The sequence below is a fragment of the Rhopalosiphum maidis genome, chromosome 1 (genome assembly GCF_003676215.2).
Source record: "Rhopalosiphum maidis isolate BTI-1 chromosome 1, ASM367621v3, whole genome shotgun sequence".
In the NCBI taxonomy this organism is placed as follows: Eukaryota; Metazoa; Arthropoda; class Insecta; order Hemiptera; family Aphididae; genus Rhopalosiphum; species Rhopalosiphum maidis.
The window spans coordinates 54,318,596-54,427,249 of record NC_040877.1 but is presented as its reverse complement, the minus strand read 5'-3'; the positions used below and the strand labels follow the sequence as shown (position 1 = coordinate 54,427,249).

At 28.5% G+C, this 108,654-nt stretch overlaps 6 protein-coding genes and 2 non-coding genes across 10 annotated transcripts; 6 read left to right on the top strand and 2 right to left on the bottom strand.

The window, feature by feature from the left end:
- Positions 1-11,295: 11,295 nt before the first annotated feature.
- On the top strand, positions 11,296-18,128 carry LOC113551688 (RAC serine/threonine-protein kinase). 3 transcript variants are annotated; one of them, XM_026954085.1, is made up of 9 exons: positions 11,296-11,543; positions 12,469-12,615; positions 12,723-12,957; positions 15,656-15,845; positions 15,907-16,104; positions 16,188-16,379; positions 16,451-16,717; positions 16,781-16,945; positions 17,074-18,128. In XM_026954085.1, exons 2-9 carry the CDS (start codon positions 12,525-12,527, stop codon positions 17,302-17,304), a joined length of 1,569 nt encoding a protein of 522 aa, XP_026809886.1. In that variant the 5' UTR covers positions 11,296-11,543; positions 12,469-12,524; the 3' UTR covers positions 17,305-18,128. The 3 variants fall into 3 exon arrangements, with proteins under 3 accessions (XP_026809886.1, XP_026809902.1, XP_026809894.1); XM_026954101.1 differs by having other exon boundaries at positions 11,296-11,565; XM_026954093.1 differs by lacking the exon at positions 11,296-11,543 and adding an exon at positions 11,690-12,216.
- A 4,638-nt stretch (positions 18,129-22,766) lies between these two features.
- On the bottom strand, positions 22,767-27,305 carry LOC113547850 (probable ATP-dependent RNA helicase DDX28). Its single transcript, XM_026948383.1, has 12 exons — positions 27,021-27,305; positions 26,631-26,768; positions 26,394-26,540; positions 26,225-26,338; positions 25,963-26,163; positions 25,724-25,874; positions 25,546-25,652; positions 25,334-25,432; positions 25,096-25,253; positions 24,177-24,360; positions 23,053-23,205; positions 22,767-22,962 (listed from the first exon to the last, which is right to left on the bottom strand). The coding sequence occupies exons 1-12, from the start codon at positions 27,168-27,170 to the stop codon at positions 22,849-22,851; spliced, it is 1,716 nt and encodes a 571-aa protein (XP_026804184.1). The 5' UTR covers positions 27,171-27,305; the 3' UTR covers positions 22,767-22,848.
- Positions 27,306-31,651: 4,346 nt separating this feature from the next.
- Positions 31,652-72,772, top strand: LOC113547831 (signal-induced proliferation-associated 1-like protein 1). Its single transcript, XM_026948357.1, has 22 exons — positions 31,652-32,253; positions 61,110-61,644; positions 63,192-63,705; positions 64,284-64,546; positions 65,301-65,452; positions 65,548-65,672; positions 65,746-65,984; positions 66,058-66,161; positions 66,225-66,382; positions 66,466-66,572; positions 66,648-66,782; positions 66,850-67,090; positions 67,181-67,445; positions 67,521-67,636; positions 67,698-67,856; positions 67,926-68,040; positions 69,656-69,985; positions 70,055-70,178; positions 70,249-70,496; positions 70,569-70,726; positions 71,096-71,302; positions 71,377-72,772. Exons 2-22 carry the CDS (start codon positions 61,119-61,121, stop codon positions 71,567-71,569), a joined length of 4,479 nt encoding a protein of 1,492 aa, XP_026804158.1. The 5' UTR covers positions 31,652-32,253; positions 61,110-61,118; the 3' UTR covers positions 71,570-72,772.
- Positions 72,773-82,025: 9,253 nt separating this feature from the next.
- On the top strand, positions 82,026-84,777 carry LOC113548493 (acylglycerol kinase, mitochondrial-like). The gene is made up of 7 exons (XM_026949396.1): positions 82,026-82,193; positions 82,548-82,667; positions 82,742-82,913; positions 83,531-83,746; positions 83,828-84,116; positions 84,200-84,453; positions 84,535-84,777. The coding sequence occupies exons 1-7, from the start codon at positions 82,084-82,086 to the stop codon at positions 84,724-84,726; spliced, it is 1,353 nt and encodes a 450-aa protein (XP_026805197.1). The 5' UTR covers positions 82,026-82,083; the 3' UTR covers positions 84,727-84,777.
- Positions 84,778-86,622: 1,845 nt separating this feature from the next.
- On the top strand, positions 86,623-86,694 carry Trnaq-cug. The gene has a single exon. It is a non-coding gene; the product is annotated as a tRNA-Gln (tRNA).
- Positions 86,695-88,538: 1,844 nt separating this feature from the next.
- Positions 88,539-88,610, top strand: Trnaq-cug. The gene has a single exon. It is a non-coding gene; the product is annotated as a tRNA-Gln (tRNA).
- A 4,299-nt stretch (positions 88,611-92,909) lies between these two features.
- On the top strand, positions 92,910-94,648 carry LOC113549221. Its single transcript, XM_026950417.2, has 2 exons — positions 92,910-93,127; positions 93,596-94,648. The coding sequence occupies exons 1-2, from the start codon at positions 93,071-93,073 to the stop codon at positions 94,001-94,003; spliced, it is 465 nt and encodes a 154-aa protein (XP_026806218.1). The 5' UTR covers positions 92,910-93,070; the 3' UTR covers positions 94,004-94,648.
- A 2,148-nt stretch (positions 94,649-96,796) lies between these two features.
- LOC113547900 (DNA-directed RNA polymerase II subunit RPB1-like) lies at positions 96,797-101,013 on the bottom strand. Its single transcript, XM_026948476.1, has 4 exons — positions 100,647-101,013; positions 99,184-99,723; positions 97,724-98,365; positions 96,797-97,124 (listed from the first exon to the last, which is right to left on the bottom strand). The coding sequence occupies exons 1-4, from the start codon at positions 100,704-100,706 to the stop codon at positions 96,864-96,866; spliced, it is 1,503 nt and encodes a 500-aa protein (XP_026804277.1). The 5' UTR covers positions 100,707-101,013; the 3' UTR covers positions 96,797-96,863.
- Between the last annotated feature and the right edge of the window lie 7,641 nt (positions 101,014-108,654).

The following is a 108,654-nucleotide window of genomic DNA, read 5'->3' as shown; positions in this document are numbered from 1 at the left end:
TAATATTTACACGCATTTGATTTCTTTAGGTTTGCAGTTTTACAAAATAATCACGTCATGAACATTTTGATACTATTAATTTATAATAAGAATAACACAAAAATATAATATAGATTTTATTATTACTGATTATATCTCGAAGTGTTTTTGTCCTTTTTGCTATCAATGACGCTAATATTCAATGTACAATATTTACCAATGAGTAATGTCTGTTAAATAATATAATATCATTGTATTAATCTATTAATATTTTATGTATTATATTGTTCTAGGTGTATTTAAAATAAAATATATTCGTATAGAGTATAGACTATAGATAGTGTTTATAATCAATGGTATTATCTTATTTTTGGATAAATCTTATTGTGACCCACATGATTTTATTCGACGGTCATACAAGGCACGGTATAGTTGTATTTATATTACATATATTATATTAAATTATTTAAATTACAATAATATACGTATAAAAAAATAATATATGAATTTTCAGAACACGTCATTACCGAAAAAAATGTTAGGAAATAAATTATAATTTTCTGTTATTTTATCATTAACATTTAATTTTTTTTTCTTTTTTTTTTTTTTTGAGAATCTATAAATAAAAATCGAATTTGAACAAAAAATGTAAATTTTGTAAAAGAATTTAAAATTTAGATGAGCGAGGTAAAGAAATAGTGGATCTACAATCTACACATTTTACGGAGTATCCTCATGATATTTCAGTATACTCAATTTAACGCCTTTTTAAAATAAATACTAATGAAGTTAAAAATTGATTAATTATGTGAAATTAATATCTTTTAAAATAGTTCAATACTTTTTTAAATAATGAGTATTTTTTGTTCAAATACCTATCTATATTTAGATTTTGTTTAACGTTTAAGGGGTGTTCTGTCATAATATAAACTTTTTTTTATGAAAATCACTTTAATTGCTGCATATTTTTAAGCAGATTATTTTTTTAATAATATGTGCATGTATCTATAAATCAAAATTTGAACATCCAATTTTTAAGCTATTAAAATGTATATATTAAAGAATAAAAATACGAATTGTTTATTTGTTTATATTAAATGTAATATTTAAAATTTAATCTATAGGTTTTATTATCTTAATAAATTTTCATAAATTGAAATCTACTCTAACGGACACCTCTAAGTAATAAGTATCGGGTGTATTTTTTTTAGAAACAAACTACAAATTTTCTACAAACTGATCTCTATGAATGGATGGCACAATTTTAGCGACCAAGAGTACCCACTGTTCACTATTTAGACATTTAATGATGTACATATTAATACTAATTACCTACTATGACAATTTAATTTCAAATTATTTAAGTCACTGTAATTATTAAACTTATTATTATGATATATTTCTATTAGATATGTCCATTAGATTAAACTTAAGTTGAACAATAAATTTAAAAAAAAATCATGATAATTTAAAAAAAAGTAATCTGCTTAAAATTTACAATTAAAAAATGTAGTTTTTATTTAAAACAAAGAAATTTATATTGCCATATAGAACCACTCATTAAAATGTTAATTATTTTGAATAAAATTAAAATTAAAAAATTCTAATAATCAAAATTTTAGAAAAATAGTAGTAAGCATATACTTGGTAATACCTAATCTAACCTAGTGTATAATATTTATGTACGTATACACCCAACTATGTTTTATTTTTTATTTTTATTCGATAACAAATTATATACATTTAAATATTCGAAAATAAGCCTTATATATGTTCTATTATGAATAGTCATAAAGAAAAATATTATATTTTACCATGATGTTGACTAACCCAACACCCAAACCCTCTTATTACTCAACTCTCATCCGCAATTATTCCAGGCAACTTTAAAAAATTACTAAAACGACAGTGGTGTCGTGACCTGCTAAGATAAATTGAAAAAAAAATGTAAAAATGTATAATTTAGTTTAACTACTATCTTGACGAAGTACCTCCATTAGGAGGTCTCTTCACACTGTTATTCCTGTTATTGTATTATTATATAAATTAAGCTTGTTGTTCAAATTTGTAACAGATTGCTAAATAAAGAATTAAGTTAAATTTTACCATGAAAATAAATATATTTCTTTGTATTTATACAAACGAATTATGTCCATCGATTTTATCGTTTTAAAAACAAATGAACTATGCTTAACTCTTCAATTATAACTTAATTTTATCGTCCAAATTGTCAATTACCACTTAAACATTAAACAGACTTATAGACTGTATTAGACTGCATGCAGTGTTGCAATCACTGGGTTAGAAGAGAAGGGGCGATTAACAGGGCGACGCCCTCTCAAAAGGGTGCTAATAAATTCGATTACAAAACAGCTCTATAGACATCCAAAACATGTATACATGAATACAACTATTATACGATTACTGATTATTTTGTTAAACTTTTGTTTGGCTAAACATAATTAGAGATAATTAGTCATAGTACAGATAATTGTACATTATACAATGTCTGTTTAATGTAATAGTGTTTACTGTAGACAATTTTTTCATACCCTGCTACTTCACCCAAGAATAACAAATGATAAAATATTAACTTGAACAATTATGTTGTCAGTTACATTATCGCGTATTTATAACATGTCACATGTGTTTTATGCAAATGACAATAACCAAAAATAGTTATAAATTATATGATACATGCAATACAATTCGCAATACAATTGAAATATTTTAGTAAATATTGTTGTTTATAATTTAAAGAGAAGGTAAATAATTGTGTATGTGTATTAGTTTCACTTTTACATTAATGTTTTTCTTACAATTATAAAATATTAAAATATAGGTTTATAAAAATGTTATCATCATTATCAACAAGTGAACAAACTTAAGATTCGAAGAGAATTAATAGACTGATGTCTAATATATAGCAGCTATAAGATTAACTTAAATTTAAAACAATTGTTAACTTTCCCAGCTTTGATTTGAAAACATAGTTTAAATAATTATTGATAAATTAATTAATTTTGGTGGGTATACATTAAGAAATTTTGTTTTTATAAATATAAATATATAATTGTTTACGTAACATTCTTAAAAAAATAATAAAGATAATAATGTGTTTATTATTTAAAAAAAAAATAGAAATGCAGGAATTCGTACTACACGTATCACCTTTTAATATTGTATTTATATTACGTAGCTGTGTACTATTATATTGTATAATACTTAATGTACATAGCATATCCGTCAATATTATTATTTTTAAATTTACGTATCACTATACTACATATTATAAATGACATTTTATGATCAGTAGATAAATTCCGTGAAATTAAACTAACTTATTTTCATTTTATACTATATAATTATTATGCAAAGTTTGTTTTTCCTAGAACAACATCACGCTTTGTTGCACATAAAGCTGCCAGATGGTAATAATATAATATAGCACGCCAACACAATATCATGTTATATATTTTTCTGAATCTGAACGTATATTTCGACTTTGAAATGAATTCACCACGTGCATGTTTTAATTAAATTGTAGTTCAAGGAATGAATTGTCAATTATTTACATAATAGGTTTGATTAATTACCCGTGTTCCACACTACTGTTACATAAACTATATTTTTGAAATGCCAAAATCTACTGAACTACTGAAGTTATAAAAGTTACATCTTTAATAGTTGTAACAATTGTAAACAAAAATATGTTTACCCATTGATGTATCCGAGATATTTCTATAATTTTTTAAGGCTGATAAAAATGATGACTATGGATTATACGAATAAAGAAGCTAAAAAAAATGATATTGGGGCTGTATAGATGTGTCGTCGATATATGCAGTTAACGGTACAGCATCACGGTACAGTCGGCGACAAAACGTCGTCAAAACACCCGTCACGCCCGATATATAATTTGGTTTTACGGATGATGTAAGTGAAAAGAGTCATAAAGTTAACCGAAAGGTGATATCATCATAACATAAATGTGTATAGTGCACACGGTAATGCGGTAGGTATATGTAATATATATATCTCACCGCACATTCTGTGATCCGAAAAGGGACCATTTGTATATTCCCATATTCCCTCAAGGCTCTATTTTCTTAAAAACTTAATATTTTTAAATTTTAAATTTTATTTTCAAAAATTTACCTCGGAAATAGATAAAAAATAACATAGGTATATTACTGAAAATGCATACGCATTATCCGAATAATGTTTTCATTAGCCAATAATGGATTTTAGCCACGAATAAAAATTATTGATAGAAGTGGTCAAATGGATATAATGTATACATTATCCGGATAAAGTAACTATTTAACTTCAAAGATTTTATGGCTAGTGTAAAATAATACCTCATATATTGTATATTATTGTATGTTTATTAAGTAATTTAAATTTCAAAACAATAATAATAAATATCATATAGTATTATTATACAAAGTAAATAAGTACTAAATAAGTTAAAAAATATTATATTTATTTTATTGTATTATGTACCTGTAATATATGGTTACCTATATAATAAATATATTAAATATATAATATACCTATATATTAAAATATTATTTATTTCAACAAGTAAATTAATAGATTATTGATTAAATAGTAAATATATAATTGAACAATACTATATTTATTTTTTATAAGATTTAAATAAAAATACTTGGAATATTTTTTTTGCAATTTATTTTTCGTAGTTAACACCAATAAGCCACTAAGCTTACATGTATTATTAAATAAACAAGAGAAATATCTGCAGTTATAAAACATATCATTGTATCGTATGAAATATTATATATTTATACCTATGGGCTATGGCAGTCAATTATAACTCCATAAAATATGTTTGTGTTATGGTATACCTATTATTAAGTTAATAAAGTACATGTTTTTATACCACTAAAATATAAAATAAAATGTAACTATAATAAATACACGATTTAATAATATGATAGCATTATTACACATCCGCGTGGCCGCATGAGCTTAATTTACTGAATTACTCCTACAGTAGAAATATATACGCAAATATTCTATCATTTTTACAATAGGTACTAATTTACTATAGAACAATCCTTTTTTAGTCGACTTACAAGTTACGACTAAATAATAAGATTATTTTTAATAGGCTTTCCTTAGGATTTGTGAGGCCTGGTGATGCAAAAATATTTGCGTAGCCTTACGAGTATTTATACTTAGATATAATAAGACGTATAGTGACATATAAAGAAGAGTTAACGGGTTGAAATTTCTCCCCCCCCCCCAGAAAATTGTTAAATAATTAAAAAATGTATAAATATTCAAGTAGGTACTCTTATTATTTATTAATACCAAATATTGTGTAAAATAGTCCATTAATCAAATGCCCAGCGATCACCTTTACACGTCAAAAATATAACTATTAGATTCCTGAGATATCATAATATAGTATATCAGTATACGCGCTATCGAAAAAAATTGTAAAAAAGTCATAAAATATATCATTATAAATTGTATAATTTACCTATGTTACACAAAATTCAAAATAATTTAATTTATTGTTACATTTTTTTAACTTCCTCCCCAAAAAAACGATTCTGGATACGCTACTGAAGACGTGTAACGTGTAAGTACAACATAATTACCTAATTTTTTACTATTCATGTTAACACAAAATTATTGAACTTCAGAAGAACTGTCCATTTTTCAGTAATAACGGAAGAAATGGTATATCTATACTTTTTGAATGTACCAACATAATTACAGCAAATAGTGTATAGTGTATAGACTGAACCACATTTCCAATAAAATTGTGGGTATAAGCAATGTATGCAGTAAAAAAAAAGTGGAAATAAAACTTAATTTTTAGGTATAAAATTAATAATTATACGTATACCTACAATTTGCACAATTTACAATAAAAGCAAAATTAAAAAAAAAAAACAATTAAATATTTAATACCACCAATAATACTTGCCAATAGTTATCTTTATTCACGATAAAGTTAAAATATTCTGGACATTAACACAATAATATCATTATTATCAAAGTTGTACCAAAAAATGTAATAATTAGTTTAGTAAAAATAAGTCACACGCATAAAAATTAAAGACAATAACGTTGATTCTGTTATGATATGGGCGTGCCGAAATAATTGCTTCCATCAACTATATACCAATGATACCCAATCAGACGGTTACAATCGACAAACAGACACGCTCCCACTATGTTTTTATATATTTTTATAGTTATAATGACAAATGACAACAGAAAACGTTTAGTCGTCTTGCTACAGTCACTGAGGTTGGATATTCAAATTTAATAACGGTTTCACTTGCCACGCGGATTTCCTGTATCAACTAGTGGTATAAAGTTTAAACTATAGGTAATATAATAATAACAATAATAATAATATAAGATTAATATCTATACTATGTTATTTATAATATTTTTTTATTTTCTTAGTAGATATATTTCTCATTGTTGGTTTTTCATTTTAATAATTATAATATTTTTTTAATGCTTCATCTTCATGCGTTAGACAAGATAAATTTAAAATTTTATTAATGTGCGTAAAACTCCATTTAAAGAACTTTTCAAGTATTTGTTATGAAAATACTCATAAAAAATTATAACATGAAGAAAACAACGAACATTATTAATTATGAGGTGGTGGATTACAGACTGTATAATTTACAATGATTGCCTGGCCAGTAAAAAATATTTTGCCCTTATATTCCTCAAATATCTTTTTAAAGATATTCGTAATATTACAATCTTATAGATTTTTCATTAATTGATAAATATAAATATAATCAAAAAAAATAAAATAACATAACATAAAATACTTTAAAATAGAATGTCATAATAAAACAAGGTTGTGTTACTTTGTTCAGGGTAATCTTTTGAAACTAACTACAGACTAGGTTTTGAAAAACTTAACATCAATGCTGCCGTTTGTAATACGTAAATACAACACATAACCGATAAGTGATATGTCAACTAAGAAGACGCTATTATATCCGCATCATATACGTTGTCTCAATCTTACAAATAGTTACAATCTTAGAATATATTAGCAAATTTGTGTTCAGTAGAATCAATTTTTTATTGTTAGCCTTAGTATTAGAGTGAATCGACCTATTATCAGAGTAAATAGTAACAAGACCATTATATTATATAAATACTTAGTGTTTTTTTCGATATTTTAATGTATAAGCAAGATATGAGAATTGTAAATATTACAAGAAAAATATGCTTATAGCTAGTTTCAAAATTAAAATATTGAAAAAAGACAACTTTAACACATAAAATGTTCTTATTTTAACTTTGATAATAGGTTAATTTACCCTAATATTAAAGCTAACGACACAGAATTGGTTTAAATTTGTTATTTTGTATGTTTGTAAGACGGAGATAACACATGCGGGTGTAGCGTTCTTAAAAGTATGATTTTGATAAATTCGGTTGATTTAAAAATACTAAATAATAGTAAATACGCACACATTTAGAGTTTATCTTTAGTACATTATAACTCATAATGGGTAATATAATATGTTTATACTACAAACACTGGCATATTATACATATATAGATATATCATATAGTTTATAAGGATAACGAATGTTTCAGTTGGTTTTATTTGATTGCCGGAAATGACTCAGCGTGAGTTCCGTGTTCCCTTTTCATAAGTCTATAATCTGCTTATATTCTCCTAAAATGAAAAAGGGATATGTGGCATATATGGCATCAAAAATAAAACTATAATAAAATATCAATACATATAACTATATAAATAATATGTTCAATGTATTTAGCGGTCTACAAACAAATATTTTCATTAGCTTTTAATTTTTAATACTATCTTGATTAACAAATAATCGTGATTTGTGAAACAGTATAATATTTAACATATTCATTTGTATTTTTGCCTGCTGGTAGTGATGAATTATAAAAATCCGTGTATGCTATAGTAAAAACTAGCTGAATATTTTTTTGTATTTTTTACTATAATACATGATAAAAAAATCGTTTATTTTATTATTTGACAATAATATTTTGATTATATGGTATTTTTAATTCCTGCAGTGATCATAAACATTGGAAACCAAATTATACGCTTCAAAAGTTAACTTTAATATAAGAATTAATTTAATTAATCATTTATTCATTATGAACAAAAATGTGTGATTAAAAAAATAAATGAAATAAAATTTATGTAAGTAAATGAATAAATTTATTATTTATTATAAGGAAATTATTATAGACTATAAAAATGTTCAAAATATACAATTTAAATAACCAAAAATACTCTAATATTATCTACTTTAGAAATATTTTAAGGAAGAAAATGGAACAAAACGACATGACCTCCTATTTCGTTGTCATAAATGGGTTGATTTTCGCAATGTTAATAAGGAATAAGAAATAACTCTAAAATTAAATGGTATTAATTATCATTTTAAAATATATATGTACTGTAGGTACGCTATCACAATGAAAATAATCGTGTTTATCTTGGATATGGGCGATAAGAGCAAAATTGAAGTTTGTGAGTAATTTTTTTACGTAAATATATTCAATATTTGCATATACTATAGCTATCGTTGTAATTTTTAATAAATAACTAGTGTATATTAACGTAATAACGTATAGGTATTTTAGTAAAATAGTAAGTAATTTTCGTTTGTATTGATAAGCGCGCGATAATTAATACATTTAAGTTGTGAGATTGGAGTTTATTGTCCCAAATTATGAGGAACCTATTTTAATATGTGTTTTAAAAGTTCAAACTAAATATTTTTTTTATTAAAATTCTTTTTTAGAATACTGGGCCTCGCTGAGATAACTCATGTGGAGACCAAGAGTTATCTATATCTTAAACATGTTTATATTTCATATATATTGTTTACAATTAAAAAATTGATATACCTACTGATACAAGATAAAAATAAATTAACATATAGGTATTAGATAGTTTATAAAAATTTAACAAAAATTTGATTAAAATAATAGTAGGTATATCAATTTAAGTAAGTTTATAAACTACACTTATTAGCATCGTCATAATCATATCAGTGTGAAACTTACTTTTTCAAAAGTGGTAGTTGCATATTTATTAAATAGCTAGGCATTACGTTGTAAATGCAAATTCCAATAAAATCGAAAATTTTTCGACAGGTTTGGGAGTATTTGGTATTTTGGTTAATACATATCTCGTTTTAACATTATGGTTCAAATGATCTAAGAGCATATGTTTTTTTATGTATATCGTGCTTGTTTTAAAATATAAGTTTTTAATGTTCAAAACATTAAACTTTTTAACTTTTTTTTCGGTTGGTTTTATAATCTTTTTTCAGTTTGATTTTTTTCATTCATGATGAATGTATTGATTTTACAATGATGTGTATAATGCTTTAATTTTTACTTCAGCCAGTCTTTGAAAAGGAAAATTCATCTAGTTGATACTTAACCCTAAAAAAGTGATGAAAAACAGAAATTTTTACGCATAATCAGTTTTCGATAAAATCGATTTATTTTTTATTTTCTTGTAACTCAAAAACGAATTATTGTAAATACTTGAAATTTTCACCAAATGTTAATATTGGCGTTATCTATTTACGATTAAATTTTTAAAATATTTTGATTTTTAAGCTATTTGCAGACGATTGAAATTATCAATTTTTCTAAGTTTTTTTGTTTGAAATGCCGATAAAAAAAATTTGACTTTCCAGACAATCTTTACAATTTAATGCAAGATTCATTATAACTTATAAGTTGCACTTATCGTAGTAACAAAAAATCAAAAATCGTTAGTCACAATTTTTGTTTATAAGCATTTAAAGTTCAAATGTTTACGAAGTATATCAAAATCGCGAAAATTTGTAATGAATTTTTAAGTTGAAAATTCTTAAAATTGTTGAGCTTTATACTTAAGATTAAAAAACACAATATAAGGTTATCCATAAGTTTTCCTTCAAGTAACTGTAAAAAAAAATTCTAGTGTAAATGTAGAAAAAAATGCATGAGCGTATGAAATTTAATCTTTTACAAAATCGCATAAAATAATGATATATTACACAACATATCCCATTAATTCTCCTTGACTAACAAATTAACTTCGTTCAAAATCGTTTTTTGTATACAATGCATTCAAATTTTACACATCCATTATAGTGACCTACTCCCCATATCTACTATACAGCAAAGCAATACCCACTTGCCCACAGCCCACCCCTTTTTTTAAATGTATAACAATCAAGAAAAAAAATTATTTATTAAGTTAGGTGTTTTATTTAAATTTCATACAGGGCTATGCGTAATAGTTGATCCACGGCTGAATTTGAGAGTTTTTAGGGCAATTTCTGAAACCACAATACTATGAACAAATTTAAAAGATTTTGACCTTCGGTTTAGGAAATTTATATAAAAATATATCATATTATTTATTTATGTAGATAAGATTTAGGTAACTACTTAATTTATATCTAGATATCACTCAACACTGATGATATAGCACAGAATTATTCTTGAAATAGTTCTTAATAACTTGTTCTTAAATTTGATTTAAAATTGGAAATAAAAGTAGTACACGCGTAAATAAAATCCTAAATACGCCTAAATAAATATGCATGTAGACAAAAAAGCTTGAGAAACAATATTTTTAAAGTGCATCTAATTTTTTTAAAATTTAAGTTTTAATAGTAAATAATATACTGGATAATGTAATTTAATTTTTCGGTTTTATTTTTGGGTTTTAACACATTCGAAACGAATCACGGGCGAGGTGCGTAATACAACTATGTCAACGAAGACTGAACTTTTTCACTTCATTTTTACCGCTATGACGAACAAATTTAATCATTTTTTGTATAATTATTATTATAATTAAAATTATTTTATAGAATATTGATTTTCTTTTATTTTTCCTTAACTGCTTAGATATTGGGTATTTTAAATTTTTTTACTGCTTTTATTGCTTTACCGCTTTTAAAGCGTAGGCTTTGGAGTGGTTTTTATTTTTGAAAAATGTCACAAGCAAATCTTCATAATTTTTGTTATTATTTATGGAGTTATGATTGTTTACGTCGATGAAAAAACATACAAATTTCGTATTTCGTTTATTCGCTCTCTTCGTTAAAAAGCATCAACTATCAATCGTATTAATCGTATTCAAACGATGGCGGTGCATGAGACAGCTGTTGCCGGCCAGTGCGTGCGTTCACCGTCGACGAGGGGGAAACAGCGCCCGGCGACACTGTAAAGTTCAATCCTCCCTCAGCTCGCGCGCGCGCGTGTGTGTGTGAGTGTGTAGATCGTTCGCCGCCGCCGCCCTAGTCTACGTCCGCTGCCGATACTGAATGGCGATAAAAAAACAACAACAAACCCAGTGCGTTAATAATAATAATAACAAAAATAAATAAATAATAAAACTTAACGTTATAAGAAAATAAAACGGATCGCTAACGTTATGGCAATGGTGTCGACGACGTGAGGCCAACGTCTAAGGAATTCCAGCATTAGCAGTCCCCGAGCGCGTGTCTCGAGTCAGTAACTATAGAAATAATATCATCAAAGTAAGACATTTAACAAGAACACGTATGTATTATATTATTAACGTAATTTGGTCTGGCGGGAGGCGGAATCTTCCTAGGCGCGCGCGCGCTCTCGAATCGTCAGCGGTTACATCAGCCGCCGCCGCATCACCGAGAAACTCGTACAATAATCATCGTTGCACGGCACGAACGTGGATTTTCGAATTTGATTCGGAAACGCGTATTATGTCGCTTGCCCCGTCACGCATACCGTCTGTCGCCGGTCGCCGCCGTTAGTAAAATTTCGCTGCCTGTCTCCACGCACGTTACTTAATACATATTCGATTTCCGTTTGATTCGCCGCTGTTGTGGTTCACCGTCCCCCGACAGTAAACGAACTGAATATCGATCCACGTCCCTGGCCCCTGCGATCGCGATCGCAAGTCGCTTTCCTCGAACGCCGCCGCCGTCGTCGAGCCTATCCCAATCGAACTCTCGTTGTACGAGCGCACACGCACACATACACGCGCGCACACAAACACACACATTGCACACGCGTGCGCGAATACGATACTACGACGATAATATTATAGTACACGACCGTGACTCTGGAACCCGAGACACGTTTCGATCATGCTTTCTGCGACGTATAATAGCACCCCGTCCATTCTGCTGAAATGCTGATCCTGTAGCACTACGACGACAATATCGTCAGGTATTTTTTTTCCTTACGGCTTTTTAAATGCCCAACAGACTCCTGTTACACTTCTTTCGTTCTCGTAGTTTCCTCTATCCCCCCCCCCCCTTGAACAGCAACTGTCGACGAATATTTTATCTCTCGCCATAAGTATTCTCTACACCCAAAAGTCTCTTGTCCATGTTCATTTTGTGATCTACTGTTGTTGATTGTTTGATTTTTGTGTGGCTCTCGTTTTCATTGGTGTGCATATCTTATTGTTGTTTTTAGATGATCTGACAAAACAGAATACACATCTGCCGCTGTTGACCTTTGATCGTTTAACCATGGCTGATGTACTGCAGTCCATTTGCAACCCGTTGCCACTGTCATCCAGCCAATCATCGATTGTTAAAGAGGGATGGCTGTTTAAACGAGGTTAGTGTTATTGTAATTATTATAGCTAACACTCTTCCCTATGTTGCTGTCGTTGCATATACTTCATTGCTGATTTAAAATTACTAAAAAACTTTATTGTATCTTAGGTGAACACATTAAAAACTGGAGGTCCCGGTATTTTATACTGTTTGCCGATGGTTCACTCATGGGCTACAGAAACAAACCTGAAGGTCCAATGACTGAACCTCTAAATAATTTCACTGTAAAGAGATGTCAAATAATGAGTGTTGATCGTCCTAAACCATACACATTCACAATTCGAGGATTACAATGGACCACTGTAATTGAACGAACGTTTCATGTGTCTTCTGATAAAGAGAGGTTAGTATTATTTTATAAACATCTGCTATTTTTAATTATTATCAAACATCCATCTTTACATTTATCAATAAAATTTCAATCTGTAATAATAATATTCCTTAGTTGGTATTCCTAACAAAATGAACTTGAGAATTTTGTTTTTATGAAGATAGATGCCTAAGTGTAAACATAACTAGTTTTAAGTAGATGTAAACATTATACTGACAATTCTAGCTTTCTTAACAAACAAGTACCATAATTACTATTGTTAATTTTATTAATTTTAAATAAAAAATCTAAAATGGGAATAAGCAATTTAATATTTAAAAACAAAAGTTATGCGTATTATATTAAATAGATTTTACCCCTTGAATTTCACTATTTGTGCTTTGAATTCATCTATTAAATACAAGTATAACATTTTTATTTTAAGTTGATACCTTCATTATAACATGATACTGGTATAGTATGATATTAATTATTTTATTACTTTACTGTTGTATGTAAATCCAAATTTACATAAAGAGTTAAAACCTTGCATAATTTGATATAAATTTAGTAGCTAATTATTAAAAACATTTTTTTATTATTTTATCTGTGGGAATTTTTTGTAAGAAACTGAAATAAGATTGAATAGAAAAATAAGATTGTAAATTACTTAAATTCTTCAACTCAAAAATAGTTATATATTTTTATACATGTTATACTAATATTCTATATAGTATGTCTAGACATACCGTTCTTATAAAGATAAAATATAAACCAATTACAATAAACACTAATTTATTAAATCAATTATAAAACTAATGAGGTATTTCAAATTTATATAAATTTGCATGTGTCTAAACTCATAATATAAACCAGCTTATTTACTTGTATACTTTTTTTAATAACTGCTAGAATTGTGCAGTTATTATAAGCTTGATTTAATATTTATATAAATTAAAAATTTGTTTTATTAGAACTTTCGTGTTACTATTTTATTAATTTCTAAATAGTAAACAATAATTGAAAAATGAATATTTTATAATTTTATGAAAGTAAATTAAAATTAAAAACTGCATTCAAATTCCAATTAAGACTTAAACCATATGTTTACTCATAAATAAATATATGATAAGCTAGAGGTTAAACATTAACCTATGACTATTAAAATAAAATTGTTATTTTGGCCCAAACATAATTGAGTATAAAATATGTTTTGAACTGACCATTTTTAAATACTAAAGCACTCGTCATTCACTCAATATTAATTAAGAATTAAGATTACAAAAATACAATTTTAAATTATGTTTTGTTCCATTATTTCCTAAAATTATAATGATATTGTTCATTGTTTAAATGTAATACTTCTATAAATAAAAGTATCTTACTGAAGAGATTATACTGTTATGCATATCTTGAAATTATATTTCCTAATTCCTTATTAAATATGATTTTTAAGTTATTAGGTATTAGGTTTATTAATTATATTTATTAATAATTAAGAATATGATTAGATGTTAAGGTGAACGGTAAATTTTTGTTATATTAAATTATATTTATTTTTTCTAATTTGCCAATTAAAATGTCATATATTGTACTTATAAATGTTAATTTTTGTGCGTTTATAAAATGTTCCAACTATCATCAACTTTCTGTAAAGATCAGGTGAAAATATTAGGTAATTTTTATCTTACAATGACCCTATTTGTCATATTATGAACCATATTAAATGCCTTATTTTTACTACCTACCTACAAATCTATTAAGTAGAAAATAGTTTCAAAGTACATAATTTGTTATCCAAAATAAGTACAACCAATTGTAGAGGTCATGCTGTTAACAAACACAGATTATAAGTAATTCAAGCTATTACAAATACATCCATAGAATATTGTTAATATTGTTTTTATTTTTATTTAGATTATTCTCATTTTTTTAAAACTAAATAAATTTTAATAATTTGTTGTATTCTTATTTTAAACTATTAAGAGTAGTGCACTCATATATGTATTGAAGGTAGATAATGTTTACACATTGACTTATTAATTAAATAAAAAAATAATGTGCTGATGTAGTATTCCATCCTTGTATATAAAAACTGAACAAATTTAAAAGTGAAATGTTCGTTTTATGAGTACCTAATTCTAAAATGCTATTAACTTGCACATTTTAATTGGAACAGGGTTTTCCGAAAACTGCTAAAGTATTTTTGTGTAGTTGATAGATACCATTCTATAATTGTAGCCCTTCATATTCATAAATTATATCATTTTGTGCCACTTAATATATTTATTTATTATGGGTACAAAAATTAGTAAGTATAAATAAATAACTTGAATCATTATTTGATATTTTAATATTTTTATTTATTTAATAAGCATCTGAGAAATCAACACGTAAACATAATAATAAAATTATATTGTGCTACAATTGACATAAAAATAAGTTGATCATATTGGATTTATTGTATTGTTATAAGTAGATTGTAAATTGAAGTTAATACATAGACTATAATATAAAATTAATCTATCTATTTTTATTTCAAATTTATTAAATAATAGATAATTAAAATTAAATAGAAAACTACTAAATTTTAGCTTTTTAAATAATATATTGTTTTGTTAACAATATTTATAAATGTATAATGACATTAAATTATATTGCAATTTTAAAAATTTTCACAATATGTTATGATTGTCAGTTGATATTAATAATTCATAATTCATATTTTTAGAGAAGAATGGATGACTGCCATTAAAGGTGTATCAGAACGTTTGTCTGATGTTGATGAAGTTGAAATGGAAGGCGTATCTCATTCGACTAGTATGTCAAGTACAATGTCAGGACCCAGTTCAGATGACTTCAGTGCCAAATTTTCCGTTCAAGGAACTTCTTCAAGTAAATCCACTGGAAAACGAAAAGTGGTATGTTATACAAGTGTTATAAATATGTATTTTGTATTTTCACCCATATTTTGTTTTTTAGACTCTTGAGAATTTTGAGTTTCTTAAAGTACTTGGAAAAGGTACATTTGGAAAAGTGATTTTATGCCGAGAAAAGGCTACGGGTCATTTATATGCTATCAAAATTCTTAAAAAAGAAGTCATCATCCAAAAAGATGAAGTTGCTCATACACTAACTGAAAACAGGGTTCTCCGCACTACTAGTCATCCTTTTCTAATTGTAATATATTATATACTGAGTTTTATTTCAAATTTATAATCAATTTTACTTATTTTTATTGTTAAATTCTGTTTATTTTATAGTCATTGAAGTACTCATTTCAAACTGCAGATAGATTATGTTTTGTCATGGAATATGTAAATGGTGGAGAACTATTCTTCCATTTATCCAGAGAACGTGTGTTCACAGAAGATAGAACTCGTTTTTATGGAGCTGAAATTATTTCTGCTTTGGGTTACTTACATTCCCAAGGAATTATTTATAGGGATTTAAAAGTAGTTATTTTTGTTTAACAATATAATTCTAATTTTTGATTTCTAAACTAAATATTTGTTAATTTTTTTAGCTTGAAAATTTACTATTAGATAAAGATGGTCACATTAAAATAGCTGATTTTGGATTGTGCAAAGAAGATATTACCTATGGATCAACAACCAAAACATTCTGTGGCACACCTGAATACTTAGCTCCAGAAGTGTTAGAAGATTTAGATTATGGACGGGCTGTTGATTGGTGGGGAATAGGAGTAGTCATGTATGAAATGATGTGTGGAAGATTACCATTTTATAACAAAGATCATGACAAATTGTTCACTCTCATTTTGATGGAATCTGTATGTTAAGCTTTATTTAAAGAATTGTTTTCATTAATTTTAATATATTTAACTAATTTTTAGGTAAGATTTCCTAGAGGTCTTTCTGCTGCTGCAAAAAGTTTGCTAACTGGTCTTTTAATCAAAGATCCCAAAAAGCGATTGGGTGGTGGTCCTGATGATGCCCAAGAAATCATGAGCCATGTTTTCTTTAGTAGTATTAATTGGCTGGATTTGGAACAAAAAAAGGTAATTTAAATAATAATTAGAATATAATTTAAATCTAATTGTTTGATTCTATTTTAATTGAATAAATGAAATATTACTTTATAATTTCCTATTTTAACTAAAAAAAAAAACAACAATATTTATTCTAGATTCCTCCTCCATTCCAACCTCAAGTATCATCAGACACAGACACACGATATTTTGACTCGGAATTTACTGGAGAATCTGTTGAACTTACTCCACCTGACCTATCATCGCATCACCTCAATAGCATTGCAGAAGAAATGGAACAATCACAACCATACTTCCCACAATTCAGCTACCAAGACTTAGCTGGATCAATATCAATAAGTGCCAGTTCGTGTTTCAGTCATACGTGAACAAAATAAAAATATGTAAGTGATTCTGTAAAATATTGCTTAACAATTAATTAATTTACTACAAATGATAAACTGACTTTACTCTTCATATTTTTTCTTTTTGACATTAGGCTATTTTCTGTATATAAATTATATTAATATTATACAATGTTTTGAACTAGTGAATTTTTTTTTTTTTTTTTTGAACGTTGGTCAAATACTTATTGAAACTTTTAACATACAAAAGTCACTCTTATAAGATCGTTCAGTATTTATAGAATTTTTCATCTAATTTTTTATTTTATTTTTTTTTTTGTATGTAGTTGTTTATTATAAATTATTGCTGTTTTTTTTTCAATTATTATTATTATTATTTTTTCTGTCTTGTTGAAAGTATTTGTTTTGTGTACATATTGTTGAAAATTTATTCTAAAAACATTTTGCCGGCCTCCCTTGTATGCAGGATACATTTTTATCCTTACAAATTGTAAAGCATTTTTTTTTTTTTTTTTTTTTTATGTTTTCGATAAGGTATTTACTGTTTGTCTTAATCTTATATCATAGAGAGCTCTAGAAATAGTGTATTGGGTTATAAGGGAGTGTGATTGGGAAAAATTGTAGGTAGAAAATGTATACAAGCGGGATTTGTACTCTAGAAATTATTTAAAAGGCTTGCAATCAAGTTTTTATATAATTATACATTATGAATTATATTTTGTAATATAGCCTTTACACTTTATGTGAACTTATTGTCAAATAATCATTTTAAACCAAGTACCATTCAAATTCCATATATCATAAATTAAATCTTTATTTTTAATACTGTTAATGAATGTATGCATAATATTAAGTAATCAATTTTAAAAGAAACTTAATTGATTTTACTTACTTTTTAAAAAAAATGTTGGTTTTTTCTCTAGAAATAAATAGTTTGTTTAGAAAGAAAAAATAAAAATTACCTATGTTTACCAAAAAATGTAATCAAATTTATTTGAAATTATAAAAGTTTTTTTTATTATTATTATTATTATAGTAATATTTTTCTTGTAGAACAGATAACTAATTGGATATTTATTCTTTTAATTAAGTTCATTATTATTGCATTTTATAGTAATTTAAAAAACAATTTATACTGAATCAGTATTTAGTTATTTAATGTTCTAATAATATTAATTTATATCATTTTTAAATATGAAATCATTCTTTGGATAGATACTCTGTTTCCTTATACATTTTTGTATAACCTTTACCTATCAGTTTTCTTTTATATTCATTTTGTTTTGATATATTACTAAAAAATCAAAATAACATACTGTTACAATTTATTCTGATATACATATTCTTGTCTTAAAGTCTGCTTAAAATATTTAAGTATCTCTTATTGTAAACTTTCAAATTTAATAATTGTCAAACATTTATTAATCAAATTAATCATCATTATTATATTAAGTATTACGGAGTGAACACTAATTAAACTTAAATACCGTCTTACCTCTATGACAACAAATATAATTAAACATATATAACTGTTTACAGAATTAAAATCTCATAAATAAAAGCTGTTATTTGGTATTTATGTGATAATCTTCCTCATATTTTATCAATGATCAACACATTTTAAAAAACGTTTAATTGAGAATTTATTTTTATTATTGTATTACAAAATTAGACAAGTTTTAATAAAGTATTATTTACATTTATAATCAACATTTTTGGTTTATGTAGAAAAATTAAAATATTAATTTAATAGTTTCACAACTATTAAATACAATATTATCAATATACTCAATGTTGGTAAATGACTTATCTTCAATTTAATAATTTGATGCTAATAAGAATTCATAAATTGTTTATACGCTAGAATTGCTAACAATAAATTGATCTAACTTTAAATACATTAAAATAACTAACCGATTTAAAAATGCAAGGTATTAAGGCATTTCTAACGAGAATTACTATATGCCTACTGTCTAAAAATCATGTTTTTTGGATTGTAGTGCAAAGATGCTAATAATTACCTCGCTATACTATTAATACAAATTTTTTTTAAAAAATCCGAATTTCATTTGATACTTGTAACCAAAAAATTATTTTTACCATACATAGCATGAAAAAAAATTTTTTATTTTGTTAAAATACTGCTCAATGGTACACAATATGCAGCTGTTTCATCAATATTTATTGTGTGCAGGAGTACACAATATGTATTCCAAATTTCATTTATAACTGTTTATTATTACATTCAGATCTGAAACAGCTAAATTATCCGACTAATATTAAAATAACTTAAATTTATTGCGATTATTTTATGTTAATGTTATTTTAATATTTTGCACTGTCAACAATATTGTTTAAGTTCTTAACATTTTATTTTTATTTTCCTAAAAAGCATTTCCCTTAAGTATCATTAATTAATTTCTAAATCATATTTTGAAGAAAAAAAATGAAATATTTTTAATTTACACTACAAAAATGCCAAGGAAAAAAATTATTTCCTCAAAAAACAAATTACATTTATCAATGATTTCTATTTGTATAAAGTAGAAAACACTATTAATTATGTAAGTTTTATCTTTGTGAAATTTTTTCGCGTAACTACTATTATTTATTAGTTGTATATTCAATAATATTCATTGTTATAAATAGAATATTATGATTTTTTTTAAAGTTAACATACAGTGGGATATTTATATTTATTTTTTTTTTTAGTTTTCTTATCTAATAAAGGTATTTTAACCTACACAGGTTCTGGATAACAAAATTGGTACTATATTTATAAGACATCAATGAGAACTATAACTATTGTATTTTTTTTTCTTAAATATAAATTTTTGAATTTTTGATGTTTATAAAAACTTAAAAATGTAAGATATTTATGTAGACATATTATTATCATTAGATTAGTAAATGTTTTTTTTTTATACTTGTGTGTATAGATGATTTTAAAAAAAATCCACAAATATAATTCTAAACTCTAAATGTGCATTTTCCAAGTACTCTCCTTCTAATATAGTTTGCATGATGAACTTAACAACGCATAATATATATCATATTATGATGATCAATGCAAAATTATTAAATTAATGAATCCTGAAAAAAAACATAATATCAACTCTTGATGGTTATAAAAATATAATCATCAATGATTATTTTTGTTCCTGCTGAAATTATAACTATTTTCTCACAAAAAAAAAAAAAAATGATAACTATTCGACGAATCATTTGATTCGTAATTTGTCATATCAATATTCACTATTAAGTAAGTACGAATTGTCCAATCACTTGACACTTACTATATTATAATGATTTATATAAACGTTTAGAATTACTACGATCCCGTTCTGCTAGAGGCAATTATCTACTACAACCTATACTCAGCGCAGTACAGTATCAACTACATAAACACATCGTAAAATAATTGTTGTATACAATATAAGCTATAAGGTATGAATATGAAATTCATATTAATGAATGATATTACTATTATACAAAATAAATGACCCAGTGGCATAGCCAGGATTTTTTTTGGGGGAGGGCTGATCAATTTTTGTAAAGTACAATTTAAGATTATTTTAGCGATTTTCATAGATCATTAAAAATTAAAATAATTTTTAAATTTTCTTGATATTTCGGAGGAGCTGCAGCCCCCTCAGCCCTCCCTCTGACTACTCCACTGTAAGTACCTAGTCTTCAATATTCTATACAACGTCTACGTCATAAATAAAACTAATACTATAAATGGTAAACTACTAACATAGTAGTTTAGTATTTTCTATAACAATTAGCAATAGAAAATTGCAAACAAGGATTCTACATGAACGTCATGAACATGATTATTGATTATTGATTTTAGATTTCATTAATTCATTGATTTCTATCTTGTGATGTGATGATCTACAAATTGTACGTTAGTGTCGTTTGTAACAGGAATTTACAATAATTTGACATTATTCTGGTCGAAATAATATAATGCCGCCATGCCGGGTGCTGGCCATTTCAGTAGTTGAGACCACAATATTATTTTAAAATCTATTGTTTTTGAAAAAATAATTTACATAATTTCCAGTAAAATAAAAAATAAATTTTAGATTAAATTTTTTATATCGTTGAATATCCCGAGGTAGCACATTATTCTACTAAACAACCTAAACTAAATACTTATGAATTATAACTCATAAACCTCTTGTTCAAATTTTGATTTTTATGTATAAAAATAGGTATTCAAAAAAATATTCTGCTTGAGGATATAAATTTAAAAATATGTTATTATTCAAAAAAGTAAAAACTTAAAAAAAAATTATAACGATAAAAAAATGTTGTAAATTATGAGAGAAAAATAGTTTAAAAAATAATAATATATTTTGAAAATATATATGTGTGATCTAATGAATCATCTTGTTATATAATGTTACTGCAATATTTTTCCGCATTTATATTATATTATGAACAACTTTTATAATCTTTTTTTTTAAATGTTTCTTTGTAAAATAAGCCATGAGGTCAAAGCCCCCGCGCCCCCTCACTTATATCAATATATATTACCTCCAATACGCATTAACTAATAAATAACCAACTAAAAAGGAAAACTACTAAATACGCATTACTAACTACATATGTACTTTAAAAGCATTAATTTATAATACAATAAATATTTTATTATTTTAGTATAATAAATCTATTTTGATTATTAAATATATCGATAACGTTCTCAATACTGATATTGATATCTTTTTCAATGTATAATATTGAAGAATTATTAAATTTTTCAATCCGTCTCGGTGCGCGCCGATGACGAGTAAATGTATGTTGACATTTTGTAATAATTATTATATTGACAAAATTTCGGGAAAAAAAATATTTTGTAAAGTTCCAAGATTTTGGTAATTGTTGTAAAGTAAATCCGATGTCTGGTTGGCCACGAGACTGAAAAATGTTCAATAATTTGGGAGGGGGGCCTACCCCCTCAATTACCGCCTCTGAATGCGAAACTTATCAGTAAAGTTACAAAGTACAAACTAAATTTATTTACCACTTTACTCAATTCCAGTTTCTCAATCAAAATTTTAAGCGTAATTTAATTCACTATTCAATATTATCATTAAGATGAACTAAGTCAATTTTTTTTATAAATAATTAGTCAACATTGTAACTTATTACATTGATATAATAATATTTTTATTTAGGTAATTATTTTTACAAAATGATAATATTGTACCTTCGCAACAAAAAAAGGGGAGGGGGTATTCTTTTGCACAGCCGAGATTACACATATGAATCTATGTAAATACCAAAATATGTAGATAATACTATTTGTATTTTATTTGTATACATCGAAATGTGTTATTAATAATATTCAAGTTAAAATTCTTCCAGATCTATGAGAAAAATTCAAATTAGAATCCTCAGATATAACCATATACTATAGTTGGCAATCAAATATTAAACATTAAACTATGAAAAATGTATATGCAAGTATAGCAATATATTGTCATCAACAACATATTTAATTGAAATTTAATAAACATGCACAAATATAAAATGTAATAAAAATAATAATAATAAATATTAATCTAATTTTTTGGCTGCTTTATTTTCCAGTTCATTCAATATGTGAAATCTTCTTATTTTAGTTATATTCCCATTGACGTTTGGTAAAGATTTCATTGTTCGTGCAGCTAACTATTAATGAAATACAAGAAAAATTATTTGAAATATTTAATAAAAAATTATTTTTTGTTTTTCTATTTAATTAACAACTATAGTAATTACTTCAATTTTTTGAACTAATTCAGCATCGTTATTTGTACTGATATAATTTGTGACTTTGCCATCAGTACCAGCATTTAACCGTCCAGTGCGCCCACATCGATGAATATAATCAGCAATATAGGAAGGGAAGTCATAGTTTATTATATGCTTAGTCTGAAAACCACATTGTTATGATTATGTAAGTACAGTAAAACTTCAATTTGTATCAACCTCTGAATCTATGTAATGGTATTTTCATTTTATTTTTTTTTTTGGTTCTATCAAGTGTTATGAAAGAAATATTAATGTTTGTGTATAATTGGCACTTAAACTAACAATCAACATTTTTCAAAACACCCAAACAAAACATTCTATAGCTAAAAAATCAAATTGTTAGAGTTTTATGAAAAACAAAATGTTTTTACTATTCTAAAAGGTAATGTTAAGGATTTCAATTTGTTAAAAACTCCAGAAATTTATTTTGAATTAATTTGTTAAAATAATAAAATTAATTTAAAACAAACTAATAAATTTTATATTTTTGTTATGTAACAACTTTTTTAATTTTAATTTAAACATAAAAATAACTTTTCAGTGTTGCATATGCCGTAAAAACAGTTTTTAGTAAGTATGTATCTTATATATAGTATGTGCAGTCGTTGCCAAATAGATTGACACGGGGGAGGCACTTTTCAATAGGTGTACCTCAAACTAGTCACGGTGTGTACATAGATGTCATCATTAATGAATTATTATTATTAATTAATACCAGTACAATTTCTACTTTTTGTTTTAAAATGAAAAAATATTACCAAAATATTTGATTTTAAATAAATCAGTTTTAAAATATTTTGTGACAATTGTAAGTTTATTGATATATCTTTGGTAATAACATTCAAATACGTAGAAACCCGGGATTTTGTTATCACACTGCCACTACTGAGTCAATTTATTTGGCAATAACTGTAATTGATATATTATTTTAATTTTTATGTACTAAATAAAGCAGTCATTTGAAAGTATTACACTTCTGTTCATGAACACTTCTGAATAGCGGTCATTCCTGCTCCTTCAGTAACCATTATATGGAAATTTAACTGTAAACTAGTAAATAGTTATTTTCTATAAAATTATAATCAAATTACTCTAATTGTATTTAATCCTCTGGATCCCACGTCTGTGCTAACCATAATGTTTACTTTGCCATCTTGGTATTTTTTGAATTTACCAAGTCTAATTTCATATGGCATATCACCATGCAAATTTACTGCCTCGATGCCATTTTCATTTAAAAACATAGTAGCCCAATCACAGGTACTCGATTTATTACTATAACAATACAAATTTGATAAATATTAATATTAATAATTAATAGGTTAAATATAATTAATGTATAACAAAATAAATAAGTAAATGAATATTTGTGATATTTTCTGTCATAAGATACCAAAAAACACTTGCATTTTGTATTAACTTACATTTCCTAATAAGGTCTTATATTTATATTTCAATGCTAATCAGTCTCAAATAATATTTAAGAATATTTTAGTTTTAAATTTTAAGGTTTAAAAAAGATTTTGGTAAAATAAGTTACTAAATGATGAAATTGGAAATTGGAATACAATATGGTATGGTGTTCGACTGCAGTCAAGAACTATCCGGCATTGTTAGCTCTTGGATGGGTGACTACTCGAAATCTTAGCAACAAAGTCATACCCCACACATGAAAATAAGTGTTACAAAAAACCTAATGTACTATATCCTATAGTAATAAACATAAAATCGCAATACTAATGGTCTGAGTTTTCCAAGCTTAATTAAAAAATAAAATGATGAAAATAATTGTTATTTATTCTAATGTTGGATATTTTCTAACAATGAAAACGCTTAACCTTTGTAACTAATTGATCAAAAAAATAATATTATTACAATGATTGAATGATACGTAAAATGTTGGAAATAATTTTCTATTATAAGAATATTAAAAGAGAACTTTCTCTGGTTTATTCACACTCAAATTATTCTAACTAAAATAAATAATAAAATACTTTATAAATAAGATACCAAAATATTATTGTTGGAGTATTGCTTTTAGCAAGTTTTTTTGCGTGTAACAATAAATTTGATGGTTTTTCACCTAGATTGATTTTAATAAATTTTTGTTGAACATGAGGAAGAATTGCATGTAATTTATCTGTTTTGATCTTGTTCAAACAGTCCATCTAAAAATTATAGTTAAAAAAATTAAATACTCTTTTTTTTATAATCAATATAACATAATATCAAGTTATAATAATATTACATCAATTATATCACCCAATATATCGGATAGGCTTGTTGGCATTGTGGCACTAACCAATAACAATTGAGTCAAATTAGAATTTTCATTATGACCTTTAAACTGTTATAATAAACATAATAAATAATGTATGATAATAATTAAATAATCTTTAATATTAAAATCTATAATTATGCATATGATTTTAAATAGCTTAAAAAATTTATATACTTTACTTGGAATCTAGATAAGAAACGAGTCATTAATTCATTGAAACTATCATCCATTAGAGTGTCTGCTTCATCAAGTACAACATGGCGAACATAACGCATTGAGTATATGCCTAAAATAAGTAATAGATAAAATAAATGAAATTTGTCTGAGGATAAAAAAATAAGGCTCAAAAAATCATACCAGTGTTAGTTAATTTGCTTAGTGCTCCTAATGTAGCAATAACAATATCATTTTCCTCGAAAACTGGATTAACTATCAGCCTTTTTGTGTGCCCTCCAGTAATTACCTTTACATTCAATGGTAAATCTTCAGTAAACCAATTAGCAATCTCCTACAATTAATATTTAATTAAAATATACTTATCATCTAACAAAATCAATAATTTAATTAATTGAATATAATTTAGGGTCTGAACATACTCCGATTTGATCAGCTAATTCTCTGCCAGGTACAATAACTAAGGCTAAAGGGCTGTTGAACTGATTATTAAATTTTACTTTTTCTTTATAAGCTAATATTTGTTGAATTATTGGTGTCAAGTATGCCAATGTCTTACCACAACCTGTTTCAGCTGCAAGTAAGGTGTTTTTTCCTTTCAGTATTGATGGAATTCCAAGTGCCTGAAAAAATGAATATAAGTTGATATTTTATCAGTTTTAATGATAGGGTTTAAATGTTTACTTGAATTTGTGAAGGAATGGTGATTCCATGTTGTTTTAAAACACGAAGAATAGATTGTGATAGTCCAGTATTATTAAATTCATATAAATTCTTTCTACTTTGCGGTAAATAATCCTAGTTTTAAAATAAATTAAAATATATTATAAGAGTATTATAAAATATAACTTACATCATTATAAATATGAATAGTAAAATAATCATCTTTAGCCTTCTTGTTTCTCCATCCTTTTGATGCCAGAGGAATTTCTTTGAATTTATCATATTTTTGATTCCTCTCATGATTTAAATTTTTTCTTTTACATTTAATAACAATTTCCTAAAACAAATAATAACCTAAAATTGAAATTAATGTATTTTTTTTATTTATTTATTTTTTTAACTTTAATGCTAATTATGAAAAACCAACAGAATTAATTGAATGTTGATCTTCTTCATATAAATCTTGTTCATCAACTATTTCTTTTTTAACAGGTATATACACTGGATCAATGTCTGTGTAACTAAGATCGATAACTTTTTCATTTTTAGAGCTAAAGCATCGTATCTGTAAGAATAAAATAAATTTTTAATCTATTATTTTAATTTAAAAACTAAATGCTTATCATATGACCAGTATAAAAGACAAGAACTTAAAAGTTCAATGAAATATCAACATTAAAAGCAAATATTATGATCCATACAGAATATTTTTAAGTAATAGTTTTAATAAATTATCAGATTGCATTTTAACTTTTTAATCCGTATGAAATGTAGACAAATAAATACACGCTTCAATAAAATAATTTAATTAACTCACGTTTGAGATACATTTAGAGACATCGTTAGATTCTAACAAACCATATTTCAAATCCAAACGACATGTGGCGTGTGTGTTGAGTCGAAACGACACAGGTGCCAAGCAAATCCTCTGTAAACTGAATCTTACAGCACGAGCGTGAAATGCCATTTCAAACACCTATAAACCGTCGTGTATATTCTTTATATTATTGGATATTAACGCATTATTGTCGCTGGAAAACCAATTTGGGCAAAGTAAATTGTAAAATCAGGAAATTTCAATTCTTCTATAATATTCATAAACAAAAAATAGTGATACTGATGAGTGATAATGGAATACAATACAGCACGTGTTCATAGTGATAAGATAATATAATTGTTTTAAATGTTTACAAATAAATTTTTTTTTTTTAGTTTTTTTTCTGTATTAATATGTTATATTTGGCTACTTGGCACTTGCATTCCGAAATTAACCATTAGTTCTTAGCCACCTAGAGGAAAATAAATAAATAATACTTATTTACTTAAAAAATATACTTTTGTGGGTGATGGCTGACGGGTGTTTATAATCAATGGTATAATCATAAGCATAAATAGTATTTGAAATTTGGGGGGTTGTAGCTCAGTTCTATACTGGATTTCGAATGTATTATGTAGTTAAATCATAAGTTTTTGGGGAGGCTATAGCGATTTTAGAGGGGCTTAGCCCCCAACCTTATTTGCACCCATAGGCGGAAATCCATTGAAAAATTTGGGGGCTACGATTTTTCTCATAAACCAAAGCCGTTAGAAATTTATTAATTGTAGGCAATATGTATGTATAATGGATTTTAATTTAATTTTGATTTAGTGTGATAGATTTCTGAAACCGAAGAGCGGATTTTGTGGTTTGGGATCTTGTTAGATTCACATTGGCTAGGAAAAGTGGCAGTGAAGATTTTCAGAACTTTATATTTTATAATTAATTCACTACAGAGCTTCAAAAAAAAAAAAAATTAAAACACATTTTATTGGGAGTTTTCTTATGTTTTTCGACTTCATAACTTCGTAGTGAGTTAACGATTGAAGATAAAGTTCTTCACAGCGCTTCTCCTAGACTATGTGAATCTAACAAAACCTCAAATAAGAAAACCCGTTCTCCAGTTTCGGTAATCTACCACTCTAAATGAAAATCTAGCAAAAACTAACTATTTTTTTAATTGTGAAACATTATTATACATTGTATTTCCAAATTAATATAATTTTATACATTTTGTTTTATTCGACAGAAGATAAAACAAATCACTATAGGTAAGGGCGGTAATAGGGGGGGCGCTTAGAGGGTATTAGCACCCCCAATTGTAAAAGTAGCACCCTCAAATACTTTTTTTATAATATTACAATTAGTAATTATTCAACGTTATGCCTGAAAAGTGAAGAGCTTAAACACCCTCAGTTTTTTTATTGAAATTGCGCCTATGACTATAGGACAGTGTTCCAACTTATAATTTTAATTTTCGTATAAAATATTGTGTAAAATATTATACAAACAAATTTATAATATAAAAATTATTATGTGTTATATTTCTTGTTTTTTAAGAATATAATATTATATGAAAATGAAACTACAACATTTTTATGTTTGCAAGAATGTTTGAGGGAGCTTGGGGGGCTTTTAGGGGCTAAGCCCCCTCTATTTCCGCCTATGGGTATAATTATAGTGTAGTATTTTTTTCAATCGGTAAAAAGTTGTAGATAATAACAAATTATAAAGCAGTTGATACCTATGCAATGAAATATATAAAGGAATTTTAATACGGTGACTACTGGCTAGCAAATAATATTTAGTTAATTTTCTTTTTATAAGCTCATTAAGTATTGAATATATAATATTTTACCATAGTAAAACACAACCCATCGTCAAATTTGTTACTTTGTTACATTGCACATTTCCAGTAACGCGACTATTAGGGGGCGTAAATTGTAAAATTTTTTTAAAATTAGCTCTCACATTTTTAGAAACTATATTTAATATAGTTGAAAATACTATAATATCTGTAGAAATGAAAAATTATTAATTATTTATTACATCCTAGTGGCTAGCATTCTGATTATTCAATAAATAATTTACAGATTGCAGCATAAGTTTAGTTAATATCAATAGGCAAATTAATGTGATCAATGAAAATGTCCATTCTATTGTAAACACCTAGATTTTGCATTTACTTTACTTATAAACATATCATATATTACAATGTGCAGATCTGTGAAAGGTATTTTTCAGTAATGAAAATAATAATTAGTTCATGGCTAATACGTTTGAAAATGTCATAAAAAAGATTTCAAATTTATCAATAGCTGAAAGAAATATATTAAAATATATTATTAGTAAGGCTTGGATTTAAATGTATTAATGTATTAAAAAAACAAAATATGTAAATATATATGTAATACAACAAATCGCTTTATATGTGATAATAAATTAAAATATGGATTATAAAAAAATTACCATAAATCGTAAATGGACAAATTGTCAAAATATGTAGGAAAAAATGGAATTATTGAGAAATATGATGCAAAAATATGTAAAATAAAATATAGTTCATTTCATTGAATATTGCTTGAAACGAATTTATCACTTATCTACCTAAATTGGCTAAATAAATTTATCAAGTCACAGTAAAAATATGTACTTACATACATATAAATACGAGGCCTAATTACAACACGGTATAAGTAATAATTATAATTATTAATAAATATTAAAATGTGTGTGATTATAATGATATGTAGGTTATTTCATCGGGATGTATATTTAAAAAAGTGTCATTTACGTGATTTCTCTTATACGCTATATATAACTACGTCTCTGATGACTAGTACCTAATTATAATAATTAATATCAAAATAAAATAAAGATAGATAAAATATATACTCTGTTTTCAGGCAATAAATATATTATGTTATTTTTTTTTCTACATGATTATTGTATTGAAATTATACTTTACCTATATGGCTATATGCTTTGTAAAAATTTTGAACAATGATGAATATGATATAATTTGAATTTGTGTTTTAATAGGATTTTCATATTTAAATTATATTATATTAATATATTATTATTAGTATATTCACTTATTCACTATTATAGCACTATATATGTATAATAGGTATACCTATACTCATTATATACTCATTACTCAAAGCGTATATATTCATAAATTATAATACATGAAATGCCGCAGAAGGCAATAGTTTCCTATACCTTATTAGTTATTAGTTATTTTATATTTTTGTTTGATCGAAAAGTTAATATAGTTGAAAAAATATCAGTGGCAATGGTATATAGGTATACAAATACAATAATAGTTTATAAAAACGTCATTATGACATGATTATCAATGGTATTGGTATACATACACTTGCTAAAATAGCAGGTAACCGCATTATTTTTCATTGTTCTGTAAAAGAAAAATACAGTCGTCTACTCGCCTAGTTAGTCGTCTGTGCTGAGTAATAAAATCTATATAGAAGTAAATTTTATTTTAATTTATAATAACCTATAAATCATATAATATAAGCGAATAAATTCAATGGTTATGTATAATTAATAAATTAAAAACAAATAAATCTGTGACAAGAGAAGTGGATAGTTTAAGATAGTCTAATTCTTATGAGAAAACTTGAGGTTGTTAAAGCCCCCTATTTTTTCAGTTAGTCTTATTGATCATATTATTCATAATATTCATATTCATCAATTGTAATACGATTGATGACTTTTATACGATCGCCGCGGACCGAGAAAAGTACAGTCCTCGGTAACTGTGTAATCACAGCCAGGGGCGTCATTTGCGGTACGCAGGGAATACATTTGCGTACCTGAAATTTTAAATTGTAAATTTTGGCTTGCGCGGCCACATCACAATAATGTCAAATATGTCGAAAAAAAATAAATAGTGCCCTGCTCAATATTTATGCGTACCAAAAAAAAAAAAAATTGAAATGACGCCCCTGATCACAGCAATTTTTATAATTATTTTTTTTTATAATAGATTTAAATAATACTTTAATATTTTTAGGTACAACTCCAGGAAATTTCTATATACCTAAGGTCATAAGAATGTAAAATATGCAATACAGCAATACGACGAAAAAAAAATTTCGGTTTGCTCGATTGACCAAAGAACTTTTATTATTAAAATTTTATATTTTTATGATAATACATTAATAATACAAAATTCTTTAGTTTTTTTTTGCTTGTAAATTTAATGAAAACTATTTTGATTTATATTTTAGGTATTAACTTATACCTACTAAAAAGTCAAAATAATAAATAATAAATTAATAACATCACGTTATTTATAATATTATATATTTAAATATATAAATATTTGTTTACTTTAAGAACGAAAAATCATTAACCCACTGCAAAACGCATTTAATAATTTAAATCCCATTGTTTCTTCATGAAGAATACTAAAAAAAATATAATATTATATAAATATATATATTTATAACTTTTACGTCGTGGTGCGAACGATCGACTGATCGGATGTTAGTGACAAGCCAGAACGTACGTTGAAAACGCAGCTGGCGGGCGGACGATTACGCCTGGTCGATTGCGCGCGCACACATCAGTCCGTCCGTAGTTTGGTAATCCCTAATTATCGCACTCTCATACACCGGGCGTTGCGGCGGCAGCAGGATGCGAGAGCACCGGCCCCGCCGCCACCGGAGAGACATCGGTTGTCGCCGCCACTACCACCACCACCAGCACCACCGCTGCGCCTGTTCACCACGAATTCCGATTCGCGTCCCTCCAGCGCACCGAATCCGGTTGTGTCGTTGTTATTATTCTTCGTGTCGGTCGGCAGTCTGTCCGTCGGTGTCGAGTGCGTTGCTTGTACGTATTGTTCGTCGTTGACAGACGTTCGATATTCGAGTTGAGTTTTTTTTTTTTAATTTTTGTTTTTCTTCGTGCAATATTTTATATAATCATTTTTACGTACCAATCGATCAGTGTGCGCATCGTACTCATTGTGTCCCGTAGAATAGTAAATATTATAATAATAATATTGTACGGCGCACGTTGAAACGAGTCGAACGAGTGTCGTCACGATAGTGTAGTCGTACGAACGATAATAGTATTAGCGTTCGGCGGGTCGAACGCCGCTCTACCCCGTGCCTCGTCGACAAATGGACGTCAGCACGTTGTCGACCCATCGTTATTGCGACTACTACTACTATTACACTAAGACGGTGGTCGATTTGAAGTGAGTAGAACTGCGCTGAAACTAAAAATGCTTTTAAAATATTTTAAGATTATAATGTTATTGATGTTAGTTATTTAATCTATTCTGTGGTTATTACTTGTTGCACCGCACTAGTGCTTATCACACATACGGAATTGTCGTACACTCGATGATAACGCGATAATAACGGCTGCGATGGCTATGTCACCCTCCGAATATCGAGTACCTAATTTCGTCGTTGTAGTCTCCACTCGTTGACCGCTATTTACCTTCCGGTAATCCAATTATTATTCTTACCGCCGTCATCGTTTGTTATGACCTCTTCGTCTTCGAATTTGGTTTTCAAAGTGACAAAATAGTACATTTGCGATTGCATTTTTCGGACGATGTCGAGTTAGGTGTGTAGCTTAATTAATTGTAGGAGCAGGACGTCAAGTGTACACATTACACGTGTGTTTAGTTATACAATAATTATTATTAAATCACCGACTGCTAGGCGCCGGTCTGTATTCGGTGGGTGGGGGGGAGTAGTGTAAACGACGTGAGAATAACCCCATCGGATTATCATATAATATGACGCCGCACACATTGAGAAACCTTGACGGTAATATAGCTGTAGACTAATTTTAATAATAGTAGAAACTGTTACACCTAATATTTTCGTCGAAGATTTTTGACATTTTGTATATCTTTGCAACTGACTTGTCACACCAATAGTATTAGTATTGTGTACATAAGGGTCATGTCAAAATGTTTATATTTTATTTAATAATTTATTTACTTGCTTTCTTTTGCTTCTAGTAGTTTGTAAAATCGTATTATGACGGTTGCAACGCATTAAACCGCGAAAAGTAGTCCGTATTAATTGACCAAAATCTTATTCGGGATATTGTAAGCTATTTTAAGTAGAACTAGAACAATATTAGACATTAGTTATCTATATGATAATATGTAGAGTGCTTTATGCAACATTATAAATGATAACTGCGAATTTGCATTATCGGTATCGTAAATCGTTGTGTACTTGTACCAATATAAGCAATACTTCGCATTTATATAATTGCTCTGTATTTATTTCGATGTACGTCTTGTATTGTAGTATTATACTTACCATATAATATGATCTCGTTTGTCCTTTTATATAATTGTGTTTAAGTCGTTTTTTAACATAAACGAAACTACGCAATAAAATGATTAAAACAGTAAATTTACGATTTTAAATATCTGTGTGAAATAAATGTACTGAAATATAATTTGATTCTCATCGTTTGCGCATACTCGAAATATTTAAAAAATGATTGATGTATACGATTTATGTATACTGTTTGGTCGGTATACATTAGGTTTTTCACTTGGAAATTGTTAGACATTTTCTATACAACTATATATTAATTATTATTATTTTATTAATTAGTTGGTATATATTATATTTTGTACAATTTACGGTATTTACTAGTTACTAATTAAACGATGATTTGGTGTTTCAAGGATGAATCGATTATATAATAGGTAATAATAGTTACCTGTGTGTATTGTACAGTGAAATAACATAGGTGCTGCGTTAAAACATACAAACGTGTCGCATTTCTACAGGAATATCAAAAAATAATAAACATAAATACTATGGTTTTCAAATCGGCGTGCGGTCGAGCGGTCGTATACGATTACGTCGATAACCAACGTTTGATATATTGATCCCCGGGGAATAGTTTTCGATCGTTATAAATCTCTGAATGTCTTCTGGGGTTATACATCGTCATTATTTTTCTACGTAAACGAAGGTCTCCAGGATATCACGTCTATCTCGTATAATCCTGTATTTACGTGTGTCATCACGTTGTTGATCTGTCCTCCCTGCAGCTACTCAACCCTACTGTTGTTATTCTCTTGAGGTTTGTCAACTAAGGTCTTCGCGCTCCGATTCGGATCGTTCCATTTCAAAACGATTGAGCATCCCTTAAAATGGGTTATTGTACAATAAGTTATTTTACTATATACAATAGTATCGATACAGAATAGAAATGCTGGGGATTGAAGGGCGCAATCAAACGTGTTTAAGTGCATATTACCGTTTCCGTTTTGAAATTAGAAAAAAACGTTTTCATGACATATAATAATAATAATAATAATCGTTGTTTTTTGTCATTCCATACTGTCATTAAATACCTATTTAAATATTAGTTACAAACCGTGGACCGTATATAGAAGTTTTTTTGTTTTTGTGTTTTAAACAAAAACGAAGCGGACGCGCGCGCTGCAGAAATTAGCAGACTTTGGTTTTCTTTTCACAAATATCGCGCATTTCCATTGTTTTCCCCTGGTTCCTGTTGTACCGTGTACACAATTATTCGACGTGTAAAGTTTACGGAACAATGCACCGTATAATAATAGGAGAAAATAATTACATTTTTATGATTCGGTTTACTTTGTTTTCTTAACCATCCACCGGCCACCGCCGCATCCTTGGTCGTCGACAACAACGACGCATCGTACTTTATTGTAACGAGGCATGTTTTGTGTAAGAAAATTATATATATATATTTCTACGATGATAACATGTACATATTATATTACGAATTAATTAGACATTGCTATTTCATTACACTTTCTAAAGCTATAAATACTGACTTGATTTTTTCCACTGTTAAACGAGCGCGCGTGATGATAGTGGATACCGCAGATAATATTATTATTTTACAGTAAATGTGGTCTATCTGTACTTGTTTATTTATTTTTTCACGTGGTCGGCTTTCATTGCACTTGTTGGAAATTTATTTTTTTTAATTGTTATTATTATCAGATTAATATTGGATTGTAGAAAATTATATTAATTCGGTAACGGTTATTTAAGTTATTTTGAAGGAATCGAAAAACGTGCATTATTCCACTGTTCGTCCCAGGTATAAAATAATAATATAAGTATTAAGTTATAACAATATATAAATATACATTGTTCAATTTCAATTTTGTGTGTACTTAAGTGACACACACCAATTGTTCCCTACGAAAATTGATTGTATTAAATTTAATCTCGTAGCTGAAATTCTGAGTAAAACGTCCTAAATAGTTTATACGCGTAGTTATAGATAATATACGTCAATACGATTCAATGTTGATTTGCGTGTTATAACGTCAAGTTCAGTAATCGTTCGACATATTTTCTTGAAAGATAATCATTTGTTTTACGTTGAGATAGAACTGGGTCGGATTAAAAAAACTTTTAGATAAATATAAATGTCTTTTTATGGCTATGGTTAACCTATGTAAGTCTATACAATATTTGAGATTATAATGATCAGACCAATAATTTAAACTTGCACTCTTTTATTCCTTAATCATTGAACTTCGTGTTTTTGACATGAACAATTTTTTTTTAAAAGTTTTTCCTTTTGATATAAACCGCATATATATAAAATATATATATCTGTGATATAAACACGTTATTGGAATAATAATGAATATATGCTATACATTGTATATAATATATATATATTACATGCAATAATGGTTAGCCCATCCCATCATATTACAATTTACACGTCATCTTTAGTGTTGCAAAATCTTTCTTGTATTATATTTTCAATAATAGTAATAATATGTAGGAAAATATACATAATATTATGTAAACCACAGAAATATACGTAATCTGAGTCTTGCAGTTATTCCACGACGAATGTTGAAACAATCAACATAATATTATATTTATATAGAAATAAGTATTATTCAAGAATGAATATTTGTAGTAGTAGTTCCACCCTTAAATATTCGCGTATACACGTTAATAAAGTTATACAAATATACTTGAGTAATAACTAATAAGTAATAATTAATATAGGCTATAGGCTATAAGATATTATTAATATATATTTTAATTTATAATGTACAAAACACAAACAATGAAAGAAAAAATACCGCGTTTTGGATTATATAATATATATATGTCGGTTCGCTCAAGTCCTCTATGGAATAAATAGCGCGTTATTTCAAAAAAATTAATTTTATTATTGTGTCAATATATTTAAAATTATCACCAGTCTCAATATATTAGCATAGGTGGGACGGTTTGTACAAAAATATAAAAATAGCTCTGTACGATATATATTTATACATTATTTATATATTTATTTATTTATTCTTTTTTAATTTTTTCATATATTATAGAGTAATCACTGTTTGCCGCCCGAGGATTTCCGGTGTGTAAGGATTCTCGCACGGAAGGTATTAATAACGAGACTAGTTTTTCGGAACGATCGTTTTGTTAAAAAAACGCACTACAAACAAAAAGATTAAATTGAAAAAAAAAATAAACAAAACAACGACGGCAATAATAATAATAATAATAAAAAAAAAAAACGTAAAAAGCCCGTCATCCAAAACCGATTTGCAATTTCCTCTCTGAACACACGCTTTTGTGTTTCGATGCGCTTCTGTTCATCGTCGTAGTATTTCATTCGCACGGAAGGTGTTCGTCCTGTCCGTCGTAGGCACATAACTAGTAAGTAATAGTAGTAGTTGATGTAGAAGCCGGGTCGCCGACGACGACGACGACGACGATATAATTCTTGTTCGGGTTCAGTAAATATAATTTCCGGTTTGAGATTTTTTTAACACTACTACGGGCGTTTATGGCCACCGTATTCCGCTTCGTACCTTATACCTAGTTGTGTGTGTGTACAATTTATTTTTTCTCTCTTGTGCACACCATGAGAACCACTGCGACTCGACGGTGCCGGTCATTGTCATTGCCGCCACTACGCGCCGGACCAGCTACACTGCATACTACGAGAACGGAGCACCAAAGCAACGACAGCGAAGGCATCCAGCTAGCAGCTATTCGGCGGCAGCGGATGTGTCAACCGCGCGCGCGTCTTTTGGTTGCCGTCCGGGCGCACATTCCGACTGAAACGCAACAAAAATTCGTCTTGGCCCGTATTTTTATGCTATCGTTGCCGCCGGACGACAAGCGATTTCCGTTTCACCGATATTTTCGTGCATGTGAACGTTGCTGTACATTTCTATACGATAACCGAATCACGGTCTGTTCATGTTCGCGTGACGCGCCCCATCTTGTAATAGGTCGAAAAAGAATACCGAATGTGTGTGTGTGTGTGTGTTTATGCGTTTATGCGATTATGCGTGTGTGCATGTTATAATTTGTGTACTACACATTAAAAAAAGACCATCGTCATAGTTGGCGAGCGGGTGGTTTAGCAGCTGCCGAGGCGAATTTTTGGATTCAATACTGTTATATTAATATTATGGGTGCATGTGTTTGTGTATACATACATTTTTTTTAACCAACTGTGATCAATGGTCATTGTTTGTGTTATGTTATTTTACAGCCCGATCGGTTTTCGATAAACTGTCTTCGTGAGAATTGACTGTTTCGGTTAAACATTTAATTCAATTTTTTTCGTATTTCGTTTTGAAAATACACGCTGAATAGCGAGCGGTTTTTTCTCGTGCACGATCAGTTGACGAAAGACCACGTGGTGTAATTATATCGATATCGCAAACCTTGTATTCGTTAATCACCGGGCGAGAGAAAATTCTAAATACGTAATTGTATAAATGCATTTCGTGCGTTGTAGTCGTTGTTCTCATACAAATCATAATGACTAATTGAGAAAAAATGCGCCTTGGGGTTGCATTTTGCGTGCGTGAATGTTTGTATAGTTAAGAATCCAGATGTACATTACATATTTTGTTATAGAGGTGTATTCAACCTTGTCTTTCGCCGTGTGTATATTATAATATTCTATCGGTATTTACGTGTGTGCCGTTGAAGCCACCGCCCTAGCTTAATGTGTTTCGTCACGTTTACGGGGTGGGCTAATGATTTTTCCCGGTTTTAGACTGTACCGGTGAAATCATTGCTTATTAACCCAATCCTGTGTATTATAATATGCTTATATAAGTAGTAAGTGCATATAATGTGTTATTATTATTTTTCTTTTTTTTTATGTTCTAGTAGTAGCATAAATGTATTAATTAAACGAATTCAAAGTCCGTATCTCCTATATCAACCTCGAATATTGTGTAGCAAGCTGTGTGTTGTTAAGGGATCTATATACATCATAGAAACAAAGATGTAGGAACGAGTAGAATTTCGTTTGGCTGCTGTTGTTGCGGTTGTACTCCTTAATACAACTATTTAAGAGTATACTATATATAATACGTCTCTGGTGCCCATCTTGCTTGCACATATATGTGAGTGTATGGGTGCGCGCCGCTGGCATTTGCAGCTGTTCAGGGATGATGCGGCTAAAACGTTATTATTATATATTTTTCTTCTTTTCTTTAGGGGTACCACCTACATCTACAGACGGTTCTCGTCGTCGTGACGTGGCTTTGCTGGAATGCGCGATATAATATGCACTCCGATATGCACCGTGCGCTAGGCCTCTCAACCCGTTATCTGTGTATTTCTCTTCAACACAATCCCAAAAACCTACCAGCATAATAATTGTTATTATATCAGCACACGGTGTATGACCTCGTAAATCAAAGAACAAATAAAGTGAAATACGGCAATAATAAATATAATATTTTAAATAACAATATGTAAAGTGTATCGCTTAATATCTATATATTATCTATCGCTATATTATCTATATAGGTGTCCTTAAAAACTGAATTTTGCTGTTATGAAGTGTATGTTTTAGTACATGTTAATTTGACTTCAAAAACTAGATATCTAAATTTAGTTGTTGCGTGCTTGCGTATTGTGCAACTAAAACTTATTCATTTCTATAATGAGTGACTTAATACTGTAAATATTCTTGAGCTTTTTTCTGGTTGAAAATTTTGAGCGTATGTTAATATTTTAAGCGCTTATATATTTACATAATATGTATATGTACAAATAGTTATTTATAAACACCAGTTGAAAAAGAAAATTATTTATTAAATATTCTAATAGTTATACATATTATTATCTATACGGCTATACATAAACGAGTATATTTAGTTTATTTAATTAAAACATTTAACATTTAAATTAATATTTAAGTAGATAATTTAATTGTAGGTATATACATTATTCTTAATTATTACCGAAATTCGAATACTTTTACTGGTTATCTACACTAGATACTGTTATGGAACAGTAATTTATTAAATATACATTAAATTATATATTTTATGACTTCTGGTATTACTTTAGTGATTTGACGCCATTTCCGATTTATGTTGACAGCGTTCATATTAGATCTTGGTAGTTTTTATTTAGGTCATTTGTTAAAATGAATAAGTTATGTTGTTTTAAAGAACACTTTTAATTAATTAATTTCATTAATTATGAATATACAATTTTAAAATTTTATAAATTATTTTTAATTCTTAAACTGAAATTGATTTATTGACGATATGACGATAAATATTCATATTGTACGTCTGCATCTATTATATTGTGGCATCGTTGTAAATAAGTGTGTCAATTCATAAACGTATAATTAATAATTATCCATAATTATAAAAACATTTAAATATATATATACCTATTCAATATTATTATATAATAAAATTTTCCTGTCTTATAAATGATAATTAATAGTTAAACAAGATAAGTCATTTAATTTCAGATATACGTACATATTATTATTTGTTAATGTTTATAAATACTTCATCAAAAGCACATTATATGCGTTAGTATGTATAATATTAATAAGTTATCGGCATGTTTGATGGATGTTGACATACCTGTAGTAATATTCTGAATGAAAATATAGATAAAGCAATAATGGTTTCATTATTAAAAAGTATTTGCAAAGCTAAGGCACTTACTACTTGTAATCTACAATTTTGTTTGTTGATATAATATGTGTATGACACTGTGACGTGAATGTTAACGTTTCATATAGTTTTCATTCGTTAAATAGTAACCAAAAGTTTAGCAAATTTAAAAAAGCAATTAGATTCGTATGTTGTACAGACATAATATTATTATGATGTTCATAATATGTATAATATCTGATATTATTTTAAATTGTTATAAGTTATAAATAATTCCTGAATAATAATTTTTATGCATCCGCACTCGATGACTCATGTTTCATTCCGCTATTTCTTTGAGAGATCTTAATGACACATTTATGCTAGCGTTTAACGTCATTTTATTGTTTATAGATTTTTAATTTTCACAATGTTACACAGTTAATTTATGTATGTATAGAGTTAAAAACCAATATTTTGAGATAATATTATGTTTTATTTAAATTTTAGTTTCATCATTCAGTTTCCTATTAAGGTTGTATTTTACCTAAATTAATTATTATTGCTTTCTAAAGATAGATGAGTATTTATAATCAATTGAAATGATAATCTAATAGTATAATTGTACAATAATGACCAAAATTGTGGTCAGGTATTTTACAAAAAAAAAAAAAAGAATAGAGATTTCTATAAATAATTATGTTTTGTATCAGTAATATAATCAGTATAATAATATTATAACATGTAGTATTATACAGAATGTCTCAAAATGATCTAACATATTTAAATGTAATGCAAAATTGTAATATCTCCATGGTATACCGTGTATTTAAAGTACGTGTGTGTAACTACTTGTCTTAGTCATACTTCATCTATTTTTTATTTTTTAATGTAAAAACGAATATTTTATATTTTTTTAAATCTCTTTTATTAATCAATGTTATACTTTAAACTATAACTATAAAGTTTTATATATGTATTTAATTGGTTAAATTGTCAAAACTGTCTCGTGGGTTCTCTCATCTCTAAATATATCTATATTAATTACAAGAATTTAAACTAAGTATTAGGTATCTATACCAGTTATATTTCATGTAAATTGGTTGAATCAAGTTATAATCTTCTTTTTGGTATTTAATATCAATATTTAATGTGAAAAAAAGGAAAATACATTGATATATAATAATAATAGGTGCTAAACTTTTATTTTTCCAAGATTGTTATTACGTATAACTAAATTGATAGGTACTTATAAAAAAAATATTTAATCAATCAAGTAAAATATAAAACAATATTACAAAATAAATGCTGTTCACAAGCTAATATTTCATGGTTTGATAAAATTATTGTAGTATTTTGATAAGAAAACATATTAGTTCCGGTTACGCGTGTACTAAAATACTTCGATGTTTGAAATTAATGTTGTTTCTGTTTTTCGTTATATTCTGTTTACTATGCTCTAGGCGAGGTATCAGTGGAGAATATTGTAGTACTGACAATAAAAGAGCACGTGTCTGAATTTATCAAACGAAATGACCCACGCAGCCGGTTTAGTAATATTATTATTGGGCACAAAACACGGTGAGCCTGGCCTGGAGCAATAAACCAGTCTATCGTTGTAGTAACTGTATATTTTCTACTTCTTCTGCTGAATATACAATATTCTTACATACGTAGGTGGGTTTCTCGGCCAAAGCCCAATATTGCATGATCGGTGTCATACAGGGTTACACAAATATATTGACTCGGCCTTGACTTCTCGTGCGTTATACAGTTTGAAAATGAATGAGTACATGCACGCATGTTTTATTTAATTTTTTTTTTTAAATTACATATCGCGTCAAGGTAGGTCGCCAAATGTCTCTTGTATAGTCTTTTCCTTTGATACTATTTGTACGCCGCATATCCATCTATATACCCAAAATAAAATGACATAGTATCGTAATCGTATAAAATAATACAACCATTGAATATATTTCTTGAACATATATACACATCATAGACAGATTTCTTTAATCATTTTCTAGGTGACGCGTTTTTATGGCATATATTATAAGTGCATTTCAGTTTCAATATGTTTTCGTGACCTTCAAAAATCGTGGAAAAAACGTTCATACATAATTTTATTGAATTAAATGTATGTCTATGTAAAGTGGTCGCGTTTTGATTTGATCCACGAAACTTGTTTTAAACACTATTTGTGAAATTGATAATTATTTTATAGGACAAGATCTAGTTTGTAAACGCCCGGATTCGTAATTATAAAAAAATGTTGTGGGGACTCGACTGATAAACAATGATATCATGACTATATATCGTGCACTTCATAAAATTATATTTTATTTTTTTCTTAGTAAACTACATAAATATCCGTCAAACAATATAAATATCTCTCCTTAAATGTATATTGCTACGTGTATGTAATATTGTTGACGATATGACGCAAAAACTCGGCATTGGATAAGACGAGTAGGTATAGTTCTCCAGGGTGAATTAAATATTATAATAATCTATAATGACGCGCCTGTAGGTCATAGATCATGCATTATTCGTACGTACGTATATATTGTTACTAGGTAGGTGTTAAGGCGTAATATTGTTGAACAGTTGTCGTATGCGAACAATAGTGATACGTATAAAATGATGCGTGCGTGTGTATAGAAAGTGGTGGCAAGTGTGTTTGTGTATTACATGATTACACGTTTTTTTTAATACGTATATATACGGGGTAACACTCAGCATGTGGACACAGTAATTACTACCTTCGCCGACTGTACTCAGGCTGAGAAAATGTTTTATTTGTAACTCTTTTGTTTCGTTTTTCAAATACACCACTGGTTGTAGCAGTATGTGTATTTTTGATGTCCATGTGACCATGTCTATCCCTATCACACTATTATTAAACACACTAATAAATATCATCTTTACATGGGATTCATAGGGATTAAGGGAAATAAATTAAATCAACTAAAAAATATAAATAATATTGTACACCAGATCCGCTTTGAGTAACACGTTATATTTTACTGTGTACGTGAGTGCAAAGATGAAGATGCGTGTGGGATGATTGTCATGCGTATATGGGCCCGTGGAATGTCGCTAAATTTTGATCCCTATCGACTCTACACATCCGTGCACGTTGTACTATGTATATAAAAACAGTACGAGATATGCGCAAAAGTATAATAACTTTTAGCAGACCGAGTTAATGGGTATTTTTTTCCATAAATCCGCCCTCGCACAAATACATGAGTGGGAGACAACCTAGGGGTATTTGGCAATTTTATTTGCATTGTTCACATACAATTATTACTTAATTTTGTTTTATATGATGTTTCTTACATTAATTTTTGGAAAAGTTGCCTCCCTCTCTAATGGCTTGTATACATAATAATAGTCTTATGTTATTCTTGATCGTAAAAGAGTTGGTTTTTTTTTAAATGTATAAAATGTAAACAGTGTTTTGTGTTTATTCAATTATCCCGCTCGCCATCACGGCACCACATCATATGCTTTTATCGATTTTCCCATCAATACTAACGATACTTATTATAATACCGTAACACGCATTCTGGACGGTGAAAAAAAAATGCGTGCAGTAAAATTATATAGGATGAAATGTTGGGTGTTTTTTTTTTTTTAGTTCGATTTGGAGCGGTCATCGGTGTTGTCGACGACAAAAAAGCCGACTGCCGGTCCCTTGCGAGGCTTCCACAAATACGTGGTGGTGTTTTTTTCTTGTGACATGTCTCCCACACTCGTATAGAAAATTCAAATTGCTTTTATTATTATTATTATTATTATTATTATTATTGCTGCATTCGATTACCGCAACTTCCCTTCTCACCGAAGTCGCGTCGTGTAGGCTGCGGTGGCGACGGTGGTTTGCGGGTGCGTAAAACAAACGCGTCGTGTAATTCGAACAAATATTATTAGGATTTAGGTCTCAAAACAATGGGGGAAAACAGCCGTTCGTCGATGTCGTTGCTTGCCGTTCGTGTCGTGTAAACATTACACCGCAAAAACCCGGATAGTTGGGTATATGTGACTAGGAAAAAGGGAGACAGTGCTGGAATAGAAGACATTGTAAAATAGACAGAAGAAAAGAATACAAACAACGTAGATACTGTTCTATACATTTATAATATTATACCTATATTATTATATTGCTGACTAAAAAACGGGAAAAGATCCACCACCACCTTGAGAAAAGCGTTCTCTATATTTAGTGTAGACGAGCGCTCGTATTTTAACGGGTCTCTTTAGTGTATGCGCGTGTGCACGTGCACGCGTTGTATGCTCTTAGTGTCTTGCGGGTGTCCGAAAACCATCCGTAGTATCGTACCGGGTTCGATGACGACGAGTACAACAACACGTCGTTCTCCTCCTCTCACTCCTCTTCTTAATTCTCCTCTTACTCCTCCACCACCTATTCACGACTCGCGTACGCATTCCCCCGGCCCGCCATCGTCCTCAGACCACGGCTTCGCGTACGGGCGGCCGACGGCCTTGGAATATAAAATGTATAATAGTGATAATAATAATAATATTTAATAATATAAACGACGAACGTGATTTTGAACGACGCAATGCTGTCGGTCCGCCCGAAGGAGCGGCGCGGTGATAATATCGTATATTATTATATGTGCTCATGAATAAGTGTGCGTTTATAAACACTGCAGTACATACATATACACACTCAAATCGTCCGGTCAATAAAGAACCACGTTTCGGCAACGACAATTAAAACGCGTCGTGTGTTGTGCTGGTGACTGGTGGGGGAGGGGGGGTTGGCCTGCCAGTAGAAGTTTTTGTGACGTTCGTCTGACGGATGAGCAAACCAACTGTGCAAGTGGCGTAGGTGCTTAATACACGACGCACTTTTTGTCTTTTGACCAGAGGCGTAATATCAAAATTTGGTCCCGGCCTCCCAGGAGAGAAATTTTCAACAGCTCCCTCCTCTCAATCCAGCGCAAGTATTTAGGATATCTAACAAGATTATATCTATATTTGCTGAAATTATTTTATTTACATATTTTATTAGATATATAGAGAGACTATCTCCAAGACCATCGAGTATTATATTATGATATTATAGTAGTTTGAGTAAGAACATAAAATGTGCACGGATTTTTAGTGTGCCTATAACTTTTAATGCAATTTGTCAAATTGAAAATACGCATAAAGATATTTCTAGTTTTTAGTTGAATTTTTGAATTTTGAGTAATCATAAGTTATACCATTCCCCCACGCACAAATACTGTAACAGGTTAATAAAATAAAAAATTAATTTCATTGTGATTTAAATTTGAATTATTAAAAAAATAATGTCAATGATAACTTAATGTTAAAAGAAAAACATTGTGCATCCTGGTCTTAGCGTCCGGGTTAGTTGCTACTATACATTCTTCTGGCCCCTCTTGGTCACGTCACTGCTTTTGGCGTATCTTTTACTAGACTCAATGCATAAGCGTGCGTAGGTCTGTTTTTCAGAGTATGTAGAAGGCCACTGTCACCCCTATAATTATTTTTTTTGTGCAAAAAAGGTTTTTCAAGAGTCAATTTTCGCCCCTTAAAGTGCTTTAGGGTATGCAGCTGTATATCCTGCATACCCCCTGCGCATGCCTATGACTCAATGTATCTGCCGAGGAGATTTCTATCACACACGTTAACACGTCGGTCGATGCGTGATGGTTGACGAATATGCCAGATGTCAAAGACCAAAGTTACGCGCCGATAATAACTATGATATGATGGATATGATAACTTTGTGTCTATGTTGTTTCTCCGGAGCAGGCTTTTCTCTTACGGCCAAACTGAGTCGGTGGCGAGTGATGCTTTTATTATCTATATTAAATTTGATTAGTCTAGACTGCTGGTGACACACAAACACAGACGACGCAATGTTTTGACGGCACAATTTACATATAAAATATTATTGATTTTGAAATCCCATTTCTGGTGGTTAAATGCAAGACTGCGTCGTAAATAACCACTTAATGTATTATATTATATAGTTACAATAATTACGGCCAACAAGGTAACACGGTAACGTGTATGTGGTTTTTAAAATTTTACGACCCACATCGTTGGATTTTAGGAATAATCTCTTAAAAAATATGTATTTTCATACTGAAGCTGTTTTCTGCAAAAGATAATTTATTATTATTGCCGCTATATAATGGCTATAATTATATAAAACCTATACTGCGCCAGCGACTAAGATTTGTTGAACTAGATAGAGTTTTCATAACCATTAATATTATTAATAATACATTTTTTTTCTCGAAAAAAAATAATCGTATATTATATTATTTAATATACTCGAAGACAAACAGAAACGTCGTCAAGGCGGTCCGTCCGTACGTGCGTTGTTGCGTGTATTTATACTATAATATTATATTATTATGCGACGAGTCGGGTGTTTATCGCTACCAATCGAACCGTATATTGTTTGTATCGCCAAGTCGGTTTTACGATAAGTTTATAGTGTTAAGCGCTCTAAGTTGTATGTAGTATATTAAAATAGTAATAACGCGGTATTAAATGTGAGCGTATAATGGTCATGGTATTAATGTATGGTATATATATTATAGTAGTAGTAATAGTAGTATAGTAGTAGTTGTGTAGTGTGTACCACACATAGGTCGTTCACCTGCGCGTCGTCGTCTCGTACCTATATTATTATAATAGTGCCTGTTGTGGCTTAGTATTTTAGTATTATATATTTATTATTATATAAGATTATAATTGTTGTAGTCCGAATACTGCAGAACGGACACGGGGCAACGCGTTTAAACAGTGCTCACCGAAAACGAGGTCCTCCTCCCACGCGAATACGTTGTTACGGGTGGCGGAGATAATATATTTAATAATAATAATAATTGCGATTATCATTATTTACTGTTTCTGTCATCCCTCTCCTCTCGCCGGTTAGATGTTACGACTACGTCAGTCAAGTGTTGCTACATATACCTGTAAAAAAAAATAAAATAAAATAAAACAATGATTTAATTATTTATTATCAAATACGATCTAAAAAAAATCAAGCCAACGGTGTGCAGCACTGTGTGTCTATGCGTGCGCGTGCGCCCGACTTGACTAGACCGCGTAACGACCGCAACCATGGTTATCTATACCTACTTATTTGAGGAGATAACCGTGGTAACGGTGCGCGTTCGGGGTGTCGGGTACGTCGTTTACCGGCTTTTCCGTTCCACGAGAAACCGATGCCCATTGACATTTTTATATGTATATAATATATTTAATGTGTATCGTCAGCCTGGAAGGCGGCAGGTAAATAATAATAATATTACATGTATGTATTCACTATTCTAATATAATGGTATTTTCCCATAGGGGTACCCAACCCTCCGCCTTAAACGGATCGGTACTTAGGGGTGGAGGTAAGAGAATCTTTTGTTTTTACTTTATATATTTTTTTTGTAGTTTTCGTGTGACTCGATTCTCCTTCGGTTAAGGCTAATTCTCCTAATCGTAGTTACCTTACCCCCAGTATAACGTCACGGCATTGTCGTACCATAAGGTGCTGCTCTGCCTATGCGCGAGGACTCGTCACGCGGTCGTCGTACGAGTAAAAATATAATTTAGATGCCTACCTCTCCTTAAATGCAACGCGTTATCTACGTTATCGACATTTTATTTATGTGTTAGTGTTCTTTGTTGTGTTTCGGCGAAAATAATGCGTAAAAGAAATTTTTCGGAAAAGCAAAAGTAAAATTTTAATTTACATAATAATAATATACATGTTTTTTTATTCTTTTGTCAGTTTCAAACGTTGTAACGTAATATCACATGCATTGGCAACAACGATGTCTTAAATGTTCAACCTTTTTTAATGATAAATATTAGTAGAAATACTAAACACAAATAGTATTTGAAAATAATTTATAAAAATATATTAATTTATTATTAATTATATATTATTGATTTTATAAAATGTTGTTACAAATAAATAATAAGAATAATAAACTATACTCACAAAATGTTGCTTTAGTATAATTCAGAAAATCTTTAAATATTAAGTCATTTGATTTTGACGGATTCGTAGGTTGATATAAAATTATAAATATTTCACAATAAAATTTAACAGTGTTTATTTTTTGTTGTAAAAAATATTTTTTTTTGACAAAATTGTCAAAATGTGGATCTTTAATTTTTTTTATCCTTTTTCAAGTTTAAATTATATTTTATTACAATTATATTTAGCATGTCACGGCCTAGTTCTATTTTTCTCAGAATTATATGAGCATAAGGATTTGCCTAATTGCGTGATTTTCGTAGTTAGCGGATTATAGATAACCAAAAAATAGAAGTTGTTGATCACATTAATTATTATAGTAGATCGTTTGAAACATCAATATCAGTATTTTATTTTATTATTATGTATTATTTATATTTTCCCAGGCGACAGTTATTCAATTATTATTATTATGATAGTGCAACTATCATCATACTACTATATACGTAACAACGCACCGCGCACGTGTCCGATAACGAATCACACGACGTTCGGTTTTCCTGGTGCATAATATTATTATTATACCACAATGTTGTGTTCTTGCAGCCGGTGGTCCGTATTGTGCACACGCACGAATGCTGCAGCGTCGTCGTGTTTCGCACTTAACTATTACAGTCCGTTTAAGTAATAAAATATGGGCATTTTTCCGCGAAACTGTGTATAGCGTATGTAGTGTACGCAATTTCGATTTCATAATGTATTTTTATAAAAATATAACCCCGTCTTATCGATTTGTATCTATTAATTAATTTTTTAACCATCGTCTCCCAATGTGTTCTTCTGCTACGTGTAAAAAAATACCATTGATGCATCTATAATGTATATTATAATAACGAAACCTCACCCTGTATTGCTGTAGTCGTGTATATTGTATTGTGTGTTACAGTGTAATGGCTGCTTATTAATTTCTACTTTTCATTTAAAATACAATTTTCTCCTAGTTATACATTCATAATTAGTATTAATTATTTAAATCGAGGTACACGATAATGCTTTTTTATATTTTTAACAGTAATTTGTTTTATACAAATAATGTTTACCAATCATTACTACTTGTTGATTATACAATTAACAATAAACTACAAAAAAAAAAAATAATAATAATAATAATAAAATAAAATGCGTTTCATTATTATTTTTTCTTAGTACATAAAACTGCTGACGGGTGTTCTTAATAAACAATCACAGCCCACAGGTCTTATTTTAATTAAACGTTACGTTCACGGGTTAGTCATTTACATTTATTTGTATTTCCTTAGTATTACGTTCGTACTTCATATTATTTTTATTTCAAGTGAAAGAAACAACGAGTACGAAACGCGTTTATTTCATTCACAACTTATACTTTATATTATTTATTTAGCTGCAGTGTAACGGACTAAATAGTTATCACAAGGACGACATGTCTTTTAAGTTTTGCACTGTATAATTTGTCAAATTCAACTGCTGCACCTATTTTTGTCATATGATTATACCTGGTGTCGTTTTAAGATTACGTAGGCATATTCAATTTTTTCCATTTGCTGCTTTTACTATTTTAATATTATATTAACGATACTAAACAACTCAGTTCACAGGTTCAACATATTTTACTATTTTTGATGGGTTAACATATTATTTATTCTATTGAAAAGTTTTATTGATAGGAATATAAAAACAATTATTGAATATTTTACAAATACAATTCAAATGCTAGATTATATTTTATTAATGAATGACAAATGTTAAATATTTGTGTTTCACATACATTCCAGAATTATTTGTTTTAGGCATTTAGGTAGATATAACACTGTACAAAATACATTTTAAATTAAAATGAAATAGTATACAATAGGTGTCATTACTTATTAAGAAAGACATAATTAGGTTTAATTTGACCACTCATAAAGTCATAATGTATTCGTATTTTCGATAACGATCAACAAGCAAACACGGTCTCGGGTGGAATATGTTATTATAGTGCTGTCAAAATAGAAGAAACACTAGGCCCACCTCTATTTCGTTTTTCTAATTTTATTTCATAATTTAAATGTTGTATTTTGTATAATATTACGTAGAATTATCATAATAATATCGTTAGGACTACTTATGAATTCGTTTAATTTAAGATGCTTCACTAACATCATGCAGACTGTTAAGAGATGTGTGTTATTTTTTTTTATTAATTTTAATTATTAATGTGTTATTTTAATATTATTACATTCTTGTTCCAACGTCTTCAACTCTTTTGTTTTCGCAAATTGTTTTCTTTTGTTGTGAAGTTGCAAAGAGCTAATAAAACTAACGAGAGACCTAGCTTGAAAGAATCGTCGTTGTCGTTTGTTATTTGTACATAATATAAATGCGTGTCGTCTGTATCTACACGACGAAACGTCGTGCCCGCCAAGAGAAGTAGGTCAAAAATGTCCGGTCGATTGAGCTCTAGTGTTGCTGCTCTACTGCATTCAGTGCATCACGTAATCTGTATTTGATGGAAATTAATTTTCAGTTTCTATAATACTAATACGTGTATATAGTGCACGGAGGATACCTTTATATATATAATTTAGCCTATTGACCGAAAGCAGCCCGTGATTATTTCACTGTGGCAGCGGTTATGTGATGTATACCGTATATGTCGTCTATTCTCACAACTACAGTGGTGGCCGAATTTTCCCTAGTCATATTATTTGTTTCTTATCTTATGTCCATGAAAATCGACAATGATGTGAAAAAGTAAATGTCGACAACGAATATTGCATATAGCTTAATATATTATTATAATGCCGCATAGTGGTGTATAGTTATTTAAGTTGCATCGAAGGCTGAGATTTATGGGTTAGGCCGTCGCAGTTGAGGCCGGTGGGTGGGTTGTTGCAACCCGGAAAATCGTTGCCCGCATTTCTTGGCTCGAGTTCAGCCGCCGCCGTCGACGTACGCGTATTTTTTTTATATTTATTATGTTTTGTGTATACCTACTACTCGACTGAGGGTCGGCCAAAATTGGCAACACATAAACACTAAACTATCGGACAGGTGCACTCGTTTTGCAGCTAAAAAATCTCATCGTAATACCGTATAAAATATTATGCCCGCGAGAATATGCTTGCGCATTTAAACAATAATATTATTATATTCCGTAGGAGATTAAAAAATAAAAATAACGTAGGTATCTACTACAGTTTTTTTTCAATCCATTGGGCGTCGCGTTATAATAATACAGTGTCACAGTGGAAATTTAAAATGCAGTTATTTTAAAAGTTTCATATACGCTTTATCAAACCAAGAAATTATTGATTTTTTTTACTGATGTAATAATATTATTTAAACAATTATTATTATTATAATTTATCTGGACGTCAAACTATTGATTATATTATATGTAGTTACTAGTTATGTAGTTATATATTGTTAATCAATAATTAATATTATAATTTATAATGTTTATTTAAATTTAAATAATACACATATAGGTGTTTGATGGTTGTATAATAATATGTATGGTACATTGGTACCTAGGTGCTATTGTTACTATAATGCTAGTGATATTAATATTTTTTAATTAATTAATTTATATTTATTGTAAAAGTAGTGTTACAAATTATAAATAAATTAATAATTATAAATTTTAATGAGCGTAATGTTTTTTGTATATTAAATAAATAAAAGATTATAATATGTATGCGTAAGAAATTAAAAATTAAGAAATGTGAATACAACATTTTTTATATTATGATAAAATAAAACTCGATAGAAAATAATTTACAGGTTTTCAATACTCAATGTTTATTAATATAATTTATAATAATTATTTAGTAATTATCATTATATCATTATGTACTGTATTTAGTATTAACTGTCATTTAGTCGCATGCTACTGAATACCACCAATGCGAAAAAATAATAATATTCAATCATTGTTTTTTAAGACCTTCAAGCATTTCTCAAAATGTAATAGGATTATAGTATATTGTTTTTAAGTTTAAATAATGAATGGTGGGAATATTTGAGTTATAATAAAATTAATAAGTATGATACATTGTTTGAATTACTTTTAGGCTAGGTTAGCAATGGCTTAATAATAATGTGCTCTTTAGAATATTAAGAGAAAAAAAACATAATAATAATAATCATAATTTCTAATAAATGTAATTAGGTAATATAAACATGGTGTTTTACAACGGATTTATCTCTCGGTCTATGCAGTTAGTAGGTAATTTGTGTCTTTTCTTTTATTCGTTGATTTTATGCAATAGTTTGTATATGTTATGATTAAAAAAAAAAAACATTATACTTTAATCATGTTATACCATTATTAGTCATTATCATTATTCCATATTTATTAAGATGTTTGTACTATTTTTTTTTACATAGCTAATATAGCTAGGGGCTTCCGCATATTATGTGGTGAAAATCATTTAATTTAAATACCGCCAGAGGCTACGGTTATATTTACGGTAACCTTATCAATGTGTTGTTCTATATTGAGCGATTTTTTTTTTATCTAACAACACTCATTAATATAATAACTTTTTTAAAAATATTTTTTGATAAAATTTTTAAAAAAAATATTAAATTACTAGTTTAAATTTAGATTTTATACATAGAAATACTCCCAAAAATATTCTACTTCATAATATTAAATTAAAAATGTAGGTTATCATTCATAAACGTTAAAACTTATAAGAATTTAACTGGGTATTACATTATTTTGAGTTAATATTTGGACAAATCGATATGTCATAACCTCAACAAAGAAATATTCGCTGTAATTTTCTAATAAGTAATTTTAACTAAGATTACTCAAAAACATAAAAAAAATATTTGGCGTGAGTGCGTTTTGTCTATGTTGTATGAACTAGGTATAGAGAGAAAACAGTGTGCTGACATCCTTTTGATACGTTTTTTCGTAACATTGTATGTGGTGACTGGTGATGGTTAAAAATATGTAAGTAGTAAGTGTAACCTTCGGACTCTATGAACAATTGAAACTTGTATACGTATATTGTTTAGGAATTATGGTATATGATTCAGTTTATTTGTATATAATATATATAATATATACTATATTATGTACAAAAAATTAATGTTTTATATAGATTATTACAAAATTGTCCACAACCGCATTAGGTGGTGTGGTAGCGACGTTATAATAATATTATTACTCTACGGTCTATGGACCTATGTTAATGTTTAATAAACATACATATTATATATATATTATACTATATGGGTTAGATTACCTGTGCATTGCTAGTTGTTTTATTATTGTTATTAAAGTTTCCCAATATTTATATACGACCGCTTGGCGCGTGTATAATATATTATTTTTAATATAATTTATTATACATTACACAAACGTGTTGCGGTCAACAATGTCCACTATTATAGACAGTAGGGCGTAGCTATGACTATTGACTAGTTGTATAATAGACAGTATAGGCAGTATAGTCTTCTTGTCTTGAGCCAGCCGTGTACGAATCCACTGCACTATCCTGCATGATAATCCTTACAGTTACGCCTTATTGCTGTAGTAGCGCTTATTCAATATAATTTTTTCATAATGACAATTAAAAAGGCAGAGTTCATTTTCATCAAATATCACTGTACTATTTTTTTACCAAATAAAGATGAGTATGATTTTTTCTATAATCAATTGTCTAACAAAATCTGGTCGGCTGACTAAATGTATTGGTTGGAGGGGAGGGGGTCAATAAAAAAAAAAATAAAAAAAATATCGACCATGGCGTGATAACATAGACTGTAAACATATTATACCAGTCTATCGTAATACTTGATTTAACTTATTAAATATTTAATGAAATTGTTCGTAACTTCATAAGCTTAATTGTATATGGTGTTAATTATAACTTATAATTTGACTGACCAATAGTTGTAAACGTATAAATTATAACTTATGTGTGATAAATAAAAAAGTACTTGATACAATATAATGCTCAAATCTCAGGCTTGATTGATATTATTATTATACGTACTTGAAGGAAAATTGAATTTTTCTTTTATTTATTTTTTTAAGGAAAATGGAACAAATAATAATAACATTACGAGTATTGTAAATCGTTATGACTTAAGTCTTAATAGGCGAGTTAAGTAGCTAATACTGGTTCGATTCATTATAAATTTATTTCTATTAAGTCGGTGAATATAAATATTGCAGCACGTGACTACTATGCATATGTGTATGTGTTGTGTACGCGCAACTAGAAATAGAGAACAAAAAGGTACATAATATAATAATTATATTTATAGCCGGGCTATAATTAGCGGACTTGTATTGTCATATTTATTACCGCTACTTACTAGATACACGCACACATACGATAGTATACAGCGTGTCCTTGGCATCAACAACCACTTTCCGCAGTTAAAATTTTACACGCACAAGTATACTTCTATTGAAATAAATACATAGTGCATTATTTGTTAAGCCTGTTCAATACCTATATTTAAATTGTTTGGTCGTTTGTGTTTGTTTAATAATATTATAAACCGTTCGATTTTTTGTCCATTTTCAGCGAGCATTAAAATATGATTACAATAATATTGCTACGCAGTAAGTTGTACTATTTCTCTCGGTCACGATCTCGAAACACTAAACATCTAAATTGACTCGATGACGTTCAATAAAAGGTTTATATTTTTTATTCTTCTTTCAATGTATATCGTGCATTTTTTTAAATATTATAATTTTTAATATAAGTGTTATACAATATAAACACAAATCGTCATGATGTTCGTGACATTGTTGATTCCGCGCCCGTTTGCTTGAACTTTATTCATAACCTCTCGAAATCCATATTTGGATATCAAAGTATAATGTTATTATGTGGATCGTATACGATTACGATGATTCAAATTAAAATATTTTTTCCATACACTGTCGCATCAATGCATCATTACATACCTATACGTTATACAATGCTCTATATTAAAGAATAAAGATACACGCTTATACTTTTACAAACGAAATAATACAATATTTTATATCGATTAGTAGTTGAATACGAAACCGGGTTAACTCGTAAGATATACACTGCTGCTTGCACGTCATGTACTTGTACGATAAAATAGTTACGTAAGTCTGGAATGGATGATACATATTATGTATAATGTATATTCTATTCTATATTATTTCTATTCCGTACCGTTGTTGCTGTGTTGTGTGTGGATGTGTGTTATCGACGCGATGAGAATGGGACGAACGAACGCGCCTTGCTCGCATAATAATGTGCCACGGCTATAGATTGTTGATCGTCGTTGATCGTTATGAATGCGTACAGATACCGTTTTCGTTTCGCTGTCATTTTGTTTATTTAACATGTGAACGGAAAACTAGATTAAATTACGTGTTATGCACAGTTACATTCAAAAACGGAACCCTACGACAGTTAACCATATTATTATTCTTCGACGGTTTTCATTTGGCTCTTCTATATTAATTGTTCTTCAGTTCTTGTACACATTTTTAAACAATTTTTTCATAGACTACTTATAATTTACTCTTGTCGATGCGTATCATACTCGTTAATATTAATAAATTTTTCGTGACAATACTCTGGCCGTGTCAATGCCCGGCAGTCGTCTCGGTCCGCTCCAATTACAGAAGATCTCGTCATTCTCATTTTTTCGTATTCAATATTATATACGTATATACTGTATACATAATACATCATACATGTCGAATGCGACGTCTCTCAATTATGTCTCCGAGAAACCATGTTCCTAAACAAACGTAGTTGCAGATGTTGTTCAACAACACTTTAATTTATATAATGTATACATATATATATATTATAAGCGCTACGTTAAATTATTATTATCAAATTGTACAAAATATTATAATATAATATGCATTACAATTTAGTGATTGGACACTAAGAACTTAAGTAATGTCAGAAAATCAATATTTGTGTTCAGGTCATATCGTATTTTCTAATATGTTTGAAATACCACAGGCTCATAATTGTCGGCAATAGTAAATGGCCAAAACTTTTAATCTGCATCTCTGAAAATATTTTTTTAAAAAACCCTTGCAAACTATTCTAAACATAATATATTTATGTATACACTTATACACAGTGTGCGATTGCCTCAAGAAGAATCTCAGTGGAACCATATAGCACATTGGTGTTTTTGATAACAATTTATAACAATTTTAATGCACGCAAGTGCACGCAATACCCTCATATGTTGTGTCCTTCTTACAGACGTATAAAATACTAAATTTGAGTTATTTGTATGTTATTGGCTTTAATATTAGTGTGAATTAACCTATAATCAAAATTAAAGGTACGAACACTACAAACCTTATCAGAGTTTTATTGGTGGCTTTTTACGATATTTTATTAATTTTTTTTGTAGATAATTATTAAAATTCCTGTATTTATAAAATATTTATAATAGTGAAGGAGACAATTTGGATTTGATACTTTTGCGATGCATACTGTGTATCTGTGTATTCATTATAGTATTATAGAAGATATAATAAATGCCAGAGCTGTAGTCAGGCTCAAGCCCCCCTCCCCTCAAAATGTTAGACAATAATTTTATTAATTTAATTACAGTTTGTGGTGATTAAGCAACGCCGCTTTTATTACTTTATTACACTTACTTGATCTTGATTTGATAATATGTATAATTATATAAATTATATTGTGAAAAATACAGTGCAAACTTAATTTTTTGTCATAATTGGCCATCAAAAATCTCTCGAAAGAAAATTCCTGGCTACGGCATTCATAAATACAGGAGTAAATATGATATACCTATAAATATATGTTACAGATTTGTGATTTTCTTTACTCGAGCAAAAGTCTCGGAAAAGGACAGAATATTCCTCAGAATGTAGCTGTTGCAGGATATACCCTAAATTATAGGTATACGTATCACCGCCCGCATAGAATTTTAATTTTTAATCGGTTTAATAATATTATAATATTATTATACGTCTCGTTATGATCGAAAATTTCCCTTATCCTCCACACACCACCACAACCACGTCTCAATTGGTCGTAGACCAATGCCTGCTTCATCCCCTCGCGGCATTCCGGTCAATTAAATTGGTTTGCCATCCGACAATCATGCAGCCCGCAGGTCAAAATGCGCAGCCGCCCCTGCCGCAATGGTATTCGTCATATATATACTGTATAATATACCTAAATGTTAAGTATATAAATATAATGCTATTAAATAGAGGACTGCGCGACAGATGGTATATTGGTCCACAGGATACGCTGCAGCGATGCACACGAGGAGGAGACCTCTTCTTTCGTCGCCTCTTTCGATCGCTTGCACTGCTCTGCTACTGCCGGTCCTTTGTGTTATTTTATATGCCTACGTTGTATATTTGGTAGGTATTTTATAGTCTGTTGTACGCGTTTTTGTCTCGGAATTCCGAATTTTATTACCCCGCAGGATGTCTCGCCGTTCGACGGGTGTGCGTTTTGTATGTGCGCACAAAGTATTGTCGACCCTTGAAAATATCTCGACCGTAACGACGACGATGTGACATTCCATCGCGTGCACCTAAGTTAAGGGGAGGGGGGCGTTGTAATAATTGCATGTGAGTGATATCAGTAATTTTTGGCAATAATTATTTATTTAAATTAATTTAGTAATTTACCTACTTGATGTTTTTTACAATTTGACAAAGTTAGGTTGTGAATTTAATAGGTACATTAAAATACCTCATAAATGCATTACACTCAAAAATTAAGTTTATAATGCGTTATATAGGGTATGTATACTAAATAATCATAATTTAAAAAATATAAAAATTTATTAAGTGTAAAATATTTTTAATTGAAGATATTATTAATGAAATACACTGTGCACATAAAGAATATATAAAATATTTATGACGAAAATTAAAAAAAAAATTCATAAATTATGTAATAAGTTTTAATTGACAACAAATATAAATGAAAACAAAAATTGAAAAAAAAAACTTAAATAAGTTTCAAAATTGATTTTTTTAATACTAATTCAAACTTTGTAGTAATAAAGGAAGCTATATTTACAGTCTGATAAATTTTTTTATATTTCTTCAAATGTATAGCTCTATAATGGATAATAAAAAAAATGTACATTTGCTCATAAGATATATCTGGTTAGTCTCTTAAAATAGATTTCTTATGGTAGATGAAGTCTGAACGTTTAATTTGTTGATTTTGAAATAATGAAAAGATTCTTTAGTTTTATTATGATTATCTCTGTGGACAATTTTGAATTGATTTATTATTGATGTTGATAGTAATCTTGCTCGACATTATACGTAACATATAATATATAGAGAACATTTCATCTGCAGTATTATTTAATAAAGGATGTACAATTTTCATCCTTGTGCATCTTGGCCAAACATAAGCCAAAATTCGTCTCTAAAAATATTGTTGTGCGTAATAATGATATATTTATGTATTACATTATTATTTATTTTAGTATTCACCGAGCTTTATATAAATGTAATAATACGAGTATAATAAAATTTTACGAATTTGACTGCATGGAAAACTATTGTACAGTGTGCAGTGTGCACGCGATCTTACTACAGGAAATTTATTTTTTCACGCTGATAATATTTTAATATTATGTTGTTATTGTATCTATTTGACGAAATTTTTACACAATTTCAATTCGTAAAGTTACGATATCTATCCTACGCATTCGATTTTCTGTAATAATATACTGAAAAATTCGTATTTTGATATGGAAAAATGATATGATTGAATAAAACCCAGAGGGCAGCAACGACGTGCCAAAATGTGAAATGTGATCGGTGCATACTGCGTAAGAGGTTAATTAAAATTTTTTTTGTCGCTAACGTATTTATGTTTTTTGAGACGGACGTCTTCCGTTACGACCTACGCGGCGCCGACAACAGTCGAGCCGAATATTCTTATAGGCTATGTCGTGTCATATTATATTATTCAAATAGAACATGAGAATATGAGATGACCATTAGTAGGATAATAATAATCATAACAATGTATATTATTGTGTATATTAAACATGTAGTATTGGTACTATTTGTGTGACACCGTCTGACACCTTGACACTAACAGTATTCAATTGAAACAATGTATACATTCAATTACAACAGTATTAAAATGTAAAACCCATTAAATTTTTTTAAAATAATTGTTAGTACTCATTAGAGTACTAACTAAACTCTTAAAATTAAAATATTGCATTCGTAAATATCTACTATAGTCTCAACTTATTATAGGTACTTAACTATTGGTAATATAAGAAAATAAGAAAATAAATTAAATTAAGGTACAGTGTATACTGTATATACTATATTATAATATGACGTGCTAAGTACATTATATATCCAAATAGCATATAGTGCATATACTGTATATATTATACACTATAAGTAATAAGTCTATAAAATATACTTATGTATTGTATAGTACAAAGGATTTAAAATAGTTGATTATAATTTACCATATATTATGTCCACTAGTCCACTGTATTAACAAATTTCTATATAATATAATATAATGTAATATATATATATATATTATAAAATATAGTCTATTGTAAATTTATAACTAATTAACTATTACGCATTTGTTAAATTTCTGTATTATGGCCTTTCCTACTTACTGTTTGTATTTGAAACTATTAACCTATATTGACCCGATTTATAATGTACTTTTTCTGTAGTTTTTAAGTTATTGTTTGCATTACGCGCTTGTTGCTGTTTAATAATAATTGCAGATAAATATATAATATTCGTTCCAAAAATAAATAAACCATACCTATAGGTAATAATCGTTTCCGTTTTTATAAATATATATATATATGTAAGTACTAGGTGTACCACAAATGAATGAAATATTTAAATTTAATTTCTAAGTTATACGTTCAGATCTTACTGATACACCCTGTATGATAAACACATAACTAAACGCGTGTTTGTGTGTGACATTTTTGAGTTTTAAATATCACTACTAATTTCCATAAGCACGAGGTTTGTTTTCGTATAATTTTTTACTTTCGGTATCTAAATTTCAATATTATACACGATGATCTAATAAATACATATATAGGTGCTTGCAAATAGTTATTTAAATTGAGACCCAACGAGCAGATATCTCTCATGTTAATATATACACCTATAGAAGTTTTATAAAAACCTTAACATATTTTTACATATTTTATTTGTAATTTTGAAAAAATATATGCGATGGATTTCTCAACATATGTTTACGTAACAGGTTGTGTCAACGTCGTTCTACTCTATAACAGCCAAGCGACACGTTTTCCGGCTACCTTTTTTTTATTTAAGTTTTTTCTTATTATTCTCAAATTCAAACTTCCGTCGAATTTTCAAAATGTATTATTCATAAATTGGCGGTATTCCCGATAACGCCATTGAAGTTGAACCTAACGTGCGGGAGAGAATTTATGATGAATTATTCATAATATAATACGAGTATATACATACATTATGTACACATTTCAATCGGAGATTCGCGTGGTGTACAATAATTAGCAGTCATACACGGCACTGCACCAGTGGCGATTCGTCGTCGGCCGTCCTTCTTATCTGCAACGCTGACAAAAAAAACAACAAAAAACGTGCGATACATTTCTAACCGTCTGCATGTATGTATGTATGTGTGTGTGTGTGTGAACGCCGGCTTGCGAACGATCATAAACGCGCGCATACAAACTAATTCGCACTTGTCCGTGCCACAGTAAATCTTATACATTTTAGAAATTACATTTTTTTATTTTTTAATAATAATAGTAGGTAAACGTTAAATTTTTCCGGTATTCGTGAATGCATATTATTTATATATATATATATATCTGAATGGAGATACACTCTATAAATTTCGGGTACCGCATGGTATAAGTATATGTTGAGAGTTTTGTGAGCTACAGAACCAACAGAAATTTTAAACCATTTTATTGTATCGTACGTGTCATTTTTGTAAACGAAATTCCTAAAAAAAAAAGAATCATATTTCTTTGTTATTAAAATTTAGTATGTAATATCATATTTTTATATAATATTGCATAAATAATTACCTATTACGTGTATACATTTTTTTAACGTCATTCTTGACCATACTGTACTTACGATTTTTTTCTTTACGTTTCGCAGTGGACTGTGATGATAGGCCTAGAAGGAGGCGCGCGTAACGGCGGCACCACCTCCACTAGCACGGCGCGTCAACATGCGGCCCAAGCGATGGACTATTACAACAGCAACGTGTTGCGGGCCCGCACCAACGCAGGCCTGTCGTCGACCCGTGGACAACAGCAGAGGTCCATCCAGGATCCGTTGTACCGGAGTAACTCCAGTCTGGAGCTCACGCACCACTCGGACTACCACCACCACCACCACCACCATCACCATCAGCAGCAGCAGCAGCAGCAGCAGCAACAGCATCATCAACAACGCGGTGTCGGCGCCGGCCATCACTTTGGCGGCAGTACGGCATACGTCGACTCCCGGGCAGCGGCCACAGACCGGCCGATGGTCAGCCCGCTGTTGAAACGGGAATACGGTAGTCACGGTTCCATCGACGTCATATCTTCGGACAGGAATTCGGCTGGCAGGGCGTCAGCCGGCGAGAACTTCTTCGCTCTGCTCCAGGACTACCGGCCTACTGTGTTAGACATGATCGATGGAAACAGTGAGTTGTATATTACGCCGTCCTATTTTATCATTAACCGACGACTAAAAAAAAAACTACTTTTTTACATTAGTATAAAATAAATAATTGATAAGACTAGCTTATTACTAAAGTAATATCATAGAAATTATGTTTATAAATTATTAAACAAAGTTAAATTAATACTTTGTCGTAAAAGCAAATCACAATTATCGCTGTTGCAGTAACAATAGTTATACTTTAGTAAGTGTTACAATACTAGTATAATATACTGTTACCTACCGTGTCTTGATCAATAACATCCAATATCAATTAATAATTTAATATGTTAGTATACATAATTAAACAGTAATACCACGTACAAGGTGTATACTATATACGCATAGTCGAACTGCTGCATTGTTCACAAGTCACAACTCCCGTTTTCACTAATTTAGAAACCCAAAGACGCTACACTACCTGTAATTTAGCAATGAAAACGGTTTTGAGTGGTGCACACTTACAGAGATAGTATTCTCAGTGACCTTATCAAATTTTTATCATGCATGTAAAAGAAATTTATGTATGATGTAACGTTTTTATTTATTTTTTATAGCTTAAAAACTATCCAAATTGTTCATTCGTATAGATTCATTTTTTTTTATTTGTTTATTATAAATTATTGAGTAATTGTTGATATGAAAAAAAAATAAGAACGCTATGATACAGATAAAGTTCTTTGCTAAGTTATGTGAAAGCATGGTAAATCTATTGTAAATAATATAGGTACTCATAAGTTTGTCCCGTGCTAAACTGTTTTTCTATATAATCTGATTATTACGCAACGGGCATTTTAGGAACGATACGGAACTACTATAAAAATATTTTGTGAATTAATATTTAAATATATTCAAGTTAAAAATTTTTAATTTTTCTCAAATTTCATTAAAACTGCTTATATTAAACCCTTTATATAACGGGTGTTAAAAGGACATCATTGAAAGTGGACAGTGGTGCCAGTGATTTTATGTCAGTATAACAATTGATTATAAATAGTATTTAGAAAATCCTTGTACTATTCCATACAGCTTATTATTTTTTATTCCTTTAATTTATTTAATCATATAAATATTGCCATTAAATATCGTTTTATTATGATAATAATTTTTCTTGCGATGATTTGTGCATTTTTTTTTTGTATTTTTGAATTTTTTTTAACGCGGAATCGCGTGCTTCCTGGAATACTCAACTCCCAACCAAGCTTGCTCATATCACGTACAGTCGCAGCATTTGTAAAACCGAATCATATCATGTTAAATTTGAATTTGTTAAATCTTTATCATTAAGTTTTTACTGAGAACATAATATCATAAAAACCGCATATACCTATCTTAATTTATACCATTTATACAATATTTATACCATGATTATAAAATTTAACGTATACCTACTAATATTTTTCCGGAACTCCATTTACTTACTACTTTATTTTTCCTGGGACTCAACTTACCATTACCTATTACCTTTTTTTGCCAGGACCCAATTTACCAATCTCGTAGCTAATGCTGTTTTATCGTTTCCGAATACAGGTAATAACCGAGAATTTGGGTACCGAGAGATGCCGGTCGACACGCCGCCAGACGATAGGATTCCGTCAGCCGTGGCAATGAGCAATGGTGGCACCGGTGCATGTGCCGCTGACAAGACGACCACGTCACCTCAGGGTCCCAATTCCAGCAGCCCGAAGCTTAGGCTTAAGTTCCATAAGTTTTGGGGAGCTAACAATAAGTTCTCCAGGACCACGGACGATACGACCACCGGTGGTTTGCCGGGCGCTCCTATTTCCAGTGTACAAACGGCGGCTGTTGGATGTGCAGAATTTACTGGCGACGAGCGACAGAAACGACGTGGCTTCGCTCATTACGATGTCCAATCGCTGACGGCCACGGTGGGCCTGGCATCCAAGCTCCAGAACATGTTGTCCAGGCGGAGGAACACAGCAACGGGCGCTTCAGCCGCTTCCATGCTGGCCGCTAGGTCATCCACGCCGGACAGTGGCGATGAAGACCTCGGCGACGGGAAACACAACAATCTACTGGACAGGTATACAAAATAAATTGAAACGCGAGTTATTCAATGGCAAACATCGTTGTCATTGTTGTTAATATAATGATTAACAAGAAATGTTCTTGTATAGGTTTCACACAAAAAAGAACTGCTTTGGCTACAGTTAAAAAAACAAATTTATACAAAAGACAATATTTACGCAACGTTTTATCTTTTTGATATCATAATTTAAAACAAAATTATTCGAGTTTGAAAAACATAAAAATTACGGTTTTTATAACAATTATAAATTTTTTCTATGAAAAATAAAATAAACGTTACGTCACAGCAAATATTGTCTTCCTTGCGCTGTATAAATTTGATTTCTGTACTATAACTGTATGTAGATTAAGTGGCTCATTTTCATGTGAAACTATTTTTCTATGTATTATAATCTCGTTATTATTACGCAACAACTAACAACGTGGTATTGACATGCCACGTGTATTATAAATATATTTTTTATTAGTATTTAAACATAAGAATTAAAATTTTAATTTTTTTCAAATTGTTATTAAACAGCCTATATAATATCTTCTTTTCTCTAAATATTATGATTTTGTATTTGGCGATAGCTGTCCGTTCTTTCGAAACGAACTCGGCGGTGAAGTCGAACGGGAAGTAAGTTTGACGCAAAGAACCCAAGCTGGACAGATATCCACACTAAACAACGGCAAACTGTACCACAGGCCGCGTATGGCTTACGGTATATCCGTCCTCGAGTTTCAATCCGGAGAAACGCACTGGACCGACAGTATTTGCCCCGAAAACTATTCGAAATTGATCGAGACCACCGACGAGGGAGATTTGTACTATCGATCGTTTTTTTTCGGTCAAGGTAACATATAATATTATATTATTATATATTAAATTAAACTTAACGATAGGTACTCTTGTACTAATTTACTTGGCATTTAATCTAATAATAATTAATATCCAATTTTATATAACTATGATAGGTAGTATAGTATACGCTGTACAATACTTTTAGGTGCAGTAAGGATATTTGTTTGAGGAATGCATCTGCATAGTACAAGTATATACTCTGATTTTTAAATAATGGTTAAATACTTAAAAATATTTATTTAATGTTATTTTTATTAACATTTAATTACTATATTTATATGTTTATTGGATGAAAATTTATATTTTACATACTAAATTCAATTTTACTACTGAAACAATATTTATAGGTTTTCTGATAAAATTGAAAAAATTAGAAAAAATTTTTCCATATTATACTTATGTATATATTATATTTTAGATTATAACTTTTAAGTTATTATTTTTTAATACCTTGCAAAAACCGACAATGGTTATAATTTATTAATTTATTACAACATGAATATTTATGACAAAATCTGCAATGATTACTTACCTATAAAAAAAAAAATTCTAAATGGAATAGTTAAATGCTGCTAATTGGACAGAATAAATTAAATAATTATCTCTTGAATACATTAATGCATATTGTTCTAATTAGTTTTAAGCATTTTAAATCTTTGTTAATGTGCATTACTACTAAGTTATAAATTTATAACTTTTATACATCATAAACAAAAATATTAATTTTTTAAATATATGTTTTTTAGAACACCAGAACTGGTTTGGACTGGATGAGACATTGGGACCTGTTGCTATCAGTTTAAAAAGAGAAAGAGTTGAAACTGATTTAACATCTAATGGTTGTAGTTCAAATCCATTGATTATGTTTAGATATAGGATTATCATCCGAACAAGCGAAGTAAATATATTTTAATTATTCATATAAATAAATGTATTATATGTTTTTGTGTTAATTTTTTGTTTGTTCATTAATTACCTTTTTATTTTTCATAGTTGCAAACTCTTCGTGGTTCTATTCTCGAAGATGCTATTCCTAATATTAAACTATCCAGTAGTTCTAAACACATCAATACAAAAGATGTTTTAGAATATATTGTTCCAGAAATTCCTCTTCCATGGTAAAAATAATTTATCATTTAAATTATTGAAAATATTATGACCATAAACTAAATACCAAACATGCATTTGTAGTTTAAGGTTGGGTGTATCAAGTAATAGAGTCGAAGAACTATTGTTAGGTCTTGATGAACAAGGTATATCTCATACCTACAAAGTTGGAGTAATGTATTGTCGTGCTGGACAATTTACCGAAGAACATATGTACAATAATGAAGAAGCAGGTTTAGCATTTTATCAGTTCATGGACAGTATTGCTCAGAGAGTACGACTAAAGGGTTTTAACAAATACAGAGCAGGATTAGATAACAAGAGTAAGTGTGCATTATAAAATATTATTTATATTAATATCATTTGTTGACATCATAAATGTTTTATATCTTGTAGCTGATTCCACTGGACTTTATTCATTCTACAGTCAATTTCAAAACTGTGAAATCATGTTCCATGTATCTACCATGTTGCCATTTACTCCAAACAACAGGCAACAGGTATTTTAATTTATATTTTCTTATTAAAACAAATATTAAATTTTATTTTTGAACATTGTATAGCTTCTTCGAAAGAGACATATAGGAAATGATATTGTTACAATCGTATTTCAAGAACCTGGAGCTCAGCCATTTTCTCCAAAAAATATTCGTTCTCAATTTCAACATGTATTTATTGTGGTTAGAGTCATAAATCCATGTACAGAAAACACTCAATATAGGTAATAACTAATGGCTTCTAAATGAGCTTTAATATATAAGTAGGTTTTTTTATATTTTTAATATTTGTCAATCAAAATTTTAGTGTTGCCGTAACAAGATCTAAAGAGGTTGAAATGTTTGGTCCTCCAATTCCCAAAGAAGCTGTGTTCAAAAAATCCAAAGAATTTAGTGACTTCTTATTAGCTAAAAGTATGTGTACTATAGTTGAGTAATATTACAACCTAATTTTGTTTTAATATATTTGTATAACATTAATAAACTTAGTTATAAATGCTGAGAATGCTGCTCATCGATCCGAAAAATTTGCTACAATGGCGACTCGTACAAGGCAAGCATATTTAAAAGATTTAACATTAAATCATTCATCAAATACTACTATTGAACCAGTGCAAAAGTTTTGTAAGTTAATTTTTATCTTAAATAAGACAAAGAGCTTTAATTTAATCAATATTTTTTTTCTTTACAGCAATGTTGTCATTTAGCAGTAAGAAAAAAGAGAGGTGGCGACCAAGATTTCAGCCCGATGCTTCTCAAAGAGGTGCTATTTGTTGGCAAGTAGTGTTAGAAGAAGGCAATGGAGTTATTGGTGGACACTGTCTTCTAGCTATATCATCAGACTCCATGGTCCTCGTAGAAGAAAATAACCATGACATATTATTAGTTATACCTTGCAAGTCTATATTGGGCTGGACAACTCAAACTAATAGGTATGTGTTATGGTGTCAAATACTTTTTAAGTTAAAACTAAAATGGTTAATATTTTTAAAATATAACACAATATGTTTAACTGTTTATAGTTTAAGAATATATTACCATGAAGGAGAATGTGTTACCTTACATATGCATGAAGGTTGCAGTGACGGTGATAGAGATGAATTGATGGAAGTTGTAGTTAGATTACGAGCAGTAACTCAGGGTTCTGTTGCCCAAGAACTGTCATTACACCGTAATTCTTTAGGCCAATTAGGATTTCATGTTCAACCTGATGGCCTGGTCACACAAGTAGAAAAATCTGGCCTTGCTTGGGAAGCAGGTCTCAGGCAAAACTCCAGACTCATAGAGGTATGATGATGTGACCTATGTCATGAGTACAGTTTTTTAATTTATTTTAAATAAATTTTGATATTTCAATCATAGATATGTAAGATAGCTGTTGCCACACTCACACATGATCAAATGGTGGATTTATTGAAGACAAGTGTTCTTGTCACAGTCACTGTAATTCCACCTTTCCCGGATGGTTCACCCAGAAGGTATGTAATACAACATATTATTATGTAAGATTGTGAAACTATTCAGTTCATTATATTTCAGAGGTTGTCATATTCAAAATTGTTCCTATCGCACCGACAACAGTAGTTCTCCAAAAGGATATGAGAGTGAGTATGAAAATGTTGCAGGTATGTCAGCTGTAACTAGTCCTAGAAAACAAACAGCACTGCAACAACCAGTTTCTGGCAATCATAGAAAAATGTATGTAGTAACTGTTTTAAATACAATCTCTTGATTTGTATTAACTTAAAATTTTTAATATTGTGATAGGTATGAACGCAGTCTATCACCACCAAGATCTAGTAATAGTTCAGGTTATGGTACCATGGGCAGTAATAAATCCTACACAACACCTATGGATTCTCGTTTTCCTCAAAATCCTGAGGTAAGTGATATAAATGGCAGTTATACAGTTGGTCCCATGATCCACTTAGTTGAATTCCTAAATAACTGAACAACTTGTACAATTAAATCTTAGGTTAAATACTAGTTGAGTCCCAAAAAATTTGTATTTTCCTTCTCATTTTTACAGATGTCAATTACTGTTTTTATTTAGTATATTAAGTGATATAATGCTATGAATAAAAATAAATGTTCATTCTTAATTACTGTAAAAAAATACAGTTATTTAATTTTCCATTATTTAGATTGTTTGATTAATATTTAAATGTTTAATTATTCATTGAAAAAAAATTATAAATATGTTTTTGACCAACTAGTATCAAATTAATTTTCTATTATCATAGTCTTGTATTTTTACTTTTACCAATTTTTTTTAACGTTATTGGCAATTTGTATTTTTATGTATATTTCATACTGGAATTGTTGAAGGTATATACATCAATATATCTAGATGACTTGAATAAAATGATAAGTTTAATTATATATAAATATAATGTAGTGAATAGTGATAATTTTACATATTATAATTAAATCAAAAATTGGTTTGTGTTTTTCTTTTAACTTTGTTGTTCATTTTTTATTTATTTAAAATATTTAGTTGATATTTTTATGATTATGGTTCAAAATACTGTTAAAAACATTTTTATCACAACTTATTATCTTTATGAAACTAGAATATTATTTGAGAGTTGCTTATAAAATACAATTTAAAACATTCCAATACCTAACAAAACTTAAATTATAGAGATTTTAAATAAAATTTAATTATAGAATCACTGTTCTAAACTTCTAAATAATACAAATCAGCATACTAAATATAGTATTCAAATTTTGGTAAATTAAATTTACACACTTGATGTATCATTATATTAATAAGATAATAATAAATTCTGAGTTTTTATCTAATAATTACGCTGTCATGAATAACAAACAAATGAATTACTAGAATACATTTAGTATAAAGACTTAATTTGACTATAAAATTAAAGACCCTGGTGCAATAACACAATAAGTCTATTTTTCAAAATGTTCAGGAAACATAAAAAAACCTATATAAAATTTAGTAAATGAGCCAAAAATTAAAATGTAGTGTCATTATTTTTGTCAGTATAACATACATCACTTAAACAAATTTTCTTTGGTTTCAATTTTATATTCATGACAATATTTATAAAAAACTAAAAATTATGATAACTATATTTTCAATGGTCGCAATAACCAGATGTGTTCAATTTTGTTTTTGGACATATTTGATTATTAGCACCAAAAGAAAACCAAAATTTGTATAGAAGCGTTGGGCTCAAAAAAAAAAAAAATGGATAGGTCTGAATGTATCTGGTTATTGCATCCAATAGAAATTTAAAAATCAGTTTTTACCATTTTATTTTAATATTATTCATTGGACGTGTTTGGTTTTTACACTCATCGGTAGAGATTTTTTTCTGAGTATTTCTATATTAAAAAACCATTTTTGAAAAATTTGGACAGTATCCGGTTATTGCACCGGCCATCAGTGCCTTTAATTAGGAGGGACTATATAGATATAATGTATGTTTGTATTGGTTATTTATATTGGTTACTATATAATATTGTTACAGGGTACATTGACGAGTTCATCAAGTGGTCATTCATCTGATGACCGTTGGTACGACCTATTAGAAGTTCCATTAGAAGATCCTCCACCTATCCCCACAAGGTTGACACCAACTTCAACTAAAACCCACTCTAAAGTGCATGCAAGCAATTCATTACCATTATCTACTATGAATAATTCATTTTCTGTGTATTCGGATCCACGGAGTAGTAAAAGTGTCGCTGCTCAACAGTATGATTTTGTGAACAAGTCTTCTGACCTTAATAATGATCTCCATAAACAATTTGACGAACGCTTAGAACAACCACGAAGATCAACAAAACGATTAGTTAAGGTTAATAATATAAATACACATAAATGATTAGTAATTTTATATTATATATTTAATTTTGTTACTTTTCAGGCAACAAGTGGCCCTGAATTAGAAAATACTAATGGTTTGATTGACACCATTCACTTTAAAAAGAATTTGAGCAACGGTAACATACCAGAAACATTAAATGAAAGAATCCTAGTAGCAAGTGAAGGTAATTGTTATAACACTATAATTTAAATACTAAATAAAAAATGCATTATTGATTTTTTCCTCTTTAAAAGATGATGTTTCTACAATTGGAAGCAGTAGTACTGGCTCTCCCCATAGTCATCGTAAAAGTTTGAAAAACAATGGCAGTCGGAATCAAAGCCCTAGATCTGGATTGGATCGAGGTGAACCAAGACTTAGACCTGGAATCTCTGGACGCAATTCAAATGCAAGTAGTAGACTCAGTGGCAATATGAGTACATTACAAGAAGATCTGATGAAACTAATAGATCCTGACTATAATTTAGATTCATCTTTCATTGTAAGTTTTGTTAATTTTGCCTATACAGATAGCATAGAAACATGAAATAAAAATTATTATGTTAATAAATAGGATACTAAAACCACAATAAATAAGAATCCATCCAGAGAAAATGTATCAAATGTAGAACAAGGTCAAGTTATTCTCACCAAAGCTCGTCCTGCCACTGTGATATCTAGTGCACCAAGTCCAGCTCTGAGTGAAATGAAACCACTGAATCAAGTTGAAAGGTATTATAAATATTAATAATAATTAACAATATGATTTAAGTACTAGAGATATCATCATTGTCTAGCACAGCATTTTTCCAAAGTGTGTATGGAACTCTAAGGTTCTATAGGACAATCTCAAGGGTTATACCCTAGATATATGTAATTATTGAGAAAATAATTTTATATTATATTTAGATTTTTTTATTATTAAAAATTATTATTTTATATTATTTAAAAAAAAAAATGGGGTTCTGCGAAACACAAACTATTTCTTAATGGTGCCGTAGTTGTATAAGTTTGGGAACCGCTGGTTTAGCATATTATATTCTAGTACTTTGAATAAATAAAAAATATTTCCTGTATTGATAAAGTTATTTATTTTTCTAGTGTTGCTGATTTGCCACTACCAGACACTCCGATTGATCGAATGAATTGGAAAATTCTTGTTGATACAGCTACTGAAGCATTACGTAAAGTATCAGCTGGTGCTCAAATCAAAGAACCAGAGGCTACTACTATCAGTGAAAACAAAGATCAAAATTGGAGTAGCATGAATGGTAGTGTTACCATATTAAATTCTTCTAGTACGAACAAGTAAATATTTTTCTATTTTTTATTAATCAATATTATACGGAGCAGTCTACTTAACCAAACTATGTATTTATTAGAACAAACATGAGTCCAGATGATTTGGAAATGATGTTGCGAAGTGAAATGGAAATGCGAATGGAATTGCAAAACGAGGTGAAACATTTGAGAGAAGAAAACCGTCGATTACAAGATGAATCTAACAGCGCTGCACAGCAACTTAAACACTTCACACACTGGTTTTTTCAAAACATCGATAAACACCCTGACTGAAAGTAACAGTTGTTTATATTTTTTGTTTTTTTTATTATTATTATTATTATTATTATTTTTTATATATATTATTAATATATTACATTATATGTATTATATGTGTATAAATGTTTTACTAAAAGAAATGTGTGCTGCTCATAGTCACTGTTGTTCGTGTCGTTACAATTTAACTTCTTATATATTTTTGAATTAGTTGAGTACATTATTTTAAGTTATTATTTTATATTCAAAGTAAATGCTATTTATTTTTTACTAACACATTACATTGCCAAAAGACTGTCTTTTATGTTAATTAATAATTTTAGATTAACTAAGTTTACATAGTTATTATTATTATTATTATTATGTTTTTGTAAATTTGTTTGTCGGTTTATTATCCGGAGTTAATGTTTTACCAAAATTATCGGCCCAAATAATCAAAAACATAAATATTATTTAATGTTTGTCGTTTGTTTAGTTGGATAAACGCAAATAATTTTATGTTTCTATTTTGCGAGTAAACGACTAACAGTATTATTATCATTAAAGTTACTTATTATTGTTCATTTAGAGACGTCAAAAATGTACTGTTATTAAAAGACAAAATATATTTCAGTACCTACCAAATTGACTACTCGTAGGTACTAGCTATCTAACTATTAAGTTGTTATACTAATTTTTTTTTTTTTTGTATTTTTTATCATTACTTATTATATTATATTATTACAATTGCTACTTTTAATACACATTATTATGATTATTTTGTTACACATAACAGTATCATTATTTAATTAATAATAAAAATTGTTTATTTATTTTTAAATAAACATTTTTATCATTGTGCCTTTTGGTAAACACCAAGTGTGAGTATTGACACATTGTATTATTATTAAAATAATATTGTTATTGAATTTAATATTGTTAAGCAAGTGAAACATAATAGTTATTTATATAACATTTAATTATTTTTTGTAAACTTAGTAATTATTATAATTATTATTTTGTCGTTTTTTATGCACACAAGCACATGGTCTTAGAACAGTGATACTTAGACGTTTTAATTAATGTATGTGTTCATTCAAGATAAACACCATACTATATATGTAATAACAAATTTAATTGTTGGGCAATTTGCTTAAGTAAGAATTTTTCTGTTCATTTGTATACATTAAATAGTTTATGAAATTAAATACAGGTCATTATCAAACAACAATGTTGTCTCAGTATGTCGTGTTAATGCTTCTTTTTTAAACAATATTATTATCATGATTCATGAATCATAATGATAACTTATAACTTTATTTATTAATTAAATAAATAAAATTATAGTATTAATTAGTAATAAGATTGAGTAACAAATATAACAAAATTATTCTGCTAACTAATAATAAAATCCCCTATGACATGATAATGAAGTATTAAAAATCTTTAAATGATTTTAATTAATTTAACTTACAGATATAAATGATGTACTGAAAATGGTTAAATTTTGTCAAATATAGTAAGAATACAAATCTAATATAAAGTACTAATTTTTTTTCTTTTATGTGGTAGTATACTTGAATTACTAAAAATTGTATATTTGACTTAACTCTACCCAAAATGTTTGCAGATATATATATATATGTATATTATATTGTTCAATTTTAAAATATTGAAAAATTAATAGAAAATGTCTCATAGTTGTAAAATTGTTCCTTCACTTCAATCACAATCTATAAATGTATAATGTAAAAAAAAAAAAGTATAAAAGAAAATGAACCTATCAAACTTCAAGTATAATGATGATAAAAAAAAATTACAGTGACCAAACATTTGAATGTGATAATAAGGTAATATATATGGCAAATAAGTACAAATACCAAGGTAAAAATATGGACTTATGGGTATCGCTTTGCTGAACAGTAACTAATACTCAATAGGTGTACGGTGGGTCACTAATTTAACTAAAAAAAGTCTAAAATCCAAATTGTCTATAACTATAACAATCAAAATGATTTGAAAATTGTAAGATGTATAGAAAATAATATTATAAAAATAAACTGAAAATTTCAAGTATCTAATATTATTTTTTCTTTTTAATCAACATAAACTATCAAAAACTATTGGGGAGAAAAAGTTATTTTATGGGTAATCATGAAATATTGAAAAAAATTGAATTTTAAAAACTTATAAAATATTAATTTGACTTGTAGGATTATTTTTTAATATAGGTTGAAAAATTTTAAAAGAACCTTGTAATACATTTACAAGCCTGAGAAATGAGTATTAAAAATTTTATTAATTCTTAACTTCAATATCATAAGTAAACTTTTGTGGCTTAAACAAAACTCATTAACATTTTTCAAACAATTATAAAAAATGTTTATGAATTTCCCTAAATTTAATTTATTATTTCTATTAATATAAATGTATGAGGAAATCTACTCTCAAAATGACAACGATTTAGTTTTTGATAAAAAAAACCGGTCACAGGTGGACGTGTTAGATTGGAAAAAAGTGAAATTGACTTTTTTTCGTTTTTACATGTTCGTATTGTTTTGGCAATATACCCAATTATGGATGATAAATTTCAGAGTCAAATACTTACTACTACACCCTAAAAAGTAGAAAAACACAAAACGTAGTTTATTTAAAAAAAAAACTGCTTTTTGAGGCCTTTAGTAGCAAGTTTTTAAATTATTGCCATTATTGTTTTTATTTTTTTTACATTTTAGCGTACTTTTAACTTTTAAGTGATACAAAAAGTCTACACTCTTAAAAATATGTAAAATTAGTTTTATTTCTCAAAACCTGTCAACATGTGACTATGGCCAGTATTTCCATTTAAGAATGTAATATAGTGACTTTTTTTACTTTTTTATATACGTTTATCGTTTCGGCACACTCCTTATCGTGAATGTGAAGTTTCGAAGTTCAAAATTTACTTCTTTACCCAGATAATGCAAACAATAAAGTTTTTTTTCTAAATAATTCTATCTCTTTTAAACTAATAGCAATTGCCAACAAACATATATAGTTAAATTTCTATATTTCCCATAATATTACTTTGATTTTGATTATTATACTGTCATTATCTATAAATACAATTCATACATTGAATTTAAGCACTTAATTTACAATGACTACTACCAATTACCATTAATTAAAATTAAATTTTAAATAATTAAATCAGTGAGAAATATTTTATAAAAAAAAAATTAATATAAGCTTTTAGCATGTAGTTATTTGAAAATCATTAAATTATTTGAATTACTTAAGTATTTAACAAAATGAATAACATTTCATTGATTTCAAACTAATTTTTAATAACTTATATTAGTTATATTTATATATCGTACTCATTAGAAACTCATAAGATAGTGATAATTATATTTTAAAATTTTGAACTGTAATTATAATTTTATAACTGTCAAGTTATACGGACTACAATAAATGAATAAAGATTAAAACAATGTGTTATTTATAAAATATTTTTCAATAATTATAATTATAGAATTTATTTTATTTTAGCTTTACCGCCACAGGATATAATTAAGGAAGACCAATATGGACAATAGGGTACATTAAAAAAATAGGACCATCGATGTATACCACGCGATACCTCAAATGACGCCGCTGAATTTTCTACCCAGTGAATTTGTAATCGACATATATTATGTCATTATGATAAATATAAGATTGGAAAAAATTGAAAAATTCTCAAACTTATTATTATTAATATTTCAAAAATGTTATTGTAAATAAAAAATGATAATATAAATTATGAATATTGTAAAATTTTTAAGTATCTACGGTTATTCGTTTTCGACTTACGCTAAAACAAAATCGATTTTTCAAAAATTGCCATTTTTCCTAAATTTTCTTTTTGTTTTTCCCGATTATAAAAAAGTGTCATGAATTTTGTACTTTAGATCCTCTAGAGTACCAACTAGATTCACTGATAGCAAAAACCACCTCCAATTTTTTTTTATTACCCCGAAAGGTGATGACAGATAGAAAAAACACACACATAATTGTATAATCCGTGTACTCATCGCTTCGCACCGAATTTAAAATAAAGAAAAATGAAGAATTCATCAAAGAGTAGATTAAAAGGTTAAAAAAACGATGATATCAAAGCATTTTAGGCACCGGTGTTTTAAGTTTGACTTTTTAAAATGTTTATCGGAGGATCTTGAAAGTAGAAATACACAATGATAGATCCATAATTATATGGATGTATATGTTTAATTATGCTTACGATGGGATCAGAGGCGAATCCAGAGGGAGCGATCGCCCCCCCCCCGTTCTCTCAAAAAAAAATAGTTTAAGTCCCTGATTTTAGTTTTTGACGTAATTATACTTCAAGGGTAACAAAATTATAGTGATATATTTTTTTATTACTATTATCTACTATAAAAATATTTTTTTTTGTTCTGTACGAGACTATGGAAAGTAACATATGTATGTACCTAAATAAATACTTTATCAAAATTAATGTGTGCCTTTTAAAAATCGCCTCCCCCCTGTTTTCTTGGTCTGGATCCGCCCCTGGATGGGATAACACAACTGCTAGGTACTACTACAGCCACGACATTATACTACTCCAATATTTCATTATTGATACGATGTATACAAGTATACAACTATCTCGAATGTAAATTCTAAATTGTTACGAATATCAATTATAAACTCCAACGATATTAGATTGTGCGGTGAACAGCTGCTGCGATATTAATTATCAAAGAATATAGTAAATAAAATTTTATATTTATATATTTTATAAAATAAGTTCCCGTGACAAAATAAACCTTAGATCATATACAATCGTGTATAATATTTTGATTTAAGAAATAAACTAAATTAAGGTTATTTTGTAATTTGATTTTTGAGTTCCTATTTCCTATATTATAGTTATTCTTATTAGTTCCTGTCTTCCCGAGTCCTGTCGTTTTAATTAGTTTAGGTAATTTGGAATGCGTAAGGCACCTATTTAAATGAAATTGCTCAATTGCGGTAAAAAAATCTTTGCCCCGTGGTAATCACTAATCGATGATTATTTAGATAGTTTTTAATTCTTATATCTATGTATTATTATATTGATATATTTTTATTTGTTATATGTGTTATAATTTTAATATTTTGCTATAATTTATTTAATGAAGTATAATATTATACAAGATGTCATCAACATATTCAATTGTACTGCCGATGTACAATGAAAAAGAAAATTTACCTGTTATAGTTTATCTAATCCACAAATATTTGGAAACTAGGTAATACATTTAATTTATTTATTACATGTAGTCATATTGAATAAGATATTATTATTAGTAATAATTTTTGGATTGAATATGGTTATAATGTTATATTATATGTATTGCTTAGTTAATTAGCTTAGTTTTAAGAGATGCTAATTGTCAGTTACTCTTCATGATATATTTCATGTGTATGATTGATTTTTTTTATCTAGATATTTTAGATTTGTTGTAAATGTATTATTAACTTAAATAAACTAATATTATTATATATTTATTTAAATAGTATAAATACATATAGCCCATATAGGTACCTAACTAGATTTAGGCTAAGTTTTTATATTTTTTTTCCAGACATGTACATTAACCAGCAAATATAATTGATATATATGAATAAAGTGATATAGTTAATGAAAAGATCTTCAACAATAAATTTTCATTATTTTCATTTAGGTCTAGAAATCATGAGTGGTATAAATAATTCTAGATCTTTGCTCAAATCGAATGATGTCTTTAACTGTGAAACCAGTACTTCGTCTACCATAAAAACTAAAACTAAAACTGAAAGTTCGCAAAAATATGAAACTTTAGATCAGCCAACTAACGCAATAGACTATTATAGTTTTTCATCAGATACAAGTGGAATATATTATACAGATTCGGAAGGATCAAAACTGTTAATTATGCCTAAAAATAATAAAATTATACATACGTCATCTTTCTTATCTCCTATTTCTGATCCTGGTACTGATTATAGTAAAATTATGAATAATAAACCATTAGCCACCAGTAGTCCTTTAAATAAATGTAACAATAAAATTAGTTATAAAGATAATTCTAAAAAAACTTCTAAAAAAGTATCTATTAAACGCAAATTGTCTAATAATGATATTAAATTAAAACCAAGTAAGGTTAATAAATGTCAGGAGAATTCTAATAAGACTATTTCTTTAAACACAGAATTGTCTACTGATACTCCTAACCTATTAAATAAAAGTACCTCGATGAACTACATAATAACTACTAACAATCTGTTAACATCTGAAAATCAAGAAAAAAAACAAGATCATACAACCTTTAATAATACAAAGCGAGTTTCACAGAAAAATTTGAAAGATGTGACAAACATATTACATACAGATCAATCTCAAAAAACTTTACAGAAGCTTAGTTTTATGATAAACATGACATTGAGTAATGAAAGTAAAAACAATGAATTTCAATCGCATATGCTATCTGATAAAACAGTAAACACAATACAAAAACCAAAATATTCAAATAAAAATAAAATAAATGAAAATGAAACACATTATAAAAATACATCCATAATATCTAAAAACTTGCAAATGACTTACAATATTAATAAAAATACAAAATTTGACGAAAACTATCTGAATGACACTGATTTATCGGATATTTTCCAAATGGAATTGAGCTTAAAAATGTTTTCTGGAAATATTGTACCATACTTGAATAGTATGAAACATGAGATATTACAAATAATAAATAAAAATATGTATAAACCTGACAAACAGATAAGTAAAAGATCAAAACATGTTAATGATATTGTTAAAAATATTCATAATATAATGAAATTAAATATATACGATTCTACTGATTCTTTATCAAATAATAAAAAATATTCAACTATACAGTTTATAGATGTTGATTTAAAGAATTTAAATCTTTTGAATAACAAGTTGGAATGTGTTAATAAAAAACTGGAACGAGTTAAATTCACATTATACAATAACATTTTGCTTGGCCAAGAAGATAAATCATATGTACAAAACAATTTTTTGGAATTTAAGTCCTCTAATAATTTAAAATCATTTAAATCTGCAACAGATAATAACAATGATGCAATGTCATTAACTAAAACTGCAGCACTTGATTCATTTAGTTGTATTAGAGAATTAAATAAATCAAATTCTTTACTAATCCCTATTAATAATTGTGTTAACATTAATGAATCATCTGAGAAACAATTTTTAGAAAACTGCAGTTTAAAGAGTATAAATGAATTGCCAAGAAATGAGATTTCCAAAAATATTGCTCAAGATTTAAATTATCCTTCTTATAATGAACTTCATATTAATGAATTGGTGACTATAAACAAAAATATTTCTAACAATTTTGAAATAGCTAATAATAATGATAACCTGGTAAAAAATAACCAAAATCGTTACTGGTTAAGAAATAATCGGAAATCTACAAAACCATTTATTACGCCTTTTATTGAGACACCAAAAAAATTGTCAAAAAAACCAATTATTAAATCAAATTACAAAGATATATTTCTTTGTAAAGGTACTGGTAAAAAAAAAGTTATACTTCAGTATAAAATTAATTCAGTGCTTAAGGCTGATTCAGATGAATTGATGAAAAAAATGTGCCCAGAAAATAAAAATAAAAAGTTTAATAATAACAAACAAAATAATACTATTTTTGATGTTTCAAATCTAAAGCCAATAAAAAATGAAAAACCTTGTCAGTGTGGTATATTTCCATCTCAAGTTCCTTCTTTTTGGGATGATTTAATGCATAAATCTTTACATAAAAATTTATATAAACTTCAGTTTAAGAGCCAAATTCCTGTAAATATAGCAAATAAAATTAATGATAATGGATTTATTTTTAACATAATAAAAGTTACTGATAATTGTGATGATTTAAAACTTAGACTTACATTGAAGAATATAAAAATGTTTATTAATTTAGAAATTGATTTTTCTAAAAAAATCATTAATAACAATAAAAACCATTCAATATTTTTAGCTGTGAATCCTGAGTTCAAAATTATTGGATATTTAGAAATAGAACCGTTAATAAATGCATGTATTTATCAAGATAATCGGATTTCAGAAAAATTAATTGCTGTAAAATTTGGTGTATCTAAAGTATGGGTGATGGTAAAGTATAGGAATAATGGAGTGGCAACCAAATTATTAAAGCAATTTTGTGATGAAGAACATTTAAAAACCAACGATATTGCTTTTTCTTTTCATGGAAATCATGGGATATCTTTTATTAAAAAATACTTTGGAAATAATTCTGTTTTAATTTATTAAATTTAAAATATTTTTATCTTTATATTTTATTTACTACTTATGTTTTTTTATTTAATTTTTTTTTTTAAATTATAAATAGTAACTTTGTTATTCATAATAAAATTAAGTATAATCAATTTTAACAATATTCTTTACATCATTATGTATTATTAATTCTATTATGTATAAAAATTAAAAATGCTTTAAAATATTTAATTAAATGTTTGTCCTATTTTGATTGATCTAAAAACCATTAATTTAATTTTCAAAATTATGTAAGTACTTAGTACTTGAATGGATAATTTAAATTGAGCTTATGAGATCCACAATATTTGAAGAACCACTTATTTGGTTAATACTATAATTATATAAGTATCTACTTAATAAAATTATTGTGAGCTAGTGACCTATATACATGCTGAAGCTTATATTATTCATAATAATAATACATGTTTATATTCTTATCCCCAATCCCCATTGCATGTAAAACCATACATATATAAGTTTTAAATTCTCATAAAAGTATTCTTAAATTATAAAAAAATATTTAACATCTTTTTCTCCGCTTAAATACCTAATTTATTACTAAACATTAAGGCTGGCCATTAACAAGTTAAAAAGTTAATTTATTTTAACTTTTTGACTTCACTAGTTACATTTGGATTTTCATTAACCATTAACCTATTAACTAACTAAATTTATTTTTTAATTAACGTAAAATTAACTATAGTTTCAAAATTATAACTTTTTGAAGTTTGCAATTTTCAGTATTTTACGCTTATGCAGATTATTCTGTATAACACTTTAATGTATAGGTACTAAAAACTTTATTAAATAGGTATAGTATGTACCTAATTATTTATTTTAGTTTTGCATGCATTACCTAATAATTAATACATGTAAGTATGTAACACATACCTAGTACCTACTAAGGTAGGTAACTAGGTAAGTACATATTAACCATAATTAATAAGAAATTCTTATGATATTTTTGTGGTGGAGTTGAAAATGTTTTAATTCACCCCCTAACAATATGACCAAATACGCCATTAAGGCTGATAAACTGTCTTTGCTTGCTCATTTTTTTGTGATTGAATGATTTTGTATCATTGAATTCAAATTTATCTCATCCATTTAAGTTACTGTCAGACTGTGATTCCTCTAGACATTATTCTACTATTTCTACTGTACAGCACTAGGTACACTAGGCAGAGGCATTTAGTATAGCGTTACCTACTTGCTCACCTTAATTTTTTTAATAGATTTTGAGTTTTGACCAAAAGTTATTGATTGGGTATATGTAGATTCTAACTAATACAAATTAAGTAGGTTAGAATTAAAATATTTTTGTCAACTATTACCTACAAAATTTGAAAAATGTTACTATCAGAAAAACAAAATTACCTATAAGATATGTAAAATTTAATATAGGTATATTATCAATAATTGGTTATTAAATAACAATTAATAATACCTAATGAAAAGTTTAGTAAAGAATGCTTTTAGCTTAGCTCATAAATTATATAATATTATACCTAATTTTAAGATTAAAACCGAAAGCGTGATATTGTTCAATATATTGTGTACAAATCATACCTTATAATAATAATGGTTTTAACTGGTTTAAGTACTATATTAATTTTTTTTCTTGTAGGTACACAGCATAAAAATAATACATCTTATTGGCCATTGCACAGTGCTCACTAATTACTGTATTATGTATGTATACTAAAAAAAACTAGGTTTACACGCCTATATTACACTAATAGTAGTTTCACTATAATTTATGGATATTTAAAATATACTTGTAAGTAAATATGTACTTTTATACATAATTTTTAAATTCGGAGTCATCTCACGTCAGATCAATATTATCGGTGTATGTTGCTGTTGCACATCGTAACAATTTTTAACAAGTAATAATAAGTAAAATTTATATAGAATTTCGGTGTAATCGACAATAGTTATAGTCGTGGCATTATATTATGTTTGAAGTAATAAATTTGAAGTATTATTAAATCGTAGTAGATGATTCTCGACTCTCGAGGTAGTTGTATGCATTATGCTTGTAGCAACCCCTTACGATTATTTATCAGCTTATCACTTTTTTATTTGACGCCGACACAGATATATATATGTGAACGCCGATAACACATTATCACTTATCACATAATGTTTGTGAATTGTAAAAATAATTTAATAAATATTTTAAATTTATCATCTTAGTTCCGGTTTTAAGCTCATCATGGCTAAAGTATTTGGAGTTTTTAAGACTATTAGGAACAATTGGAAGAAGTCTGTGTTCTTCACCGCTGTCCTATCGTACGGTGCTAATTTTGCCAACGAAAAATATGAGTAAGTACCTACCAATTTCCGCAATCATCTTTTTCGATCAGGTATTTATTTATCTAAAATTATTGGTGAGGCTATATAAAAACTTCTTTATTCAGGTTGTACTCAGTTACAGAGCAGTTACCTACATATTTATAATTTCAATGATTTACCTCTTGCTAAAAACTATCTACACTACCTCCTCCGTGTATTGATTAGTTTTTGACAGTTTAGTTGACAATTATGCTTAAGTTTAGTGTAAAAAATTAATCATTGTTATCCCTCACAACATACCTTTAGTTCAATAACTCAATATTTTTATTCATTGGTGTTTTGTATTTGATACATGTTCAAGCTTCAGTTTATTTTTATTTTTAGGACTCATATGTTTATGTCTCAATGCTGTAGAACTGTTTCGGCTTATGGAGATATGTCGTTGTCAGTAGATAAAAAACCTAAAAAGGTAACAGTTATATTGAATCCAGCGGCTAACAAAAGGTATATTTTATTTTTTAAATTGTTTTGGTCTTAATATGATTATTATTCTCATTTTGGTTTTATATTGTATTTAGAAACTCTAAATCAGATTTTGAAAAATATTGTGCTCCTCTATTATATTTGGCTGGTTACTCAGTTACAGTCCTTACAACAGAACGAGAGGGTGGTGCTAGAAGTTTGGTAGAAAATTTAATTGGTGAAACAGATGCTCTTATTGTAGCTGGAGGCGATGGCACTTTATCAGAGGTATGTTTAAAATTATTATTATTTATACTGGTTTTGCAAAACAAACGGTCCAATATTGAAAGACTATTAAAAAAATTAAAATTATAATTATAATACTGTAGAACCTCGATTATCCGAGCTAATTGGGATTGCACCTAGTTCGGATACACAAAAGTTTGAATACTGGAAATTTAAAAAAATTTTTTAAAACAGTTAAATATTTTGTATTATGCACATACATATTTATTATTATTATTATTAATGTTTTATTAGAATTTCATACATTACATTATTAGAATTAGAAATATATTACATACATAAGAACATATAATGTTCGTTATATTTTTTTGACAAAATTATCAATGTTTATTTAACAATAAGCTGCAACGCGCTTTTCTGCAGCCAACTCGTGAATATGAGTTTTAATGTTCGGATACGCTAATTATAGTTTGGATAATAGTAATAAAGGGTTCATATAATCAAGGTTCTATTGTATAATATATTTTAATGAATATTTATTAATTTAATTATTGGGTACATTTTCAAAACTATAACTAACAACCTCTTAGTTGTGAAAAGATGAAAAGTACAAAGTTATACTAAATGATTAAAATAATAATTGGATAATTGTATTGTAGGTAGTAACTGGATTGTTGAGACGTTTAAAGGGTGATACATCTCTCACTGAACATTTACCAATTGGAATTTTACCTCTTGGACGTACAAATAATGTTGCTAGACAATTGTTACAGCACCAGGATGACAACCATATACATTTTCTTACCAACGCGACAATGGCTATTATAAATGAAGTTAATTCTGCTCATCCTGTTGTAAAAATTGAAAATTTGGAGGTTATTGCTATTCATTAATTTTGATTAAATTTAATTTATAGAAATTTAAATTCATCTCAATTTAAAAAAATTTTTAAACAGAGTCAAAATCCTGAAAAATGTGTCTATGCTTTGAATAGTATTGAATGGGGTGCATTGAGAGAAGCCAAAGTGACTCGTGATCAATACTGGTATTTTGGCAAACTAAGAGATTTGGCTGCTTTTGTGTTTGGTAACAATTTTCTCCACTACACAGTAGATGCAGAATTAGAATACAGTCCACCATGCTCTGGTTGTAGTAATTGCTACAAAAAAGTAACTACTGCTATCAATAAATCATCAAGTTTATTTTCTTGGATAAGTTGGGTTTTTTCATTTAATAGAAATTCTGGTGAGTACCAAATTCTAATTATTAATTAATACGACAAAATTATTATTTGCAATGATTAAAAATGTTTATTATTGTAATTACAGGTGGTACAGATTATTCAAAAATAATCAATCCCGAATGCAGTAATTATTCAAAAGTTCCAATCAAAACTTTTAATGTCAATATCAATTTGGATGTTAATCAGACACCAGTTCTGAAAATAAATGTTGGTCCAGAAAATATTTCTTACTCTGAATTTGTGAAAGAAGGTTATTTAAAATTAAGAAATGAAAATAGTAAAATTCAAAATTCTATTATCGAAGCTAAAGATGTGACAGTAACACCTCATATTGATGATGTATAACCAATATTTAATTAATTCACTAAAAATGTGTACAGTATTAGTTATATCTTAATTACATATGTATTTGTTTTTTAGGAAAATAAATGGTTATCAATTGATAATGAAGATTACGAAGTTAAGCCAATGAAATTGTCATTACTACCAAATGCAATATATTTATTCAAGCCTGACAATTCAATGAATCAGTTACAAGAGAAAAAAGATCAAGAATCAAGTTTGTCATTAGATAAGTTTAGAAATCATATTGGTTTAAAACAATTTGTTTAATTAAAAATGTTAATAGTATGGACTGAAATATATATTTATACTTATTATGTATATTATCTTGTACAATTTTTTAATTATTCAATTTGTAAAACTAGGTACATCAATTCCTATATATTATAAATTTTTTTGTTATTTAATATTATCATAAGAATTTCTTAATCAAAGAAAAATTTAAAAATTGACCAGTTAGCTAAATTAGTACTTTTGTTACAATTTCTTATTTAAAATTAGTGTTGTATGTTAAATTAATATTGTTGGATGTAACTTTTCAGTTATTATATACCTACCAATTTAAAGTTGCTGTAAAAATGAAGAAAAAATTTATCTTTGTACAATCAATAGAACAAAATACAAACTGGTATAAATAAATTAGGGCCGTTTATTCTTGTAAAATAATTAGCCTATAGATCTCCCAGTCTGTCCTTGAGTATAGATATATACAGAGTTAATAAACATATTTAATTAAACATACCTAATTATTAAAGTACATATTTTTTACTACTTAATTGGACCAACATACAAATTTTAATATTTTCAAATCACACCAATTTATTAAACAAAATTTAAATGTAATAAATGTATAATATAAGCAATTTTATATTTATAAATTAAAATTAACATTAAATATAGGTTAGCAATTAATCAATAATATACAATTTAAACAATAAAAATTACCTAAAATGTCTAAATCACTGCAATAGGAGATTACTTAATTTTTTTGGGTATACTGTAGGTACTTATACTTATTGCAAACAAATTTTCCTATATCTATTTAAATTTGTAAAAGTTTGTTTTATAAACTCATACCTATGAAACTATTATATTAAATATGGTGATGAGTCTATGATTAGTCGTCTATCACTGGCTTAGGGATAAAGATTACCTATTAGAAATTATCTTTTTATTTAGCATAATTTTTTTTTCTTCTTAAAAATAACTATCTAACAGCCCAAACAAAATTTAACAACTAGCGTTTGATTTACCTAGTTGGGAAGTTGGATTATAATTTCGCTACCAATTACCAAATATTTTCACATTAATATAATTTTTATACTAAATTACTTAATTAATACTCATAAATTTTAGAATTTTAGAAAGTTAATTTTTTTCCAATATTTAAAGTATTATAACTCATGAGAGTATTTTTTGTTAAAATACATTTTGGCCAACAATATAATTCCATATTATTTGGGTATTTGGGTTGTATATGACATAGAGACACGGTGTTCACTCGTCGAGCTATATACCACGATATGCATGTAAGTACGAGGGGTTAGTTAAAATCATTGAAGGATCACAACCTGCTTTTACTAGAATTTTCTTCCTTGAAAATATAATTTTTTGTTAAATGCTTCTCTCATTTTCTGGCTCAGTAGTGTTAGTGTATAATACTATAATATCGAGAATAGATAATAAAGCAGGTAAATTCATTTTAGAAATAACAGCAAAATACCTACATGGATTATTGTGAATATAAAATATACTGTGTCTGCGTTGTGCATTTGCTAAGTTAGCTTAGGCTTAGACAACACGTGTGATGTAGCATCTTACTAGGCAGTAGATATTAGATAGAGATAAATTATTAGAAGTGTATTATCATAGATTTTGTTGAATATTGTAGAATAGACATAATCAATAATTAATGCAATAATGCTAGACAAGGTCATTTATTATTATATTTTATGACGAGTCCTTACAGTGTCTTGGTATATTAAAGGCGTAAAAAATATTAATTATCCAAAAAAATAAAATTACTATTTATTATCTACAACTGGCAATTTTAGAATCAGTTTTATATAATGGAATTTTATTTTACCATAGCAAGGGATATAATATTATATTCAAATACGTGTGTTATACTTTAAGTGCCTACAAATGACCTCGCCAGGATGTAGCGGTCCCATGGTGTAATGGTTAGCACTCTGGACTCTGAATCCAGCGATCCGAGTTCAAATCTCGGTGGGACCTTGGTTTTTTGCATATTTTTTTCATGCACATTTAATAAATATGTAATACAGATATTAATTAAATAAATGATTATGATATCATATGTTTTATACTTATAATATGTTCAAATAACATTATACCTTTATTTGATATTTAGGTATCATAATGTCTTTACGCCGATGACATCTGCAATGCCGACTACAAGTACGACAGGATATAATCGGATATATGTATAATATTACTGGACGTTGTAACAATCGAATTGTCGTACAATGCGTACGTATGGATTAGCTGTAACTACAGTACCTGAAGTTATTTTGTTAAATTTTTGGTGCCTTGATGAGGCCCGTTTTAACTATTTGCCTCAGGGCCCACTGTTCTATAAATCCGGACCTGCTGTAGAGCCCGTTAGATTACTTTATTTCTAACACTCAGTCCTGTAAGAACAACTATGCCATGCCACTTCAATTTCATTTAAGTCATAATAGTAACCAACAGTTAGTTGACAAAGGTTTTCTATATACAGCCGACAAGTTAGAAAACGACAAACACATTTGTAAATGTGTACAACATAACAGACCTTCGCCTTAGGTGAGTATGGACAGCTGATGACAATGTAATTTATGAAAATGACAAACATATAACATTTGTCCCAGATATGGCAGAAATTCCATCACGCATTTTCTCACCATTTCCCGAAAACAGAGGTTGTTTCTTCAATTTCATTCAGTGTATCTGGAGTCAACAATCACTAACGTAAGACCCAACCGTAAGGATAAGGACTATCTAGACTTCGTATTGAACGTGCGAAAGTCAGGTGCTCTTGCATTTGTTCCGGTCGTTCCCGAGCCTAATGGGCGATGTCATCGAATGTTTTGAAATACTTCTACGGGGCTAAAATGTTCTATTTTAATTTTTAAGAGCAAACCACTGTTTACGTGGACGTACTATTAAGTACTTGAAAATACAAAAACGAATATTACACAAATATATGGGCGGACAGGCCATTTTTGGCCTACCGGAAAATTTTAAAAAGGGGCCCCCACATGAAAAAAATAGTGTAAAAAGGGCCCCATTACCGAAATACGAAGCGGGGCCCACCGGGAAATGCCCGGTTTCCCGGTAGAGCTATCCACCCATGCACAAATATTAAGAGGATATACTACACATACAGTTGAGTCGCGATAACTCATCGAACCTCGACTGTTCGAAAAACTTGACTACTCAATTTTTTTTTTTTTTATTTCCCTAAAAATATAAATTTTATATAAATTAATATAAATCGAGTTATACATCTCGTATAATAGATATCTCGAAAATCGAAGCTAATTGTTATCTCCCTTCAACTTCGAGTTATCGCGACTCGACTGTATGATTTATATTGAAAAAATGAAAAAACATGGCTTCGTAAAGGTACCTACCTACGTAGTATAATGCTAGTATGTACGGCTCATTGAAAAGGCTTACACGCAGTAAACTAGTAAACATGCATATTATAAAAAATAAAAATTATAAAGGAGAATTTTGCCTAGATTCGTAAGTGATCAATTTATTTTATAATTTAATATCATAATTTTGTAACAATTCCATGAGCATAATAAATAATAATAACGATTTAGAATTTAGGTAATGCTCGTATATTTATTTACATGTAGGTACCTTTCTTTTAATTACAATTGTAAATTGATTACAATATTATAAATGTATGTTGCGAAATTAAATGATCATGTAAAAATATCTCAAGTCTTGTGGCCTGTAGGTCCTTTATTCCCCCCTCCTTTAATCCAAATTTTTATACAATAAAATAAATTATAACCATTGTCTATTTGTTTATTAAATTAAATAAATGGTAACTTTACCACGCCGGTTCCATGGTGTAATGGTTAGCACTCTGGACTCTGAATCCAGCGATCCGAGTTCAAATCTCGGTGGAACCTTCTTCTTTTTTGCGTTATTTTTCGAACCACACTCGCCAATTTCGCTTTCAAAATTCGAACATAAAGTCTATTTAATTTATTGGTGTACCAATAAATTGGCGTATCTAAAAACATTACAATATTTCAATGTTTTAAGCGTATAATAGTTATTATTTATAGTATTGAATTTTCGATAAAAAAAATATTGATAAAACTAAACGATTTTATAGTTGCTTATAAAACAAAATAAATTTAAATATTTGTTTAGTATTAAATCTAAACTTCGAAACTTCAATGAAATTATTGAAACTGTTTGTTTTTTTTTTTAATCATCTACTGGCTTATAAATGTGAGCACTCATATTTTACGAGTCAATGGGCTAATTACGAGCTTACAAAAAATGTCGTTGTAACTTTTTTTTTCTGCCAAAAAAAAACAAGGAACGGGTGGGAATACTGGGAATTGTTAACCACAATACTGCCACCCGTTGTAACTATAAAGTACAATAGTGTACGATGTAAACGTTACCTAAAAAGTTTTAGTTCGATGGTCAAAATGTAATATTGTCAATATTGATTCATTATCTGTAAAAAATACATATTAATAATAAAAACTCGGGGAATTTACTCTGCTGTACAGTATAATTATCGAGTGTATGTACCTTCTCATTGAGTATAGCCAGTACAGGGCACTGGATGGACATATTAAACGCTTAAATTTGAATTAATTGATAAAGCATTAACAACAAATACGATTTTAACTTCGAACTATCATAAACAATTAATAACTAGTATGAAATTACGATTAACTTCTTTTTAATTATAGTAAGTAAAAATGTATTATAAACCCTAAATTAAATTTTCAAATTATAAGTAGTTATGCATTTTTAACTTTAAAATAATTTGAATATTAACATGATCGTGGTAAATTTCATAAACGTATTAACTTTAAAAGCTTATAAAAAAAAAATCGAGACGGTACCTATATTTTTTCCCATATTAGGTATTTAAAACATTACTATTACTACAGTGTACAGTGAGAGAATGCACCGCAAACCGGCCATAATCAGTTTTTATGCGCAATGATACCCAACCATAAGTGAATCAGTTTTGAATTTTTGATAGCACGGTGACGCGGGGGGATGCGCAGAATCGGCAAGTCTCTCGCTGGGTAGATTATAGGTACTAATTACTAAATTTAGTAAATCGTCACTATATATTTTTGATATTATCAAAATAAATAAATACACAAGTGCTACTTGTAAATTACAAGTACTAATTAGGGTTACAATTTGTTATCATAAATCGCACGCATGGACGTTGTAAAAATTACTGTTTAAATTGCAATTTAATTAGAGTACAATCATAATTAGTTAACTATACAAATAAAGAAAATAGTGAGAAACAATATATTTAAATAGGGATCGTGTGATTATGCATTTATCTATATGTACCTATTATACAATTAGAGACAATAGTTAAACAAATGACTGGTGGTAGTGCGGTATATATCTATTGGCTATTAGTATAGATAGGTATAAAGCGTAAAATGCACATGTTTGCATTATGTAACTTGGATACATGTACCGTTTATGTTATTAGCATAAATAAATAATACTAATTACTAGGATAACTGAAGCCATACTATGTCGAAAATTTATCATGTTCAATCATTTTGATTTGAGATGCATTTTTTAATCGTTGTATGAATGGACAACTAACGTATATTACCCATAAGTAATACTATTATAATTATTTATAGTTTAAATGATAAGTAAAAGTAATAATTTATTGTTATTATGAATTATGACCTATTAAGAACTTATTACAGCTAGTGTGTATCTTTAAAGGTCTATAATATGTTAAATCGTAAATAAAATATTTGATCAATGTTCCAATAATTCATTTATTTTCATAATATATAAAAATAAATACTAAACAAAATTTAGTTTCCGGATAATTTATGACTTTTTAATTTATTTTGCAGCTATATAATTTATAATTGTTTTAAGGCAGGAAATTATTTTTATTTATTTCACGCATTTTGAAAAAAGTTTAAAAAAATACTATAAAACCTGAGCTTTCACACTGCGTCATCACATGGCTATTGTGCATACTGAATACACTGATATTAAATTGGAAACGTATTACTTACATAAACAAGTTGAATCTAAAATTTCAAATTTATTAACTATTTTAAAGTGCAATACAATGTCTTATAACCAATATAGGGCACTTTAAAAAATCATAAAAATAATCTCTCATATTACTTATATTTTGTTTGTAGTAGAGATGGAAATAGAGTTAGGCAATTTTTTACATCACTCAAAGATTGATGATTTTTATCATATCAATAAAGTTATTTAACTTTTTTAATTCAAATAATAAGTTATGTATAGGCCAACACCGTAAAAATCATTCTTTTAAATTACGACTAGACTAAAATCATCAGATAATTTACAGAAATTTATAAAATTGTGAAACATATTTTGTAATAATTTATAGCTATTGTAAGTGTATTTTTATGTATTAAAAAATAATAATTAAACAAATGACAGATGGTACTCATTATAGTGTAAAATCTGAGAGACATGTTTGCAATCGTGTTACATTAGTATTATTTGCACAAATTAATATAATGAATATTGTCGAAACAATAAAAATTATAACGTATCACGTGTGTATCATGTGTCCAAGATATAATATGATATGTAATCATTTTGATTTCCATTTTTGAATATAAGAACTGGAGAACTGGACATTGATCAACGCGTTAGCTATGATAAAATAAATAATAAGTTAATCGATGGCCTCGAAAAATGACGAACTATTCTATGTTTATACGTCACCGATGAATTAAGCCTGGAAATAAATTATAATTATCAACCGATTAACATTTTTTAAATAATATAAAGTACCATTAAAAATTATTGAATACAAATGTTTTATTTTTTAAATTAAGTTTTCATTGACTTATTAACTACAAGCGTAACTTTATTTATAAAGATATATTATATTGATTCGCACAACTTTTTATAACATGATATTTAATTTATACTTGTCTTTTCTATATTGTTTTAAAACATGTTATTTACAATTAAATAAAGTATAAATGCAAATATATGCCACTGAAAATAAAATTAAAAATCGAAGAACTCACTGTATTATAGATATTGGTCACAGACTACAGTAATGGCTTTGTTAAATTTAAACTAAATGATAAATCATTGTATACGAAAAACTATTCTGACTTAAGACGTAGGTACAATCGGCATATATTTTAAATTGTATTTTATTATATATTTACTATTATTGCTATTAATGATTTATTTTCAATTAACCTACCATATTGGTTGAACTAATTTTAGCCAAAACAAATCGCATACGTTATTAAAATATTAGTTATCATAACTATTGTTATTAATTTATAAGTTATATGTCAATATCGACTACAAACTGGTGAGAATAGGTTCATATTATAAATAGCTTAAAATGAACCTAGATATTTTTAAAATTTAATTATATTAATTAAATAATAATATAGATATTTGGTGGCGAAAGTCCTTGTAGTGTATTTGTGATTATACAACCTATAGTTCAATAAAATCAATGTTTTCTTATATCATCCAATTTTGTTAAAATTTGAACTTGTTATATCTTTAAAAAACATTATGAATTTATAGCTGTAAAATCAACTAAGGTGTGAAAAGTGTTGTACTTCATTTTAAAATTTTTGTTATTTATTAATTTTTAATTACATGTAATAATTTGCCAAATATCGTGATTTTGACGAAATCTAATCAAAAATTGAACTTAAAACAGTTATAAAAGAAAATTATTCCAATGTAAAAGCTTTAGTATTTTTTGAACCGACGTATGTACAACTTATGATGACTCTTATTTTTAGTTTTCAAACTTTTTAGCAGAGCCTGGTCGAATTATGCATAAACTATTTCATTAACATCTAAACAAAAAATTCTGACAATTTCAAATGCCTATAAATAGCTTAAACTTTGTCTAAATATTTTAAGAATCGTATAATGTAAAGGAAAAGAAAGATTATAGGTTAAAGTAAAGTATTTCAAGTCTATACGATTAATATGTTATGATTAATATCGAAAAACAAAATTCGATAACGATAATAATGTTATTATTACGAATATTGAATGTCGTCAACATTTTGTAAAATTGTATAAATGAATAGTAATTGAACAAATGAACGACGATATTTTATCTATAGCATATTGTAAAACCAAAGAGACATGTTTGCCATCGTGTAACATTAGTATTATTTGCACAAATGAATAATATTATCGAAACAACGTAAGTCACATCGTGTGTATCATTTGTCCAAGATATTATATGATGTTTAATCATTTTGATTCGAAGTGCGTTTATTAATTGTTTTTTGAATGAATGATTAACGTATTACCAAATTAATAATTCAAGTATGCTTACGATAAACAATAAATATTATGTACTATGATGACTTGTCAACAACTAACTACAGTGTGCATCTTTATGACCACATGTCAAATCGTAAGTAAAATATTTCTCATTATTCCAGCATTTTGCTTCTTTTCACGAAATAATATTTAGTTTCAGGATATGCAACCCTTAAATTTATCTTGAATCCATAATATATTTTTTAAGTGATTTTAAAGTAGTTAGTTTTTTTATTATTAAGTCACCAACAACACAATATTGAACGAAACGTTTAAAAATATATGATAAAGTTGCAGTTACCTTTGCACATATTATAATTTATATTCAACCAAACAATTTATTAAATATTATTATATACTTACATAAGCGTAGGCTTTAACAATGCATTGTCTCGGGATTCGATACGTCGATGTAAAAATGTCAGAAATATGTTACGTATAGCTGTATAAATTGGATATAATATTTTAATCAAAACTATACATTCGTAATATGCGATGCAATGTAGAAGATTAAAATATGTAAATGTCATTTTTGAACTTTATCATATTTTGTAACTTGCAGGTGCCCGGACAATTGTTCTCCAACATTCAGAGACACATTATCTCAAGCCAGTACCCGAATTCCATGCTGATCTACGGCGTGTTGCGGCGGCCACCCGACGGCTACCATTACGAAACGATAAAACACATCTTGAATACTTACCCGAAGAATTCGTATCAGATAAGGCACGGTTTAGCGAACACTGTCAACCAGAATAATCGTGGGTCGTCATCACCAGACAAGAATAAGGGGTTCAAAAAGTCAAAAAAAAAATCGAAAAATAAGAACTCTAAAAACAATAATGACAACGACGGTAGTGACGCTGGCGACGGCGGTGGGTTACCGCCGGATGATTCAACACTGCCGGACGCGACTCCACCGGATGCGGATGCACCGGCCGATAGTCAGCCTCTAGATTCCGATCGGTAGAGCGAAAAGCGAAGCGGACCGACCGCGGTGTCGTTTTGTCAGCAATTTTTCACAAATTACTACAATTTTATAATTTTACTGTAGAAATCAAATATTGTACCGCCGTATTAGGTACCAATGATGATTTGAATTTGTTCCGTTTTTACTGCAAATTTATAATGATATTTTTACAAGTCCAAATTGTCAATATTATAACAGTCAATGAAAAGTTTATAATTACGTTTTTAAATATTTACCATACAACTGTTACCTTTGATAATTTATTTTTGCATAAAATTTAAAAGACTTAAGTCTTACTAAGAAAATCTGTATATTTTTTTTGACTAGATCGATGTGAAAAATAGCAGTCAAGTGGTTTTACACCTTAGTTATCCTCTTAGGTGTCGAGTGGGTCACTGCGGTTGGATGTGTTAATTATAAATGTGAATTCAACGATACATTATTATTATTATTGTACACGAAAAACAATTTTAAGCCAAGACGGTGTGTCTGCAGCCTATACGACTAAGTACTCGTATATTTCACGATGTGTTTTTGTTAAAGCTATTAAAGTCAGTTATTTTACTATTAATATTTTGGTAGATTCATTTAATTTTAGCCGAAAACATCGAATATTATAATAATATATGTTTATACTATATACTATTATTGTTGTTAACTTTTGATTCAATAGTATATCACCTAATCTTAGAATAATATAAACAGATTTATAGTATTCAAGATAATATTTTAAAATTAATCTACGTTTAGTAAAATTCAAAAAATATACGAGTACATAACAATTTTAAGTTCCTACGGTTAATATTTTTAAATAATCACAATCAATCTATGCAAATATCTATAAAAAATTATTGTAAAAGTATATTTTTATATTTTTTAATTCTCTTAAAACTACTTATAAGTTGTAAGGAAAATTCTATCATATATAAGATATACAAGTTAAACTTTATTATACCATTCAAAAGCTCAAAAAATTCAAAGTATTTTGAAAATTATATCATATATAAAAAGTTTTAATATTAACATTTGATTAAAATGTCAAGTATCAAAGGTTATTCTTTATTTTTGATTAACAACAAAAAACAAAAATCGTTTCGGAAGAAATAATTATTAATTATTAACAGGTGAGTATCTAATGTTAAAAACATTTTTACGGGTCTTATTTTTATGCGACCACAGATTAAAAAATAAAGTCAAATGCGGCCTAAATCAAAAAACAATGTATATTATATTAAATTTATAATTACGTTTCTATACATTTCTATACATAACTATTATCACAAAATTAAAAAAAATCCAATATATTAACATTATTATAATATTTTGTTATGTGTCGTTTATATAATAATTATAATGTATATTTCCCTATAATGCTAGTGATAGAAACCGATGATAGTATGAGTAATAATTATTTTTAACAGCGTACTTCATACTGTATAAGTTTTTCAATATTTATCAAGTCTTAGTATTTTGTCAAAATTACGAGCAAATGAAACTATAAAATTATATTTTGTGTTAATTGTTAGGTACGTATGTACATTTGTAAATTCATAGTTAATAATTCAAAGTCAAGTAATAATAAACGAAAAATTACCGATGCATATATCAAAATGATTAAATAATAAATATCATATCATATCTTGGACGAATGTACACATGATGTGATTTACGTTGTTTCGATAATATTATTCATTTGTGCAAATAATAGATACTAATGTAACACGATGGCAAACATGTCAGGTAAAATATCGTCATTCATTTGTTCAATTATTATAATTACACAATTTTACAATTTTTGACAACATTGAATATTTAAACGTATAATAACACTTTATCGTTTATTGAGTTTTGTTTTTTCGTTATTAATCATAAAATATTAATCGTATAGTGTATAGACTTGAAATAATTTACTTTAACTAGTTTAACCTAATCTTTCTTAAGATTTGAAAATTAAATACAACATTTTTCACATCTAAGTTGTTTTTACAGGATCCTAAACATCTCAAGCTTATAAATCCATAGTTATTTTTAAAGATATTTAAAGTTCAAATTTTAAAAAAATTGGATATTATTAGAAAGATATTGATTTTATTAATCTATATAGGTTGTAATAACAAATACACTACAGGGACTTTCGCCACCTATATATATATATATATATATATTATTATTTACTTAATATAATCAAATTTTAAAAATATCTAAATTAAATTTAAGTTATTTATAATACGAACCTATTATCACCAGTTTGCATTCGATATTGACTTATAAGTTAATAACAGTAGTTATGGTAACTAATATTTTAATAACGTATGCGATTTGTTTTGCTAAAATTGATACAACCAATAAGGTAGGTTAATTGAAAATAAATCAATAACAGTTAATACATAATAAAATACAATTTAAAATATATGCCGATTGTACCTACGTCTCAAGTCAGAATAGTTTTTCGTATCCAATGATTTATCATTTAATTTAAATTTAACAAACTCATTATTGTGGTCTGTGACCTATTCAATGACGAGGTACACTCGACACTTAATACCTATAATGCAGTAGAGAGAGTTCTTCGATTTTTTAATTTTATTGTCAGTGGCATATATTTGCATTTATAACTTATTTAGTTGTAAATAACATGTTTTATAACAATATATAAAAGACAAATATAAATTAAAATATCATGTTATAAAAAGTTGTGCATAGAATAATAATATGCATAAATAAGTTTACGCTTGTAATAGTTAATATTTAAATGAAAACTTAATTTTAAAAATAAAAGTTTGGTATACAATAGTTTTTATATGGTATTTTATATTATTTAAAATGTTAATCGCTTAACAATTACAATTGATTTTCACGCTTAATTCATCGGTAATGTTGGAGGAGTCGTTAATATTTCATTTTTTTTAATTCCACTAGATATAAAATAGTTCGTAATTTTTTCGAGGCCATTGATTAACTCATTTACTTTATCATCGCTAACGCGTTGATCAATGTCCAGTTCTTCTATTAATGCATTAAATATTTTTCTATTGTCGGTCTTTGGATTTGGTAGCGATTTTTGAGATTCATCAATTTGTTTCAGCAACTCCTCGCCATCAAGTTTTTGTACAAAATCAGGCTAAAACCGATAAATATATATTATATTATTTGCGATATTGAATAAAAGAATTCAAGAATCTCTGCAGTTATTCATTTTCGAATTACAGAATCAAAAATAATGTTTGTACAATTTGTATAATAATTAATACTTTGTAATCACCCTTTTTTTTATTGATTATTTTTAAAAGTTCTAAGAATTTATATTTTTAACTTAAATCCAACTATCTACCATAAATCACCTTCAAAGTTGTTAATTGAGGTGGACCTAAAGGCGAAGCTGGACACATACACAAAACTAAAAATAAAAACTATCATTATAAAACATTCATTGCTCTAATTAGAATCTAAAAGTATAATTAAACTGAAACCCGTTAATCTTGTACTTATCATAATATTTTTTACTTGTATGTTATAAGCTATGTGATGACTTCGTCCACTTATACAATTCATAATACGTTAAGTGCTCATTTTATTTAAAATATATTTGAATATTTATGTTATATTGAACCAATAAAAATTTAGTAGAACATTTTTAAATAGTCTTAAAAATAATTTATACGACTGTGCTCACATCATATAGCGTACATGCTTTATATTTGTAAATATCAGTCAACTTACCTGTAACTTCATGGATTCTTGCATAACTTCTTTTAAATCGTTTTCGTTTATTTCGACATTATTATCATTGATCATATTCTCGTCGTCAACATTCATGCTTGTATCATCATTATCATCATCATAAGCTTCAAAATCGTCGTCATCGTCATATTCATAACTTTCATTCGCGGAATTTTCGTCGTTATTGGAGTCATTTTTCATCTCAGTTATTACTCTATTAACATTATGTTTTCCATTTTGTAATAGTTTATTAGATAATATCACATGTTTTGTTTCGCCATTTGATGTTTGAATAATCGGTTCAGCACTACTTTCATATGTTTTCGACGTTTTTGTTACGATCGTGTTGGTTGTAGGGGTTTGAGAATCGTCTATGTAAGTATGTGTTACTATTGTAGTCTCAATTTGGTCGTCATTGTTTTCAGTTATGGGTGAGTCATAACTATTCTTAAAACTGCTAAAAATATTCATTTTACTTTTCACTGTATCGAATATACTATGTGTTTCTTCCGGCGAATGGGGTTTTTCTTCATCTGATGAATTATCCAAAACATCTCCAAATTTTGATTTAAAAGCATATTTCAATTTGTTATAAATGCCATTCGCATATTGACTAATAGTAGCACCAACATTGAGTTCGCTCTAAAAGTGAAACACAATAAGTATTGTTATTTATGTAAAACAAGTTAGGAAATTCTAGAGATAATTGAAAAAAATCAACATCTATTTTACTGTTATCGAATTAACGTGTATAAGAAATTGCTAAACTGCAGGTATAAAAATTAAAAGTTATCAAAATTCAAAAACATACAATTTATAAAACAGTATTTACAGGAATTATGTATAGTAGAACTTCGTCAAATTTAAATCAAATGAGAAGAATATTTCAATAAAATATACTTTAATCGTGATAACTGTTTTTATCTCACACCAATGCTTTTATAAGACAGTGATTCCCAAAGTGGGCATTTTTTAATTTTAATGGTGGTATTTCTGTCACATATATTTGTATAAAATAGGATAAGTATATGACTTAATATCATAATGAAATGTTTTATTGCGACATTGTGTTTATTAAAATAGAAAATTTAATTTAATTTTCAAAAACCTACCAATCATTGTAATATATTAAGTAGTAATATAATAATTACACTATTATTGTATTTTTTTACATTAAAAATTGCAAAAGTAAAAAAAAATCTCATAATTACTAGACAGTAGACCGATTTAAATACCGATGTATAAAAATAAAACTACATATTCACATTTCACATAATATCGGGTACATGGTCCGAGTATAACCATAAAAAGGTCATTATCGTTGGGGGGGGGGTTGTTTTTTTAATCGATAGCAGGTACGGTGAGATTTTTGAAAATTTCTAATAGGGCGAGTAAAAAAAGATTGGCAACCACAGCGTAATACTTGTTATTATACGACATAATATAATATATATACGTACCGAAGATTCGGTGACTTCGGTGCTCGAGTAGTTCTTGATCCCTTGAGTGGTGAGTACCGCCACGTTCACTGACAACGTGAGCACGTCACGCTGTGACAAGTCAGGCACGATGTACGTGGCGACCTTGTTCACTAGTGGCAGGTACGGAGCGGCCACCACCAAGGATCTCTTCACGTCCGTCCCGATGCTCACGATGTGCGTCATTTTCGATTGGGCCGAGTTCATGAAATCCCAGTAGGCCGCCTGGACTTTCGCCGCAGTCTCAGCTATCTTGTTAGCAAAGGTGCGGGTTGTGGTGTCGGCGTCGGCGTCGGTGTCGGTGTCGGTGTCCGAAGTGGTGATCGTGGTGGCTGTTTCCTCCTCGTCGCCTTCAACAGATTTGGTAAACGGCATCGAGAAAAAACCTCGTTTCCTCCTTCTTTTACACAAGTCCTGAATATATTCGAGATGGTATGTACGAGGGTCGTAGGTTTGTACATCGGCCATTGATTCCCAATGATATTGGGTTAGGTCAATATCGCTTATGTGAAGCCCATGCGCCTACGATATACGTAATTGAGATATAATATAAAATAATTATTATACGCATAGCTCATAGGTATAAAACAAAAATCAACCATATTAATGTAATATACGTACTATATTATATTGTTATTTAAATAATTTATAGATATAGGCATATGGCTGATATGGGTACCCCGCACCAATTTCGGCAGATTTTTGTGATTTTCTTTCTATAACTTATGTACTTATTATAAGTCGATGTTATGGTCAGTAGCTCGTGGACAATTACTACCAATAAACTTAAAAATCACTACTTAAAAAAAAAAAAAATTTTAATTTTATTTTACGAGGATTCTTCATAATTTATTTTACTATTTTTCATACAATCTACAGCAGTTTAAATTAAATATTCTAAAGATTCCCAACAAATTACCATTTACATCTGAGATTAACTTATAACTATATATATGTGTGTTATGTTTACCTTTATATTAGATAACTGTAACAATAATTGACCCAAATTGATTCTGATTTCCTCTTTCCAGCATATATTTCAGACCACCATTAGACATAATATTAACTCTAAACGCATTTGAAGAAGCTGCGGTGTAGTTTTCCGGTCTATATGATATTATGATAAGAGTATATTTTACCAGAGTACCTTATTATTGTTCATCATGTACGTTAAACAGCCACGACAAACAAAATTGATCATAATATATGTGCACAAAAAAAAATGAATAATTATTATAAGATGTATCTTAACTATCAAGGACGCCTTTGAAGAGTGTGACCTCTACCCACCTACCCACCCACCGCAGATAAAGATCCTAGGTCGTCTCTGGTGTGTCCAGAGGATTTGACCATCTGTTAAATAATGGATAAAATTGATAAAAAAAAATGCACTACGCATTAATATAAGGATATAATAGATGGTATATAGGTGATTTTTGACTTACAATGTAGTTGCACGCGATCACGAAGACAAACGCAACTGCATAATAACGGAAATGATTCATGATTCGTCGATTCAGCGAATGAAATGTGGTGTGTGTGTCTACGGCGTATTGCAGTTGACTGTAAATGCGTTATACATTTAATATAGTGTATTTATAATACACGGAAGTGTATTCGTAAAAACTCGAACGGACAATTACGAAATAATAGAGAATATAATTTAATAAACCCGAAAAAAAGATTTGAAGCCAGATTTTGTGCTATTACCCGGTCACGGCACGACGCAAAATATTGAAAAATGTAATCAATATAACATTATTATTATAATATAATCGTTAATCATACATCGCGTTCATTCGATTTTGAGGACCTGTAGTCTACGCGACAAAGAATTATCATTTGTGCAAACACAAGTATTAGGTAAGCAATATACATAAATTATATAGGTACGCTGTCAAAACATGACATTTCAATTTTGTTATATGACGCGCATACTTTTATGAGGAGTATATGTATACGAGTATTTTTTAATTTTTTTATAAATAAAATCCTGCTACATTCGCATGTATCTACGGTCATGTTTATCGTTCAATCATTTTATAAATGCGTGTAACTATATATGAGTAGTTTTATTAATATTTACATTTTTACATTGCACCGTATGCGTGCACTGTGATAGTGTGATTTATTTAGGTGCATAAAATAATAGGTAGGTAGGTACTACAAACATGTCTTTGAGTTCAATAAATGAGAAAAACAATTAATGCATATGCATACGATTAACTGCAATTAGGTATTGCAAACAAATTCTACAAATTACGGAAAACTTAATATCTTGTATTTTGGTACAGGCGATTGTGTAAATGTTGCGCTTTTAATCTATACGTTAAACGATAAGCTTATTATTGTTATATGTCAGTAAATATATTTTTATTTTTTAAATTTGTGTTTTTTATATTATAATGTTTGGTCTATAACTTTCATGATATTATAATTTTGCGAAAATATCTTATTTTCAATATATTGTAGACAAGTTTTACAGTTTCTATAAAATTAATTTAGTGATACGATTTAAATCTTAAAAGTTTATCACTACTTCACTAGTATAAATTTAAAACTTAACCTATTAGTGATCCAAGTTTAAATCTAAAATAACCTGCATGTAATCATTTAATGTATTATAGTTTTATTAGAATACCCTACTAAATAAATATTAAATTAAAATATTGTTGACCTACCATTTAAATAAGTAAAAAATTGATTTTTATGGTTGGCGAAGAGATTAGTGAATTCTAATTAATTAAGCGAGATTATAGGGAAGTAAGTTATATGTTAAAGGGTCTGGAGCATAGTACGTTTTAAGAAGTAATATTATTTTAGGCAGTTCATATTACATGTATATTTAAACGACGCCATTGTGTAAGTAATGAATGAACAGTAGTGTGTGTAGTGTGTAATTTATTATCTATACCATTATCGACATTATATGTCATTTACTTTGCGTTGATAAAACAATAATAACATTATTAATACACTAGATTTTATAGATCAAAATATTGTTTAGAAACATTGATAATCTTTATTCTATACCTTACCATGTATACCCAACGCCCACGCCAGTTGTATAAAATAAAGGTTGGCAATGGACGGTTTATGAAGAGGGAATAATTAATAGTCAACTAGACCACCAAAATTATTATTTTTAATGTTGGTTTTCCGCACATAATAGTAGATAATATAGGCAAAGCATGTTTTAGATAAATAAATTAAATGTAAAACACTAGTCATAAAATTAGCCACCATGTTTGGCTCCACATACATATTATGTGAAACTTCCTTCTTCAAAATATAACGTTTTTAAAAAATAAATATCTTTCAAGATTAACTGATCTCTATCTTTAAAACACTGTGCATTAGTTGTTCTCCAAGATTACCAAATTTAAAAAAATAACTGGCTCAGGGCAAGAAATGTCATTTCTCACACTAAACCTTTAAACAGGGGCGTCATTTGGGGGAGGGGGTGCAGGGTGTACAATGTACATTTGCACCAACATTTTTTAAAAACGCCTTCTTTGGAATGCCAAAAATAAATATAAGCGCCGATATACCTAAGTGTTATATATTAATATATTATATATATAAATAATAAAAAATGCCCCCAGGGGGGCGGTAGCGCCCACGTTGGAAATCACTGCTCTACCATGATATTACCAACTGATATATATAAATATAATTTATCTGTGGGAAGATTTCTTATCACGTTCCGGTATCTCCCTACTCGTTATAATAAGAAAACAACATAATTTATAATTCCCATCAAAAGGGAAAAAATTGTCTAAAAATAGAACCATAGAATATTATTTATTTATATTTTTAACCTTGACACAATGTTACTTAATTCCTACCACCAATTTAAGTACATTGAGAGTACGATTGATCTAGTCGTGATCGAGAAAGAAGTGAAATTCTTAATAAAATATATATAATAATAATAATTATTATTATATTTGCATAATATTTAATATTATACAACCCGACAGCCGTGTAGTAAACCCACGCGTTTATGGAAAGCCTACTAATACAAAGTCCAACTACAACAACATCACGCCACCGGAATAGGCCACTACTCTAGGTATCCAATTAGGTTTTCACTGGATCAGCTCATTTATACCGTCTATGACGGCATATCATCCTTTCCTAATCACGGCATGTCTCCATATAAATAGGAGGCCTTTCTGAGTTGTATTCAGAGCAGTTTCAAGTAACTTTGTACACACACGTTTCACCCATGCTTACCAAAAGCCTCTAGGGAAACGTTTCACAAACACTACTCTCCGATAGAATATTAAAACCATTCTGTCGAAACAATTCTTATTTTAGTAAATGATATTAAGTTATTGTATTAATCAATAAACAGTTAACGTAAATTATAATATGCGTGTAACTAATTATTACGCCTATCCAATCCATCTTCCTAACCACGTAACAAACGAACGTGCAGTCGTCGTAAAAGAAGCTGTGTCAGTAACACCAACGGTGAGAGCGACTGGTTACTACATAAAATTTGGTGTCAGGTGTGGGGTCATACTTCATCAAACGAAAACTTTTGGCTTGCTCAAAAAAAGTAGTTTGAAACCCACCGACGAGACCACGTTCACTGTTCACGACAGAGGAAGTTTCCTGGGGAGCATACAGGCATGCAGACAAATCCAAGGAAGGACGCATTACCATTCAAAAAGGGAAAAAACGTTCAAACTCAAACATGCAATCTATGTAAGTCATTTGAATAATATTTTGTATGTCGGAAAGTATAAATGCAAATTGGCAATTTGTAGCTTATAACCCAGAAACTCTAAAAATAAAAATGGTAAACACAGACAAATTAGGTTTTGAGGGGGCACTCAAGTTAGTACCTTCTTTCTCGGGAGGAACAGAAACCGATTTAGCATCTTTTGAGATTAAATGCGAATTCATTTTTAAAAATATCCCCGATAGTTTAAAACCAAATATTTTAGAAGCCATTTTGGCTCAATTAAAAAATAACGCTTTTGAGGCAGTAAGATATAAAGAAATCTCCACTTGGGAGGATTTAAAAAAATTATTTAGAACCATTTTCGGTTCAGCACATTCAGTGTCGTACTTACAGGTACAACTGAGTCAAATGAGACAAAATACAAAGAAATCGGTTAAAGAATTTTCCATTAGAATCGAAAAAACTGCACATGAATTAACACACGCGTTAACGATCGATAAAGAGAGAGCCGAAGCTAATATTATATCACAAACGGTGCAAGCGCACGCACTAAGCGTCTTTGTAGCGGGTATTCCGCAATCCATAGGTATAATATTAAAAGCGCGTAACATTAAAGTATTCGAGGAAGCAGTTTTGAACGCAATGGAAGAAGAGAAAACAACCGAGTACTTTAGTAGTATGCACGGGTATAAAAAGTCCCAAATTAATACATTGGACAAAAAGAAATTTAAGGATAAAAGTACGATAAAATGCCACCGTTGCGAGAGATTAGGCCATTATGCGAACGAGTGTAGAACAAGCGAGCATAGATTACCAACTTTTAGGAATCCAAACAGCGGTCAAGGTACAAGTACAGAGATTAAGAGAGAATACTCTAGCAAATTTTGCAAATACTGTAAAAAACCTAATCATGATATTAGCGAGTGTCAAAAGCTAAAGGAGAAAAAAAGATTAGAGGGAACAAATAATGGAACAAATGAAAATAGATCTATTGAGGAAATACAATCAGGTAGTAATAATATACGAATTATAACACCCATAGATCACGAACACATAACGTGTTTTTCCGATAAATTCCGAAGAAATGAAAATAAATTTTTAATTGACAGTGGTTCTGAAATGAACATAATAAAAATATCTACATTAAAAGGTCAAATAATTGTTAATGAAAAAGATAAAAAAAATATTAAAGGAATACATGCAAGTCCAGTAGAGACAGTAGGATCGGTAGTAATTCCGGTTTATATTAAAGAACAGCCTTTCGTGGTTAAGTTCGATATCGTGCAAGACAATTTCCCAATACCCGAAGCAGGTATAATAGGCATATCATTTCTAAAAATGCATAAAGTTATATTAGATTGGGATAAAGAAGTGGTAATAATACCAGAAAAAACAAATAATAACGAGTTAATTATTCCGCCGAGAAGTAACCGCGTGTTACAAATAAGAGCCGATGAAAAAATCGGACACGAGTTGATTACGATAAAAAAATATGAAATAAATGAAGACGTTATAATAGCTAATAGTATTAGCCCGGTCAAAGGCGATAAAGTGATTAGTAACGTAATAAATATATCGGAACAACCATTTATAATTGAGCAATTAACTACAAGTAATCTAAAATGGGAACCGTACACTGATAGCGTTTTTATTACGAATGAGGAGAATCAATCAATTAATAAGATAAAAAAAATAAAAGAAACTATCAACACTGAGCATCTTAATAAAGATACTGACATAGTAACCCATAAAATAAATACACCTCGATGTGTTAAACCGATTAACATACGTCCTTATAGGTTACCGCATGCATATCAGAATGAAATCGAGAAACAAGTAAAAGAGATGAAGGAAGCAAACATAATACGCGATTCAGTTTCACCATTTAATTTTCCGCTTGTGGTAGTAAAGAAAAAAAAAGATTCGGAAGGAAATCAAAAAATACGAGTATGCGTAGACTTTCGTAAACTAAACGAGGTCACTGATAATGAGGGTTACGGATTACCCAATATTCTAGAAATATTAGAATCTCTAGGCTCATCTAAATACTTTTCCACGTTAGACCTCGCGAGCGGTTATCACCAATTAATGATAGATAGGGGGGGGCACCCATAAAACCGCCTTTTCCACGAAGTCCGGTCATTACGAATTTTTACGTTTACCATTCGGACTTAGTTCCGCGCCGGCAACATTTACGCGAGCCATGAAATCAATTTTAATGGGCTTGGAGGAATTATGTACGGCGTATTTAGATGACATTGTTGTCCAGAGGTCAAGTTAAAAGATAGACATAACCAATTACGTAAAAAAAAAAAAAATAAATAAATAAAATAACAAATAAAAATTAAATAATTATATTATAAGAAATCATTAGTGATCAATTCCTTATCTGAACACACAAATAAATTAATAAAAATTTTCAGAGTAATATACGTGCTAGTGAGTATATGTTCAGTGATTGCAGTCAGCAGATATGCAGACGAAAAAATAACTACGCAAGCAGGGCTCTACTTCGAGAACCAAGGTCCGTTAAAAGTAATGACAAACGAATGGACAATAATAGCGTTTTATGATATGTCAGGTTACAAAAGAAGAGTAGAAGCCATAAAACAATTTAGAGAGATTACTGAGCAATTATGTATGTATGTTAAAGAGAAAAATATCACGTATAATTACGATACTATTAACGAGATGATTAAAATGTTAGAACAGAAAGCCGAGAGAAAGAAAGAGATCATGTTAGAATCCATAGGTCATTCTAAATTTACAAAAAGGGCTATATCTTTTAAAGCATTAACCACAGCAGCACAAATATTGTACGGCCTGTGCGATAGATACTGTGTTTTCAAATCTAATAAAAACATTGAAACTTTACAAAGCAGTAATATCACTGAAATGAATAGCATTAATCAACAGTTAAAAGTCATTGAACTTAAACAGGAGGAGGGAAAAATAATTATGTTGAAATCACTTGTACTAATTAAAGCAGATATTAACAGTATGGCGACGGAAAGCAATATAAAACAATATCTGACAAATCACTTGATTCAAGTGAGTCTCATGTTACAATTACATCTATCCGCGACCGATATATTGTTCGACGTCATACAAGCTGCAAAAATAGGACTAGTACACCCCTCCATCCTAAAACCCAAAGAGTTACTTAAACAATTTGCAAATACTAAATTAGGGTTACCTAGTGGTACAGATTTACCAATAGAGCTTTATGAGAGCAATGTACAAGAATTAATATTACTTTCAGACATAGCAATATACTTTTCAAATGATAAAATCGTGTTTAATTTACGAATACCCTTAATATATCAACAGGAACTTACATTGTATAAATTAATATCGATTCCTGTTTGTAATAATAAAAATTGTTTATATGTAAAACCTAATTATAAGTATTTAGCCATAAGTAGGGCAAATGAATTGTATTCAACATATGACGAAATTGACGAAAGTTTATGTAAACATGCCACTGATTTCCTCATTTATCCTGAGATCTATCATTTACATCCTAGGAGTGTTCGCCCAATTTGCGAGGTACTGCTACTACAAGATCCGAAGGAAGTACCAGAAAGTTTCGAAATCATGCATGTCAACTTACAAACAAATCTATTCCAAAAACTAAAATATAAAAACGAATGGATATATGCTACACCAGGTGAAACAATGTTCATAACGTGCGATCACGACAAAAGAAGTGAAAATCATTATTTAGAAGGAGTAGGAATCTTGTCACTCAACGAAACATGCAAAGCATACCCCACACCTGACACCAAATTTTATGTAGTAACCAGTCGCTCTCACCGTTGGTGTTACTGACACAGCTTCTTTTACGACGACTGCACGTTCGTTTGTTACGTGGTTAGGAAGATGGATTGGATAGGCGTAATAATTAGTTACACACAGATTATAATTTACGTTAACTGTTTATTGATTAATACAATAACTTAGTATCATTTACTAAAATAAGAATTGTTTCGACAGAATGGTTTTAATATTCTACCGGAGAGTAGTGTTTGTGAAACGTTTCCCTAGAGGCTTTTGGTAAGCATGGGTGAAACGTGTGTGTACAAAGTTACTTGAAACTGCTCTGAATACAACTCAGAAAGGCCTCCTATTTATATGGAGACATGCCGTGATTAGGAAAGGATGATATGCCGTCATAGACGGTATAAATGAGCTGATCCAGTGAAAACCTAATTGGATACCTAGAGTAGTGGCCTATTCCGGTGGCGTGATGTTGTTGTAGTTGGACTTTGTATTAGTAGGCTTTCCGTAAACGCGTGGGTTTACTACAGCCGCTAAATGTCAATATTTTAGTCTGTTTAGTTTATTATTGCTTTATGATAATAAATGTTTTTATTTTGTGTGACTAAATGGTTTGTTATTAAATTGAATTTAAGTTGTTAAATTAAAATTAGAAGTGGAAAAATTTAGAAATATGAACTAAGTAACAAGGGAACCCATAAAACAAATTTCAGGTTTAGCTATATTATTTATTTTATAAATTATAATAAATAATTCCAAATATTGTTGTTGCAAAAATACTAACTTACCGTATAAGAATAAAGATATTATTATTAAAATCATTGTGTGTTCGATATTGATTTTTGAGAGCTTTGTTATTAATAAACATTTTTATATTGTGGCAGGTTTTTGCAGCTTCATTTAATTTATTTATTTTTTCTTTCCGGTTCTTTAGCGGTCTCTTCTAATCGTTTCTTTACATTTTTGGTTGTATCCAT

What these genes read in the sequence shown, in the direction of transcription:
- LOC113551688 (XM_026954085.1), top strand. Translation starts at nt 12,525, where the DNA reads ATGGCTGATGTACTGCAGTCCATTTGCAACCCGTTGCCACTGTCATCC. An exon ending in GTGTCTTCTGATAAAGAGAG is followed by an intron (nt 12,958 to 15,655) that starts GTTAGTATTATT and finishes TCATATTTTTAG; the next exon opens with AGAAGAATGGATGACTGCCA. An exon ending in TTATTTATAGGGATTTAAAA is followed by an intron (nt 16,380 to 16,450) that starts GTAGTTATTTTT and finishes TAATTTTTTTAG; the next exon opens with CTTGAAAATTTACTATTAGA.
- LOC113547850 (XM_026948383.1), bottom strand. Translation starts at nt 27,170, where the DNA reads ATGGCATTTCACGCTCGTGCTGTAAGATTCAGTTTACAGAGGATTTGC. An exon ending in GAGGATTAAATACAATTAGA is followed by an intron (nt 23,206 to 24,176) that starts GTAATTTGATTA and finishes TGTGGTTTTCAG; the next exon opens with ACTAAGCATATAATAAACTA. An exon ending in AATTAGTTCAAAAAATTGAA is followed by an intron (nt 22,963 to 23,052) that starts GTAATTACTATA and finishes TTTCATTAATAG; the next exon opens with TTAGCTGCACGAACAATGAA.
- LOC113547831 (XM_026948357.1), top strand. Translation starts at nt 61,119, where the DNA reads ATGATAGGCCTAGAAGGAGGCGCGCGTAACGGCGGCACCACCTCCACT. An exon ending in AGACATGATCGATGGAAACA is followed by an intron (nt 61,645 to 63,191) that starts GTGAGTTGTATA and finishes TTCCGAATACAG; the next exon opens with GTAATAACCGAGAATTTGGG. An exon ending in ATTTAGATTCATCTTTCATT is followed by an intron (nt 70,497 to 70,568) that starts GTAAGTTTTGTT and finishes GTTAATAAATAG; the next exon opens with GATACTAAAACCACAATAAA.
- LOC113548493 (XM_026949396.1), top strand. Translation starts at nt 82,084, where the DNA reads ATGGCTAAAGTATTTGGAGTTTTTAAGACTATTAGGAACAATTGGAAG. An exon ending in TTTGCCAACGAAAAATATGA is followed by an intron (nt 82,194 to 82,547) that starts GTAAGTACCTAC and finishes TTTTATTTTTAG; the next exon opens with GACTCATATGTTTATGTCTC. An exon ending in TAAAAATTGAAAATTTGGAG is followed by an intron (nt 83,747 to 83,827) that starts GTTATTGCTATT and finishes ATTTTTAAACAG; the next exon opens with AGTCAAAATCCTGAAAAATG.
- LOC113549221 (XM_026950417.2), top strand. Translation starts at nt 93,071, where the DNA reads ATGATGACTTGTCAACAACTAACTACAGTGTGCATCTTTATGACCACA. An exon ending in TTATGACCACATGTCAAATC is followed by an intron (nt 93,128 to 93,595) that starts GTAAGTAAAATA and finishes TGTAACTTGCAG; the next exon opens with GTGCCCGGACAATTGTTCTC.
- LOC113547900 (XM_026948476.1), bottom strand. Translation starts at nt 100,706, where the DNA reads ATGAATCATTTCCGTTATTATGCAGTTGCGTTTGTCTTCGTGATCGCG. An exon ending in CCGAAGTCACCGAATCTTCG is followed by an intron (nt 98,366 to 99,183) that starts GTACGTATATAT and finishes TTTCACTTTTAG; the next exon opens with AGCGAACTCAATGTTGGTGC. An exon ending in AAGAATCCATGAAGTTACAG is followed by an intron (nt 97,125 to 97,723) that starts GTAAGTTGACTG and finishes TATCGGTTTTAG; the next exon opens with CCTGATTTTGTACAAAAACT.